The 144179-nt window shown below is 41.1% G+C and overlaps 3 long non-coding RNA genes across 3 annotated transcripts; all 3 read left to right on the top strand.

The window, feature by feature from the left end:
• Nucleotides 1-48277: 48277 nt before the first annotated feature.
• Nucleotides 48278-54533, top strand: LOC114807416. The gene is made up of 3 exons (XR_003755500.2): nt 48278-48342; nt 50683-50801; nt 54513-54533. It is a non-coding gene; the product is annotated as an uncharacterized LOC114807416 (long non-coding RNA).
• Nucleotides 54534-54720: 187 nt separating this feature from the next.
• On the top strand, nt 54721-59527 carry LOC114806502. The gene is made up of 3 exons (XR_003754538.1): nt 54721-54804; nt 59035-59120; nt 59379-59527. It is a non-coding gene; the product is annotated as an uncharacterized LOC114806502 (long non-coding RNA).
• Nucleotides 59528-65621: 6094 nt separating this feature from the next.
• LOC114809095 lies at nt 65622-128395 on the top strand. Its single transcript, XR_003756855.1, has 3 exons — nt 65622-66571; nt 95726-95817; nt 127852-128395. It is a non-coding gene; the product is annotated as an uncharacterized LOC114809095 (long non-coding RNA).
• Nucleotides 128396-144179: the final 15784 nt, after the last annotated feature.

Genomic DNA, 144179 nt, shown 5'->3' with positions numbered 1-144179 from the left:
GATGTGTTTTTTCAAAGCTGAGTACTGTGACTAGCATTTGCCATGAATGATGATTTTATATTCCAGATTGCCTGAAAACACATCTTTATTCAGCCAAACCCTTAGACTGTCTGCCCATCTCTGTGGACAGTGAAAGCACTATAAGACATCTGTATACCTGACACACGTGTTGGTCTTACCTTCAGGAAACACTTTAAAGTTGAGCTCCATGAGTACTAGAAGGTTGGGTAAAACCCAAATACTAAAGCTTATTTCTTCAAAGACATGTCATAAAGATCCTTAGATTTTTGGAGACTGCATTCATTCTTTGTAAATTAATTCATGAATGGGGAAGAGCAAACTAGAAATTTTCAGGAAGATGTCACTTGTCAACTGTGTGACTCTGGGCAAGTCACTTAACTTCTCGGTGCCTCAGTTACCTCATCTGTAAAATGGGGATTAAGACTGTGAGCCCCACGTGGGACAATCCGATTCCCCTGTGTCTATACCAGTGCTTAGAACAGTGCTTGGCACATAGTAAGCGCTTAACAAATACCAACATTATTATTATTATTACCTATTTTTCTTCCTTCTCTGTCTCTAATGTAAAATGACTGTAAATCTGTTATATTAATCATTATTAGCCTGATTTCCCACCCCCATATAATGTTTGTGGAAAATGGTAGTGCTAGTAAGTGTCAGGGAAGGGAGACAGGAAAGAATATGTTCCCACATGCCCTCGTTGTTATGCACATGTCTTTGCATTGTGGAGTCAAGTGCCAAGCAGCCATCTTGTCCTTAAAATGCTTTTGCCAGAAATGTAAGAATCACTTAAACCTGCCTCGGGAAACCTCTAGGTACAATTCCCCTAACCAGGCTTAAACCCTCAAACCCTGAGGTACCAAATTCTGAGCAACTTTCAAGAATGGGGCTGCTTCGGTCTGCTGACAATTCTTGAGAGTTTAAGGCTGGATCTGGGTCTAATCCCCCACCCTCCAGCTCACACTCTTCATCCCACTCAAGCTAACTCTTACTTACTCACTATGCCTTGTTTTCAACTCTCCCACCTCCAGTTCTTGCTCTTGCACTTTCATTCATTCATTCAATCATATTTATTGAATGCTTACTGTGTGCAGAGCACTGTTCTAAGAGTTAGGATAGTACAATACAACAATAAACTTACACATTCCCTGCCCACAACGAGCTTACAGTGTAGAGGGGAGAGACAGCCATCAGTGCAAATAAATAAATTACAAATATATACATGTGTCATAGAGCTGGGAGGAGAGAAGAACAAAGAGAGCTGCCTGGATGTCTCTCCTCCTTTAAGTCAGCTAGGTGTGTTGGGAATTTCTATTTCCAACCCTTGGGGGAAAGTCTATGGGAAGGCCATAGCCGTTGTTGTTGCAGACTCTTATTCCTCCTCTTTCATATCAGACAGACCACCACTTTCCCCACCCTCAAAGTCTTACTAAAATCACATTTCCTCAAGGCCTTCCTCAGCCAAGCCCTCTGTCCCCTACTCCCTCTTCCTACTGTGTCATCCATACACTTGAATCTCAATATTTTAAGCACCTGATATTCACCCTACACTCAGATCCACAGCATTTATCCATAATTTATTTTAATATCTGTATCCACCTGTAGAATTTAAGCTCCTTGTGGGCAGAGAATATGTCTACCAATTCTGTTGTATTGTAAGTCTCCCAAGCATTTAGTTCATTGTTCTGCGCACAGTAAGTGGTCAATAAATACCATTGATCAATTGATTAAAATCCTCCCTAATCACGTATCCCTAACGAGGTCTTCCCTGACTAATTTTTCCTCTCCCTAGGTCATATTCCCCACTAGGTAGTTCTCTACAATTCATTGCTTCTCACCCTACACAAAGCACTTCTGCCCCTAACAACTCATTCTAAATGTCAGGGATCCTGTCTTCAAACCCTATTTTTCTCTCCCAAGTGCTTAGTCCAATGCTTTTCAAAATGTAGGTCCTCCATAAATACTACTGATTGTTTCTATGTGTTTGGGAGCAGACAATAAAAATATAAGGACTGATCCATGCTCTAGAGAACTTGCAGGCATACATTGACATAGAACAATGGGTTTCATGCAAGAGCGTGGAGCGGGAATAAATAAATAGGTAAATGGACTGTAAGATACCGGAGTGCATAGAGTGGCTGTGGGCTGACACAATCAAGGTGGGTGGAGATAGGTGGACCCAAGAAATACAGGTATTATCTTGTCTTATAGGTACCTTTGAGGGCCCTGTTATGGAAGAGCAGCACATTCCCACCCTCTGTGGATTTTTATTGATTGAAGCAAGGACAGGCATAGGACTGCTTCAATCTGCTAGCTACAGAGAGGGTGCAAGAAGCCTGGACACCTTTCAAGGCTCAACCAAACTCACTGCTACCCTCCTCCACCACCTTTAGCCTCTCTTTAGGAATCAGAGCTCATTAATAATTACAAACAGCACTCCTTTCATATATTCTATTTTCTATGCCGGCTCTTAACTACTGCCATGCACTTTTCCCTAACCCGTTCTGAAGTAAATGGTACTATCCATAAATCTGGGAAAACTGATGAGGTGAAGCTAAGAGATTTTCATGGAAACAAAAGAGTTTTTTCCTGAAAAGGGATGGCTATTCATTTTAACAGAGCATCATTGCTAGGCTGGGCTAGGGCATAATTAGCCTGTTACAAAAGAAGGGTTCCTAGTTCAAACTGAATGTTGGGCTGAAATTGTTTCAAGTCCTGCGCGTGCACACACACACACACACATACACACACACACACACACACACACACACACACAGACCTTGTATCTCCCTCTTCCTCATTCACTAATTTCTGTCTCCCCCTCTGCCCCCCACTATTTTTTTGTGGTGTGATTAATAGACTGATCACATCGTCTAGGCCCCTGGGTGCACAAGCATAATCAAAATAAAAAAATTAAACAGATAATGATGCTGGCTGCCCCGATTCACCGCCTATTCTTCCATGGCAATTAGGTGAAAACCTGATTAAGCAGATTAGCCTTGTGCCATACCCTGAAGGCCAACAAACTAGGATTTGATTGAATCAGGAGGGAAAGTAAATTTTACTTCAGAAAATGTCCCAAATCTCAACCTGCAGAGTGGAAATCTGGGCTTATCAACACTGTTATTACCATAAAGTATTATTGTGTCAATCTGTGTGTGGACAACTTAAAAAGATATCAGTCTTGCTCTCCAAACTCATATTCTAAAGTCAACTACATAATAATCCCTATAATTTGTATTGACCTTTCCCTTTTTCCAAAGCTCTTTGATAGCATTAATCTTTTATTTCTACACAACCCTATGAGTAGGGGAAGGCATTTTACCTAACCCTAGATTTACCATCCCCATATCTTTACTTTCCCGCTCATCCTTGAATTTATCCAACATCCTTTTGAACCTGCTGATATTTTCAGCCTGCACAACTTCCTTTGGTAACAAATTCCATATGTTTACACTCAATCTGGATAACGAACTATTTTCTATGGTTTGCTTTGAATCAACTAGTCAATCAGTAATATTTATTGTGTGTCTTCTATATACAAGATACCTTACTAAGTGCTTGGGAAAGTACAATTCAATAAATTTTCAATTCAAGAGGGGACATTGACACTAAGCCTGTCTCAAAATCCTGTGGCTGTTGACAATAGGAATAACAAAGCATAAATAAAGAATAAATAAGGTGTTAATATAAGATGAGAAGATTACTTGATAAATCACACAATACATTTATTGAGTGTTTACTGTATGCAGAGCACTATACTAAGTGCTTGGAAGAATATAATACCAATAGCGTTGTTTTGCACGTTCCCCGCCCCAAAGGAGTCCACAGTCTAGAGTGCTATGGCTAATTAAGTGCTCTGGTATAAACAAGTACAAAGGACAGTTACTGAGTAGATGCAACTGTGGGATGGAGGGCTTAACTGAGAATACCTCCTCCTGCAGGAGGTTGGATGTACAAAGGACTTGGAAAATGAAGAAGCAGTGTGGCTTAATGGAAAGAGCATAGGCTTGGGAGTCAGAGGTTGTGGGTTCTAATTCCGCCTCTGCTCTGAATTAGCTGTTTGACTTTAGGCAAGTCACTTAACTTCTCTGTGTCTCAGTTACCTCAACTATAAAATGGGGATTAAGATTGTGAACCCCATGTGGGACAACCTGATTATTTTCTATCTACCCCAGTGCTTAGAAGAGTGCTTGGCACATAGTAAGCGCTTAACAAAAACCATCATTATTATGAGAACAGATTTGAAGGGAGGAGTTCCAGGAAGGAGAAACAGTTTGAACTAGTGACCCATGTTGGAGAGTCAAAAATGAGATACAGTGAGAAGGTGAGTTTGGGAAGAATGAAAAGTGTGACCTGAAGTGTAGTGAGAGAAGAGAGTTGATAAGAAGCAGGGAGCGATAGCAGAAGGGCTTACTTAAAGTCAATGATCAGAAGTTTCTGCTTTGTGTGGAGAGAAAGGGTAACCATTCTAAATTATTTAAGATTAAAGATACAGTGCAAAATGACACTTTAGTAAAATGATCCAGTCAGCAGAGTTAAGTAAGAATTTGTTGTAGGAGAAGCTGGAGATAGGAAGACAGGTGAGGAGGCTGACCCAGTAGTAAATGCTCAATAAATATGATTGAATGAATGATAGGGCAATGCCTGATTTAGGGTTGTGGCCATTTGAATGGTGAGAAACGGCTGAACCTGGGAAATATTAGAATTTAGTAATGGGTTGAATGTGAGAGTTGAAAGACGGAGAGGAGCCAAGAACAATACCAGAATTTCGTGCTGCTGGGGTAGAAAGGATGGTGGAAATTTGAGGAGTAGTGTTCATAACTGGAAAGTTGAGGAGTAGTGCTTTAAGGAGGAATAATGAGAAGTTTGGTTTTAGACATGTTGGACTTGAAAAAGTGTGATGTAATGGAAGAGCACAAATCTGGAATCTGGTGGACTGGATTTGAGTCTTTGTCCCACGACCAGACTCCTAAGCAAATCTTTTAATCTCTCTGTACCTCAGTTTCTTCACCTGCAAAATGGGGATAAAATTGCAATAGAGGTAATTAACTTAAGCACACTTTAGGAATTAAAGCATTCTGCAAAATCAAGCATTATTATTATTAGATGCCCTGAATGAAAGAAGAAATGTGAAACTGCAGGGCAAGCAAGAGTTGAATTTTAGTGAGTTAGATTTCAAAGTCAATTGCATAGAGCTGAAGTCAAAGAGGAGAATGAGGTTCATGAAATAGAGTGTAAAGAAAGCTGACAATTACTGGAAGACACAGTGGTAGATCAACCTCTCTGACATTTGGCAGTTAAGAATGGGGCATGACGGGCTTTAACAAGATCGCGATAACAGGAAGGAGTAATGAAAACAGCACTAGAGACTGCACGAGGACAGCAAAGAAAAGTATTTACCTGTCTATTGTGTGGAAGGACCTGTGGATGACAGACTGATCCTTTGAGTCCCCTCACTTTGATGAATAAGAACATCTCCATCAAAGCATTTTCTTAGAACAGAAATGACAGCAATAAATAACTACAGGAAATGCCCCATTGAATATCAGAAAAATGTAGCTGCACCAGGAATATCTATATAATGGAAATGCATTTTCTCACAGGCTTAATTTTGGTTCGTGGTCTCCTATATTCTTAGTACACTGCTCTGCACACGGTAAATATGCAATAAATACCATTGACCAATTGACTGATTAATGATTATAATTCTTCGACAGAGTCTGTAGAAATAGAAGTATGTTCTGCTGTGATTATGAATTTTTTTTTATTTTGTTTAACTTAGACTGAACAGCAGTCTTCTTGCTTTCATAAACTACCTAATAACAGTCCAACCCCTGTACACCTTTGCATTTTTTAATACCTTACAGAGCACACTGCTGAGGGCCTTACAGATTATTGCTTGTGTGCAAGCCTGCATGTCAGGATTCCTGGATTCTGTAATCTGTAGTCTCTTGCCTCTGAAATTTCTGATCTTCACTCCCTCAGTCCTTCCATGTATATGGACTCAAACTGGAATAGACCTTACTTAGTGACATTAAGTTGAGTGATATTGACTCTTCCTCTCCAGCCCTACCTGCCATTCCTGGTTTCCAGCAGCTTTTTCTCTGCCCCCTCTCCTGCCTTTCACATACTCCCTTTATACTGGACTGAACCGTATGGTTACAGTATTCTACTTCTTTCTTTCATAATTAATTCTTTCCTTAGAATTCATAATGGCAGGTGTAATGTGCCACCCATTGTCATCACTTCTCATTGACTGACTTGCAGCCCCATATTGCTGTCCCAACCAAGGCCATAGGGACACAAACAGCAATGAATCCAGGTACTTAGCAACAGTCCCCTCCCAACCTGTCACCCTCCTCTCTCCCCAGTAACCCATCCTGAGTGGCAGAGAAGTGAGGAAAGAAGGGAACAAAGAGGGAATTGGGATACCCATAGCAATTGGACATAATGTTGTGGTCAAGAATAGAACTCATTCTTGACCACAGAATAAAAATAGTCCTAGTAAGGAAATAAAAATCCTTACCCTAGTCTAGAATGTCAGTAGAAGCAGGAAAGAGACCTACAATTATTCAGGCCTATCTAAGCAGGAACTTCCCTCTCCTAAAGTGGATTACCTCTCTAGACCGTAAGCTTCTGGTGGGTAATGATGGTGTCTACCAACCTTATTTTGTCATAATTTCCAGACAAAATACTCTACAATACTCTGTAGAGTACTTGGCACATAGTTAGCACTTAACAAATATCATTATTATTATTATTATTATTATTACTCTGGACACCCTAACCACTCAATAAATTTAATCCATCAATTGATTGACTGAATTGGGTCAGTTACAGGCTGGCTTCTACAGTGTCTGCTTCTACTGGTGACTTTTGGCCTAAAATAAAGGAATCAATTATCAGCCCAGCATATGGGGACTTAACCTTAAAATGTCCCTAAACTAACCTTCAAAGCACTCCCTTCCACTCACAGTTGTCATACAAAGAATGGGAACATTTTGTTACTTGGCATAACCGAACAAAAATGTTCCTATCATTTTGAAATTAGGAAAAAAACAAACTGTGATTTATTAGGAGAAAAAAAGAGTAATTGAAGATTTTGTTCTTTCCAAGAGACGGTGTATGATTTTTCTTTCTATTTTTTTTTTTAGCGATTTTAAATTTTTCAACGTTGTGGCCTTAGGAGGTAATTTACTAAATAGGACAAAATTAGCTGATTTTTGGACCATTTAAAATAACATTTCTTTTGAAAGCATATAAAATGTATTAAAGCAATTTCTGAAGTCTTTACCCCTGCTTGAGATTTTAATTTACTCAGAGCTAATAATTTATCCCCCTCTTAGAAGCTATTGAAAAATTTCAGTTAAATCCCTTTTAAAATTTAATGTGTCCAATTGAGTCCTGAACGATTTAGATTCAGACACTTAACATTTGGAGCAGTCAATCGACTAAGGGTAAGGCTGAAATGGGTCAGATTAACTCTAAACTTTCTGTCCCTTGGAACTACCAAGGTGCTATTAATGAATGTGATTTCCCTTACATGTATACATCTGATTGCCAGATAATTACTTTTCCAGAAGAGTGTTTAACAAATGCCCCCGTTTGAAAACCAGGACCATATTCTCTTCAACTAGGGGGAACTGTGGCAGAGAAAAGAAGGTAACAGAGAAGAGGTGGAAAGGAGAGAAGAGAAACTGTGTGGCTATTATCAGGAAAGGGAACAGCAGAGCTGGCTCATGTTGGTAGATGGAGCACAAAGCTCCGACACTTCATATCAGAAATATTTTTTCAGGCTATCAATTATTAGATTTGAACATTGTCTAAGCTCCCAGGAGTCCTTAGAAAACTGGAACAAAATTCAATCCAGTTTTACAACTTTTACCTTGGCAGAATGCCACTCTTTATCTCACCCCCACAGTAATTTAAAGATGGCCTCCTCTTTTCAGTGCCATAGATTCATTTGGAAGTGTGACATGTCCTTGTTAATAAAATATAAAATAAGCTTACTAGCTAGTTTGGATAGGGTTAATATTTATTCCAGTAATGTGGATGACTGACCACAATACAATTAATAATAATACAGAAATAAATATTAACAATGACATTAATTACAAAAAATTCATGGTTTATATATTTTGCCTCCATGGAGAAGCCATTTTCCCTGTTCAGTGAAGCAAGGAGTCAGTTTGATATGGCAGCAGCTACCAACACTTTCCTTTGGAAACCTACTGTAACTTTTAATCACAGGTAAAGACTACAGATTGAGTCTCTTTTGATTATATTCAAGTCAGTAATAATGAAGAGTACTCTTGGCACAAATGGTTCTCAAATGAATGAAACCCTTTGATGAAGAAAGTAGTCTCCATTACTACAAACTTGAATGATGTCAGAGTGGCCAGGTCTGACTGAATCCTAGGGACCAAGTGGAAACCTTCTTTGTTAGCTTTTGGGCCGGCTTTACTGAGGGAGGATCCAGGGAGGCAGTCATTTCTAAGCAAACTAGGCTGGTTTTTTGGGGGGCGGATGTCTCATAAGTGACAGAGGCAGGGGCAAGAGGGGAAGGAGGAAGAGGATGAATCACAGAAGCAGAAGCAAAAGTGGTAGTGAAAGAGGACTGCCCACTAAGAGCTGGCAGCTGCCTCCTGACACATGGCCATTTCTCTCTCCCAAAGCCCCTCCTTGTAACTCCCATGGCCACTTGATTGTACAGACATCTATGTGCAGAATTTCCTCTTGACCAGCCATCATCTTTGTTGGATTAATGCACCTGATGATGCCATTATTTTAAATAGTATTTATTTAACATTTACTCTGTGCAGAGTGATGTACTAAGCACTGGGAGAAAATACACAGGTGGGAATTAGACATGGTCCCTGCCCCTTGGGAGCTTCACAGTCCAAGAATATAAGTGCGGAGAGGGGACTGATGACAGGCGGCACATCACAAGTGCTGAAGCAATAAATACTTCAACAGCATGAGACAAAGACAAATACATAAAATAAAACAAAAATCAATAGGGTTCTGTGGCTAGAGGAGCAGAATTTCAGGCTCCTCATGGTTCAGAGCTCAAGGCAGACTCGCAGCCACAGCTCTGCTGCAGCAGCAAGCAGTTTTCACAAGGTTTTGTGGAGTTCTCATGCTGTAGTTGTTCTCTTTCCAGCCTGGGAGGTTGAAGACAGGACAGAATGGACTTTCCTTGATGGTGTGAATGGTGAAAGGCAAGACAGAATGGAGTCTCCTTGAATAATTGGAGGAGAGCTCGTACCTTGACTAGGGAGGCATCCATGCTGCCGTAAAACAACAGCTTTAATCCTTGGCCTGGTGTGCACAGAGTATGTCAGGAGTGGTGGCCCTAGGTGGGCAGAAGGGAAGGCAGAAGTTAATGGTTCCTTTTCTCAGTCATTTCTAAATGGCTATAAGTCCCAAACCTACTTGAAAAGTAGCAGGACTGCAAGGTATTAGAAATTTAAAAATTGATGTTTGAAGTACCTACCGAATGTCCTGCCAGATTGCCGTTTGTTATCTTTCTTCCATCTTTTTGTTACAGCAAGTAGGGCCTTTGTATGTACACAGCTGAAGATCAGGACCTGTCCTGGAGGTCTCCAGCAGACGTCTCACAAGCACCAAATGCATAGTGGAAAACTTTTCTGAGCATCTTCACAGTGAGGTACATGGTCACCACTGGGGACCAGGAATAGAGTCAGTGGCAGCAGAAAGAGGAGGAGGAGGCGGAGGAGGAAGAAAGGAAAGAGGAAGCGATGATGGAGGGAAAAGAGGTCCATGTGTAGAATCTACCACTCCATAGTGCCAGGCCCAGGCAGTAGCAGATGCAGCAGCAGTCACAGTTCCTTCCTGGCCCCACAGCTAGGTAGATCCTATCCTTGTGTCCCCAAACTCACTTGCTTTCCCCCAAAAGAGACTCTCAAAAAGACAGGAGTGATCTGTCCCTGCGTATAAATCAGTCATATTTATTGAGTGCTTACCATGTGCAGAGCGCTTTACCAAGCTCTTGGGAGAGTACGGAATAATAGCGTTGGTAGACACGTTCCCTGCTCACAATAAGGTTATAGTGTAGTGGAAGCCTAACTGGAACAACTCTCCTGCTAAGGTTTCACCTGAGCTGCTCTAGAGCTTTGGCCAGTAATGGGGATAACTCTTCCTGCCTCCAGAGGCTCCATCTCTGCTGCCTAGGACAGTGCCAGGAGGCAGCTCACAAATCTGACAAAAAACACCTGAGTAACCATCTCCATCATTGGTCAAAAAGTCTTCTACTTCCTCCAGTGCTGGAAAATCCTGGATTAGAGTTGCTCCTCTCAGATACAGCTTGTTAGAGTTAATGATCAAAATGACTGGCAAATTCTTCAGAATACTCCTGAAGAAATAGGCACCAAAGAAAAAGAGCTCCTTTGGGGCTGTATTTTGAAGATTTCATGTTGATTTTAGGAGCCACAACAGATTCAGGTCCACAAAGAGTTAGAATAAGAGTAAGAATAAAGCCACAGTGCATAGTGGATAGTGCACATGCCTGGAAGTCAGAAGGTCATGAGTTCTAATACCAGTTCTCCCACTTGTCTGTTGTGTGACCTTGGGCAAGTCACTTCACTTCTCTGTGGATCAATTAACCTCATCTGTAAAATGGGGATTGAGACTGTGAGCCCCACATGGAGCAGGGGCCATAATCAACCTGACTTGCTCGTATCCACCCCAGCACTTAGTAGAGTGTCTGGCACACAGTAAGTGGTTAACAAATACCAAAATTATTATTATTATTATTAGCTCTATAATGAGATATTAGAGGGGCAAGGCAAGAATGTTAGAGAATCCAGCCTTAAACATGAGTCATGGAAGGCAACCATCACCATTTGTCCCAGCTCTATTGCCACTGTGATGGAACAGAATCCTGGGCTGAATGGATCACTGGCCTGGCCTTAAAATGGTCTTGTGTTCCATCCCTTTATTGACTGCATATGTAGGAATTCATGGGGATGAACTACTAGTACAGTTGTGTCATTTTTCATGTTCTTATTCTCTGTGTGAAGTTCAAAATACATTTTATTCCATTTCTGTTGATTGTATTTCTAAATCCTCCTCCAGCCTTTACTATAGGTTTCTCTTTCTGTCACATAGGCTACAACCAGATGTTAGAAAGCACAGTTGCTCAAAACAGGAAAAGCATTCAGAGATCACATGAAGGAATCACAATCTCAACAAGCTAATCAAAACTCAAACTGGACTAAAGTCATCTCCAGAAGCATACCTTCCGTTTTACACCATCAGGTCTGTGGAAATAATATCAGAATTAAAACCAAACTGAGGGCAAGCTTAGTCAGTCTCCTTTCCTATTATCTAACGTTTCTGAGATTATTCCTTGTCAATCAACAAATCAGTGGTATTTATTGAGTGTTTACTGTGCGCAGAGCACTGTATAAAGAACTTTAGAAAGTACAATACAGTGGATTTGGTAGATGGAATCCCCACTCACAAGGAGCTCAGTTTACAGGCAGAGACAGAAATTAAAGTAGTTTAAAGATAAGGGAATAAAGAGAATAAGAATATTTACATAAGTACTGTGGGACTAATTCTCTGTAGAAGACACTAATGCTAGGAAAAGTCCAGGGAAAACATGGAAGAGGTAGACTGGCAGCTAGATGGATAGAGACCATAACGATGATAGTAGAAGAACCATTAGAACGGTTGCAGATTATAGCAGAGGACAGGATGTTCTGGAGGAATTATATCCATGGAGTCACTATGAATTGGAAATGACTTGACAGCACTGATACTGTGGGACTGGGATGAGTGTCAAAGTATTTAAGGCATACACAGCCAGGTTCATGGCCGGCGCAGAGGGAGAGTGGATAGGGATGATAAGGACTTAGAAAGGGAAGATCTATTGGAGGATATGTGATTTTAAGAGTTTTGAAGCTGGGGAGAGTGGTGGACTACTATCAGCTATGAAACCAGGATGTCCAAGGGAAAACACGGTAAAGGTGTCAGTGGTGGGACAGATGAGATCAAGGTACAGAGAGTAGTTGGTTTTACAGAAGAGGAGTGTGCAAGTTGGGTTATAGAAGGAGATCTGTTAAGTAAATGGGAGAAAACTGATTGAGTGCCTTAAATTTGATGGTTAGGAATTTGTTTGATGCAACGGTGGATGGGCAACCATTAAAGGTTTTTAGGAGTGTTTTTCAAAAAAAAAAATGGTATGGGCAACAGAGTTCTGTATGGACTGCGGAGGGGAGAGAGGGGTTTCTGTGCAGTCAGTGAGGAGTCTGATTCAGTAGTCAAGTCAGGAAGTGATAAGTGTTTGAATCAGCATGGTATTAGTTTGGATGGAGAGGAAATGGTGGATGCTAAAGATGTTATAAAGGTATAACTAACAAGATTTGGTGACAGACAATGTGTTGATTGAAAGAAAAAGATGAGTTGAGGATCAAGCCAAGGTTATAGGTTTGTGAGACATAGAGAATGTTGATGTTATCTAAGGGGAAAGGAATATCAAGGGGAGAACAGGATCTGGGTGAGTTTTGGGGTCTGAAGAAGGACAAGGTTTTCCAAAGACAATCCTAAAACTAGATTAATGGTCTAATGAGGAGCTATTTTTTGCATTTTTGAAAATTAACAAATAAGTGACATTCTTATTCATTAAATTGTGAAAGCAAATATAAACAACAAACAGTTTTGATAAGAGGTCTCATTTTAATATTTATGTGGAAGACTAGTACATCATAAATATTAATTTGGGCCATTATCTTGTCTATTCTAGATTTTAATCATTGTAGAGATCTGGTAAATATTACCATAAGCATCCTTTATTTAGTTTTGAACTTTAAGAGAAGAAATGTATTTCCTTATTAAAAATGGAAAAAATATTTCCAACTTGAATAATCTAAACTGTAAAGGTCTCATTTCTCTCTCTCTCACTTTCAGTCTCTCTCCCTGCACTGCTTAATCTTTATTTATTTATTCAAAAATTATGTTTGTTCTATTCTCTTTGCCCAAGCTGCCCTTACTTAGAGGTCAGAAGAGTTAAGTGAGAAAGAAGGTGAGGGACTGAGGTATTTTTCTTTCGATTATTTTTACACTTACAGCATTTTGTTATTTTTAACCATCTGGCTTTACCTTGTCCTTTGTTTGTTTCATTTTGAAGTGGTGGAGAAGAATAGGTATTTAGGAGGGAAGGAGGGAGGAGGTTGTTGTGGAGGGCCAGAGGAGAGGGCAGGTTCCACACTGACTGAGCTGCATAGTTTGAGCCAACACCAGTGCCAATGGCAGCCCAACAACTCTCTGCACTGCAAAGGGGTAGAGGCAGCCTTCAATGGAGTAAAGTCATTCTAAGGCCATCAAGGGGCACCTTCCAAACACACAGTCCTGCTCTTGGCATTCCAGAGAGAGATTAGTCATGCCTATGAATTCTAATTAACATAGGATTTCAAGACTTAGAAATTGTGGGGTCTATCAATCATCGAACAATCACTGCCTTTAATTGAGCACTTAAATAACAATAATAACTGTGGTACTTATAAGAAATAGTCATTCATTCAATCATATTTATTGAGCGCTTACTGTGTGCAGAGCACTGTACTAAGCACTTGGGAAGTACAATTCAGCAACAGATAGAGACAATCCTTACCCAACAACAGGCTCACATTCTAGAAGGGGAAGACAGACAACAAAGCAAAACAAGTAGACAGGCATCACCATCATCAAAATAGATAAATAGAACCATAGATAAATGCACGTCATTAGTAAAATGAATAGAGCAATAAATATGTACAAATATATGCAAGTGGTGTGGAGAAGGAAAGGGGGTAGAGCAGATGGAGGGAATGGGGAGAATAGGGAGAGGAGGAGAAGCAGAGGGAAAGGGAGGGGTCAGTCTGGGAAGGCCTCTTGGAGGAGCTGAGCGCTCAGTAGGGCTCTGAAGTAGGGAAGAGAGTTAGTTTGGTGGATGTAAGTGGGGAGAGCATTCCAGGTCAGAGGTGGGATGTGGGTCAGGGATGAACAGTTATCTAAGCTGCATAGATCAACAGCGGGACAGGTGGGAACGAGGCACAGTGAAGAGGTTAGCGGCAGAGGAGCAGAGTGTGTGGCCTGGGCTGTAGGAGGAGAGAAAGGAGGTGAGGTAGGAGGGGGCAAGGTGATGGAGAGCTTTGAAGACAATAGTGAGAATTTCTGCTTCATGCGAAGGTTGATAGGCAACCACTGGAGATTTTTGAGGAGGGGAGTGACATGCCCAGAGCATTTATACAGAAAGATCATCTAGTCAGCGGAATGAAGTATAGACTGAAGCAGGGAGAGACAGGAGGATGGAAGATCAGAAAGGAGGCTGACGCAGTAGTCCAGTCAGGATATTATGACAGCTTGTACCAGCAAGGTCGCAGTTTGGGTGGAGAGGAAGGGGCGGATCTTGGCGGTGTTGTGAAGGCGTTGTCGTGGCAGACTGCACCAAGTGTTAGGGTAGATACAATCAAATCGAGTTGGACACAGTCTCTATTCCATGTGGGGTTCACAGTCTCAATCCCTATTTTACAGATGAGAGAAGTGAAGTGATTTGCCCAAGGTCACATAGCAGACATGCAGCAGAGCCAGGATTAGAATCCAAGACCTCTGAATCTCAGACCCATACTCTATCCACTATACTGTGTGCAGGTAACTGTGACGTCTATGTGGGACAGGGACTGCTTCCAACCAGATTTTCTTGTATCTAACCCCGCACTTAGTACAGTCCCTAGCATGTAGTAAAGACTTAACAAAAACCAAATTATTATTATTATTATTATTATCATTATTATTACTATACTAAGTGCTTGGAAGAGAATAATAGAGCAACTAGACACTATCCCTGCCCGAGATAAACTTACAGTCAACTGGGGAAGATGGACAATGAAATAAATTGCAGCAAGGGAAAGCAACCGAATATAAGGAAATCAATCATTTAATAAATAGTATTCATTGAATGCTTACTGTTTGCAGAGTTCTGTCCTGAGTGTTTGGCAGAATACAAGAAAACATTGTGGGGGTGAGAGTGAGTACCTAAATGCTTAGGGTGTGGGACTAAATATTTAGAGGTTAAAGAATCAAGAACAGAGGCAAAGAAGTAGAGAGGAGAAATAGAATGGGGAGGTGAAAAATTAGCCCGGGAAGCTTTACTGGTGGAGATATGATTTTAGTAGGGCTTTGAACATGGGGAGAGCTGAAGTCTGTCAGATATGTAGAGGAAAGGAGTTCAAGGCAGGAAATGGAGCAGGTCCAAGGGGTTGACTTTGAGAGAGTTGAGAACGAGGCACAGTGAGTAGATTGGTACTGAAGGAGTCAAGTATGCAAGCTGGTTTATAGTGAGAGAAAATTGAGGATATGTAGGAGGGGAAGAGCTTGACTGAGTGCCTTCAAGTGTCAGTGAGGAGCTTCTGCTGAGGAGATGGATGGGTAACCATTGGAAGTTAGTTGAAAGTAGGGAGTGAAGTGCAGAACCGTGCTTTAGAAGACTCTCTGCTCCAACTTTATCCTGTACCACGGGTTTCCTTTGACTCTTTTGGACTTCATTTCAGGGGAAAGAAATGAGCTAAAGAAACAAGGGAAAGTTTGTTCTGGATCATTTAAAGTAAGAATAATGTCCTAGTATATTTGTTGATCTGTTTATTTTTCTCCTTTAGATTATCATTTCTCATATGCTAGTACCGTGGTGTCTACTTCTGACATATGATTCCAAGTACCTAATATAGAGTTCTCCAAACTGTAAGTGCCTGGTTTAGGATTCTTCAACCAGTAAGGATCAAGTATAGTGCTCTATTCACACCAGGACAATTAATCAATGTATTTATTGAGCGTATACTCCATGTAGAGCACTGTACTAAGCTCTTAGGAGAGTACAGAACAATAGAATTAGCTGACAGTTTTCCTACCCATAACAAGCATACAGTCTATAGTACTGTAATTCATCAATCAATATTATTTATTGAGTGCCTACCAGGTAAAGCACTGTTTTAAGTGCTTGGAAGAGTATACTTGATTAAGATATATGATCCCTCTGCACCAAAAGCTTATTCTATAATGATGAGGTCTGACAGATACAATAGCATAGGAAAGAAAGAAAAAGAACACTTCAGTTTTTGATATCAGAAATTTGGAAGAAGCCTGATTACCTTGTATCTATCCAATGCTTCAAGCAATGTTTGGCACATAGTAATTGCTTAACAAATACCATTATTATCCCCTTCCTCCTACCACCATCTTTTAATAATAATGGCATTTGTTAAGCACTTACTACGTGCCAAGCACTGTTCTAAGCATATCCATCTTTAAAGAAGCTGTGTTGCACCTTACTCACTGTACCCCAGTGTGGTCTATCTCACCACTGACCCCTTCTTGTCAATCTTGCTGCCAACCCCTTTCCCTTATCTTCCCTAGACTGGAACTCCCTCGCCCTCCATATATACCAGAGCACAACACTCCTCGCCTTCAAAGCATTATTAAGGCCACATCTCCTTCAGGAAGCCTGCTCGATTAAACCCTCTTTTCCCCGGTTCCCTCTCCTTTCCGCATTGTCTATGCATTTGGATCTGTAACCTTTGAGTATTTGATCTTCACTCTACCCTCCACCCCAGAGCACATCTGTACATATCTTTAAATTATCGATATTAAATTATTAATATAAATATCATATTCATATTCAAGCACTTAGTACAGTGCTCTGCACACAGTAAGCACTCAATAAATATGATTGAGTCAATATTAATGTCTGTCTCCCCCTCTAGACTGTAGGCTTGTGAGCAGAGAACATATCTGTCAACTCGGTTATACTGTACTCTCCCTAGTGTTTAGCACTGTGCTATAAATACCAGCTTTGAAAGGCTCCTTGTTGCTGTTCCTTGCTACCTGACTCTTTGAGGTTATAACATACCCTTCTTACCATATAAAACCAGCCTTAGGTACAAGGCATTATTAATATCAAATACAAGAGCACTGCAAGGAGCAATCTTCATTTTCAGTCTACATGAAAAACATTATCAGTTACACAATAGTATAATCAATTAATCGCCAATCTATTAGTGGTATTTATGAAGCACTTACTTTGTGCAGGGCACTGTACTAAGTGCTTGGTAGAGTACAAGAGAATTAACAGACATGTCCCCTGCCCATAAGCTTACAGTCTAGAAGGGGAGACAGACATTAATATAAATACATTAATAGTTTATAATATGTAATTTGCAGCTTTGTGCATAAGTGGTGTGGGGCTGAGGATGGGGCGAATATCAAATGCCCAAAGTATTGAGAAGCAACACGGCTTAGTGGAAAAATCATGGGCTTGGGAGTCAGATGTTGTGAGTTCTAATTCCAACTCCGCCACTTATCAGCTGTGTGATTTGGGGCAAGTCATTTAACTTCTGTGTGCTTCAGTTACCTCATCTGTAATATGGGGATTAAGTCTGTGAGCCCCAGTGGGACAACCTGATTACCTTGTATCTCCCACAGTGCTGAGAATGGTGCTTGGCACATAGTTAGTGCTAAACAAATACCATCATCATCATCATCAAAGATCACAGATCCAAGTGTGTAGATGATTTATAAGGGAAAGTAAGCTGAGGGAAAAGAGGGGTTAATTGGGAAAGACCTTTCAGAGGAGATGTGACCTTAATAATGCTCTGAAATTCGGGACAATGGTGGTCAGGCATATATGGATGGGGAGGTAATTCCACCTCACTAAGAGGAAGATGTGGGAAAGGGGTTAATGGTGAGATAGACAAGATTGAGACACAATGAGTAAGCTGGGTCTAGAGAAGCAGAGTGTGGGGGCTGGGCTGTAATTGGAGAGCAGTGATGTGAGTAGGAGGAGGTGAGTTGATTATGTGCTTTAAAAGCCAATGATAAAGAGTTGCTGTTTGATGCAGAGGTGGAAGACAACCATTGGAGGTTCCTGAGGAGTGGGAGACATTGACTGAATGTTTATTTTTCAAAAGAATGATCCATGCCACAGAGGGAAATATAGACTGGAGTGGGGAGAGACAGGGAGCCATAATTTCAAGCCACATTCAGCCGCAATAGCAATCGCTGGTGAAAGTTCCATGATGGCCTGGAACTTTTTGTATTGTGAAACTTTAATGAGGTGAAATATTTCAATATGATATTATAAATAGGTGGTTTTTTGAATGGCTACTAATTGATCTTCTGATAGTTTTAATTGCTTGGTTGCCCTATCTTCTGAGCAGGGGACATTGCTGGGGAAGAGGGAAGAGGAGCTTTCCCTGCAGCTCCATACGAGAGTGGGCAGTCAACTGTCCAGTGGAGTTACATGGACATTCACAGTTTTCACAGCAGCAGCAGGAAGAAGGAAAGCTCCGTGGGAGGAAGGAACTTACTCATGGGGAGTGGACTGTTGCACTAATGCATGGTTTCCACCTCAGTGTGGTTGGAGGTGGAGAAACAGGAAAAAACATTTTGCTCTACACCCAGGCTTGTTTGCCAGATTCCAGACCCTGAGGGTTCATCGTGTCCAAGGTCCATCTCCCCTTTTGTCATGCCAGGCCTTGCAACAATGTCCCAAGCTGGGAAAGCAGGAAAACTGGGTTCACACATCACTTCATATTTGTTTTTGGTACCTTTGACCTGATGGGGTAAAAAAGACTGTCCGGCTAGGTAACCATTATACAAGGGACCACACACCAGTGTCTTTGCTTATGACAAATCCTCTTTACTAAAGGAACCCACTGACCCCATGTGGCAGGGTGCATCATCCCAGCATAATCTGGAAGATGCACAACTTTACAGAAAAGGTTTTGCCTTTTTTTTTTTAATGGCATTCGCTAAATGTTTACTATGTGCTGAGCACTGTAACTAAGCACTAGGGTAAATACAAGATATTCAGGTTGGACACAGTCCATGTCCCACATAGGGCCCACAGTCTTAAACACCATTTTACAAGTGAGTTAAGTGAGTTCCAGAGAAGTTAAGTGACTTGCCCAAGATCACAAGTTCACAGAGCAGACGAGAAGACAAGGAACCTAGGTCCTCTGATTTCCAGGCCTGATTTCTTTCCAACTAGGCCACCTGCTATTTCTTTTATAACCAAAAGCATCCAAACTACCAAATGCATCTCAGGTCATCTCTTCTCAAAGAAAATTCCTCTCCTCAAAAGGCGAACAGTTCTGATTCCTCCCCTTCTATTAATAGTGTGTCGGAATACTTTTCTTAAAAGGTAATCCAGTTATTTCCCTATCTCCCTCCTACCCTTCCTTTCCAAACTCCTAGAACGAGTCGTCTACACTCGCTGGCTTGAATTCCTCAACTCCAACTCTCTCCTGGACCCTCTCCAATCTGGCTTCCGTCCCCTCCACTCTACCGAGACTGCTCTCTCAAAGGTCACCCATGACCTCCTTCTTGCCAAATCCAATGGCTCCTTCTCTATCCTAATCCTCCTCAACCACTAAGCTGCCTTTGACACTGTCGACCATCCCCTTCTCCTCCACACCTTATCTCACCTTGGCTTCAGAGACGCCGTCCTCTCCTGTTTCTCCTCTTATCTTTCTGGCCGTTCATTCTTGGTCTCCTTCACGGGTTCCTCCTCTCCCTCCCATCCACTAATTGTATGGAGAGCAGCGTGGCTCAGTGGAAAGAGCGTGGGCTTTGGAGTCAGGGTTCATGAGTTCGAATCCCAGCTCTGCCACTTGTCAGCTGTGTGACTGTGGGCAAGTCACTTAACTTCTCTGTGCCTCAGTTCCCTCATCTGTAAAATGGGGATTAAGACTGTGAGCCCCACGTGGGACAACCTGATTCCCCTATGTCTACACCAGCGCTTAGAACAGTGCTCAGCACATAGTAAGCGCTTAACAAATACCAACATTATTAATTGTAGGGGTTCCTCAAGGGTCACTTCTTGGCTCTCTTCTGTTCTCCATCTATACTCACTCCTTGGTGAACACATTCCCTCCCACAGCTTCAACTATCGTCTCTACGCAGATGACACCCAAATCTACATCTCCTCCCCTGTTCTCTCCCCCTCCATTTAGGCTCATATCTCCTCCTGCCTCCAGGACGTCTCCACCTGGATGTCTGCCCACCACCTAAAACTCAACATGTCCAAAACTGAGCTTCTTATCTTCCCTCCCAAACCCTGTCCTCTTCCTGACTTCACTGTCACTATGGGCGGTACGACCAACCTTCCCATCTCTCAAGTCCGCAACCTTGGTGTCATCCTTGACTCAGCTCTTTCATTCACCCCACACATTCAATCCATCACCAACACCTGCCGGTCTCACCTTTACAATATCACCAAGATCGGCCCTTTCCTCTCCATCCAAACGGCTATTGTACAAGCACAATATCCTGGCTGGATTATTGTGTCAGCCTTCTCTCTGATCTCCCTTCTTCCTGTCTCTCCCCACTCCAGTCTATTCTTTATTCCACTACCCGGATCATCTTCCTACAGAAACACTCTGGGCATGTCACTCCCCTCCTCGAAAACCTCCAGTGGTTGCCTATCAACCTCCGCACGTAACAAAAACTCCTCACTCTGGGCTTCAGGACTCTCCTTCACCTTGCCCCCTCCTACCTCACCTCCCTTCTCTCTTTCTACTGCCCACCCCGCACGCTCCGCTCCTCTGCTGCTCACCTACTCACTGCCCCCTGTTCACACCTATCCTGCCGTTGACCTCTGGCCCATGTCCTACCGCTGTCCTGGAATGCCCTCCCTCCTCACCTCCGCCAAACTAACTCTCTTCCCCTCTTCAAAGCCCTACTGAGAGCTCACCTCCTCCAAGAGACCTTCCCAGACTGTGCTACTCCTTTTCCCTCTGCTCCTTCTGCTTCCTCTCTGCTCCCCCTCCGCCCTATGGTCCCTCCCCTTTCCCCCATTCTCCTCCCGTCAGCTAAGCTGTTGCCAATTTGTATATTCCAAGCGCTTAGTACAGTGCTCTGCACATAGTAAACGCTCAATAAATACTATTGAATGAATGAAGCCCCCTTTCCCTCTGCTCCTCCCCCTCTCCCTTCCCCTCCCCTCAACACTGTGCTCATTTGTATATATTTTTATTACCCTATTTATTATGTTAATGAGGTGTACATCCCCTTGATGGTGTACATCCCCTTGATTCTATTTATCATGATTATGTTGTCTTGTTTTTGTCTGTCTTTCTCCCCTGATTAGACTGTGAGCCCATCATTGGGCAGGGATTGTCTCTATCTGCTGCCGAATTGAACATTCCAAGCACTTAGTACAGTGCTCTGCACATAATAAGCGCTCAATAAATACTATTGAATGAATGAATGAAAAGATCTTTATTTTGATGCTAGTATGCATAAACCTTCTCCCTTTACATAATGGTAGTTGTTAAGCACTTATTGTGGGCCTGGGAGTCAGAAGACCTGGTCAGAAGTGGCAGGGCCAGAATTAGAACCCAAGTCTTCTGACTCTGCCACTTGTCTGCTGTGTGACCTTGGGCAAGTCACTTGACTTCTCTGTGCCTCACTTACCTCATCTGTAAAATGGTGATTAAGACTGTAACCTCCCATGAGGGACATGGACTGTGTCCAACTTAGCTTGTTTCTACCCCAGCACTTAGTACAATTCCTGTCTTGTAGTAAGCACTTAACAAACACCATTAAAAATGAAGCAGTTCCAGAGATGACCAGATTGTCTCCTGGACCTATATCACCTCAGCATGAGTATCTTCCTGTGATTATTCTTCAGCTGGCATGCAGTGTGCCCAGTGGCCCCCTGGACCACTGATAACAGTTTTCTTATTTTTTAAAAAGAGACAAAAAAATAAGTCCAGGTTTGACTTTTCTTTCCCCCTTCCTGAATGGGCCCATGATTCACCACCCACCTCAATAGTTGCACCAGGTCCTCACATGGGAGGGCACCAGGCCGGCATCAGATGACATCACATGACTGGGAGAAGGAGACAGCATTATGTTGGATCGTAGTTCAACCCCTTCACCTCAGGAGTGGTAGAACTTCTAGGATGCCCAGACAAATGTGTAAACCAAGCAAACATCTCTAATGCAAATCCCTCCTCCCCATTTCCCCCTGCCCATCATGGACCCCTAGTAAAACCTCATCACTAGTAGCATTATCTCGGAGCCCAAAAGACAGATGCAGGTATAGATAGAAATGTATATTTCTATAGACTGTAAGTTCATTGTGAGCAGGGAACGTATCTGCCAACTCCGTTATACTGTACTCTCCCAAGTGCTTAGAGCGCTCTGCACAGAGTAAGTGGTCAATAAATACCATTGATTGATATATTTTGCATATATGTATATATATGCAAATATAAAGAGATATAGGACTTTGAAAAAAGTTGTTTTAGTAGAACCACGAATGTCCTGGATACAGATTTACAGTAATTAATTCACTTGAGCTAGGGAACAGTCTCTTCCTTACAAACCACATATCACTACATAAAAACAATGCGAACAGGAGTCCTTCCATATTTCAGCTCTGTATATGGCTAGCTGCCACCTCTTCCTCTTCTGGTCCTTTTCATTTCCTCCTCATTAGCCTTTCTACAAGTCCTGTCTAGTGGGGGTTGTGGGGCTGTTAGAATGCCAGATGAAGAATGTTGCATTTGTTTGCATTGAATTTACTTGAATTTATAAAATTCATTTCTGCTAGTTCCAAAATTGAAGAGAGAGATTTGCTAATCTAATGGGAACAACTGAGCTGATGGAATGTCTGTTGTCTTGCCAAAGACTCCAAACTCTTTGTGCTGCTTGAGAAATTCTGTAATATAGCTGTGTAAACTCAGGCTGCAGGTAAATGAAATTTTAATGGAATTTTAATGGTAATTGAACTCTTAATACTAGGGGTTGAGACAGAGATGGAGCAATACTTCTTGAGGCACCAATGGAGTTACCATCAACTTCATTTGCCGGGTGTCTACATTATGTGCAGAATGCTATACTCAGCCCCTACTGTACACAGATGCTGCTATTGGTACTTGTTGAGGATAAAGCTCTGTACTAGGTACTTAAGAACATGCAGTATAAGTAAAAGATAGAATCCCACACTTGGAATCCCACAGCCAAGCCTGCACAGTCCATTCTTCTGGTGCCAACCTTCTCACTGTGCCTCGTTCTTGCCTCTCCCATCATTGACCCCTGGCCCACATCCCCACTCTGACCTGGAATTCCCTCCCTCCTCAAATCTGCCAAATTAACACACTTCCCCCCTTCAAAACCCTGCTGAAAGCTCACCTCCTCCAGGAGGCCTTCCCGACCTAAGCCCCCTTTTCCTCTTCTCCTCCTCCTCTCCCCATCGCTCCCACTCTCTCCCTCTGCTCTACCCCCTTCCCCACCCCAAAGCACTTGTGTGTATATCTGTATATAGTCACAATTCTATATATTTTATTAATGATGTGTATATATCTATCATTCTATTCATTTAAATCAATGCTAACGATGCCTGTTTACTTATTTTGATGTCTCTCCCCCCATACTGTGAGCTCACTGTGGGGGGACATTGTCTCTATTTGTTGTTGAAACGTACTTTCCAAGCACTTAGTACAGTGCTCTGTACACAGTAAGTGCTCAATAAATATGATTGAATGAATGAATGAATGAATGAATGAATAGTTCACAAAAAAATGGGGAGATGATAGGTTATAAACTGATGAATATACAATGTAGTAGTTGAGAAAATAAAAGAAGTTTCAACAAATAGCAAAATTAATGGATGAATTAATGGATAATTAGTGGATAGAGGAGCAGCATGGCCTAGTAGAAAGAACACCAGCCTCGGAGCCAGAGGATCTGGGTTATAATCCCAGATATGCCGCTTGACTGCTGCATGACCTTGGGCAGTCACTTAACTTCTCTGGGCCTCAGTGTCCTTGACTGTAAAATGGGAATTCATTCATTCATTCATTCAATCGTATTTATACATTCATTTAATCATATTTATTGAGTGCTTACTATGTGCAGAGCACTGTACTAAGTGCTTGGAATGTACAATTCAGCAACAAGATAGAGACAATCCCTGCCCAACAATGGGCTCCCAGTCTAAATGGGGGAAACAGACAATGAAACAAAATAGAACAAAACAAAACAAGTAGTCTGGCATCAATATCATCAAGATAAATAGAATCGTAGATATATACACATTATTAACCAAACAGAGTAATAAATAATATATACAAATATGCACAAGTGTTGTGGGGAGGGGAAGGGGGAAGAGCAGAGGGTGGGAGAAGGGGGAATGGGAAGGGGAGGAGGAGCAGAGGGAAATGGAAGGCTCAGTCTGGGAAGGCCTCCTAGAGGAGGTGAGCTCTCAGTAGTACTTTGAAGAGGGGAAAAGAGTTAGTTTGGCAGGTGTAAGGAGGGAGGGTATTCCAGGCCAGTGATAGAATGTGGGTCAGGGGTCAACGCGGGACAGGTGCAAATGAGGGCCCGTGAGGAGGGTAGCAGCAAAAGAGGGAGTGTACGTGGTGGGCTGTAGAAGGACAGAAGGGAGGTGAGGTGAGAGGGGGCAAGGTGATAGAGAGCTTTGAAACCAATAGTGAGGAGTTTCTGCTTCATGCAAAGGTTGATTAATTAATTAATTAATGTTGGTATTTCTTAAGTGCTTACTATGTGCAGAGCACTGTTCTAAGTGCTGGGGTAGATACAGGGTAATCAGGTTGTGCCACATGAGGCTCACAGTTAATCCCCATTTTACAGATGAGGGAATTGAGGGACAGAGAAGTTAAGTGACTTGCCCACAGTCACACAGCTGACAAGTGGCAGAGCCAGGATTCAAACCCATGACCTCTGACTCTCAAGCCTGGGCTCTTTCCACTGCCACTGGAGATTTTTGAAGAGGGGAGTGACATGTCCAGAGCATTTATGAAGAAAGATAATCCAGGTAACGGAGTGAATTATATACTGAAGCAGGGAGACAGGAGGATGGGAGATCAGAAAGGAGGCTGATGTAGTAGTCCAGTCATAATATTATGAGAGCTTGTACCTGCAAGAAGGTAGCAGTTTGGATGGAAAGGAAAGGGTGGATCTTGGCGATATTGTTAAAGTGGGACTGGCAGGTTTTGGTGATGGATTGGATGTGTGGGGTGAATGAAAGAGCAGAGTCAAGGACAACACCAAGGTTGCGGGCCTGTGAGATGGGAAGGATGGTAGTGCCATCTATAGTGACAGGGAAGTCAGGGAGAGGACAGGATTTGGGAGGGAAGTCTTGGACATGATCAGGATTCAATACCTGATCTCCCTCCTACTTAGACTGTGGACCAGGGACTGTGCGCCTGATTTCATTAAATTGTATCTACTGCCATGCTTAGAATAATGCTTGACCCATAATAAGCACTTAACAAATCCCATAGTACTAAATAAGCCTCATGGCTCAGTGGAAAGAGAACAGGCTTGGGAGTCAGAGGTCATGGGTTTGAATACCAACTCTGCCACTTGTCAGCTGTGTGACTGTGGGCAAGTCACTTAACTTCTCTGTGCCTCAGTTACCTCATCTGTAAAATGGGGATTAAGGCTGTGAGCCTCACGTGGGACAACCTGATTACCCTGTATCTACCCCAGTACTTAGAACAGTGCTCTGCACATAGTAAGCTCTAAACATGTACCAACATTATTATAATAATAAGAAAAAGGATAGTAAGTCTACTGGAGCGTTGAGGTGGCTGAGAAAATGGCATGACTGGAAAGTTGTGGGGGGTTAATAAGTGAAAGCCTCTTGAAGGAGGTTTCCTTGAGAAGATCTGGGAACATGACTGGCAGGGCAAAGAGAATGTCAGTTGTTTTGCCTAAATTGCTATCACTGAAATCAAGTTCTTTGTACATGTTCTCATTCATTCATTCATTCATTCAATCATATTTATTGAGCGCTTACTGTGTGCAGAGAATTTTACTAAGTGTATGGAAAGTACAATTCAGCAATCAAGAGTGACATTCCCTGTCCACAAAGGGCTTGAAGTCTGGAATATTTACATAAGTATTGTGGGGTTGGGGGTGAGTATTGAAGTTTTTAAGGGTACACAGCCAGAGGGGAATGATCCCAATGTCTACCAACTGAAGCTTATCCATGGTTCTCATTGGGCAGCTCCATCAGATGGATCATGCTCATCAGTGAAAGTGGGGAGGGGCACGGTTTATTTTCAAAAGATGGATGAGAACTAAGGCCCTGCAGCCCCTTTCCACTGAATTAGAGAGCAAGCAAAGAGATGGTTGCACAAAAAACATTCATTAATTAATTCATTCATATTTATTAAGCACTTACTTAGCACTTGGAAAGTACAGTGTAGCAATAAAGAGAGAAAATCTCTGTCCACAGTGGGCTTACAGTCTAGAGAGAGGGAGACAGACATCAAAACAAGTAAACAGGCATCAATATAAATAATTAGAATTATAGATACGTACATATATACATAAGTGCTGTGGGGTGGAGAGTCAGGGGAAAAGCAAAGGGAACAAGTCGAGGTGACGTGGAAGGGAGCTGAGGAAGAGGGGGCTTAGCCTGGGAAGGCTTCTTGGAGGAAGTGTGCCTTCAGTAGAGCTTTGAAGGGGGGAAGAGCTTTGAAACCAATAGTAAGGAGTTTTTGTTTGATATAGAAATTGATAGGCAACCACTATAGATTTTGAGGAAGGGGGTGAATTTTGAGGAAGGGGGTGACATAATAATAATAATAATAATGTTGGTATTTGTTAAGTGCTTACTATGTGCAGAGCACTGTTCTAGACACTGGGGTAGATACAGGGTCATCAGGTTGTCCCACATGAGGTTCACAGTCTTAATCCCCATTTTACAGATGAGAGAGGGATTTCAGAGTTGGTCAGGTTGAGATTGTGCAGTGGTTAGAGATGATGAAATCGAGTGTGTGTCCAACTTGGTGGGTGGGGGGGATAGGGTGGACCAGGGGATCGGCGGAGTTGAAGAGTGATAGGCGGGCATCTTTGTGGATATTGAAGTCTCCAAGGATCAAAGTGGGCATGGAAAAAGAGAGAAGGGACAAACAGGCATGGGAGCCACATTTGTAACCCAGTAAAAATGACCAACAGATCCTTGAGTTTATGGGGCAGTCTGCTGGATCAGGGGAGTTGGCTGAAAATGGGACAGATTCAAGCTGATTCTAAGATATGTTTCACCAGTCAGAGTTCCCACCTCTCTCCACTCTAGCAGACAAAGAGAAGCAGTTGACCTAGTGGAAAAAGCAAGGGTCTGGCAGCAGAAAGATCTGTGTTCTAAACTCAACTCCACCACGTGTCTGTTGTGTGACCTTGGACAAGTCACTTCTCTTCTCTGTGCCTCAATTACCTCACCTGTAAAATGGGGATTAGGACTGTGAGCCCTATGTGGGACAGGGACTGTGTCCAACCTAATTTGCTTGTTATCCACATCAGTTCTTAGTACAGTGTCTGACACATAGAAAGCACTTAAAGTCCACAGCTATTAAAATTATTATTAAAGTGTGGTCCTGAGATTTACAGTAGGCTGGCAGCAGGTGTATGCTGCAGGTCCTGAGTCTGGAAGGATCCCTTGGGCTTCAGTGGCTGTCCTTCAGGACTTTCACCCATCTTCCTCAACCCCCAACTTCTCCGTGGCCCCTCTCTATTGGCTGATCTGCAGTCATTTACCCAATGTAGTCAGTAGCCCACAGAATAAAATAATTGCCAGCAGGTACTGAGCACTACACTTAATGCCATTTATTGGGATGTTTCCAAATGGAGCCTTATGCATTCTCCACTGGCAAGGACAACTGTATTTTGCCTTTGCCTTTTGGGCTATTTTCTATGAGTTTGGCTCCTTCTTTGATTCCTTGTAGTTACTCCAGAGCAAATATGCTATTCCCTGAAGTGTGTTAAACTGTTTACAAATCTATTTCTTAGTCTCCTAGTCCTCCTGAAGGCTTTGGTTAAGGGGAGAAAGACCTTTTCTGATTGCTACTTGCCATGCCGGTCTATCTGATGCCATTGTCTGCCCACAGTTCACTGCTGTGTTATATTGCTTGAGGCTGTTTCACTATGACAAAACTATTTGTCTCTGAACTGCTTTTCCATGGTCTTCTGCAATTCAATGGAACAAGTTGATGAAATACCATTTCTTCTCCTCATATGCCCCTCCCAACAAAGTTGCTTTGCTCTGAGAACTGCTTTAATGTAGTTGTTCCAAGAGTTGGTGATGTTTAAGTGCCCAGTAAAATATCTTTGATTGATCATCGTGAGAGTTCACTGCTGGTGATCATGCATATAGCTAGCAAGCGATGCTGATGAAGAAACCACTGGAAAGGTCAAATAGGACATTTTGTAAGTTAAGAACTCTCTGCCATAAAGGAAATGGACCTCATAGATTTGTAGATGTTCAGTTTTGAATGTGGCTTGATGTCCTGTAGGTGTCAGCTCCCCAAAAGCCATATTGTTCTTCTTCATTCAGTTTTCAACTTCTTTTTCTGTTGTTGCATCACTAAGCCCTGTTGGTCCTCAATTAATGTCGATGGGTAATGACACTACCTACCATTGAAGGAGTATGTATCATAAAGTCCAGAATAGGAGCGTTTCTTGAATCTATAACCTCCTTCCTTGACCTTCTTAAAATGATTCAGAAGATGGAGAATTGTCCTTATGAATATAGGCTTAAAAGATTAAAATACCTCAAACTTCAGGATGGAAAGATGTAGACTGAGAGGGGATAAACTTGGAGGGCACATAACCAAGAAGTGTGTGGACAGGGTAAACATGCAATTGTTATTCACCAATTGCCACCCCTTCACTGTGAAGGCCATCCATTAAACCTTGATTGTAGTAGGTTTATAGCGAACAAAAGGAAACCATTCTTAAGAGAGAGGGGTTTAAATATGGAAGTTATTACCCAGGAAGCTGTAAAAGCTGAAAGTGCAGAGAAGCAGCATATCTTAGTGGCAAGAGCAGGGCTTGGGAGTCAGAGGACATGGGTTCTCATCCTGGCTCCTCCACTGGTCTGCTGTGTGACCTTGGGCAAGCCTCTTCATTTCTCTGTGCCTCAATTACCTCAACTGCAAAATGGGGATTAAGATTGAGAGCCCCACGTGGGACAACTTGATTAACTTGTATCCACCCCAGCACTTAGAACAGTTCTTGGCACATAGTAAGCACTTAACAAATACCATAATTATTATTATTATTATTGTTATCAGTCACATTCCCTCTGGGGCAAGGAGTGCCAGCTTCTAGAGGGCAGTGATTATAAATGTTGCTTCTGTTTTATTTAGTCAAGCCCCTATGGCAGTCCTTCACAATTGGTCAGTCAATGCAGAGCAGTCAATCGATAGTACTTATTGATTGCCTACTATGGGCAAAGTACCACACTAAGTGATTGGGAGAGTACAATACAACAGAATTAGCAAACACATTCCCTGTCCATAACAAGCAGACAGTCTAGAGATGAGCTTAAGTCTAGAGCACTATACTAAGTGCTTAGGAGGGTACAATACAGTAGAGTAGGTGGTCACGATTCCTGCTCATTAGGCACTCAGTACATATCATTGATAATGATGGGCAAGAAGGTGGGCAGGTTGCAGCTCATTTCTTAGTGCACACAAGTGCAAGAACTATTTCCTGACAACATGAATGAGGCCTAGTGCGCATGCTGTGCCACAGCATCTTAGCCCAGCAAAAACTGCGTTGGTAAATTCAGTGATCTTTGCTGCCCATATCAGCCAGCTATTATTCAGGACTCTGACGGGACCCATCCACCTTGCATATCCCTCTACATGATTCTTCAAGTAAGAAAAATCCACCATGTAAGGCATATTCCTGGTAGTAATATTCCCTGCTAGCAGAGCCAGTACTAGAACCCAGACTTTCTGATTCCCAGAGTCATGCTTTTCCCCCAGAACAACAGCAGATAGCACTCTGGTCGAGAGGACCACTGGTCTGAAAGCATTATGCTTGATCTTTTGTTTTCTCTGCAAGGCTGATTTGGAAACAGGGAGAAGGTGGATCAGAACTTAGCTTTGATCCCTTGACATCCCATCCCATTTATCCTCTTTACCCTCCAGAAGTGTCTTACCCATTATGTTTAACTTCATTAGTGAAGGCAGAGGAAGGAAGCGCTCATCCAGATGCACAGCACAGTCTCCGAGAGACATGACATGAAAAATCCAAGGCCCCTTCTCTGGCGCCAATGCTGTAAAGACAGTTTTGTTTACCTGCTAAACATCTCCCTGCTGTGATTGTGTTGTGCTTGAGGTGGCAAGAGAGATCTGTAGGAGGTAGACGTGCTGTCTGGCTCCCGGGAACCTGTCTGCCACATCTGTAATGCTGTCAGCAGGATCACTGTTCGGTGTTTGTGCTGTGTCTGTGCCCTCAGTGTGGCTCCATAAGTCAGAGATGCAGATGATGATTCTTAACACTTAGAAACCAGAGGTCAAATGTCATTTCTTTTACCTTAGATTCTAAGATCAGGGTGGCAAAATGTGTGCCCAAGATCGTGGGATGTCTGGAGATAACATATACCTATGTTATCTGGGGTCAGAGAGGAAGAGAGAGTGTCATTTTCTGAGGAAACCTATGAATGGGTGCATCAATCAAGGAGGAAGAGCTGGATGGATGCCAAGCACATCAGCTGTCACTCGAAGAAAGTAGTCACTTAAAAAAAAAAGATAAAGTGTAGGTCAATGGAATACTTTTGTTATCAAGGTGGTGGTGAGCAGGCAGCTAATGGGAGAAAGTAGCCCGGAGATTAAGTCACTAAAAATGGCCTTTCTGACTAGTCAGTGGCACTGATGAGATACTCAGGGCCTAACTCCTGTGGGGCTCATGTGCTCCATCTTTCTCCCCATTTTCTCAGACAAATCTCTTCTGCTTTATTAATTCAGCTATGCCTGTCTAACCCAGAGACCTACATTGGACAAATGGATGTCTCCAGTGGGAATATCATTTGTGACCTGATCCTGAACAGGAGAAAGTGACTACACACATGGATAGCACTGGGCAATCAAGGGAAATAGTTTGGGACTTACAGTCACATCCTCAGCCTCAAGTCCCAAGACCCAGAAGATCTTAAATTCCCTGTGGGAGCCCTGCTGGTTCAGATATACCTGTAATTTTTTGAGGCCATAGCCTCCAGATTTATTCCCAGGGCCCTGTTCAAAAAACTTTTTACAGCTATTATAAGGATACTCTCGGGACTTCCAGCTAGCATCTGCTCAGGATGTCTTCCTACTTTGCTACTACCAGCCCATTTTTTTTTTAGATTTTGACCACCTGAAAGGCCTAGGAGACTTTGAGGGTTCATATGAGAAGTCCAGCACACTAAGAACAATCTGCCAAGTGGAACACTCACTCCCCAGCCTCTCCCCTCCAATGGCAAGTCTCTTCAAGAGAGTTGAGTTCTTACAATATGGAGGACACTCAAGCACTCTCTTCGTATATGAAGAAATAATAAAGTGATTAACATAGTTCCTTAAGGAGCAGTTAATATTTGGTAAAGAAGATTCAAAAAGGAAGGCAATTTGGTCAGCTGGATTCTTAATCTCGGAATCAACATACAGCCCCTAATCTTGCACTCCTCCTACACTTTAACAAAGAGGTCCTAATCATCCTCAATTAGTGTCTCCTTGGCCTTATCCAAAATGTTAATTTCTTTTAAATCCAGAAATTGGGTAAGGACTTCCTATTTTCAATCTGGATGTTCCTGACTGTTCATTCATTCATTCATTCAATTTATTGAGCACTTACTGTGTGCAAAGCACTGTAATAAGAGCTTGGGAGAGTACAATATAACGATAAACAGGCACATTCCCTGCCCACAATGAGCTTACAGTCTAGAGGGAGAGACATACCTTAATATAAATATACAAATAAATGCAGGCTGGCATCCAACTGCCTGGTAAAAAAGCCCTTCACTTAGTGTCTGCAGAAAGTTTATAACTCTTCTGTCACCCTCCTCTTTGCCCAATTCAATGGGAGAATTGATATTGGCCATGTTCCTGCTCATCAATCAGTCAATCAATCAGTGGTATTTACTAAGAACTTATTGTGTGCAGAATGTGGTACTAAAACTTAGGGAAAGTAAAATACCAAAGAGCTGGTAGATGTGATCCTTGACCACAGAGAGCTTCCAGTCTACAGAGGAAATAGAAATACATATGTCTATGGGTGGGAAGGATCTGGCCAAGCCATACCTCCACAAGGTAAGGTGAATGGGAGGTTTCCACTCAAAATTGTTTGAGGGCATGGAAGAGACCTTGAAGGCAGAGGATGTGAGATTGTGACCTCCTACCAGGAAAGTGAGGGATCCAGGTCTTTGCCAAAGCATAAAATAATAATAATAATAATGTTAGTATTTGTTAAGCGCTTACTACATGCCAAGCACTGTTCTAAGTGCTGGGGTAGATACAAGGTAATCAGATTGTCCCACATAGGGTCACAGTCTTCATCCCCATTTTACAGATGAGGTAGCTGAGGCACCGAGAAGTTAAGTGACTTGCCCAAGATCACCCAGCAGACAAGTGACAGAAATGGGATTAGAACCCATGACCTTCCAACTCCCAAGTCTGTGCTCTGTCCACTACGCCATGCATGAAGCTGCATTCCAGGGGGAAGAAGTGATCCACTGGCAGCTAGTGCCCAACCCAGGTGCCCAAGGGTCATACAAGAGAGAGAACTAGGGATCTTCTTGGTCCTCTTCCTAGGCAGGCAACACAAAAGCGAGGCTGAAGTGGGACAGACTGCCAGCAGATGAAATTGACAGAGGGTATTAATTTCAAAAGTCTCAGACAGAAAGCTCCTGAGAGAAAGCTCCTTAGATAGAAAGCTCCAGTTTTCAGCTGTTCTATTCCATGTCTCTTACAAGAGACGAGAGGACAGAGGATGGTGGATGCAAAAGTAAGAAGGAGCTGTGTGTTCTAATTCAGTCTCTTGCCACTTATTTGCTGCATGACGTTAGGCAAGTCACTTAATTACTCTATGCCTCAGTTACTTCATCTATAAAATGGGGATTAAGACAGTGAGCCTCATGTGGGGTATAGACTGTGTTCAACTTGATTATTTTGTGTCTACCCCAGTTCTTAGTACGGTGCCTGACTCATAGTAAATGCTTAACAAATACCCCAAAAAATACAAAAATCCCTCAGAAAGGTGGCACCTCCAGAATACTCCACTCCACTTTGCAGAGGAAAAGGTCCTTGAAGCCTAATTCAAGAAGGTCCATAGAGGAAGAGCTCTAGTTTGGTTGTTCCCTGGAGGTACCTTCACATCACTGAGAGGACAGTGGTTAGATATTCTCGGGCCTGGCCCCAGGCATGTGGAGTTAGTTGACATTATCAGAGAAGAGGCTGTCGGGATCTCTATACCCCTTCATTTTATCCTCCACTGTCACCCCCATTGTAGTGGACAGGGAACATGTCTACCACCTCCACTACACTGTACTCTCCCAAGCACTTCGCTCTTTTCTTAAAGAAGCACTCAATGAATATCATTGATTGATTATTATTATTATCATTAGTATTATTGTATTTGTTAAAGCTCTTACTATACATCAAGCACTGTTGTAAACACTAAGATAGTTACAAGTTAGTCAGATTGGGCACAGTCCCTATGCCACATGGGACTCATAATAGTAATGATAATGATCGTATTTGTTAAGCACTTACTATATGCCAAGCACTGTTCTAAGTGCTGGGGTAGATACAAGGTAATCAGATTGTCTCACATGGGGCTCACAGTCTTAATCCCCATTTTCCAGATGAGGTAACTGAGGCACAGAGAAGTTAAGTGGCTTGCCCAAGGTCACACAGCAGACAAGTGGCAGAGGTGGGATTAAAACCCATGACCTCTAATTCCCAAGCTCCTGCTTTTGCCACTAAGCCACACTGCTTCTCTCATAGTCTAAATAGGAGGGATATCAGATAAATCCACATTTTGCAGATGACAAACTGAGGCTCAGAGAATTTAAGTAACTTGTCCAAGGTCACACAACACGCAAATGGCAGAGCAAGGATTAGAACTCAGGTCCTCTGATTCCCAGGCCCATGCTCTTTCCACTAGGAGCATGTTGCTTCTCTGGTCTTTCCCACAACTCTCCTGCTCTTTCTGGAAAAAAGATTCAATATAGCCTATGAAAGCCATTCAATTGCAAGGTCTTCAATCAATCAATCAATCAATGGTATTTATTAAGTGCTTACTATGTATAGAACACTGATATAAGCATTTGGGAGAATAATATAAGCATTTGGGAGAGTATAATACCAGAGTATTAACAGATATGTTCCCTGCCCATAAAGAATTTAGTCTAAAGTGCAGAAACTGTGTCTTTTTTTTCTGTTGTTGGTTCTCAGATGTCTAATGCAGGGCTCTGCCCACAACTAATCATCTAATCCACTAACACTGCTGCTGATGATGTTATAAGATAGGCTAGAACAATTATGAAGTGGTGATGTGGCTGAGATGAAGTGTTCTCTTTCCCTCCCATCTCCCTGGGAACTGATATCCATTGCAAGAGTGTATGTGTAGGAGAAGCAAACCCTAAGGAGGAAGGTGTGATGTAGGAAGAGAGTCACTCACAACCCCTTCCTGGAAATTAATTTCTTTGGTTTGGGCTAATCCTGCGGTACCACTGAGTTCCAGCCTCTTTTAGTGTAGACACCTTCTCTTAGGACATCTCCCTGTTCACTGTCCCTTACTAAGCCATTCATAGCTTTTTCTCTACCAAGTTTGATTTGAGGCAGTAGAAATTAAATGCTGGGTAGCATTTAGGACAGCATGGCCAGGCAAGTAGCAGAGGTCTATGACCAGCCTCCAGTCCTGAGAGTCAAGGGTCAGTCAAAAGATCTACTGGAAGATGCAGTCTTGGAGCCAAAGGAACCCTGATTTCTGAGTTGTCCCCAGACAATTGTCAGCTGAGACTTTGACAAGCATCAACAGCAACAATTCCCAATTTGCAATGGAAAGCGTGGCTTAAAAATAATTTGGAATAGAGAAGCAGCATGGCCTAGAATGAAGAGCACAGGCGTGAGAGTCAGAGGACCCGAGTTCTAATCCCAACTCCATCACTTTCCTGTTGAGTGATCTCAAGCAAGTCACTTAACTTTTCTGTACCTCTGTTTCCTCAAGTGTAAAATGGGAAATCCATGCAGTTCTCCCTCCTTCTAAGACTGTGAGCTTCATGTGGAACAAGGACTGTGTCCAACCTGATCAACTTGTATCTACCACAATTCTTAGAACAGTGCTTGACACATAGTAAGTACTTAACAAATGTCATAATAATAAAGATGATAATTGGATTTTTTTTTCCAAATGAACTTTCTGTCTCAGAATACTAGGCCAAAGTACTGTATGGGGGAATACATTTTATGATTTCTAAAACTGAGGTTTATTTTTTGGCATTTGGTAAGCACTTACTCTCTACTAAATGCTGAGATAGATACAAGCTAATCAAGTTAGCCACAGTCCCTGTCCCACATAGGGCTTACAGTCTTGCTCCTCATTTTAAAGATGAGGTAACACATCTCTCCCAGAATGCCTCACCTCCATCTGCAATCTTTCCAGTAGTGTATCCATAGAGTTTTCTTGGTAAAAATACAGAAGTGTTTTACCATTGCCTCCTTCCGTTCAGTAAACTTGAGTCTCCTCCCTCAACTCTCTCCCAGGCCATCTGGGAGAGATAATAATAATAATAATAATAATGATATTTGTTAAGCACTTACTATGTGCAAAACATTGTTCTAAGCGCTGGGGGGATACAAGGTGATAAGGTTGTCCTGCATGGGGCTCACAGTCTTGATCCCCATTTTACAGATGAGGTAACTGAGGCACAGAGAAGTTAAATGACTTGCCTGAAGTCACACCGCTGATAAGTGGCAGAGCCAGAATTAGAGCCCATGACCTCTGACTCCCAAGACTGTGCTCTTTCCAGGGAGCCACACTGCTTCTCTACATGGTGTCGCTATGGGTCAGAGACAATTTGACAGCATAAGACAAGACAAGTTAGGCACAAAAAAGTTAAGTGACTTGCCCAAGGTCACCCAGCAGTCAAGGGGTGGAGCCACTCCCAGGCCACTCTCCTTATGACTTCCTTCCAACGAGAAAAGGCAATCCATCTTGCTGCTCTTCCAGGGATCCCTGTGAGTCTCCAACTGACCCCAGAAGAACACAGTATGCAGCATAGACCCACTCCATGAGTTAAAATAAGAAATTTCAAGAACTTAAACAAGCAGACCAAAAATGAAATTGAAATGGACAGAGAGCTGATAGCAACCTGCAAATGGGATGACCCTGTAAACTGAATAAAACCTTTTTCTTATAAAATGTCAATCAATAAGTTAATCAATAGTATTAATTGATGACCTCCTGTGTGAAGAACACTGTATGAAGGTACTTGGGAGAGTATGATACATCCGATTTGGTAAAGATGTTCCCTGCCCATGAGGACCTTACAGTCTAGAGGAGAAGACATTAAAATAAATAAATAAATTATGGATTTGTACATTAATGCCGAGGGGCGGAGTGTGGGGTGAATATTCATTCATTCATTCAAATGCATTTATTGAGCACTTACTATGTGCAAAGCACTGTACTAAGTGCTTGGGAGAGTACAATATAACAATAAACAGACACATTACATTCTACATTCTAGAGGGGTAGACAGACATTAATATAAATAAATAAACGAACTACAGATATGTACCCAAGTGCTGTGGAGCTGGTGTGGGGGGTGAATAAATATCAAGTGCTTAAAGGATACAGATCCAAATGCAAAGATGATGTATAAGGGAGAGGGAGTCAGGAAAAGAAGGCTTAACTGGGGGAGGCTTATATATGATATGATCAGAGTATAATAATAATAATAATAATGGCATTTGTTAAGTGCTTATGATGTGCAAAGCACCGTTCTAAGCGCTGGGGAGGATACAAGGTGATCAGGTTGTCCCACTTGGGGCTCACAGTCTTAATCCCCATTTTGCAGATGAGGTAACTGAGGCACAGAGAAGTGAAGTGACTGGCCCAAAGTCACATAGCTGACAAGTGGCCAAGCTGGGACGATCAGAATAGTCTTTCTGAGATGTAAAACACTAATCTGGGACTACAAGTTCCATCTGTCCAACACCATCAGAAAGTTGTTGTTTTTTAATTCAAATTCCTACTTAGGAATGTACTGTAGTAGTTAATGTGGAATGTATTATACATTCATATACAGTACATCTATCAATAATTGTGTACACACACAAACACACACACACCACACACAAATATAGTTGTCCTTCAATCTTGAAGAGCTCAAAGTAGACACCACAGATGGGCTCAATGCATGTGTATAGTTTGTCCACTCTCAGTCTTTACTGAAACACACATTTTCAATTCCAGTATAGTTTTAACCAGTATTAAAACTAACAAAGAGAGGCAATTCAAAGCTATTGACAGCCTAGGAGAGGAACAGATGGGGTCATGAACAAATGACAAGAGGGTTTGTCTTAACTCGAGACATCCTGCCTTTTGTTAAGATGTCGTCACTTATCAACCTTTTCAAAATTTTATGAGTAGTCTACATTAAATGTCTGTTCTAAGAAAGATAACATTCTCTTTCCAGATCTCTATAAACATCTGAGTCAGTGTTGGAGAGGAAAGATCAAGGGTTTTGGCGAAGTGCAGTCGAGGATTCACGCCTTGCTTAAAGAAAAAAAATACTTGAACAGTTGCAAAATATGCCTTGTACTCCTTTCCCTTTCCCCACAAATTCATCATCCCTGAGAGCTTAGTGAGACATCAAGCTTTCTCTGAGCAACATCAGATGGCCATGCTTGAATCTACGTAGTTTTAGAAAACAGATGAACTGCAGGGAAACTGCTGTTTGGAAAGGAAGCAGTGTCCCCCAGTAAAAGCAGACACACACTTTGCTTGCTGGCAAACCTCTTTCCTATTCCTTTGGGAAGCACTGCTATACCCGCCCCACTACAGCAAGTCCCTGGCCCAGTAGCAGTCGAGTAAGATAATAGAGGTGGAATTGTCTGGAGGTGGGAACACAAGATCCAGAGCTACTGAACATCACGTGCCAGTTACTGTGCACCTGCTAATGAGGCTGACATGTTTGGACGAAGCAACCAATTTGCATTTGTCACAAGAGTGAGACATTAGCAGTGTGAATATGAAGAGGGACAGATGTGTCTCAGCAGGGCTACCACCTCAGACAGCCTGCTGTGCTATCAACACCATGGAGACTGCCAGGCTGAGGGTGGCACCTAGCCTCAGAGGAATCGGGTGACATTGCCAGACAAAGCAGCACAATAGGGGGACATATGTACTTCAAAAAAGCCATGTGATTACAGTTAATGGCTCCAAAACACAAATTGCCCAACACCTGCATGGGGTGTGGTTGTTGTAAGTGTCAGTTTGGTGCTTTTAAGGAGTCATGGTTCTCCCGTAGCCCCCTTCAGGTTTGTTTTGAGGGCATCCTCCTGCCTCTCCCCACTCAAGTCATACTTCACTCTGCTGCCCAGATCGTTTTTCTAACAAATCGTTTGGCACACATCTCTCTACTCCTCAAAAACCTCCATTAGTTGTCCATCTATCTCCACACAAAACAGAAACTCTTCACTGTCAGTTTATAGGCACTCAATCAGCTCTCCCCATCTACCTGACTTTGCTCCTCTCCCACTTGAAGCCAACCTGCACACTTTCCTCCATTGACATCAATCTATTTACCTTGATCTCATCTCTCTCTCTCTCTCTTTCTCTTCATCAACTCCTTGCTCATGCCTTCCCTCCTGCTGGAACTCCCTCTCCATTTATATATGACAGACTACCACTCAATCTGCCCATCTTCAAAGTCCTTCCTAAAATTGTATCTCTACCTGGAAGCCTTCCCTGACTAAACTCAGCGCGGCTCAGTGGATAGAGCATGGGCTTTGGAGTCAGAGGTCATGGGTTCGAATCCCAGATCTACCACTTGTCAGCTGTGTGACTGTGGGCAAGTCACTTAACTTCTCTGTGCCTCAGTTCCCTCATCTGTAAAATGGGGATTAAGACTGTGAGCCCCACGTGGGACAACCTGATTCCCCTGTGTCTACCCCAGAGCTTAGAACAGTGCTCTGCACATAGTAAGCGCTTAACAAATACCAACATTATTATTATTATTATTAAACTCTCCCCTCCCCACCCTATTTTCCATCCCTTCTGCATTACTTATACACTTGGGTCTGTATCCCCTAAACCATTTGATACTGACCCCACCCCTAGCCCTTCAGCACTCATTTCATATCTTTTTTTTCTCCTGCTTCCTCCATCTGTAAGTAATTGTCCATCTCTCCTACTAGATCTTAAATCTTAGATCTTAGGTCAGGGATCGTGTCTACTACCCTATTGTATTATACTCTCCTAAAGGTTTAGAACGGAGCTCATTGATTTGGCTGGGCTCACTTACTTACAATATTGAGAAGTACTGCATTCAAGTAGCCTTCAGTTCTCATTTTCCATTCTCTCTCTAAAAAAAAAAGGCATTCAGTACTATTAGCACAAGGAGAAAGTGACTTCTGATGGTTGGAATCCAAGCTGGGATTGAGTTTTAATTTCTTTGCAGATTTAGTTTTCCTGCAATGGGTCTGGGTGAAGGATCCAAATTAACCAAAGTGAAGATTTAAGAACTGGTCCTTACCTTGTATTAGCACACAAATCAATTGATTAATTGATCAAAAGTTTATAAAATCACAAATGGCCTTAGCCATTGAAGTAGGAGTTAATTGTTTTAGAGGTAGATTAGTGAATCCTTGTCTCTCAGGGGTTTCCCACTCATCAATAGTCAATTTAGCAATTTTGGAAATTATATAGTATATTTCATTTCACCAAAATTAGTCCAATTATATTATTTTTGGTAAAGTCTAAGTGTCCCTTTCCCTCTCAGAGGCAGTAAGAGTGGAGAGGGAGAGGTGATGGGTTTGAGTTTCCCAATATCCTTAGGTGATCATATAAGAAGACCCAGAATGTTGTGGAATCTAAACTGGGCATCTAAACATGTTCCAGTCCTTGTGTAAATGGCTAAGTACCTAAAGTGAAAATGAACAGCTGGAGTTGATATTATCTAGACTGGTCAATTACTCCAGTAAAGTTTCAATTGTACTATATGTTTATTTTTCTGAAATTTTCCCAGGACCATCTTCAAAAATCCAGGACTTTTCCAGTTAAAGCCAGGTGAATGGCCATACTAATCCAAGTGTTACTATTTTTATTCTCCGAATGGGATGAAATAGTTTAGTTTCCAAAGAGACTAATTTTGGAAACTGGCAGAGTGATGCCTTCGTGCACTAAATAATTTGCTTACAAACTGGGCTGGAAAGTCACAGGTGTATGTCCTTCCTTTCTCTTACCCTCTGACAGGGAGAACCCCTCAAGGCTCAGTTCTAGGTCCCCTTCTATTCTCCATCTACACCCATGCCTTTGGAGAACTCATTCATTCCCATCGCTTCTATTACCATTTCTAAGCAGATGATTCCCAGATCTACATCTCTAGACTTGACTTCTCTCCTTCCCTGAAAACTCTCATTTCCTCCTGCCTTCAGTACATATCTACTTGGATGTCCTGTTGATATCTCAAAACTAAACTCCTTATATTCCCACCCAAACCCTGTCCACCCATATTTTCCCATCACTGTGGACAACACCACCATCCTCCCTAACTCACAAGCATGTAACCTTAGTGTTGTCTTCGACTCATATCTCTCATTACACCTACATATTCAATCTGTCACTAAATTCTGTTCATTCTACCTTCACAACATTACTTTCCTCTCCGTAATACCTTACTATCACCCACATATTCAATCTGTCACTAAATTCTGTTCGTTCTACCTTCACAACATTACTCTCCTCTCCATAATACCTTACTATCCTATCCTATCCTACTGCTACTATCCTAATCCAAGCGCTATCCTATCCCATCTTGACTACTACATCTGCCTCCTCTCTAACATCCCAGGCTTCTCTCTTTTCCCACTCCAGTCCATACTTCATTCTACTGCATGGATCATTAATCAACAGAAATATTCAGTTCATGTTTCCCCTCTCCTCAAGTACCTCCAATGGCTGCCCATCCACCTCTGCATCAAACAGAAACTCCTACCATTGGCTTTTAAGCACTTAATCAGCTCACCCCATCCTACCTTGCCTCACTGCTCTCTTACTACAGCCCATCCCAAACACTCCATTCCTCTAGCACCAGGTTACAAGCTCTGCCCCAATCTCATCTATTGTATCGTACTCTCCCAAGCTGTGTTTGAGTTTCCCAAATATGGACTGGAACATGTTCAGTAGATGCCCTGTTTAGATTCCACAGCATTCTGGGTCTTCTTATATGATCACCTAAGGATATTGGGAAACTCAAACCCATTACAGTGTTCTGCACATAGTAAATGCTCAATAAAGACCTTTGATTTATTGATTGATTTCCCACCATTCTCTGAAGCACTGACTGAACTGACTAGCAGTAAAAGAAGCAAGAATGAAAGAAAAGCCAATGCCTCAGGCCAAGGGCTTATTGAGTCTACCCTTCTGCCTCCAAGAGGGGTTTGGAAGGACAGTGCTATGCTTCCAGCCTCCTTGATATCCTTCCTAATGGTTGAGGTTGGGTCATCTAAGACTAACTTTTCCATCTAATAGTCTAGGATGGAGCTCTCGTAAAGGACCACAAGCTCCTGATTCTCTCTTGGGGAGTGTAAATAAGCACAAATGGCCAAAGCAAAAAAATCACAAATATTTCTTTTCCAGGACAGTTTCAATTCTCTGAAACTTTGATATAATGGCCACAAAAAAGAAAAAACATCACTCTTGCTAAATAAGTTCATTTATAGGAGCAAGTGTGCCTGAAAAGATCAACCTCTGTCCAATAATACTTTCCACACAATGTTCAAGAACAGATTTTCCCTTGGTAAATGGCTATATTTATCACAAAGTGCCTGGAGACATTTCCATTTCTTCCTCTTAATGTCACGATCTTCTTGAAGAAATCTATCTCTCTAGCCCTCAACTAACCTGTAATCTTGCACCTCGTCTTACCTCCTACTGTCATCTTGAATGTAATCTGTCTAAAACCAAACAACTCAACTTTCCTCCTAAATCCACCCCTCCTCCTCCTCCTCCTCAAGCAAGTAATCAATCAGTAGTTTTATTGAGTGCTTACTGTGTGCAGAGAACTGTACTAGGTCTTTGGGAGAGTACAATAGAGTAAGTAGATACCTATAAGGAATTTCCAATATAGCTTCCCTTAAATTACAGATAAGGGAAGCAATTTAATATAAAAATGTGTGCATAACTGCTGTAGGGGTTGGCAATGAAGCAAATACCTAACTGTTCAAGCAGAACAGATGAAAGTGCATATGGGGTGCAGCAGGGAGGGAATATGAGAGATTAGTTCAGGGAAGACTTACTGGAAGAGATGTCATTTCAGTAAGAATTTGAAGAGAGTGGGGAGTGGTGATATACTGGATAACAAGGAAATGGAAGTTCGAGCTAGTGGAAAGGGTATGAGGAAGTGGTCAAAGGCAAAAGAGACAATAGCGAGACTCAGTGGCATTCGAGGCTAGTGTGCAGTGCACCTCAATTCCTTCATATGCAAAATGGCAATTCAATAATGGTGCCCATCCTACTTAGACTGTGAGCCCTGTGTGGGATCTGACTATCTCATGGCTCAGTGGAAAGAGCATAGGTTTAGGAGTCAGAGGTCACTGGTTATAATCCCAGCTCCGCCACTTGTCGGCTGAGTGACTTTGGGCAAGTTACTTAACTTCTCGGTGCCTCAGTGACCTCATCTGTAAAACAGGGATTAAGACTGTGAGCCCTATGTGGGACAACCTGATTATCCTGTATCTACCCCAGTGTTTAGAACAGTGCTCTGCACATAGTAAGCACTTAATGAATACCAGCAATAATACCCCAGCACTTGGTACAGTGCTTGGCACAAAATACCACAATTATTGTTATTATCATTATTATACCCCACTTTCCTGCCGGGCTTCTTGTCGTAGAATCCTACCTCCTCATCTATCCTGGCACCACTGGACACAGTCGTCCTAGTGAAAATATTTCAATGATAACACCAAATTTGCAGCTGCTGACAGGAGTCCTTGTTTTTGTGCAAGGCTTGCCAGGTGCAGCTGGTACAAAACCTCCATCTTCTTCAGGCTAATTGTTAATTCTTAGTCTTTTCCAGAATCTAAAAAGTGATTCATAATTATCTGTGTGAGTTGTCTTCTTGTGCAAGTGCTTCTTGAGCATAGCCATCAGCCCATAACAGTTTCTGTGTGACTGATTCAAGGACTTTTGATGACACTTGCAGCCTACTGAGTTAGAAGAGTTTCCCTGGGGACATAGACTAACAACCAAAAGTAATAAACAACTAATAATTGAAACCTAGAAATGTCCTATAAATAAATAAAGGAGCTATAATCCTTTCATATAAAATAGCAAAAACATCTTCATCCATGTCATCAAACTACATTTAGGCAGAATTGAGCCTATTTCTTCCTTGGTGAGGGGGGCAGGGTGTGAGTGTGTTGGGGTGAATAGGAATCTATCCTCTCATCCTCATGTTCTCCCTCTGTTCCTAGAAGCTTTTAGTTCACCTCTCTGTTTTCTGTGGACAATCAGCTCTCTTAAAACCTCTTAAAACCTTAGCATCCTTCAAGAACATTACAGACCCTAAAAAACTTCTTGAACTTTCACAGTTTCTTGTTCAAGGCCATACCCAGCCCCTTTAACCCTTTATTACTTCTTTGCCCAATTTCGCTCCAACTCCCATTCACTCATTCATTCCCATTCACTCATTCATTCAATCGTATTTATTGAGCACTTATTATGTGCAGAACACTGTATTAAGTGCTTGGAATACACAATTTAGCAACAGATAGAGATTATCCCTACCCAACAACGGGCTCAATCTCCAATGATTATCATTGCTGGGATTTCTTGAAGGATAAAGAAGAGGGTTTACCCATCTAGGAGTAGTAATAACATTTATAAAATCCTCACTGTGTACAGAGCACTTGTATTATACACTAGAAAAGAAAGCCCAGGTGGGTATTAGACCCCACCCTTACCCCTTATGAGGCTCTCAATCATAGAAATATCAATCAGTCAGTCAATCATTTATATGTTTTGAGTGCTTATCGTGGGCAGAGCACTGTACTAAGTGCTTGGGAGAATAAATGCAATAGAGTTGACATGTACCTGTAGACATGTACCCTACACAGTCCCTGCCCACAAGGAGCTTACAGTCTAGAGGTCTACAATCCCCCACTAATATTATTTTCTCTTTGGTCAATTCAAAGCTCCAAAACAATGCTACAACCTGGGTTCTGTTGTAATGAACCCATGGCTGCAAATGAGACTCTTAGTTGGATTTATATTTTTTTGAAGGTAACCATCTAAAAGGCAGGGACTGTCTGTGTTTTATCCTGCTGAACCACATCTAGCAAGCTCAATAAGTACTAATTTCTGAGAAACGGCATGGCCTAGTGGAATGCATACAGGCATGGGTGTCAGAGTACTTTTGATCTAATCAGCCCTCTGCTACTTGTCTGCCTTTTGACCTTGGGAAGTTATTTAACTTCTCTGAGGTTCAGTTCCCTCATCTTCAAAATGGGGATTCAATACCTGCTCTCCCTCCTACTTAGATTGTGAGCCCCATGTGGGATAGGAACTGTGTCCAAATTGATCATTTTGTACGTACCTCAGCACTTAGTATAGTTTTTAACACATTGTAAGTCCTTAACAAATTCCACAATTGTTATTATGATTCCAGGAGTACTATTTCTCAACCTCCTTGTAGCCTTCCTATCATCCCCACCTGCAGGACTATGAATATCAAACAGGAAGCATGTGAAGACAATATTTCAGCTTCTTGTGTCTCCAACCAACACTTGCCTCCAAATTTAAATCTGCACAGGTTTTTCTGTTTGCTCATTTGTTTTTTACGGTATTTGTTAAGGGCATATTATGTCAGGTACTGTTCTTAGCCCTGGGGGAGATACAGGTTAATCATGGCAGGTAAAGCCCCTGTCCCTTATTGGGCTCACAATCTAAATAGGAGGGAGAACAGGTATTGGATCCCCATTTTACAATTGAGGACACTGAGGCACAGGGAAGTTAAGTAATGTGTCCAAGGTCACACAACAATATGGCCTAGGGAAGCAGCACATCTTAGTGGAAAGGGCACGGGTCTGGGAGTCAGAGTATCTGGATTGAATCCTAGCTCTGTCAATTGCTTGTTGTGTGACCTTGGGCAAGTCATTTAACTTCCCTGTGTCTCAATTTCTTCAACTGTAAAATGGGAATTGAATACCTGTTCTTCCTCCTACTTAGGCTCTGAGCACCATGGAAATAAGGGACTGTGTCTGACCTAATCAACCTGTACCTACCACTGAGTTTAGAACAGTGTTTGAACAGTGTTTGACACATAGTAAGTCCTTAACAAATACCATAAAAAAGTCAGAGCTTGTTTGAAAACCTAATTCCTCAGGCTCCCCAGGCCCATTTATCCACTAGACCACACTGCTCTCCTATATTTCTCCATCCTATATTAAAGAAATCTAAAATTTGAAGTAAAATCAAGCCAAGCCCTGGGAAGAAAATAGAGCAGACAAAATCTGAATGCCATATTACCTGACTCAATTGTTAACCACACCCTGCTATCTTGATTGACTGGTATATCTTCTGTTGACTTCACTTTCTGAAAGTTTTGAGGGGAAATGAACAAAAATTACTATAAACACTTTGAACATACCATTCCTGTATCTTGGCATGGATTGATATTTTGCACTGGCTCCAAACAGCTATATGTAGAGATGATAAAATAGAGAAGTTGGCTGCTTGGAAAAAAATGTTTTATGGAAAAGTTTACAGACAAAGTAAGCGTTGAACTGTTCCACATTAAAGAGAAAGGGGATAGAGAGATGAGGAACAACTCAAAAGCTATCCTAAGAAACTGGATCATTTGAGGATCAACATTTCCAAGGATCATAAATACCAATCCTCACAGACATAAAGCCTTATAATTGATTACTCAAAGTTATTCTTTCCTCATGAAAAAAAAATGATGGGACACATTTGAGGTGTAGTGCAATATTCCAAGCACACGCCATGAAATGGACAGCAAGTCTAGGGATGCCAGGATATCAATGCACAGTCCAGAAGTGCCAAGGTTATGACTGCCAAAATTCCAGGAGTGGGCCCTGTGCTCAGGAATAATTAAGTGTATCTTAATCAATAAATTGAACAATAGAATATATTGAGCTTTCTGTGTGCAGCAAAGTGTTCTAAGTGCTTGGAATGGTCACTGGAAGCACAAGATGGATCCCTGTCCTGAAGGAATTTACAGTCTAATGAAGAGAAATACAGGAATCAGAGGAGTAGACAGGAAGATGTATGAATATGTGCTTAAATTGATATACACAAAAGGTGACTGGCTTCACAGAATTGTTGCGGTGGTAGAGAGGAGGCTATGACCAGGAGAAAAGAAAATTAATTGGTGAAGAAGGAAGAAGAATTTCAAGAGATCTTTAAACATGGGAAGAGGTGTAGTCTGTCAAATTTGAAGAAGGAGAAAGTAATGGGTGAAAGATAAAGAATAAGAGAGGGGGTGGAGGCAGGAGAGTCAAGAATGAGGCAAGTTGTGAAGAATGACAGTACAAGTTGGGATAGGGACAAAAGAGAACTTAGAGGAAGAGTACTGATGGAATTTCTTAAAGCAAATTGTCAGGACTTTCTTCCTGATGCAGATAGGAATAGTTAATTGGGTGATTTTAAGGATTGGAGAGATGCTTGCAGAATAACATTTTAGAAAAATGATTTGGGTAGAAGAGCGAATTTTTGATTGGAGGCACAGGTCAGCGATAAGGAGACTGATGTATTCCTATAGGCAGGATACGTTGAGCAGTCTTCGCTTTTTGGGTGGAGAGGAATATGGAGTGGATCCAGAAAATGTTGTGGAGGAAGAAACAGAAAGGATTTAATGACAGCCTGAATGGAACATTGAAGGCAGCAGCTGAGGACAATATAAATTTGAGGATTTTAGACTTTAACCTTGTTGTGGGCAGGGAACATATCTACTAATTTTGCTACATTGTACTCTCCCAAGTGTTTTAGCATAGTGGTCTGCACACAGTAAAGACTCAATAAATATGATTTATTGATTTATTGACTTCTTGGGCTGAATGTTCCTGACCATTATGGAAAAATTAGATGGAAGAGTGGATTTGGAAGGAAAAATGAGAAATACAGACATATTGAACTTGAGGTGCCAATGAGATATCAGGGATTATCTCAGAGCAAGAGTAATCGTGAACTTCTAGAGAAGTTGAGAGGTTGTCAAAGATAAATCCATTCCTGCCATGGATGCTTAGTTTAGCCCCTACCCCAGTGCCCGAATCTTAGCCCTAACCTGTAACCTCGTTGTAGGCAGGAAAGTGTCTGTTTTTTCCCTTGCACTGTACTCTCACTCTCCCAATTGCCCAATAAAATTCTCTGCACACAGTAAGCCCTCAATAAATACCTTTGTTTAAGATGGTGATGATGATAATGATATTGAACCTACATAACATGTAGGCTGCTGTTCAACAGGGCAGAACCCAGATGAGCAAAATTAAACATTTGATTTAGGGACATCAGCAGGATTTTTGATATTGTTTCTTTTTGGTGTCATCTTACTTGTGGGGATAATCTGAGATTTATTGTCCACATGGCACTTAAATTTGGGTTGAAGAATCTGTTCAATAAGGATGAGGACATTAATTTTGCCACTTTAGGTCTCATCAAGCCTTCACAATGTCTTCATTTTCAACTGGACTTATGCCTTTTGAGGCTTGCTTCCATTTATAGACTGCAATTTTCTAGTGGCTAGGAAAAGAATAAAATTTGTTGAAAAGGTGTAAAGCCTCCAATAGAGTGTACTAAATTATGTTGAGTTAAGTGAAAATGAATCAGAAGCATAAGGATTAAATTCTCCTTTTTTAATAAAAAGCAAAGGTTTCAAAGAAAAAGTTTTCAAATATCCTGAGCTCAAGGTGTAAATGCTTGAGAACTGGTGGAAGAAAAACATCTGCTAAACTTAAGTTACTTCTCAATAACATCTAGTTCGTTTTTCAAGGCTTTCCGATGCTAAGCATGATTCCTTTTGCTGAATGAAGAAAATTGTGTTAAAAATAAATGCATCTTTAAAAATTTTCCTTTTAAAACTTTTTGTGGGGTGCAAGGGAGTTGGTGAGAATGGGAAGTCCAGAAATAATTTCCAGGTAATGTCTGTAGAAATAGCTCACCAGGCAGGATGTTGATCCATTTGCTGATGGTTTACTATTTTTATTTCAGATCAACAAAGCAGAGATTTTAACCAAAATTATGTTCCTGTTTAAGTTGGTGTTGAAGAGGGATGTAAGTGCTCTCTCCTGCCCAGATTTGGTCTGGTAGTCACAACTGGTACACTGAAAAGAGAGGGTAACAAATCATAAAGAAAAGGTTCCGTTTCCCTTTACCTAGGCCTGAGGTGCTTGCCTGTAGTTTTTTTAGCCATCTGAGCAAGTATCTCTACTGGAAGGTGCTTGGAAATGAGAAAATATGTTGCAGAGGACAAGGAATGCTGCATTCTTCCTTCTTCTTTCACATTGTTCTAATGTATAAATGGTTTGGGGAAGATGCCCTTTTTTGGAGTGTGCACTGGGATTCTGTGCAAAGTCTCAAGAGAAAGAAGGGATTTAGAATATTTCACCTGGAGTGTGGTCAATTAGGCTGGGATTCGTTATCCATTGTCAAGCTTTTCAATTACAAACGAAAAAGTTTAATAGATTTTTAAAGGTCTGGGTCTATTTGAATATTCAAATGCCCGGCCATCTTTCTCAAGCCTTTTAAAATGTCCCATCAGTGCACAGCGTTGGCTTAGAGGGACACAAAAGCTTTACTGACAAGCATTCAAATGGCACTGAAAAGATTGGCAGTTATTTTCCTCTCTCCACCCCTTTCACCCTCCGCAAAGCGTCTAAATCGTTTTTAGCGGACTGAGTGACTCACGTTATCAACAAATATTTCTTCACTTTGAATTCCTCCTTCATCAGTTAGGTATTTGATAATTTAGCTTAGTACTTTCATGAATTTGAAGAACATTTAACAGGTGAGTCTGGGAATAATGAAGAGCTGGCTATTGTTTAGAGCTAGCATATCTCTTGTCTTTTAATACTGGAGTTGTCTGGCTTCGTTTTAAACATCTTAGATAATGAGGTTCTCTTACCTTTATTGCAAAAAACACTTTTTTATATGACAAAATGAATTTGTTCATATGTGTATGTGAGAGAGAGATAGAAAAGACTACTGTTAGACTGCCAGCCCACACCGTGTGCTTGTAAGGATAGTTTAGTTTAGTGTTTACTATATGCCAAGCATTGCGGTAGATATGAGATAACAGATTGGACACAGTCCCTATCCCTCAAAGGGCTCACAATTTAATGAGGAGGGAAAATTTGTATTAAATTTCCCATTTTACTGATGAAGAAACTGAGTCACAGAGAAAGAAGTTAAGCAACTTGCCCAGGGTCACACAGCAGGCAAGAAATAGAACTGGGATTAGAAATCAGGTATCCTGACTCCCAGGTCTGTGATCTTTCTATTAGTTCTCCTTGTTGAATGGATGGTTTGCCCGTTGCAGGGCTTGTCTTCATTTTCAAGATTATCTTTTGGTTCCATGATCTTCCTGAAGCTTCAATTCAAAGATAGAAACTCCTTCCCTAACTGTTCTCTGCTGTTGTCTTCCAGCACCCTACTGTTCTATCATATTGTTCTAGATTCCATCACTGTGTCTTTTAAATATTTGTTCGGTCATTTCCTCGCATATTCTTAATGGCACCTTTCATACAAGGAACATCCAGTGCTTTATAGGAATTAGCCCAATAATCCTTGCAAATGCCCCTTTTTACAAGAATTATCATAAATAATTAACATTAAACTCCTCTTGTCAAAATAAGTGAATAAAGTACATTTTGCAGTGCAGGACTCTTGATTTTTATCGTTTATTCATATACTCACTAATTTGCAGAATTCTTTAATCCACAATGGGTCTCCCTGTCATTAGTGCTAATTAGTGAGATTCTACTGTACTAATAAATCAGCATTACATGAACCCGATGCATAGAGATGAGGGTTTTAATACATTCTTGCATTTGAATTTAAAAAAAAAATTGGATGGGGTTTTACCAGAGTAACACTGATTCAGGCAGACTGTGGATTGGTATAGCTTCTGCTGTACACCTGTACTTTTAAAGACAGGGTACAGTTTTGGTATTGATATAGATGTCATTATACACCTGTAGTTTTGAAGACAAGTGACAGGTTTTAGTCATTCACCAGGCCGAATAAGGCAGACACCAGGGTTGATACAAAACAAGGGAAAATCCAGAGCAGAAAATAATAAATGCTCTTTCCCATTGTGTTTTTCATCCCCAGTGACCATGTGGCATAATGCTGACATCAATAATATATTTCATATAGACATAATTGCCTTAAAAATATACTTGGCCTTTAGAAGGTGGCCTGGAATTTTTTTTGGTTTTGTTTTGTTTTTTAATCTCAGTGACTCTAGTTTCTCCCTCCCTTCATTTGGAATCGATAATGGAGGTCTTGAAGTTTAATCGTAATCTATAATTTCAGCAAACAAATTTAAAATAAGACCAAATTCTGTCTCTGCCAACTGACCATATGTTTCTTTTTTTTCCTCACTTCTCCCAGTCCAGAACCAATCGATCTCTTCTGATTCTCTGCTTCATTAACAGTAGCACAGATTTAACAATTCAAGCAAGCACAGTTGAGCTCTGGACCAGTTCAGAGAAGACATGACATTAGAACAGGTGACAAACATCCCATTATTCTAATTTTAATGGCCAACATGCATTTTAATTAGAAGTATTTATGTTATTTTAGCAATTTTATTTTGTAGTGATTGGACCAGGGATGGCCAAGCCTCATGAACTGAAGAGCTACAAACCATAGGCGTATCCAAAAAGTGTTTCTAACATGGGAATGGTGAGCAGACATTCCCAGAGTCGTGGAAGAGGAAAGTGTAGTGCTTAGCAGCAGCCGAGAGCAAGAGAAAGTGGGGCAAAAGCACTGCCCCAGCTGAAAAACTGGGTCATTAGTGTCCTGCAGCCCACCTTACCATGGCAAAATTTAAAAAAAAAACCTAAGCATATGTTGTTGTTGCTTTTCACTGCCAACTGCTCAGCAAGAGAAGAATAGCTGTATGTATCTTGCAAGCTTCAGGTTGGCCCCCTGGCTTAGACTATTGGAATATTAAACAGTACTTTGCTCTACACATAGAAAACACTCAATAAAATACAACTGATTGATTCTTTTTAATTGTATTTGTTAAGTGTTTATTATGTGCCAGTCACTGTACTATGTGCTTTAGTAGGTAGAAGCTAATCAAGTTGAACATAGTTCTACATGGGACTCACAGTCTTAATCCCCAGTTTACAGATGAGATATCTGAGACACAGAGAATTTAAGTGACATGCCCAAGGTCAACATACACGTGGTAGAGAGAGAATTAGAATCCAGGTCCTCTGACTCCCAGGACCGTACACTTTCTACGAAGCCACAATGCTTATTTCCACTGTTGGTAATAACCATGAGGACATGACGTGATATAGACATGAGGTAATGGCTGAGTTGGCTCCCAAAACAATTGCTTGCCTACCCTCCCCTAAACAGTAGGACCAGGTTTCAGCCTGTTCATCTGCTCCAAATAGGCACTCAAAAAATACCATTGATTGATTGAGTGATTTTCAGCCTGTTTCTCTGCTCCAAGTAGGCACTCAACGATATCACTGAATGATTGACTGTGCAGAAATTTCTGTGCTTATGCTCTTCAGATACCTTCTTCATGAGTCTTTGGTGACCACGACCCTGACTCATTCTAGATCTCTGAGACTCCAGTATACTTTTTGACTTCTACCCTGACCCTGAACTTTTATCTGCCATTAGTCCCATAATCTAAAACTCAGTTTAAAATCCTAATCTAAGCCATTGCATTACTCACAAATAGCCATACTAGAGATGGGAGTCACTGTGCAGGAAATTAAGGATGCCAGGTATTCCACAAGGCTAGCTCATCTCTCTTTAGGGTACCTTTTTGGCTCAGGAGCAATATCAGGCTCTTTTGACAACCAAAATATTGTATGTGAGCTGAGAGCAGGAGGTTAGGTACATAAAATTGCCACTGTGCTAGCTGGGTGGCTCAAACATATTTAAATATTTATAACCACAATGAAATAAGATGCATTATTGGGTGGTGAAATTGTTTGATTGGCTCTTTTTGCACTAACTATTTAAAGCTTCATTGTGTTGGGCCCTTCTGCACGTAAACATTGCTGTCTCCTATATAAGGGAAAAGGAGCTGCCCTATAAGTCCAGGACTCCAATGTTGCATTCTCAATGTAATTCAGATGCATTTGGTTATCTGTAAAATTGGCAAAGACTGTTGCAGGTGCTCAGTGGAATCTTCACAGCATCTACCAGAAGGATTTGCACTGTTTATAATGTAATAATTAACTATCAATATTGATAATAGTGTTATGAATTTGAAATGTTGGTATGATTTGTTTCCTAAAAACATATAATAAGAAATGAAAATTGACTTCAGTATGTCAAAGGAAGTCCTGAATCCCTACGGCCTCAGTTTATTGCATTTCTGGTTTCAGCCTCATCTTATTACATTGGAACAATTTAAAATGCCACTCTTCCTCTTGGAGCACATAGGAAAAATTTGTGGGAACGTAGAGCCTGTAGAGTAGTGAACAGGCTAAGCTCTTAATGAGGGGCATGTCTGGTGAACAGAATCCTTGGTACGAAAGATGTACTGAGCTTTTTAGTCTGAATTGAAATTTGAAAAAAACGTGATTTCCATTATAGATCATATTTTCTGCATTCTAATTTGGGCTTTGGAATAGTCTATGTTAATTTATTTTCTTTGATAATTAGTGTCTGTTAAATGAATTGTTCTGTTGATTATTTGGGCACATTAGTGTGCTCGCTGATGAATATTTTGAAGCATCTGAAATAGTAAGAAAGCTATTGAACAGAGTGCCTTTTGGAGCATTAAGTTTATTTTGAGAAAAATGAGTTATTTGAGATTAGAATGTGCCTGTCATTGTAAGGGATAGTTTCAAATGATTAAAGACATACCATATTTCTATCAAAGGGAAAACACTGAAAAGGAAACCCTCTTTTCCCTCCCCCATATTCCCCCAACATTCTCTCTTTTTTTGGCAAGACCCATTTGTCTGAAATTTTCACATGGCAATACACCTCAGCAACTGAGGAAAGGTGTGAAATAATATGCAGTAGAAAAATATAGGTGCTGAGAATAAGAGAGATGAGCCCCATGTGAGACAGAGAGTGTTTAACTTTTATTTACCACAGTTCTTAGAACAGTGCTTGACACTTAATAAGCACTTAACAAATATAATGATAATAATCATAATAATCATAAATGTGTCAAATGGCTTGTATGATTTCAAGAGATTGCTTCAAGACCCCAAAATTCAGCAATTGACTATTGAATTCTGAAGGGAATCAAAATTAGCAATGACCATGTTATTTTTTTTAAAAAAAAGACAGGTGACCTAGATGTTGGAACACTCCCAGCATTAACTGCAAGATTCAATGTTTTCCCAGTGATATAACGTGACAATATTATGTTCACCAACTGCATTCCACTCTTTAGCTTTGGTCATCAATAGCTCAATGACTCCCTGACAGATTTTGAGAGGGTGAGAAAATAAAATGCAGAAAAATATTACAAGTGGAAAGGAGAATGTGTACATGTGGCCAAGATCTTGAATCTCTAAAAGATATATATTCTGCATTTCAAAACATCTGTATTGGAGATCATTAGAAATGGGTTCCACTGATTGCAGCTGTGGTTTGTAAAGCTTTCTAGGTACAGTCAAATGCCAAATCACTTATCAGATAAGAAAATCTGTAATTGGAGCCAGAGCAGGCTGTAACTATTCTTCTGTGTGCCCGAATGTTGCTCTCTTCCCAGTCCATGGGAAAGTGCCCCAGAAAAAGGAGTATTCATCTGGCAATGGGTAGATAATTTTTCACATAGTTGCCCCTACTCTTATCATGGGGTGAAGAACCAAAAGAGTCCAACAGAAGGAAATAATAATAATAATAATAATGTTCGTATTTGTTAAGCACTTTCTATGTACCAAGCACTGTTCTGAGCACTAGGGTAGATACAAGGTAATCAGGTTGTCCCACATAGGGCTCACAGTCTTCATCCCCATTTTACAGATGAGGTAACTGAGACACAGAGAAGTTAAGTGACTTGCCCAAGGTCACACAGCTGACAAGCAGCAGAGCTGGTATTAGAACCCATGATCTCTGACATCCAAGACTGTGCTCTTTCCACTGAGCCGTGCTGCTTCTCGATAATAATGTTGGTATTTGTTAAGCGCTTACTATGTGCCAAGCACTGTTCTAAGCACTGGGGAAGATACAAGGTGATCACAATGTCCCATGCGGGGCTTACAGTCTTCATCCCCATTTTACAGATGAGGTAACTGAGGCACAGAGAATAATAATGTTGGTATTTGTTAAGCGCTTACTATATGCAGAGCACTGTTCTAAGCGCTGGGGTAGTTACAGGGTAATCAGGTTGTCCCACGTGAGGCTCACAGTTAATCCCCATTTTACAGATGAGGTAACTGAGGCACAGAGAAGTGAAGTGACTTGCCCAAGGTCACACAGCTGACAAGTGGTGGAGTTGTGATTAGAACCCATGACCTCTGACTCCCAAGCCTGTGCTTTTTCCACTGAGCCACGAACCAGCAATAGCAAAAGAAGGTAAGTGATGGCAGGAGATAAATCAGTCAATCACTCAATCGATGGTATTTATTGAGCAGCTAATCCAAGCACTTATCCTATCCCTCCTTGATTACTACATCAGCCCACTTGCTGACCTCCTTTCCTCTTGTCTCTCCCCACTCCAGTTCATACTTCACTCTACTGTGCAAATCATTTTTCTACAAAGCCATTAAGTCCATGTTTCACCATTCCTCAGTAACCTCCAGTGGATGCCCATCCACCTCCGCATCAAACAGAAACTCCTTGTCATGGCTTTGAATCACTCAATCACTTTGCTCCTCTCCTAACTTACCTCCCTGACTTCCTATTACAACCTAGCCCTCACGCCTTGCTCCTCTAATGCCAACCTACTCACTGTACCTTGGTTTTACTTATTTTGCCTCTGACCTCTCACCCACATCCTGCCTCTGGCCTGGAACACTCTCCCTCTTCAAATCCAACAGATTAACACTCTTCCGACCTTCAAAGCCTTATTAAAAGCATAACTGCTCCAAGAGCCTTCCCCAACTAAGCCCTCATTTCCCTTTCTCCCACTCCTTTCTGTGTCACCTTTGTACTTGGTTTGCACATTTATTCACCTCTCCCTCAACCCCACAGCACTTGGGTATATATATGTAATTTATCTATAATTACAATAATAATACTGATGATGATGGTATTTGTTAAGCACGTACCAAGCACTGTTCTAAGTGCTGGGGTAGATACAACATAATGAGGTTGTCCCACATAGGGCTCACATTGCTCAGGAGTACATTTCCCAGCACACCCCGTGCTCTTTACACTAAGCCACGCTGCTTCTCTGTGTTAACATCTGTATCTCCATGGCTCATTGGAAAGAGCCCGGGCTTGGGAGTCAGAGGTTGTGGGTTCCAGTCCTGGCTCCGCCACTTGCCAGCTGTGTGACTTTGGGCAAGTCACTTGACTTCTCTCTGCCTCAGTTGTCTCATCTGTAAAATGGGGATTAAAACTGTGAGCCCCATGTGGAACAACCTGATCACCTTGTATCCCCCAGCGCTTAGAACAGTGCTTTGCACATAGTAAGCACTTAACAAATACCACTATTTATTTTTATGTCACTCTGGACTCTAAGCTCACTGTGGGCAGGTAATGTGTCTACCAACTCAGTTGCATTGTGCTCTCCCAAGTACCTAGTACAGTGCACTTCACACAGTAAGTGATTAATAAATGTGAGTGATTGATTGAGCACTTACTCTGTGCAGGGCAATATACTCATTTCATTATTCATTCAACCTAATTTATTGAGTGCTTACTGTGTGCAGAGCACTGTACTAAGCACTTGGGAGAGTACAATATAACAATAAACTGACACATTCCCTGCCTACAATGAGCTTACAGTCTAGAGGACACTTGGATAAGTACAATACACCAGAATTGCTAATGCCCCTGCCTACAAGAAGCTTAGACAGTAAAAGTCTCTGGCTCCCCTGAGTCTCTACTTCTGTTAACTGTCTGCACCAATGCCCCAGTTGTTGATTCTGGGCTAGGTAGTTTGTTACAGAAATTCTGAGAAGCCAGTGGTCACCTAGTTCCTACTGTTTCTTACCACTGTCTGTAGATTCTGAACTGAGGATTTGTGTGTGTGTGTATGTATTTGTGTGAGTGCCTCTGTAAATGTTGTTTTTAACTCTGTCCCTGTTCTGTCTCTCTCTTTGTCTTTTATTTTCTGTCTCTAGCTTCAATCCTGCCTTTTTCTTCCTCTGCATCACCCTTTCCTCTTTCACCTCTCCCATCTGCCATTGGCCCACCCCTAAAAGTCCACCCCTTCTCCACAGTTGGGTTCAAGAAAATATGGCTCCCTCATAAGTTGTGAATCTGATGAGTTACCATGGGGATGTAATGAATCTGGTCTGATCCTATTTGACCATCAAATGCCCTAGAATAATTTGAAGCCCAAGGCATAACATTTTGAACTTCTAGCTTGCTTTGATTGTTGCTGTTCAGAAGGGTACAGCTGGATAGAAATCAAGCTAAAGCAGAAATCACTTTCATCTCTCCTTATTTATCATCATCATCATTATTTTTTTTTACTTTGGTTAGCAGATGTTTCTTTAGTACTCTGACATCCTTTTTAATTTGCACATTTATTAATTTGCCTAGCAGAGGGCACCATACTGTACCTACTCCATCCACTCAGCCCCTCAGGGACTGAAGGACAAGTGCACCAGTGACATTGACCTACCGTCAGCATCTTAGAGCTGGATGGTTCTCTGGGCAACTTGATTTTGGCTCTTCTCCGACCCGAAGTTCCAAGTGAAAAGAGCTGATTGCTCAGGAGTACATTTCCCAGCACACCCCTGGGAGGACTGTTTGGGGCTCAACATGCATTCTCACAACATCCCATTTGTAGCTATGACAAAGAAATAAGCAATTAATCAGACATCCATTCTAACAATACTGACCTGCCAGCATTCAAATGCTTTAATTAAAATCACGAAGCAATGTATGCCAGCGTTAACTGTGGTGTAGTCCCAGCACAGACTGAAGATGCTTTCATTCCCAGAACGGGTTCAGTCACACCATGCTACTGGGGTTATTTATTGGTTGGGGACCACTTGATTATGTGGGGGGGGACGAGGAAATGCGAAGGGTAGAATTCATATATATTGCCGGACAGCTTCAGAGGTACAGATCCTGTGTAAGATATCAATTAATATTGTTTAGTAAAATAGAATGGTCAAAAAGAGAGAGGCTCCGCCTCTACATTTCCTGATTCTTTCTATTTTTCCTTTTTTTTTGCACATAGAAAAGATAATCATATGATAAATCCAAAAGAAACTGTCAGCCTGAATGCATTTGTACTGCTTAAAAAGATGAACCACTGGTATACCAGTGCAATATTGACCTTCTACATATAAAAGTGAAATAGCAATAAGAGCAGAAGCTGGGATTTCAGTTATGCTATGGGATTTCAGTTATGTTTCCATACAGCCTTCCACAATTATACATTTCTCCCTAGGATACATGTTCTAGACAAACTTCCTTTCTTACTTGCATATCAGAATGGTCTAGTGAAAAGAACATAGACCTGAAAGTCAGAGGATCTGGACTCTCATCCTGGCTCTGCTACTTGCCTGTTGTGTGACCTTCAGCAAGTCATTTAACTACTCTATTCCTTATTTTCCTTATCTGTAAAATGGGGATTATATCCTATTCCTTCCTACGTAGATTGTAACATTCATGTGGAACAGGAACTATGTCCAACACGATCATCTTGAATTTACTCCAATGCTTAGTACAGTGCTTCGTGCATAGTAAGCACTTAATAATTCTATAATTTGTAAGTATTGAATTATTATGTTATCAATACATTTTGTGTTAATAATTGTATATTATACAATAATGTATTATAATTATGTTGAACATAAAATTCCCATCACCCTCATCAGATTGGAGCTTAGAGTTGAAGAGGTGCTTTTGAAAACACTTAAGATGAATGACCACAACAATAGCAATGCTTATTTGGGAGTCTGATTGGAGAAAGGGACCACTCTGCACCTTCTCTTTCCCTTCGCCCTTCTCCAAGCAAAGTAGACATGATTTGCTTCACTGGAGTACCACAGGCAAGGCAATATTCTGCTTTATGCCTCTCTTTCTCCTCCCTCTACACTTCTCTTCCTGGATCTGAGTCATGAAAAAGTGTTTCCATAAAAGAATGGAGCAGTGATTGCTGCACTGATGGAAGAATCATTGTCCAGTCCCCACTGCATCCTCCCCAATCCCACCCAGAGGAATTCTAAAAAACACACAGTCCTCTATAGATAATTCTCACAAGGATGTGATATCACATCTTTTTTCTAGTTTCGGGGTGCATTTTAACACCTACACACACACACACACACACACAAACACACACATACTCATCTGTTCAAGTACATCCCTACAGAGACCTATGACCTCCCCTTTGCAAAGGATGGAATTAGGATTATCATCACCATCATCATTATTATTATTATCATCATCATCATCATTACATTGTAACAACAATGCCTAAGGCCCTTCTTCTGAAGAACTCAGAGAAGCTTCAGATACCCTCATAGACTTAATCCATTTCCATTTAGTCAGTTACTGAGTATTCTTTGTTTTTAATTTAGCCCATGTAGTAACAAATTTCACTTGCTCACCACCAACTGTGGAAACCAACGCTTCCTTTTGTTTTTTTTAGAACTTGTCTCCTTCTAACTTCAATAGGTGTCCCTCATGCTGCTGTTTTGAGATTCGGCAATCACACAAAAATCCTGTGATCATCAGTCCACGGTCTTCATGGTTTTATAAAGGTCAAGTATATCCCTTCTCAGCCTGCATTTTATCACACTGAAGAGCCTTAATTTCTTCTTTATCCTCATATGCAAATTGTTCCATTCTCCCAATCATCTTAGTTGCCCTTCTCATCTAGACTGTAAGTGTAATGTGGGCAGGGAATGTGTTTGTTATAGTGCCATAGTGTACTCTCTCAAGTACTTAGTATAGTGCTCTACATACAGTAAGCACTCAATAAATATGATTGAATGATTGATTCTCTTTTTCTTCTCCAGGTCTAGTATATGCTTCCTGAAATGTGGGGATGAGAACTGCTCTTGGAATCCCAGATATGGATATATATAACCTAGTGTTGTGGCCTTGAGCAAGTCACTTCACTTCTCTGTGCCTCAGTTCTCATCTGTAAAATGGGAATTGAAAAACTGTCAGCTCCTTGTGGGACAGGGACTGTGTCCAACCCGATTAGCTTTTGTCCACCCCATGCTTAGTATAGTGTGTGGTGTAAGGTAAGTGCTTAACAAATATAACTATTGTTATTATTATTATAATAAAGTGACAAAATGTTTGCCTTTAATTGGCTCAGTGGAAAGAGCATGGGCTTTGGAGTCAGAGGTCATGAGTTCAAATCCCAGCTCTGCCACTTGTCAGCTGTGTGACTGTGGGCAAGTCACGACTTCTCTGTGCCTCAGTTCCCTCAACTGTAAAATGGGGATGAAGACTGTGAGCCCCACGTGGGACAACCTGATTCCCCTGTGTCTACCCCAGCGCTTAGAACAGTGCTCTGCACATAGTAAGCTCTTAACAAATACCAACATTATTATTACTTAATGGAAAGAGCCCGGGCTTGGGAGTCAGACATCATGGGTTTTAATCCTGCTTCTGCCACTTGTCAGCTGTGTGACTTTGGGCAAGTAACTTAACTTCTCTGGCCCTCAGTTCCCTCATCTGTAAAGTGGGGATGAAACCTGTGAGCCCTACATGAGACAACCTGATTATCTTGAATCTACCCCAGCACTTAGATCAGTGCTTTGCACATAGTAAGCGCTTAACAAATGCCATCATCATTATTATTATTATCTGTTTTACCTGTTGGGCTGCTGCCACCTCTCATTCAACTAATGATTTGTGAAAAGACCGACTGGGGGAAGGAAAGAGAAAAAAATTATAAAGGGAACCAGAGAGAAAATAATTCAATAATTCATTTATTCAATCATATTTATTGAGCATTTACTCTATGCAGAGCACTGTACTAAGCAGTTGGAAAGTACAATTCAGGAACAGGTAGAGACAATCCTTACCCAAAATAATTCCCTTAGAAATTATGAATTAAGACCGTGTAAATAAATACGTAATTTTAAATCATTTGCAAATTACTTGATTGAAAATAACTGAATTTTTTTAAACTTTTGAGGGGAAACAAGTCTCACACAGAAAACACAAGCATGCGCGATCAGAGTAGGAGAGAAGGATATGGAGTCTTTTTCCTACATAGAAGCTATTCCTTTGTGACAGACTCCAGGACACTGATATTTTGAACACCATTTTTATTTATGAATAGATTATACATGGCTATCAATAATTGAAAATATGGTATACATTACTGAGCCCTGCAGAGCACATGCACAGCTAAAGTATGAATGGAGGACAATGAGCACACAAAGAAAACTGAGCGAGATAAACAGAAAAAGCATGGCCCAATAGATAGAGCATGGGCCTGAGAGTCAGAAAGACCTGGTTTCTAATGCTGACTCTGCCACTAGTCTGCTGTATTACCTTGGGCAAGTCACTTAACGTCTCTGGACCTCAGTTGCCTCATCTATAAAATGGGGATTAAGACTATGAACTCCATTTTGATCATAGACTGTGTCCAAACTGATATGCTTGTGTCTAACCCAGTGCTCAGTACAGTGCCTGGAACACAGTAAGTGCTTAAGAAATAGGAAAAGAAAAGGAGAGGACTGTGTCTGTAAAGTCAAAAGCCTGAGAGAGTTTCCAGCGGGAGAGACAGTCTAATATGTTGAAATCAACTGGGAATGCCAGAAGATTAGGTGAAGTGGATTTCAAATTTCAGAGGGGCAAGTTCAGATTGAGTTGAGTGAAAATGGAGGCAGCCATGGTAAATAGCACATTTGAAGAGTTTGGGCAGGAGTAGGATAAAGTGTTGGGCTGAGAATTATGGCTGGGATGAAAAGATGCGGTCAAAAAATGCGTTCATATTTTTAAAGGCTAAGGGGTAGGATCTAGAGGAGTGGAAGAGGTTGAACAGAACAGTAGGAAAAGGGAGGAGTTTTCCATTTAGGCAGTGACGGTTTGGACCCAATAGAGGCTCTGAACATTCCTCTTTTTTTCTCAGATGAGGTGATGTTAGTCCTTCCCAGAATTCCATGCTCCCAGCCAAGCTGACTCCAAAAATTTTGGCGATTTCTGAAGCTTCTCTTTGAACTGATGTTTCTCTGCTTCTGTTTGAATGAAGATGAGAAGTAAGACAGTGGGGTTGGGGGAGGGGAGTTTAAAGTTTCATCGCCCAACTTGGAATAATTACGAGAAGGATCAACATCTTCAAAAGGAAAGTAACTAACCACTTGGACAGTAAAGGATTGGCAACAAGGGTCTTAGAAAATGTCTAATGACTATAAAGGGGATAGTTTGTTTGGGCTTGGAGAAAGAGAAGGAGCAAGCCAAGACATTTTCATGCCTGAAACATAGCAGGTGAAGTGTCCCTCATTTATTTTTAGCACCAAAGTCCAACTGAGCACCACCCAAAATGTATCTATCTCTTGCTTGTATTCCTATCCAACGGGCTGATAGCATTTACCACACAACATATGCCACAGCACAGAAGCAGCATAGTTTAGTGGATAGAGCATGAGCCTGGGAGTCAGAAGGACCTGGGTTATAATCCCGGCTCTGCCACATTTCTGATGCATGACCTTTGACAAGTCAAAGACTTCTCTGGACCTCAGTTACCCCATCTGTAAAATGGGGATAAAAAGTGTGAGCCCCATGTGGGACAGGGACTGTGCCCAGTCTGATCAACTTGTCTCTACCCCAGGACTAAGAACTATGCTTCACACATAGTAAGCACTTAACAAGTGCTATTATTATGATGATGCTATGGAAAATGAAGCAATCACTTCTCATTCTTCTTTTTTTTACACCTTTCTCCCACCTGTGTCACCTTCCCTCTTTAACTTCAGCAGAATGTATGCTTCTCTGCCTACAATGCTTGTCTAAAAAGCAGAAGAGTGTGAGCCCCAGGTCCTCTGACTCCCAGGACTGTGCTCTTTCCACTAGACCATACTGCTTCTTCTATTATCTAAGCTACTTCTTACATTGTCTGAGTTATTTTTTAGTTAGAAATCCCACCCTTTTAAAAGTTATTTAACACTTCAGATCATTAGATTAATCTTTGGTGGTTACTGTACTTAGTGGTGAATCACTTCACAAATCCTTATACCAGAAGAATGTGCTCGTCAAAATTAGGTTCACTGGAGATTTTAATCATATTCCCATATGGTTACCTGCCTCTTTTTTACCCAAAAGTTACTATAGTTGTGATAGCTTCAGGAAAACTCCTCAACTTTAGTAGAAAATATTCAATAATAATTGTGGTATCCATTAAGCACTTCACTACATACAAGCACTAAGTGCACTAAGCACTAAGCACAAAGTGCTAAGGAAGACACAAAATGTTCAGGTCCCACATAGGGCTCACAGTCCAAATAGGAGGGAGACAAGATGTTGAATCCACATTTGGAAGATGAGAGAACTAAGACCTCTGTTCTTCCAACTAGACCATGCTGCTTCTCTCTGCTTTTGAGAATCTAATTTTCAAGCATCAGTAAGATTCTGTTTTTCTAATGCATTGGTGAGGGCTTTAAAATCAATTAGTATGTCCCTAGTCAGTTATTTTTTTCCCCATAAAGTTTTGAATTCAGGTCAGTTTGACTGGTTTTGTCAGTAGGTTCCAGTTCTTCAGATTCTTACCTATGCAACTGTAATTACAACTCTAGGGATCACCTTTCCTTAAAGTTTTATGGATGAATTCTTCCCCAGCATCCTCATGAAACACACAAAGTTTGAATTTGGCTGTCTTTTATAAAACACACTCCACCTATGTATTAAAAGTTTCTGGAAAATCTTCATCTTCAGAAAGAAACCAAAGCTAAGTCAATGGAGTCCCAAAGAAAACTCTCTCTTTAGGTAACGTTCTTATCTACTCTCTTGTTTCTCTGTCATTCTATCATTCTTGTTCAAAGTTAAAGCAGAATTCTCAGTAAGATTTCAGTAGTGTAGATCTTGAAAGGTTTTTAATCCTGAATTTGTAATTGTGAAAACTCTAAAGACACCTAAATTTTTTCCATTTTATTTTATGGATAAGAGAGGACATAACCAATGTGACTGGGAAAATGATGAGTATTTTCTGTGAAAATAGCCATTTTCCCCCACAGGCTGTTTCAGAAAATCTTACCCCAGTATAGGGCTGATTATTTTTCTAATGACTACCTGCACATCTTTCCACTAATATCTAGAAAGCACCACAGTTTCTCTCCTGCATAATAGGAATAGTGTAGATTCTACTCTCATTAATATAATGATTCCATAGCACAGTGACAGATAAAAGAACTTCTCTTTTATTGGAGTAAATGCTGGTTTTACATAAAATAGACCATAATTCAGCATCTGTAATGTCTATTGAAAGGTTATACTCGTTACCATCCAAATAGACTGAGCTAATAAAAATTATATTTGTTACAATCCAAATAGATTAACCGGCCTTAAGGGCTTAGCTATGTATTACAATTTTCAATTTTCTTATAATTAAATTTACATAAAATAGTCTTCACAAATAAATGACTGTATCAGAAATAGTTAAGCTCTGTTTAACAAAAATAGCCATTCCATTTACATGTACAGCAACACAGGTGGTCCTGAGGTATGAAAAGCAGCACCTCTCACAGTATGTATTTACCACAGGAAGACTGAGAGAAATATGTTGTACTCTTCTTCTTTCTCATCCATGGGCTTCTTCCTTGCAGGGTTGGATGCTAGTAGCCAAGCACTAACCTCTACTGGATGCTCCTTCCAAACACTGGGAAACTCTTCCTCCTCTTCCCTTGGTGTTCTCAGCCAATCCTTAGAAGATAGATATTGGCTTTCAGTTAGTATGTAAGATCATACATAAGGCCATATGGAATAATATTATTGGATCACTCCGAAAATCCATCCAGCTCAAGAGTCTCTCTCCCCCCAAGGCAAGAGAATGCTTGGAGTAACCATGTGATGTTCCCATCCTTGACAACAATTCAAATGGTTATGGATGGATTATCTAGCATCCCTAGCTTTTTTTCCTCCATATTCCTAACATTCTTTCTGTTTTCCCATTTTATACCATTCATCCGTGAATGTTTCCAAAATAAGAACATGAAAAATGTCATCAAGACTCTATAACTTGGTTGGGGAGGGGAGAGAAAAAGGGCAAGGAACGATAATTATGGGGATAGAAGCAGTAGAGGGACTATGGGAAAGATCGTTTAAAGAAATGATCCTTGAGAGAAGAGAGGCTAGAGGTCAAAGGAAAAACTACCTCTACTGGGAGCCTAGCTTTGTCAGCCTCTCCCATTTTCCCTTGGTTTTCCTGCAACCTTCTGGAAGCTCCCCCAGCTCATATAGAGGAATTCCTGGTAACCAACATCCTGACTGCAATAAACACCTTTCTGCCTAGAGGCCTAAAGGTAAGTTGATAAAAACAAGGTTTTTATTAACTTTGGCACAAAGCTGCAATGACATGCCTTGTGTCACAAACTTAGGGGACATTCTTGAAAGAAAGCCCAAACAGAAAGCTCTGAAAAAATGTGTTAGAAATGAAAACCTTTTCAGAGATGAATACTTCTCAGTGTCCTAAATCCCCTCCAGGCAACAGGGTTAGGACCTGCTATGACAGGGACACATTAGGTGTAAAACTATTTGCTGATGCAGTAGTTCCATTCCTTAAACTGCTGCCCCTGCCATATTGAGCCTATGCACTAGTTCCAGGTACCTATTTTCCCCCACCTCTTGATTTCTCTGTGACCTGGTAGCCTTCAGGGGTTGGTGGGGTGGGGGGGCAGGGGGAGTATTGCCCTAAAGCTTGGGATCTGGGGCAATTGTTCCAATACACCATTCCCGAGGGATGGCCATTCTGATGAGAGGGTCTCTGGGCAAATGTAATTTTACCCTAGCAGAGGGATGTATGTAAGTAATTTTTCAATTAATAATGATAAAAATAGGCATACTTGCTAAATGTATACTATGTGCACTGTACTAAAATCAGCCCTTAGAACAGTTCTTGGCACATAGTAAGTGCTTAACAAATATCATTGTTATTATACAAGCAAATCAAGTTGGACACAATCCCTGTCCCACATGGGGCTCACAGTCTCAATCCCCATTTTACAGATGAAGTAATTTGAGGCAAGTGAAGTGACTTACTCAAGGTCACACAGCAGACACATCAAGGAGTGGGATTAGAACTCATGACCCTCTCACTCCCAGGTCCGTGCTCTATCCCACTACACCATGCTGCTTCTCCTGAGCAAACTGTGAATTACTGTGAATTACTGAATGTTCTGTAGCCCTCATTCTCAGGCTCCCAAATTGGAATGAAAATAAGTTCTACTCATAACAATAGAATCACTGCTCCACATATAGACATCCTCTTCTACAGAAAGCAGAGAACTTGGATGGGTTTATTCTTTAGAAAGAATTGTAAAGGCAAATATAATTGTAAATTGAATTTGGAGCAATTTAGATGGGATCCTACATTTCTGCTATCCACATTTGTTCCTTGGGAATTTAGGTTTGCAATTTCATTGAGTTGTTTTTCATTAAAGCTAGACTGCCCAAAATTTAATCTATGTGTCTTCCTATTTTGTCTTTGCTTACTTCAGGAGCATAACCCAAATTTAGAGAAAACAAAGAGATGGAATCTGTGGAATGAAGACAAGCAAATTCATTTTCATTTTCACAAATGAAAACCAGTGCAGCTGCCATATTTGTCTCTTTATAGTCTCCCCTTCTCTTTTCTTGAAAAGCTTTATGTTGTCTCTTGCTATTTTATTCAATTGTTCATTCGTTTCAATTATTAATCATTTCATTTGCCTTCCTCAACTTATAGATGCTTCCATTACTTCCTTTCTTGGTCCATTTTCCCCTCTCAGCTTCTTATTCACCTCTTAAAAACCACCTGATGAAATTGGAGGGGCAATTGCCTTCTACTGTTCATCTGATACTGCATGTTCAAGAGGTGTGACAAGAGGAACTTGACAAAGAATACAGAGGGACCTTTTGTCACAGCTACCCACTTCTGGAATGGTAACTCTAAAACGTCAAACTGAATTTGATTCTGAGAAGCCCTTGGATCCAAGATTTTCAAAATTGAGGAGGAAGCTCAGCTCATCTGACCACCTAGCAAATGACACTTTCTCAGGTAAGTCACTATCACCCATAATGCTAGTTTCTTACCTGGATTGTTGTGGTCTGGATAAGTGGAAACCTGAAGATTTTTTACCACATTCACCCTAGATTTTCTGAACTCCAGTGTTTCTGCCCATCATATGATATTTTTCCCTCTTTCTTCCCATCCACTGGAATATTTTAAGGCTTAAATAAATAGACTGAGTGCAGTCCTTTGAAAAGGGCATGGATCTGTGAGTCAGGAGCCCCAGGTTATAGTAATTTCCATTATCATTGTTATTATTTCAAGAGCTGGGCTTTACAATTTTCAAACTTCTCAAGATGGCAAGATAGTCTTACACAGCCACCTGGCTCATAAAATTTGGCTGCCTTTGCCACTGGTGGACCTTGAATTCTTCCACATTTTCTACCCTCTCATCCTGGTTGAAGCCTTTATCATGCTCCTACCCTGGAAGTACAGTGCTGTCCAATGTCTATAGTTGTAACTATTTTGTCTTTCTTTGTCTTTCTACCCTCTGCTTAGGGTGAGAAGGACATGGGTTCTAATCCTGACCCTGCTGCTTGTCTTCTATGTGACCTTGGGAGAGTCACTTTACTTCTCTGGGCTTCAGTTAACTCAATGTAAAATGGGAATTAAGCCTGGGAGCTTTAAGTGGGGTGGGGACTATGTCCAACCTGATTTGCTTGTATCACCCCAGTGCTTAGTACAGTGTCTGGCACATAATAAGCACTTAACAAATATCATTAAAACAAAACAAAACAACAACAAAAAAAAAATCCAGGGCCACGTTCCTAAGCTTATGGGAGAGGAGATGAGGAAACGGCAAAAATGAGGCCATTTCATCCACTCCTGTAGACAGCCCAAGACTATAAAGTGGTATATGTGAGCAGAGTTGCACATAGTATGAATTAGGGTTATGGTACAGGGAAAGATGGAAATAGAGCAGAGGGTAGATGTCTTCAGCATTGCTCACCCTTGCCCTGTCTGAGACTTCTTTTTCACTTGCCTAAAAGAGGGTCATTTGACTAGCTGGGGCTTATGGCAGTGTCAGCACCTGGTGCCCATGAACTTTTTCCATGCTTGAAGCAAGTGTGTGTCTGCTTGATTGAAGAATGAGGGGAGGAGAAGGAGAAAAGATGGATGATTCTTCTAAACCACTTGAGGATGTTTTGCTGGGCACACAAGAGCCTGGAGCAGGAAAACCCAGCTCAGAAAACATTTAGGCTTCCTATGAGGGTTATTTTGTTTTATTGGCATATCTCTAACTGATGAACTTAGCTCACTCCAGGCACCATTAGAGAAATTTTTAAACCTTTCCCTTCTGGCGGCTTTAGCATAATCTGTATGAAATAATATTCCACTTCCTAGACATGTGTGAGAAGCAGTGTTGCCTAGTGGAAAGAGCATGGGCCTGGGAGTCAGAAGGTCTTGCATTCTAATCTTGGCTCCCTGACTTGTCTGTTGTGTGACTTTGGGCAAGTCCCCTCACTTCTCTGTGCCTCAGTTCCCTCATCCCTCTTATGTAAAATGGGGTGAAGACTGTGAGTCCTATGTGGGACAGGGACTGCATCTGACCCAATTATCTTGTATCCACCCCAGCGCTTAGTACAGTGCCAGGCACATAGTAAGTGCCTAAGAAATACCATACCATTATTATTATTATTAGGGACCTCCTGTTACCATTTTCAAACAGCTACTTCTTTCTGTTACAAAAACTGATATTTTTGTGCAGTTCCATGCTATCCCCATGCAGTAGAGGATTTTGTCTTAGGGAGGGGAATTAATCCAGTACCTTACTCCACTGCTTAGTTAATGTTCCTAATCTAGATTGAAAGTTAGGAAAAGTTAAGGTTGTTGAAAGTCTGCCCTTATTCAATAACACTTTATTTTAATGTCTGCCTCCTCCACTAGATTGTAAGGTCCTTGAAAGCAGGGATTGTATCATTGGATTGATTCATTCATTTATTCAGTGATACTCATTGGGTACCCACAATGTGCAGGGCACTAGGGAGAGTTACAAGGACTCAAAAACCTTCCTACTGTTCCAATAGGTTCCGCAGAGTGCGTGTTGGGCAGCTGGTTACCACAACTGCTTTTACCTATCCTGTTCCATGGAAAAGGGATCAAGCCCTGGGATAGAAGAGAGGGAGAGCACCATCCCTTCCAGTGACCTCAGTGCACATATGAACAAGGGAATTGTTGGGCTTCCATGGTTGCCTTTCCTGCTGACTTTACTAACTATAAATATGGATGTACTGGAAGCAATTACAGGATGGCTCCTCCGAGCATCTGGCCCACTTTTGGAGAGAGAGAATCCTGGGCTCAGTAGACCATTTGTCTGAACCAGTAGAGAAGCATCTGGCTTAGTGGATAGAGCACGGGACTGGGAGTTAGATGGAACTGGGTTCTAATCCTGGATCCTCCACATGGTTACTGTGTGACCTTAGGAAGTGATTTAACCTTTCTGGTCCTCAGTTAACTCATCTTTAAAATGGACATAAGGAGTGTGAGCCCCATGTGGAACAGGGACTGTGTACAACCTGATTAACTTGTGTTTACCCCAGTGCTTAGAACAGTGCTTGGCACATAGTAAGCACTTAACAAATGCCATGATTATTAACAGTTATTATTATTGCTTGTTCAGTAGCATAATGTTTCTTGTAAAATGATCCCAGGAAAGGAGAACAAAATATTCTCTCTAGTTTCTCCAGATAAGAACCCTCAACCCTCTAGTTATAATCAGATAAGCAGTGTGGCTTAGTGGAAAGAGCACAGGCTTGGGAGTCAGAGGTCAAGGGTTCTAATCCCAGCTCCGCCACTTGTCAGCTGTGTGACTTTGGGCAAGCCACTTAACATCTCTTTGCCTCAGTTACCTCATCTGTAAAATGGGAATTAAGACTGTTAGCCCCATGTGGGACAACCTGATTATTTGCATCAAACCCAGTGCTTAGAACAGTGCTTGGCACATAGTAAGCACTTAACAAATACCATCATTATTATTATTACATAAGGATTTGCATAAACCAAATCAATCAATTGTTGGTATTTACTGAGTTCTTAATGTATGCAAAGCCCTGTACTAAGAGTTTGGGAGAATACAATATGTGGAGTTAGTAGGCAGGATCTCTGTGCTCAAGGACTTTATGGTTAGATGAATTATTAATGAAGGGTCTATAGTATAACAGTAAAGAAGTTAAATGGATATTTAGGGATGTAAGAAACTTCAAGAGCTTCATGTGTATGAAGTTGATGGTAAGTTTTTAGAGAGAAAAATGAGGAAAATCGATGGTACATCCTTAACTCTGAGAATCTTAATATCCATATGAGCCTTCCAACTGTCCCACTGCCATTTTCAGAGATTTAATAGTGGGTTGATTGGACCCTGTCTAACCTAGGATGACATAGTCTTAATGACCTGGGACATAATGTTTTATCTGAAGGGAACTGAACTAGCCTATTTGGAGGCTTTGCATATTTGGAAGATATAGTCATCAGTAAGCCTTCCTTTTCCCCCTTCCATGGCCATGGTCTCATAGAGAAGCAGCGTGGCTTAGTGGAAAGAGCCCGGGCTTGGGAGTCAGAGGTCATGGGATTGAATCTTGGTTCTGCCTTATGTCAACTGTGTGACTGTGGGCAAGTCACTTAACTTCTCTGGGCCTCAGCTACCTCATCTGTCAAATGGGGATTAACTGTGAGCCTCACATAGGACGATCTGATTATCCTGTATCTACCCCAGCATTTAGAACAGTGCTCTGCTCATAGTAAGTGCTTAACAAATACCAACATTATTATTACATTATTATTACATTATTATTATTATTATTATTATTATTATTTTCTTCATTGAACTCCCTGCCTGGAAAGTGGGGTTCATGCACTAGCCCTTGTACACCCCTAGCCCTCAGTACAGTGCCCTGATCACAACAGACACTTAAAAAGCACTACTGGTTCACTGATTGATAGCAAGACAAATTTCATAGTTTATAGAAACCAGTTCAAATTGGAAGGCTGGATTGCAGGCTAAGGAAGAGGACCTCTAAGGTTTTTGAGGCAAATCAAAGTTCTTATCATGGATTTTCATTGCTTCCATCATCTATTTTTCTTGACACTTTATCCATTATATATTGGACTGCTTCAGATTCAACAGATCCAAATCCAAATATTTGGATTATTTGGTTGATACTGAACCTCTGAGCCAATTATATGAATTGCAGATCTGAATCTCCGAGTGTTGCAGAGAACCAGTAACATCGAAGATAGAATGAGAATGCAGCTCAGATGAAGAAATAGAGCATTCTGAAACAGGCAAAAAGAACATCAGTGTGGGTGCCATTGACTTCAGATTTTGTCTACAGACAAGGCTCAGTTCAGATTTATAGGAATGTCCTGTGGTGACTAGAGTAAATGACAAGCTAAACACTGCCATAATATTAAAATAAGAGTCAGTGTCCATGTTAGAGCAAAACAGTCTATTGTGTGGGAGTCTCTAACCTGCCTTTTGGTATGACCAGCTACCCACATCAATCACCGGAAAAACACTACAAAAAATTATTTCAGTTGACCACATGAACGATATTTTTATATGTTGAGAAGACCAGATTGTGCATTCTCTACAGAGAGTGTTTTAAACTACAGCTGAGGTTTCGCTGTCGAGACAGGATTGGAGGAGGGCTTTTATCAAACTTTAAATAATGACTAATGGACAGATCAATTGACCACAGGCACCTCAGCCTCCCTTTCAATCAGCAGCACACATCTCCATGTGTTTAATGCCTGGTTTAAAAGGAAGAAAACTAAATATAAGAGGAAAGAATAGTCTGGGAATGAAACGAGGGATACAGAACATGTTAGAAGCATATTGGAAGGGATGGTGGATAAGTGCAAGTATGCAGCTATTCAAAATGTTCAGTGCAGGACTAAAATGAAAGGGAAAATAATTGAGAAAAATGAGAACAGTCATGTTGACTCTCTTTGGGGTTTCTCTACAGACCTTGGAGTCAAAGAATTCATGTGACTCCATTTCCCAGAATTCCACTGAACTTAATTGCTCATCTATCCTTTGTTGAAGTATATTGACATGAAGAGCCCCAGTGATGCCATAGGAATCTGTGGCATGGGAGGAAGGGACGAATTATTTTTTAAAACTTTATGATAATTCAAAGAAAAATCAAAACAGAGATAATTTAGCAGGTGTTATGCATTTATTGAACGAACGCTGCTAAAGACATTTCATTGCACCAAGTGCTTAAAAAGTAATAAATAGCTATTGTGCTTACTTCATAAACTTGTCAGACTGTCTTCATTTTATTTTCCCAAACAAACTGAATTTCTGTACTGCTCATCCCCAGCCAGTTAATAAATACATCACCCTAAAAAGTGCTGTGGTATTAAATTTACAGCAAATAAAATATGGATGAAGTTGCTGGGCTTCAGGTACGTCAAGTGTGATTTAATATCTTTCACTACTCTTGTGAGGAGTAAAAGATTACTCGGCTGCTCCAACAGCAAGATAGTGACCTTTGCCCCCAAGTAACAGCCACTCAGCAAATAGTACCAAATGAAGAAGTAGAATAACATATAGATTTGCCATAAGAAAAAATTGATCTAAATCCATAGATCAAATCTGCTGATCAGAGTTCTGGAGAAGTGCCTCATAATATTTAGTATGCAATTGCAGAAACTTCGAGTGAAAAAGAAGTGTGCTTTGCTTTCCTGAGAGTAGGAGGGATTTTTAGGAGAAAGTTAAGCCTTTATTTCACTGGTCCAGCTCCTTCAAAAGAAAAAATTCATTCTCATTTTAGTGGTCAATGCCAAAAGATAAATAGGCAGGTTGATTTGTCTGGGGAGAATATTGTAGGGAACTAATGAGATATTTGAGCTTTTCATGGAATTACACAATTTTGACAATACTATTATTATTATTACTGTTATTATTAATAATAATGGTATTTGTTACACACTTACTATGTGCAAGCACTGTAGTGAACACTGGGGTAGATAGACAATATTAAGTTGGACATAGTCCAACCTAATTTTATAAACCAAGACAGTTTTCCCTTGAGAAATTTCTTGACAATCTGATTTATTTTATCTTTTAAAAAATCCTATCTAAAGGAAAATAATCTTCAAGGGAAACATTTTTGAAGAAAAGAAAATAAATTCCTATGATTTACATTTTTGCATCAAATATGGATGGTGACTGAAAGAGTTCTCTGCTTTACACTTCAAAGCAGCAGGAGGAAAGAAAGAAGTTTATAAAACAAAAATTATCCCTCAACCTCTCCCCCAACAAAGAAAGCAAACAGATCACTCTGTTGAACTATTTCTCAGCATGATTATGCAAGACGAACTGTGCTGGCAACATACAATCCTTCGAAGCATGGATTACTCAAGCTCTTTCTTAGAAAGTGGCTGTGCAAAAAATAACCTGCAAGTGGAGAGTTGTTTATTCACCTTTAGTAGCTTGAAATGGTCCAGGGGTTCTGAGGCTTTTAGTTTTCCAAAGCTAAGTGACTTTGCTCACTTCAAACCCTCCTATAGTCATGAGCTATTGCAATGAAAGCTTTTGTTTTGTCCCCTTAAATCTAGCTCCTGAATGGTGTAGGGGTGTTTAGTTATTTGTTGGCAGTTGGACACATTTTTTTGTAAGTGGAAATTGGGTTTGCAGGGGCAGACCAAGCAGTTTGTTTTAAATTTCAAGAACAGTGAAGAGTTCAGTATTGCCACTGAAGGATAGATTTGGATCAATGAAGGCTTTCTTAGAAATTACCCAGTGGAAATCTCACTCAAAGGTGAGCTTTGGATGGTTACATTTTGTTTATTTTACTAGAGAAGCATTTTCTAGAAATCAAAACCGGCTAACCTCTTTAAGAAGAATCAGTTGAAGAGGCAAACCCACCCCCTACCCCAGCTGGCCCAGATGTCGCTCATTCAAACAGACGTCCATCCATAAACCTTTCTAAACAAGTGCTTTCCCCGTTCCGATTGCACAATGGATTTGCTTGGGCAGAATGACATTTTCTTGAGTGACAGATGTGCGTGCTGCAGCAGCTCTGTGGATGCTCATGGCTTCCTTGCTGAACAGCTGCTCCTTGAGGATCTTCTACGGTTCCCTTTGTTTGCATTTAGAGCAAGGGGGGAGGTTCTGGGGGCGGGGGAGTATGAGGAGGGGTGAGATGAGGAGGCAGAGAAAAAAATCCTCCCCCTTTATGCTTGGCGTGTTTTGAAAAAGCTAACAAGGTTGAGAGCTAGAGAAGGATTTGGAAAGTCAGAGAACTGTAAGACTACACAGGGGCCACAGGTATTTTCTCCTCAGAACTAGTAGGATCATTTTAATGAACAGGTTTTACCCTGTCATCAGATTAGACACAGTTAACTGAGAGAAGTGTTTGGTGGTCAGTAAAGAGTTGAGAATCAATCAATCAGTGGGATTTTATAGAGTGTTTACTATGTGCAGAACACTGTACTAAGCATTTGGGAAAGTACACTACAACAGAATTAGCAGACCCATTTCCTGCCCATAACCAGTTTACAGTCTAGATGAATGTTTTAGGATTGAATGTTTTCCTTTTTCAAATTCACCTTTCTGGGCACCAACTGGTCTGTTTCCAATATATTTACCACAATAGAAGGTATGCCTTCTGGCAATATACCTTTACTTTGTTCTGGGCTACCATGTGGTAAGCGTTTTAATGGCCAGCCTGAGAAAGTTATCAAGAGAAATCTCTTTTTCAGTCATTATCCCTTTAGTTCAGTTTAGTATTTATATGACATGGTGCTTACCCATGAGAAATATTGAATTGGGATGCCACTGTACAAGAATAATTTTAATGGTAATCTTCACTTGAAACTGGAAACGATCCCAAAATGATTCATTAGCATTTCAAAACAAGTAGTGAGTGTCCATTGAATTTCTTTAAAAACCACTAACAATCCTATTAATTACCCCTTTATTAATCCACTCTAATGGTTGTTTACTTGCTAAGAAGAATCAGTGCATTGTGATAGACTGTCAGTGACATCATGCCACTGCATATTGCAGCCCTTCTGCTTTCAACATGCTGCAACACATATCCACACAGCTGTCTCCTGTCATGCGAAATATAAAGTGCAACACAGCATCTTACATCTGCTGATGCTTCAGGTAAACCATAGTCTGTGGCTTTTGCCCTTACACAGCAGGATAGCTCCTATCACTCGCGAAGGCATACATCTTCTAAAGTTCTGTTCTGTGTCTTCAGTTTTAAAACATGGTGGCTGTGCAAAGGGAGAGAGAGAACAGTGGATCAAGTTTGGCAGAGAGAGCACAGGTTAAGGCTTGTGTTTTCTCAACAAAAGAGTGGAGGATGGAAAGGGTGACAAGTTAGTGGAGAAGGGACAATTGAAGGCTAATGTTTTCTCAACAAAGGAGTGGAGAGTTGGACAGGGAGTCTAGAACGGGTGTGAAAGCATGGAGAAGAAGTGAGCCCTCTAGACTATGAAGATTACAGGTGACAATCAGATTTGTGGGGCGGAGTGTGTGGATGAGGTGGCAATTGAGGTCAGGAGGGATGTCAGAATTGGTGAGGTTATAGATGATGAGGTGTTTCAAGCTGATTAGATCTACTGATGTATAGCTTGGTGAGGTGAAGCAAAGATCAGTAAAATTTAGAAGTAAAAGATGACAGATGACTGGGAGGTTAGCAAGATCATCAGCATTAAAGTTGAAGCCTCCAAGGATAAGGGTAGGAGAAGGGAGCTAGAGAAGGTAAGAAAACATCAAAATCACTCAGAAATACAGAGGTGGGTCAGGGGAAGAGATAGAGAGAGAGATAATGTTGACTAGTATCTAGAGAGGATGGTAAAGCTATAGACGTGGAATTCAACAGAAGAGGAAGGAGAGAAAAGGAGGTAAAAGAGGTGAAAGTAACAAAGGAGGAAGTCTACTCCTGAGAGTGGGAGAACATGATGCCCACTCAGAGAAGAAAAGCTGAGCAAACAGAATCATCAGGTGAGAGCCAAGTCTCTATTATAACAAGGTGAAGGAATGAATGGGCCAGGAATTATTCAAGGTTGAAAGATGATGGAGTGAGAGTTCCATAGATCTCAGTAAAATAGAGTTGTGGGAGGACACAGAGATGAATGAGGAGAATGAGGATTGGAGTTCAAAGGGAAGCTATTTGGGGTTGAAAGATTTGGGTGAATGGTGGGAGGAAAGAACAGATTAGTACAATGTGGTCCCTGGGTGCTCTGCACAACTTTGATGTCTTCCATTCCTATAAGGGAGAGAAGGGCCAGATGGGCACATTTCTAGCAGCCAAAATATAGTAGTTATCCCTGAGCATGTAGTGAAGGATTGAAAGTTTTTGAGGAATGGAGAGAGGCTTTCAAATAGATGGAATACAAAAATGATTAGGGCTGTAGAATGAAATGTAGACTGGAGAGGGAAGAGGGTGGAGACTGGGGAACTAGTGAGGAGGACTGGTTTCTATTATCTTATAGCTCAGCACAGCAAACACTGAAAGTCTTTGTTGAAGCATTTTTAATGATGAATATATTCTTTTATTATTATGATTTCATTTTGTTGTTAGAATAATAGGTGAAGCCACAATTTGATTCCCCCCTTCTTCTCCAAATTCAAGCATGTTTTCTAAACTCCAAGGTATCCCTCTCTCTCAATTCTCCAGCTCCAATGCAATGGAGAAAGCTCCCTCCAACAGTGAATATTACCAACACCTTTTTCCTTGCCTGGGATACCTTCCCTTGCAAGAATTTGTCAAAATGTGTCCTTACCGCCTTCAAAACCTACCTAAAAAGTTACCGCCTTCAGGAAACAGTCTCTAATTTATGCTCCGAACTTCCAGGTCATCCCATCCCATCAGCCACCTCAGGAGTCATGTATTTTTTTCTGTTTATTTGTTATTCTTTATTTAATTCTGATATTGTTTAGTACTTCCTTAGTGACCAGCATTGATTGTTCTTTATTTATATATTCTTTTGTGTCTCTATTTTTACAATCTTAACTATTGTATATTTATCATTGGGTGTCTTCTGCTTCCCCCATTAAACTTTAAACTCCACTAGGTCACCTACTTATTTACTATTTTCTCCATGAACTTAGTACAGTGCCATCCTTACAGTAGGTATTCAGTCAATTTGGCTGATACTGCCACTGTGGCTTTATAAAATAATATCTTTAAATCCCCATCAAAAACTTACCAGCTAAATGAAACCTTCTCAAATTTACCCCAGAATTCTGACATCTGCAAACCCCCAGTAAGCCTCAGAACTTGCAAAATGCCCATTTCTGCAGTGTTTCTTTTATGATTGTGTATATATGTTGCTCACATTTTTGTGCAGCTATGATACTTTTCTTGCCATATTCATGGTATGTGTTTAGCGTTTTTGTGGATTTCTGCTTTTCATTTGGAAGCTATTTGGATTTTTGTGTCCTGAAGTGGCTACTACAATGGTCTGCACACATTAGACTTAGACTCTCGATTGACTGACTGGTCCATTGGCTGGTTGTACGGAGTGACAGGCTACTTCCTTGGAGCAAATTGGAAAATGTTCCGGGCAGGCGGGATTTCTAGAGGACTTGGCTTTCCAGGTGTGGGGGATTCTACAGAGTGGAACTTCCAGGGACTTTGATTCTGAAGGGGAGGGATTTCAACCACTAGAGTTTCAAGGAGCTGATTCCTTTGGATTTCTCTTGTTTTATATCGAGTCGTTTCCGACCCATAGTGACACCATGCACGAAGCAGCGTGGCTCAGTGGAAAGAGCCCGGGCTTGGGAGTCAGAGGTCATGAGTTCGAATTCCGCCTCTGCCACTTGTCAGCTGTGTGACCGTGGGCAAGTCACTTAACTTCTCTCTGCCTCAGTTACCTCATCTGTAAAATGGGGATTAACTGTGAGCCTCACATGGGACAACCTGATTACCCTGTATCTACCCCAGCCCTTAGAACAGTGCTCTGCACATAGTAAGCGCTTAACAAATACCAACATTATTATTATGATTATCTCTCCCTGAACATTCCACCTCCACCTGCAATCATTCTGTAGTGTATCCATAGAGTTTTCTTGGTAAAAATACAGAAGCAGTTTACAATTGCCTCCTTCAGTGTAGTAAACTTGAGTCTCTGCCCTCGATTCTCTCCCATGCCACTGCTGCTCAGCACAGGTGAGTTTTGGCTTGTAGCAGATTGCCTTTCACACTCTAGCAACTGCCCAAGCTAGGAATGGGTAGGCGTCTGCTTGACTCTCTCTCCTGTAGTTAAGACTGGTAGAGTACTGACTGGAAACTCTCCAGGTGTGACCCTGAGAGGCAGATTCCACTCTCCCAAGTTCCTAGTACAGTGCTCTGCATACAAGCAAGCACTCAATAAATGCAATTAATCAGTTTATTGAGTTAAATATTCTTTGGAAGAAGGTGCCTTCCACAACCCAGACCATCATCAGTGTTTTCCAGATGAGTATTGAGGAACTTGAGGGATTATTGCCTTTATCCTGCTTGACCATATCTTCACTCTCCCTCCCTCTTTCTCCTCCAACCTTTTATGCCCTTCCCCCATTAGCCAATTAAAAGGACCAAAATAGTATCAATTAACTGGCCTAATTTGCTTCTCACAGACTTATTAGAGTTCTGGGCTTTTTTAGTTGTAGACTAACTGGAGATTGGTCAGACTGGAAAGCAACCATTTTATAGTCCCTATGAGCATCCTGAAGCCCCTGTCAAAGACAGGCTACTAAGATAGATATGCCATGAGTCTGATCTAGTAATGTTTTGTGCATAATCTTATATAACTAGTCCCACTAAACCTAGTTGAGATTCCCCAAATCCTTTGCATTTGATAGTAAATCCCAGCATCATTCATTCATTCATTCAATAGTATTTATTGAGCGCTTACTATGTGCAGAGCACTATACTAAGCACTTGGAATTTACAAATCAGTAACAGAGACATTCCCTGCCCTTTGACGGGCTTACAGTCTAATCGGGGGAGACGGTCAGACAAGAACAATAACAATAAATAGAATCTAGGGAATGAATATCTCATTAAGACAATAGCAAATAAATAATGTTGGTATTTGTGAAGCGCTTACTATGTGCAGAGCACTGTTCTAAGCACTGGGGTAGACACAGTGGAATCAGGTTGTCCCATGTGGGGCTCACAGTCTTAATCCCCATTTTACAGATGAGGGAACTGAGGCACAGAGAAGTTAAGTGACTTGCCCACAGTCACACAGCTGACAAGTGGCAGAGCTGGGATTTGAACCCATGACCTCTGACTCCAAAGCCCATGCTCTTTCCACTGAGCCACACTGCTTCTCTAAGTGATGTACATCTCATTAACAAAATAAATAGAGTAATGAAGTTGGATACAGTTGAGCGGAAGAATACTGTGCTGAGGGGATGGGATGGGAGAGGGGGAGGAGCAGAGGGAAAGGGGGGAGAAGAGGGTTTAGCTGCGAAGAGGTGAAGGGGGGGTAGAAGGAGCAGAGGGAAAAGGGGAGCTCAGTCTGGGAAGACCTCTTGGAGGAGGTGAGCTTTAAGTAGGGTTTTGAAGAGGAGAAGAGAATTAGTTTGGCAGAGGTGAGGAGGTAGGGCGTTCCAGGACCACGGGAGAACGTGGCCCAGGGGTTGGCGGCGGGATAGGCGAGAACGGGGGACGGTGAGGAGGTGGGCGGCAGAGGAGCAGAGCATTTGGGGTGGGCAGTAGAAAGAGAGAAGGGAGGAGAGGTAGGAGGGAACAAGGTGATGGAGAGCCTTGAAGCCTAGAGTGAGAAGTTTTTGTTTTGTGCAGAGGTTGATAGGCAACCACTGGAGGTTTTTAAGAAGGGTGGTGACATGCCCAGAGCGTTTCTGCAGGAAGATGAGCCGGGCAGCAGAGTGAAGAATAGACTGGAGCGGGGAGAGAGAGGAGGAAGGGAGGTCAGAGAGAAGGCTGACACAGTAGTCTAGCTGGGATATTATGAGAGCCCGTAGCAGTAAGGTAGCCATTTGGGTGGAGAGGAAAGGGCGGATCTTGGCGATATTATAAAGGTGAGACCGGCAGGTTTTGGTAATGGATCGGATGTGTGGGGTGAATGAGAGAGCCGAATCAAAGATGACACTGAGGTTGCGGGTCTGAGAAATGGGAAGGATGGTCGTACCATCCACGGTGATAGGGAAGTCTGGGAGAGGACCGGGCTCGGGAGGGAAGATGAGGAGCTCAGTTTTGGTCATGTTGAGTTTTAGGTGGCGGGCAGAAATCTAGGTAGAGACGTCCTGGAAGCAGGAGGAGATACGAGCCTGAAGGGAGGGGGAGAGGACAGGGGCAGAGATGTAGATCTGTGTGTCATCTGCATAGAGATGATAGTTGAAGCCGTGAGAGCGGATGAGTTCACCGAGGGAATGAGTGTAAATGGAGAACAGAAGAGGGCCAAGTACTGACCCTTGAGGAACTCCAACAGTTAGAGGATGGGAGGGGGAGGAGGAGCCTGCGAAGGAGACCGAGAATGACCAGACAGAGAGATAAGAGGAGAACCAGGAGAGAATGGAGTCCGTGAAGCCAAAGTGAGATAAGGTGTGGAGGAGAAGGGCATGGTCGACAGTGTCAAAGGCAGCTGAGAGGTCAAAAGGGCTGAGAGGTCATCCAAAGGGCTTTTTGTTGACCAATATTTTTCTCATTCCTCTGTCTCCCACAAACTCCCCATGCTCTCAGCCACTCTTTGATTTGCCACTTGCACCAAAACCACCCTGAGGCCCCCAGTTCTAAAGCATTAGCCATTAGATTTTCCTAATGAAGAGTTTTGCCTCTTGACGTCTGTTGAGTTTCAACAGGCTAAAGCTAAGATTTTCCCAAATTACATGTTCTATCCAGACCTTGGAGTAATTTCTATAAAAATATAAGAAAACCTGAAACTCTGGTGAGTTTACTAGGTCCTTTATCTTTTTTTTCCATCTTTGATATGTCCTTTAAGGCTTTGAGCAGGATACATAGTTCTTCACTCTGCAGGCAATGCTGAGGCCAATCTATCAAAAATTGACGAGCATAGGTGTAAAATACAGTAGGAGGTGGCTGACTACACAGTTGTACCATTAAATTACATTCTGTCTGAGGAGAGTAATCTCTTGTTTCAGCAGCAGGTACTAGTACCAGAGACTGTAAAAACTCAAGCACTCTGAAATAGGCTGTCACACAGAACACCATAAATTAAATCAGTCAAATATTCCATCATTCACTCATGCTGGAGTCATAAGATGGGAAGAGTAGTCTGCTTTGGAAAAAGCACACCCAGAGACAACACACACAAACACACACATAGACACACGCACCTCTGTGTCAGATTACTTTTGATTCTTCTTCTTAATCATTTTAGAGAAACCTGTGTGATTATTTTGCTCAATCATTAATATAGTTTTTGATTTACATATTTAAAAGCTTTATGGGACAACTCAAAATGAGAAATCCAACTGTTCCTGAAATGAAGCTGAGACATCTATTCTGATCCTACTTACCAGTTTATAAACTCTTTGTATAAAGCAGTTATGCACTTTTAAACATTGATCATTTTTTGATATATCTATGAAAGAAACCATCTAGAAATGGTATCCAGAAAAAAAAGAATAAGGTGCTTGCACCATTACAGTATAATTTCTAGACTTCAAGATCACAAATGCAATTAGCGAGGTCACCAAGCAGCAACTAGAGCGAGTTGGAAAATGGGATTGCAAGAAGTATTGTGCATGGCTGGTTATGTTGAAGTCTAGATATTTCTATTTTAACTGAATTACAACCTAGGGTTTACATCCAATTTTCATCTCTATTTTTTATATATCAAGAATAATCAATGTTTAGAAGGACATAAAAAACTGTCAGTAATTGAAACAGCGTGGCCTAGCAAAAAGAGCTTGGGCCTGGGAGTCAGAGGACCTGAGTTCAATTTAATCCTGGCTCTCCCACTTGTCTGCTCTATGACCTTAGGCAAGTCACTTAACTTCTCTGTGCCTTGATTACCTCATCTGTGAAATGGGGATTGACTGAGCGCTCCATGTGGGACATGGATTGTGTCCAAGCTGAAAATCCTGTATCTACCCCAACTCTAAGTACTGAGCCTGGCAAGTAAGCAAGTGCTTAAAAAATAGCATTAAATGAAAAGGATACATAAAAAAACACCTTTTTGAGGCAGTATGGTTTCTTTATCAATCAATCAGTGATACTTATTGAATTCTTAATGTGTGCAGAACACTATACTAAACACTTGGGAGGGTCCAGTTCAGTAGAGTTGGCAGACACAATCCCTTTCCACAGGGAGTTTACAGACTAGGGGGGACACAGACATTTAAATATTCATCTTAGGGAAACAAGATGTTTGACAAGTTGAGAGTTTTAACTTGTATAAATACAAAACACTAAATAAATATAAAAGAACAATCTTTTTAAAATGTATTTATTTATGTGAGGCAGGTGCCATTAATTCAATACAAATACTGAAGAAATGGCACAAGAGTTTCTAGTATGACATGGAAAAATCTTGGTTTTTAAATTGCAAGGGATTTGTTGATCCATTAGATAAACGTTATCACTGCAGTTACTTTCTATCATAAATGATCATAGTAGTACATTTAGCTTAGAGCTAATCTGCTATAAAAATCTTATCATCTTATCCTTTTTTAGGAAGAATCAGAAAATTGTGGTTCTACTTTCTTGAAATGGTTGATCTCATTCATGTTTTGTCCTCTTACTGATGAAATGGTCTTTAGTGCCTTATCTTGCTCTTATTAATAAACACAAAGATCCTATCATTCTACTATAGTCATCTGTTTATAGCTGTCTTTTGATGAAAGTCTGTACAAAGGGCATGATCTTGTACATCTGCAGTGCCCTGCTTAAGAACCACTTAATTAACCCCAACAAGAAGAATTTATCTCCCCTTATTTTGCCACCAGCATCCCTATTACACTACAAAAGCCAGGCTCAAATGTAAACAAACATCCTGCTTTGACCACTATGGAGTGAGTATCAAGTTTTCTACCTATAAACCATGGAAACATCTCAGCATTCCTCTCAGAAATTGATGCCACCCCTGCTCCTTCAGTGTTTGGCTGCTCTGAGAAACTAACTCACAAAGAAGGCCAACAATTCTAAGAAAGATAAACTTCCATTTCTTAGTATCCTGCCCATAGCTCAACAGGTGTATGGTAAAAACTTATCTATAAAGGAGTGACCACAGAACATCTTGAAAGCCAAGTGCTGAGTTAAGATCAAATACAATCTATGACCTAAATGGAGATCAGAATCTAGAATCTAGAGTCTAGATGGTAAGGAGGCAGATTTCCTAGCCACAGGTGAGGAAACTGAAGCCCAGAGTACTAATAAAGCAAATCCAACTTCACAGACAGGAGGTGTTCCAGTTTAGCAAATGGCTTCAAAGGGTTTTGGGTTTTTTTCACTGCTCTGATTACTGGAGTAGATATAAATTTATCAGATTGGAAGCCGTCCCTGTCCCATTTGGGACTCACACTTGACTTGCCCAAGTACACATAGCAGGCCATTTGCAGTGCTAGAACTAGAACCTGGATTAGCTTTCTCTTGGTCCCATGCTCTTTGCACTTAACCAATTGGATGAGTAGGGTTCTGGGAATTACCTGGGTTGTAATCCCCATTCTACAAGCAGGGTGATGCCCACTGGGGATTTGCTATCAGTGGTAAAGTTTTAACCGAAGGACCATCTAAGCTGTCCCACCAGGTGCAACAAGTCCAGCAGGAAGCCTGATAAATAGATGTGTCAAACTAAGCTACAAACCATGCCTCCCTCTCGTCTCTTCTACAACCAGTCTCTTCCCTCCCTGGAACTCCCTTCTCCTTCACAGACCATGGCTTTCCCTATCTTCAGAGCTCTTATGAAATCATGTCTCCTCAGGAGGCTAACCCCAGTTAATCTCTAACGCCCCACTTTATATTCCTTAATCGCCACTTCAATCCTTCCACGTTATCTAAGCATTTAGGTAAGCACAACATCCAAAACACTTATGCACATAATTTATACTCTATTGCTTCTTCCTATCTGTAATTTATTTATATGTCTGGCATTTTGAGGACAGGTTTCAAGCATATCAATTCTATTTTATCTCCCAAATGCATGCAGTAAGTACTTGTAATGTTACTGATTGATTGATTGATTGATTGATGGATGGATGGATTGATGGGTTCGTGTGGGTGGTGAAGACCATAGCAAATGCCCGGACAACCACCAATTAGGGTGTGGGACTTGGGCTCAGCATTGGCATAATACTGTAGCCTCTTCAACTATAAATGGGACCTGCGGGGAAAAAAATAACTTTACAAACACTTTGACTCCTCTAGCTCACTGCACTCTGCACACTAACAGGACAATGATAAGCAGGGACAAGAGAATGAATGCCAGTGGTGCTGCAAACACTATAATCAATTTCTTCACACAAGTTCTCACTCCTAAAGTCTCAGGACCAAAGCCCATCTGCCATTCTCAATGGGAGACTCCAACATCACCTTCTTCATCATCAAAATATATCATCATGTATAAATAAAATCGGGAGTGAAACCTCATCCCTGTGGTTTGTAGTTTGATACATAGTCCTGCCTATTTAATGAAACCTTGAATTTTTTAAGAACTTTATTTTTTCCAATCCACTGTTATATTCTTATCTCATTTCACATGAAAACAGTCCTATGAGATACGAAGCAGCAGACATTGTGATCCTCAGTTTGCATTCAGGAAAACTGAGGTTCAGGAGGGTCAAGTGAATTTCCCAAGGACATTTAGCTGGCAGAGTGACAAGGGCAATTAAAACCCAAGTTTTCTGGCTCCCAACCCCCTCCTCTTTCTGCTGATTGATTCAGCAATTAATTCTGCAATTAATCAATCCAGGAGAAGAGTGACCAGTGGAAGGAGCCCAGGACTGAGAGTCAGAGGACCTGAATGCTAATCCTGTCTCTGCCAATTGCCTACTGTGTGGACTTGGGCAAGTCACTTAACTTCTGTGCCTCAGTTTCCTCATGTGTAAAATGAGGATGAATTACCATATTTCCCCTCCTACTAAGACTGTGAATCTCATAGGGCTTTTGTCTGACCTGATTAACTTGAATCTACCCAAGTGCTTAGTACACTGTCAGCCACTGAGTAAGCTCTTAAGAAATACCACAGTCATTGTTAATAATATTTACTGAGCACCTACTTAGTGCAGAGCACTATATTAAGTGCTTGGAGAGGACAAAGAAGTAAACACATGTTTTCTGTCCTCAAGAACTCCTAATCTACATCAGATAAAGATGTATTTCCTTCTCAGTTCTATGGAGAAGGGCACTGAATCCAAAATCAGTCAACATCAATCAACCAATCCCTATACTAAGCATGTGGGAGAGTACCAGACAAGAATATAACAGCTGCATTCCCTGCCCACAGTAAGTTTACAGAAAGAGGGGGCAAGCAAATCTCCACACCCTCAGCAGTACTGGTGCAGTAATATTGATATTAGTAGAAGCAGTAGTCGTGGTATTTACTGAGCACTACATCATATTGCTTTTATAAGCTGCTTGAAAAATTTGGTCAACAGGTATAAATGGTATCAGGCCTGAAAGTGAACTACAATGTCTATAAGTACAGGAAATGGAAGCAATTAAATCTGAGTCTTCCCCCTAACCTGGAGGAAGTGGTTTAATCTCACAGCTTGTTGGAAGCTCAAGTATTAAGTCACTTGGGACCTGTGAGATAAGTGTTCTTGTTCTTGTTCTTGTCTGTCCATCTCCCCCGATTAGACTGTAAGCCCGTCAAATGGCAGGGACAGTCTCTAACTGTTGCCGACTTGTTCATCCCAAGCGCTTAGTACAGTGCTCTGCACATAGTAAGCGCTCAATAAATACTATTGAATGAATGAATGAATGAATGAATAAGTGGTTTTCCCATCAACAGTATTTAGTGAGCACTTACTGTACTAAGCACTTGGCACTGTATTAAGTCTAAACATTCAGGCTTACCTATTGTGAGGTAAGAGTAGGCACACAGTGGATATACTCATGTGGTCAATAACAGTATTAGAGTAGATGCAGATTGGACCAGTGATTCTCAGGCAGAGCTAGAGGTACTGGCAATTTGGTGACAAATTGGTGACAATGATCACGAAGAATTCGGAAGAGTGGTTAACTGAGAATATGTTTCCCTATCTCAGAAACATTCTCTCCCTTCAGTTAAAAAAAAGAGGTGTGGAACTCATACTCCTACTACTCCTACAGAGTGCAAGGCACTGAAATGAGCATATTCTGTGCGCAGGGAACCGTACTAGATGTCCATGACGTGCAGAGCCCCGAACCTAAGAGCCTATTAGGTACAGAGCATAATACTAGGCCCTTGGGAACATAGAACAGAAGAAGATATGTTTACTCTTCTGGGGGAACTTATAGACTAGTATCACCCAGTGGCAACTCTATAAGTGGCAAAACTATTATTCGCCTCCAGCCTCTGCCTCTGCCTGAGACACCTTGACAACAACCTGATTTGGAGTCTGCTTGGCTTCACCTACATCCATCTGGTTTTATGAATAGTCCAGAACTCTGTCTAAAGTGAGTGTTCAGATGAAACTGAGTGAAACCTGAAGGACCACTTGAATCCAGCCCCTTGAGAGAGGCCGAGCAAACTTATGAAGCATCTCTTTTCAAGCTTCTGACCATCCAGTCCCCTCAATCAGGGCAAGAGAGACTCAAGCTCATAGGCCATTGGACTGTAAGTTATAGTCCCGGATCTAATTCTGAGTCTTCCACTAGTCTTCTGTGTGATCTCGGGCAAGTCACATAATTTCTCTGTACCTCAGTTACCTCTTCTGTAAAAAGGGGATCCAATCCTGTTCTCTCTCCTTCTACCCATGTAGCAAATGGACTAAGTCTAACCTGATTACCTTGTATCTATACTAAGGTTTAATTAAAGTGCTTGCCACAAAGTAAATACTTCACAAATATCATTATTATTCTTATTATCGTTATTATGATTATTGTTGGCTCACAGATTTAAAAAAATGAAGAAGTCATATGTTGCAGCCTTCAAGCAAAACCCACTAACCAAAACAGTTGTCATATTTTGTCATTTACTGAGCACTAAATCATACTGTCATCATCATGATCATTATTAACACTTATAAAGTACTTACTATAGGTTTGCTACAGATGTCTTACTATTGTTGCTATTATTATTATTATTATTATCACTATTGCTAATGTTGATTAACAGTGTTACCAATACTTACTATGTGCCAATTTGTGAGCCTGGGACTCTCGTTGAGGAGATATGTCAGTGACACTCAGCATCAAAGACCAGGTCACAACCAATGAAGTTCTGGAAGGAATTCATAGTGTAGCACTGAAGCTATACTTACCTCTAATACAACTGAGCTGGTAGAGCATGTAAGGAGAATGATTCATTCAATAGTATTTACTGAGCGCTTACTATGTGCAGAGCACTGTACTAATAGCTTGGAATGTACAAATCGGTAACAGATAGAGACAGTCCCTGCCCTTTGACGGGCTTACAGTCTAATCGGGGGAGATGGACAGACAAGAACAATAGCAATAAATAGAATCAAGATGACTATATCAGACCCAAGCAGCAGCTATATAGTTAGTTGAAACTGGAAAAACAAAAGCTAGAACAAAGGAAGCATTTTAAAGATATAATAGAAAAAATCCTCAGACTATGCTGCACCTCGACTAGAAACTGGGAGCCAATTTCCATAGCTGGATCAGCATGCATCAAGAATGGATGGGCTCTATTTGAACAGAAACCTCATAGGGATCATGAGGCAAGGAGATAAAATTGTTAACACCATCAGGCATTGTCAATAACAAACACAACAGCACAACCATCAGTCTGTAAAGGCAGTGTGACTGGTTCTGTGGATTATATGTTAGTCTGTCACCCATGTGCACACCCAAAGAGTGAGGGACAAAAATATGATAGTATGCCAAGCCCAGTACTAAGTTTTGAGGTAATAAGATAGTAAGACATTGTCCCTGGGTCACATCCTAAATTGAGGAAGGCAGACATATAAAATAATGATAATGACTAGCAATCAGAGACAGTTAAAATTCAAAATAAAAAATATCACCATTGATGGAGTAAATATAACCAGGGCTTGGAGAACCAGTGTGATTTAGTGGAAAGAGCATGGGCCTGGGAGTCGGAGGACCTGGGTTCTCATCCAGGCTCTGCCAATTACTTGCTGTGTGACCTTGGGCAAGTCACTTAACTTTTCTGTGCCTCAGTATCCACATCTATAAAATTCATTCATTTGTGCATTCATTCAATCATATTTATTGAGCACTTAGTGTGTGCAGAGCACTGAACTAAGCGTTTGGAAGAGTACAGTACAACAATATATAAACACATTCCCTTCTCACACGACTTCACAGACTAGAGAGGGAGACAGACATCAAAATAAATAAATAAATTATAGATATGTACATAAGTGCTGTGGAGATGGGAAGGGGAAACAGCAAAGGGAGCAAGTCAGGGTGATGCAGAAGGGAGTGGAAGATGAAGCAAGGGGAGGCTTAGTCTGGGAAGGTCTATTAGAGGAGATGTGCCTTCTATAAAGCTTTGAAGAGAGTAATTGCCAGTAAGATTTGAGGAGGGAGGATGTTCCAGGCCAGAGGCAGAATGTGGGCTAGGGGTAGGCAGCGAGATAGGTGATACTGAGGCACAGTGAGAAGGTTAGTACTAAAGGAGTGATGTGTATGTTGAGTTGTAGGAGAGAAGCGAGGTGAGGTAGGAGAGGGCAAGGTGGAGGAGTGCTTTAAAGACAATGGTGAGGAGTTTTTGTTTAATGTGGAGGTGGAAGGGCAACCACTGGAGTTTTTTGAAGAACAGGGTGATATGTCCTGAATGTTTTTTGTAGAAAAATGATCCAGGCAACAGAGTGAAGAATGGACTAAAGTGGGGAGAGACAGGAGGCTGGGAGGTCAGCAAGGAGACTGATGCAGTAATCCAGGCAGGAGAGGATGAGTGACTTTATTAACATGGTAGCAGTTTGGATGGAGAAAAAAGGGTGGATTTTAGTTATGTTGTGAAGGTGGGACCTACATGTTTCAGTGGTTTAAGACTTTGAGCCCTATGTGGGACAGGGACTGTGCCCATCCTGATTATCTTGTATCTATCCCAGCTCTCAGTACAGTGCTTGGGATGTAGCAAGAATTAAAAAAAAGTCTCAGGAGAGGGAGAACATGTATTTAAACCCCAATTTACAGAAAAGGAAACTGAGGTATAGATATATTAAGTAACTTGCACAAGGTCACACAACAGGCAAGTTGCAGAGCCAAGATTGGAAACCAGGTTTCCTGACTCCCAGGTCCAGGATTTTTCCATTAGGCCATAGAGTGATCACAAAAGTATCCTCACCCTCTCCAACTCCAATCTTATGTGCTTCCCCTCACCACAGCTCTTTGAAATTTCTATCCCTCTATTGCTAGTGTCCCACCTCCGTAGAGCACCTGCCACACAGTCCTTTTCCAATTATTATTACTACTAATAATAATAATGTTATTTGTTAAGCATTTAATATGTGCCAGGCACAGTACTAAGCTTTGGGGTAGATCAAATCAGGTTTGACAGAGTCCCTGTCTCACATGGGGCTCACTGTCTTAATTCCTACTTTAGAGATGAGCTAACTGAGTCACTGATAGATCTTTCCCAGGGTCACAGATCTGGTAGGTGACAGAACCAGGATTAGAACCCAGGTCCTTCTGACTCCCAGGCCCTTGCTCTATCCACTAAGCCTTGCATTTTGCCCACCTTTTCACTGCCAGGACAAAGCCATGTCCCTTCCCAGTCGTGCAGGCCCTAACCGTACATGAAGCCAGGACCTCCTTGGAATCATGGAGACAGGATGGGAATGGACAGGGTGGAGGTCACCACACACTTCATTCCTCCTAGCCCCATCCCTACCGATTTGGGACTCCCAAATGGCACAGATCAGAAGACGAAAACTTAGAAGGAGTGTGAGACTGTCCAGGAGAGTAGTGACGGAAGGGTGGATGAGGCAAGAGAGGGAAGTGCTTACATAGTGAACAGGAAAGCAGGGCATGGAGACTGGGCTGGGATGTAAAGGGAAAAGAAGTCTGACAAATTTCATCACAAAGCGAAAGATGGTACGCTGCCTGAAGAACCTCCTCAAACCGTCTCCAGGTTTTCGTGGCTCGAAGAGTCTTTCTTCTATCTATTCCAAATCTCTCATGCTGCAATTTAAACCTACTGCCTCATAATACACTCTCCTTTGACTCCAGTGCTGACATGGAGGACAGCTGGTCACTTAGTGGCTTTATTATAGCTTCTCATAAGCTTGGAGACATCATCATTAAAGGCATGAACAGGATGAGGAGTTTACTGCAAAAACAAATAGATTTCTCTTTTGCTAACAGCAAGCATTATTTCAAAGCCCCAAAAATGTCCTTGTCTCCTGGCTAGCTGACTGAATTAGTGTTGTCCAGTTAGGAATGGTGGTGAATTTACACATAAAAGATAAAGTTATTATAACATTTTGAAGAAAATCTTTGAAGTTAATTATCTAAAGATTAGATAAAGGATATCTTTTAATTAATTTCAAACCCCCTTTTGAGTATGAAGCAGAAACATGAAAGAAAGTATTCCAATCGAAGGGTATTTTAGAGAAGAATTGCCTTTCTCTTGAGGATTACCATTTAATTTTAAGCATTGATTTGAAGTAAATGCTGGTGTGATCCCTAAGGAAAGACAACTGCAATTGTAAACATAAAAAGGATGGACCCTATACAGTAAAGAAAATATATTACATTCTCCTTTAGTTTGTGAGGTAATGTTTTGGGCATTATTTAGATCCTTTTAACTTTGCTCTGAGGCAGAAGTTATCATATCAATCAGTCAGTCAATGCCATTTAAAGAGTGTTTACTGTGTGCAGGGCTCTGGACTAAGCACTTGGGGTAGTACAAAACAATAGAGTTGGTATTCATGATCCATGCCCAAAAGGAGTTTATAGGCTACAGGGGAAGGTAGATACCAAAATAGATTAGGCATGTGGGAAATAGTTGAATATAAAGGTATTTACATAAATACTGTACAACGTGGCCTAGTGGAAAGAGCACAGGCCCAGTCAGAGGACCTGGTTTCTAATCCCCTTCTCACTTCATCTGTAAAATGGGGATTGAGACTGTGAGCCCTATGTGGGGCAGGGACTGTGTCCATATAGATTTGCTTTCAACTCCCCAGGACTTAGTACAATGCCTGGCACATAGTAAGTGCTTAACAAATACCATCATCATCATCATCATCAACATCATCATCATTTAACTTCTCTGGGCCTCAATTACCTCATCTGAAAAATGGGGATTCATTACCTTTTCTCCCTCCTACTTATACTGTGAGCCCCATATATTGTCTCTTCTCTAGCACTTAGTATAGTGTTTCACACAAGCCTAAGTGCTAAACAAATATAATCATCATCATTATCATCATCATCATTATCTTTACTATTAGTAGTGTCAAAATGTTTAAGGGGCACACAGTCAAGGCCATAGTTGACACTAGATAGGGAGAATAAAAGGCTGAATCTGGGAAGGCCTCTTGGAGAAGATGTGATTTTAAGAGGGTATTGAAGGTGGACCTCTCAGAGTCACACCTGGTGTGTTTCCAGTACCCTACCAGTCTCGACTACAGGAAGGAGGGTCAAGCAGAGGCATACCCATTTCATTCCTAGCTTGGCCAGAGCCTAGTGAGTGGAAGGCCATCTGCTACAAGTCAAAACTCACCTGTGCTGGGCAGCAGCATCATGAGAGAGTCAAGGGCAGAGATTTGTTTACTCCTTCCGGAGGCAATGATAAACTGCTTTCATATTTTTACCAAGAAAACTCTATGGAAACACTACCAGAATGACTGCAGATGAAAGTGGGGCATTTGGGGAGAGATGAGTCCATGGCGTCACTATGGGTTGTACACAACTCAAAAGCATAAGACAAGAACAGCAACAACTAAAGGAGGAGAGAGTGGTGGATGGTCAGAAAAACCAAAATAATAGGAAGTTCAGTGGCTTTGTATTGTAGCAATATGTACTGCATGCACATGTGGGAACTTCATGTGGTAAAAACTCAGAGTTGCATAGGAATGAAGTAGTCAGGGCTGATTAAGGTTAGTTAGTGAGAACACCCATCAGATGATGGAAATGACAAAGGGAATGGGATGTCATATCAATTGAGTCTCCAAATTCTTTCTCCAAGCTCTTCCCACTAAGATCCAGTTTTAATGAGCTGCCCCTTCATCCAATGATTTAGTGGGTTAGATGGATTTACAGAAAAGGTCAGAGTTTACTGAAAGTTTCTGTGGTATAAAATAAGGCATGGTTTTTTTTTTCAAATTACTCATTACCAGAAAAGAGTTCTTGCTCATTCTGGAAATATAAATTCTAATAGGCACATGATTTTAATACTGTAGATAGAAAATCCCCTAAAAGGTAATCTCTGAATATTAAGTGTAGACATTACTCCAGTGGTTGCCCATCCATCCCACATCAAATAAAAACTCCTTTCCACAAGCTTTAAAGCACTCAATCAGCTCTCACCCTCCTACTTTGCCTTTTTCTATTAAACTCATCCTGCATACTTCATGCTTCTAATGTCAACCTACTCACTGTACCTTGATTTCATCTATCTCCCTGTCGACCCAGTGCCCATATCCTCTCTCTGGCCTGGAACTCCCTCCCTTCCATATACAGCAGACCACCACTGTCCTCACCTTCAAAGTCTTATTAAAATCATATCTCCTCCAAGAAGCCTTCTCTGCCTAAGCCTTCATTTCCCCTACTCTATCTCCCTTCTGCACTGTCTATACTCTTGAGTCTGTATCTTTTAAGCCCTTGATATTCATCCCACCTTTAGTCCCACAGCACTTATGTACATATCTGTAATCTATTTTAATGTCTTTCTCCCCCTCTAGATTGTAAGTTCCTTGAGGACAGGGATCGTGACTACCAACTCTGTTATACTGAATGCTCCCAAATGTTTAGTACAGTGCTCTGCACACATTAAGTGCTCAATAAATATCACTGATTGATTGACTGATTTCTTTTAGGATTTCCCATACATTAACAGCTTGTTTTTAAGGAAAAATATTCAAGCATTTAAGAAAAAATACTCTTGGTTTCGATATGAGGTTGTGACTACCAAAAGAGCAGTAGTTCATGTAATTTGGTCAAGCAGTCTATCTCAGACTTCATTTTGATATCTTCCAACAGACTGGAGGACAGAGCATGGCATAGTGGATAGAGCATGGACCTAAGAGTCAGGAGGTCACGTGTTTTAATACCAACTCCGCCCCTTATCTTGTGTCAGGTCTTGAGCAAGTCACTTCACTTCTCTGTGCCTCAGTTGTCTCATCTGTATAATGGGAATTGAGACTATGCGCCCCATGTGGGACATGGACTGTGTCCAACCCCATTTGCTTGCATCCTCCCCAGTGCTTAGTACAGCATCTGGCACATAGTAAGCGCTTAATAAAATCCACATTTAAATGAAATTAGGTAGTGCTCTTCATGTGAAACTAATCATGAATTGATACTTTCATTTGCCCACTTATATTACCCTGGATTTCCAACCTCAGCAGCTGGAACACTTTGAATGACGTTTAGTCCATAAATCGGGAAAAGTCATTGGTTCCTCGGAACCTCCACCAGATCAAGGGATTTCCACAGGGATGATGGAGTAAAGGGCTTTCAAGGGGCAATTACCCTCATTGCAGTGTAAAAAGCCTCCTTTCAGAGAGTCTCAGACAACTGCAACCATCGGGGTTGAATGCCCCTTGGGGAACGGAGTTTGGCTAAATCCTTCCAGCAGTCTGCAGGCCATAACTTGCTTAGTTACATATGTCCCTTGGCAGTGGACAGCTGTGAGGTAGGCAGCTTCCCAGGCCCAGCTGGCCAATGAAGAGACAAGAACAAAGGTGGGAGTGAGGTGGTCTTCAGTAGACCATCTCAACTTCTCGTTACACATTAGTGAATCATTTTGTCTGAAAAGTTTTTCTGGCTTGGGTGAAACAGCCCAAACCAACATCTTGCTGGAGAAGCTAAGTTCTTCTGTTAGGATACCTTTATCTGTGCCCTCATGAGCCAGTGTTCCCCTGTGTAGTTAATGAGAGCATTATGTTTCTTGATGTTTTTCAACAAATGCTTATCTGATAGATTATTGTTTATCTGGTCACCAGAAGGAAAAAATGACTGAGGAGAGGTGGTCCAGGCTTAAATGCTACATTCTGCCACAGTCTTGGAGGAAATCTGTACTTTTGAAAATATAAATCATTTTGAAGGAGTTCAAAACAATCCCATAAAATATAGAAGGAATGGCATATTTTGATTAGAAGGTTAATTACCCTAATGATGAACCTGTCTCATGTTTTGAATGTGGGTATGAAAATAAATGGTTACCCAGATATAGAACATTAAAAATAACCCGACAGCATTGGTGGCATAAAAGAGAAGTGGCATTGGTTCCAACAACTTCAGGGCTGATGTGATGAGTTTAAGCTACTCACCAAATGCGTGGCACCGTGCAGAAATCTGCCAAAACAACACAGTTTGGTGCTCATTGTATCCTAATTAATACTATAATGAGCTTCCTTAGATAGCCAAATCCTTAATCAGCCCTATCAAAACTATGTCTGCTCAGAAAAAAGACTCATGTTAATTCTGCTTAATTCCTGACAGCGGTTAAGCACCATTAATACTCCATAATTTCATTGTATGTTATTGTAATCATATCAGCATATATCTCAGCAGCTTCAGAAGGCTCAATAGGCTGCTCATGAATTATCAGTCATGTGACTCCGTTTCACTAAGAGACTATCTTCCATCACAGCCAGACCTCCTTTGCCCTCCCCACAGTCAGTAGCCTAAGCAGGTATTAATAAAGGTCTCCGTTTTTAAATTGCACTGCTCTAAATGGTCTTTAAGGGACCCAGCAGTAATCTCCAGATCCCTATATTTTAGCAAGAAAGCAGGACAGAGGAATTAATAAGAGCCCTTTCTGTGTAAACTGCTCCCTGCTCTAAGGCTATATCCTGATGTCAGGGCGCTAAGAGAATTTTAAATGCACAGGATGGATTGTTTGTGTTGCAAAAGCGAAACAGGGGGCAAAGGCTAAGAGACTTGAGAAAATTGAAAGACTGCCAGGGATGCTGGGATGCAAATAGCAACAAAACAGGGGATAAATGCTCCTGCTCACATATGCAGGAGTCCTGCAGAAAGGGGAAAAAAAAGGGTTATTAATTTTCACCAGGCTGTATCTTACAGCTGGTAGCTCAGCATCAGTTTTTGGTGTAATGAAAATGGTCTGAGCAGAAGATAAATGGTTCATAAAGTGGACCATTTAGATGCAATCGAGGTTCAATCTGGCCAGTGACTAATCACGTCCCCCCAGTAAAGCTGAATTCCACTAACAGACTTTTTTTTTTCCTGCTGTACCAGTGAATTGTAGTCAGGTCTAAGTTCAAGGCAGGCAGAGAATTATCTTGATTTATTAGAGCACTGCCTGGCCATGCCACTTGCTCGGCTGTGGCTTTGTGGGCTTCTGCCCTGTTGTTGTCGGAGTGTAATTTTTACTGTTCCCCTGTGACTGGTACCACAGCATCATTTTCAGCCGTTAGAAAAATGGGTTGCTTTTGCACCTGTAATTTTTCTTCTTTTGCTGCTGAAGGTATATAATATATCTCTAAAGTGCGTAATAAGTTTCTGAAAAACGTGTTTTTAAAAGAAATTGATTCCAATGGTTATAAGCCCGAACAAGGCCACATAAGGAAATGCACCAGATTGCAAAGGTATGCTTGGTTGCAAAGGAAGCCATTTTCCCCCCTTCTATTTAGTCAATTCAGACTTCTAGTCCAGGGTGTAATTTCAGACATTTTCTATACAGTAGTTGCTTCTCATAATGAACTCTGATCAAATAAAAATGTTGTTTATATTGAGACTTTACAAGTCCTGATTACGTATGAAATAGAGTAAAATCTCTCATAATGACATTTAATTGGGAGAAAGAAAAGATTCCAGTCGAAGAGTGTTCAGCTGCATTTGTTCAATGTTCCTTTGCATAATGCCTTTTATAGATAGTTCAATTATGACATTATTATGAGCTGTGTATGCGTAACTAACTGCTTCCTCGTATTTTTAGACCTATAGCACAGAGAAGGAACTTGGAGAAGAGTTGCATTGTTTGGAGTGGGAGTTAAGAACAAAAGATGCATCTTCTTTACCAGGCTTAAGGTAGTTTGGCTAATTATTTCTGACTTTCACCGATGATCCTGGGAGAAAGGCTTCCCAAGAAAAGACTTCAGGGTGCTGAGTGGGAGGAGGAAGAGGGAGAAGCCAAATCCATCTGCCTTGGGGGAATGAGAAGAAACTGACTGGATATTATAAATATAGAAGCTAATTTTTTGAATTGTGTTTTTCTTGGCTTGCTAAGAAGACAAGCTATTTTTTTTTTCCTCTCTCAGAAGGACCTGACAGATTTGATAGGTAAACTATTAGGAATAAGCAGGTGAAATTCTCCAATAAACCCCAGGGATCATACGTCTTGTAGAGCAAGAGAAACAGCCAGAACTGATGTAAAAGTGGCCCCTCCTTTCTGCTTGAAGATTTTTGTCCATAGGCTGGTAACCAGAGGCCACGTTCAAGGCTCTGATTTCAGAACTGTCTTCCTTAGAGGATGGGATGAAGTCCATGCTGTTATTTAGGCCTTATTTTAGGACGAAAACCAACATAGCCCAGTGGAAGGACCAGGATCCCATAGTCAGGGATCCTGGGTCTAATCTCAGCTCTGACACTTGCCTGCTAGAAGCCCTTGGGCAAATCACTTAACTTCTCTGGGCCTCAGTTTTTTTGCTCTGTAGAATGGGGTTGATACCTGTTCTCCCTCCCCCTTACACTGGAAGGCCTAGGTGTGTCAGGGACTAAGATGTGATTGTACTGAATTTGCCCCATGTCTTAGTGTGGTGTTTGGTACATAGTAAGCACTTAACAAATGCGACAGTTTTTAGAAAAAGTTACATAGAACTTTCCCTCTTCCAATGATTGAGTGTGCCAGTCATCAACCTTAAATTGAGTCCAACATGTTGTGTGCATTATGAGGAAAGCACCAAAAAGCACCAAGATCAGCACTGCCAGCCTTATTTCAGATTTTAGAGTTTGCAAAGATGTTATCCCAACTCTACCACTTGTCTGCTGTGTGGCCTTGGGTAAGCCACTTCACTTTTCTGTGTCTCAGTTCCCTCATCTGTAAAATGGAGATTAAGACTGTGAGTCCCATGCGGGACAGGGACAATAACAAAGCCAATTTCATTCATTCATTAATTCATTCTTTCAATCGTATTTATTGAGCACTTACTGTGTGCAGAGCACTGTACTAAGTGCTTGGAATGTACAATTTGGCAACTGATAGAGACAATCCCTGCCCAACAACGGGCTCACAGTCTAAAAGGGGGAGACAGACAGCAAAACAAAACAAGTAGGCATCAATATCATCAAGATAAAGAGAATCATAGATATATACACATCATCAGTAAAATAGAGTAATAAATAATATATACCAACATGCACAAGTGCTGCGGGGAGGGGAACGGGGTAGAGCAGAGGGAGGGAGGGGGGGAATGGGGAGGGGAAGAGGGGCAGAGGGAAAGGAATGGCTCAGTCTGGGAAGACCTCCTGGAGGAGGTGAGCTCTTAGTAGGGCTTTGAAGAGGGAAAGAGAGCTAATTTGGCAGATGTGAGGAGGGAGGGCATTCCAGGTAAGTGGTAGGATGTGGGCCAGGGATCGACGGCAGGACAGCCGAGAATGAGGCACAGTGAGGAGGTTAGCATCAGAGGAGTGGAGTTTACGGGGTGGGGTGTAGAAGGAGAGAAGGGAGGTGAGGTAGGAGGGGGCAAGGTGATGGAGAGCTTTGAAGTCAAGAGTGAGGAGTTTTTGCTTCATGCGAAGGTTGATTGGCAACCTGGGGGTTTTTGAGGAGGGGAGTGGCATGCCCAGAGTATTTCTGTAGAAAGATAAACTGGGCAGTGGAGTGAAGTATAGACTAGAGAGGGGAGAGACAGGAGGATGGGAGATCAGAAAGAAGTAATTTGCCTGTATTCACCCCAGCAGTTAGTACAGTGCTTGGCACACAGTAAGCACTCAACTAATACCATAATTATTAGAAGGGCAGCATGGCATAATGGCTAGAGCATGGGACTAGGTGTCAGGAGGTCATGGGTTCTAGTCCCAGCTCTGCCACTTGTCTGCTGGTTGGACTTAGGCAATCCACTTAGCTTCTCTGTGTCTCAGCTACCTCATATATAAAATGGGGATGAAAACTCTGAGTCCTCTGTGGGACAGGGACTGTGTCCAACCCTATTTGTTTGTATCCTTGCCAGCAGTTAGTACAGTGCCTGGCACATAGTAAGCTCCTAAATACCATAATTAGTATTATTATTATTGTCTCCAGTTCCTCAAGACTCTCTCCCTATCTGTAGGTAGGTTGAAGACATCCTAAATATACAGCGATGACTTGTTCATGTGTATGCATCTGGAGAAATTCCTCAGGAGTGGTCTGTAGAGCACTGAATTCATTTCTTTGATTTTCAGATTCCAGCATTTAGGCAGGCCATGGGCTCCTTTGGTCAGCTTTATGGAATGTGCAGCATTTTCTAGTTATCCTTTTATTGGATGATAAATTGCTTGAAGTACTGACAGAGTATCACTAGCTTTGCGATTAGTTAATCACTGATCTCTGCGTAATTACAGAAACAGGCCTAGTGGCATTGGCAAATAACACCCTCCGTATATCTATCTGATGGGTAGAAGACACGAGAGAGAGTTGCCTATTTGCTGTTCACTTGTGTCTGCTCAACTGATTCTGAGAGGTAATGGAAGATACTGATTCTTGCAGGCCTTTATGTCGACCAACTTTATTTGCAGTGCACTCTCCCACGCACTTCGTACAGTACTCTACACACATTAATTATCCAATAAACTTCACTGATTATTGGACTGCTGATGCCTTCATTCTCTAGAAACTACATTTTGACTTGTCTAGGTAGTCTCCAAGCCACCTTGTGGTTGCTGAGTTATATCATGAAAGGAAAGTTGGAGCAGATCACACAGCTGAATAGGAAGAACACAGATTTTTTTTTTTGCCATAGGAAATTGTTTGGCTTGAAAATATTCATAGATTCAAAAAGGTTTTAGGTATATCCATGGTCGATTAATAGAAGGAAAAGGTAGGGATTTTAGAAGGCACAACCAGTTAAGATGAGCTCGTAATGGGGAGGGAATGTGTCTTCACTGTTATTTTGTACTCTCCCAAGTGCTTACTACAGTGTTGTGCACACAGTAAGAGCTAAATAAATATGACTGAATGAACACATATGAAGAAGATTCATATGGTTCACCTCGTTCCTCCAAATATACTTTTGGACCACTGTTGGAGATAATCTTTCTTTAAGCTAGTCTAGTCAATAAACTAGTCTGAGCTAGAGGCTGACCCAATTATGATATTTGTAATGTTGCAATAATTGGATCCCCACCTTTCACAATCTACTGTTGAACCAAGATAATGATTATGATACTTGTTAAGTGCTTACTATGTACCATGCACTCAAGCACTATACTGAACACTGGGTTAGATAAAAAATGTTCAAGTTGGACACAGTCCCTGTCCCACATCAGGCCCACAGTTTAAGTAGGAGGGAGTAGGATTTAATTCCCATTTTACAGATGAAGAAATTGAGGCACAGAAAAGTTAAGTGACTTGGCCAAGACCCCAAAGGAGACAGCAGCAGAGTCGGGATTAGGCTTCAGGTCCTCTGACTCCCAGGCTTGTGCTCTTTCCACTAGGCCATGCTGCTTCAAGATAAAAGGAATAAAAGGATAAAAAGGATAAAAGGATAAAAGGACACCCCTGCCCATTGCTCTCACCAGTTCTTCCAAACTTTTAACTCTCTTCTCAAGCTTCCCATCCCCTGACTTCCCCCATCCCTTGCCCCAGTGGCCTGGCCACCTACTTTCTTAAAAAAATTGATATTACCAGGCATAATATCTCTAAAATCTCCACTTCCTCTCTCCATTCCCTCCTCACTCCTGCCCTTCTTCAACTCTCCCATCTTTCCCAGCAGTATTTCTAGAGGAGATCTCCTGCCTTCTCTCAAAATCCACCCCCTTCACCTGAGCATCTGACCCCATTCCTTCGCACTTTATCAAAACACTTGCCCGCTCTGTTCCCTCCTAACAGCTATTTTCACCTATTCATTCTCCAGTGACTTCTTCTCCACTGCTTTTAAACATGCCCATGTCTCTCCTATCCTATAAAAAACCCTCCCTTGACCCCCCAGCTCCCTCCAGTTATCACACCATCTCCCTAGTACTGTTCCTCTCTAGACTCCTTGAGGAAGCTGTTTACACCTGCTGCCTGAAATTCCTCTCCTCCAATTATCTCCTTGATCCTCTCTAATCTGGCTTTTGTCCCCTTCACACCACAGAAACTAGCCTCTTAAAGGGCTTCTACTCCATCCAAATCCTTCTAGATCTCTTAGCTGCCTTTGATGCTGATGACCACCCCCTTCTCCTGGAAACATTATCCAAACTTGTCTTCACTGACCCTCTTCTCTCCTGGTTCTCCTCTTATCTTTCTGGCTACTCATTCTCAATGTCTTTCATGGGCTCTTCCTCTGCCTCCCACCCTTTAACTGAGGAAGGCCCTCAGTGTTCGGTTCTGGATCCCCTTCTATTCTCCACCTACACCCACTCCCTTGGAGAAATGATTCGCTCCCATGGCTTCAACTACCACCTCTATGCAGATGACACCTAAATCTACAACTCCAGCCCTGACCTCTCTCCCTCTTACATTTCCTCTTGCTTTCAAGACATCTCTAATTTGTTGTCTGCCCAACACCTCAAACTTAACATGACCAAAACAAAACTCCTTACCTTCCTACCCAAACCCTGTCCTCCCTCTGACTTTCCCATCACAGTAGATGGCACCACCACCCTTCCTGTCTCACAAGCCCGTAACCTTGGAATTATCTTTGACTCCTCTCTCTCATTAAAACCACATATCAATCCATCACTAAATCCTCTTTGTCCCACCTTCACATCATCACTAAAATCCACCTTTTCCTCTCCATCCAAACTGCAAACTTTGTCACATTTGTCACATTTGTCACTGTAAATACAGTCACATTTTATTCCATCTTGATTACTATACCAGCCTCCTTGCAGTCCTCCCAGTCTCCAGTCTCTCCTAACTCTAGTCCACACTTGACTCTGCTGCCCAGATCACTTTTCTAAAAAATATTCAGGACATGTTTCCCTACTCCTACAGAAACTCCAGTAGCTGTCCATCCGCTGCTGACTCAAAACAAAAACTCCTCACTATTAGCTTTAAAGCACTCAATCACCTTGCCCCCTCCCACCTCACCTCGCTACTCTCCTATTACAACCCAACCCACACATTTCTCCAACCTTCTCACTATACCACAGTCATGTCTATCTCACTGCCAGCCCCTCAGTCACATCCTGCCTCTGTCCTAGAATGCCCTCCCTCCTCAAATCTGACAATTACTTTCCCCACCTTTCAAACCTTTATTGAAGGCACATCTCCTCCAAGAGGCCTTCCCTGATGAAACCCCACTTTCCTCTTCTCCCTCTCCTTTCTGTATCACCCTGATGTGCTCCCTTTATTCATCCCCCCTCCCAGCCCCACTGCACTTTTGTACATATCTGTAATTAATTTATTTATATTTATATCTGTCTCCCCTTCCTGACTGTAAGCTCACTCTGGGCAGGGAATGTGTCAGTTTGTTGTTATATTGCACTCTCCCAAATGCTTAGTCAGTGCTCTGCACAAAGTAAGAGCTCAATAAATACAATTGAATGAATTAATAAGATGACATTGTTTAGATAGCGGATGAATCCATAATGATGCTTCAGAAAGGTAGAAAACAGATAATTGAGGAGATAAGGAGATGGCTCTTGGCACATTTATTGAGCATTTGACCATTGTTGTTCAATTTACAGATACTTGAGATCCAGTGGCTTTTCTTGCAACTAAATCATTAATGATGTGGCTATATATTGGTTTAGGACAGTAAACACTTGTTTCCAAGTAACTAAGATTGTGAGCCTGTCATGTCTTCTTTACCTGCTAGGAAGAGAAAAGGGTCTGAGCAACTCACTTTGTGGATATGGCCATAGTTTACAGTTCGAAGCAGTGAAAATGTATATATAGAAAGATATTCTTTTTTCAGTTAAAATAGCAAGCTGCATGAAGGCAAGGATCACGTCTATTAACTCCATTATAATAATAATAATAATAATGGTATTTGTTAAGCACTTACTATGTGTTAAGCACTGTTCTATGCACTTGGGTAGATACAAGGTAATCAAGTTGTGCCACGTGGGGCTCACAGTCTTAATCCCCATTTTACAGATGAAGTAACTGAGGCACAGAGAAGTTAAGTGGCTTGACTAAGTTCATAGAGCAGACAAGTGGTGGAACCAGGATTAGAATCCACGTCCTCTGGATCCCAAGCCCAGGCTCTTGCCACTAGGCCATGCTGCTTCTCTGTATATTTCCTCTATACTTCCTCAAATGCTTAGTTCAGAGATCTCAATTAATCAATCAATTATTCACATTTATTTATTGCTTGCTGTGTACAGAGCTCTGTAATAAGCTTTTGGCAGAGTACAACAGAGTTTGTAGACATGTTCCCTGCCCATATGAGCTTACAAACTAGAGGGGGAGAAAGATATTAAAATAAATTACAGATATCATAGTCATCATCATCATTGTTATCATGATCAATAGTAATTATTGAGCTCTTTCTATGTGCAGAGCACTATATTAAGATCTTGTGAGAGAAGAACAGAGTTCACAGACACATTCCCTTCCCATAATGAGCTTATAGTCTAAAGGGGGAGACAGACATTAACATAAATAATTTATGGACATGTTCATAAGTGCTTTGGGCCTGAGGCTGGGGCAAATATCAAAAGACCAAAGGTCACAGATCCAGGAGCATAGACAATATAGAAGGGAGAGGGAGCTGGGAAAAAGAGGGTTTAATCATGAAAGGCCTTTGGGGTAAGATGTCATCTTAATAAAGTATTGAAGGTGGGAAGAGTGTTTGTCTGGAATATATTAGAGGAGGAGGAATTCCAGGAAAGGGGGAGGATGAGGAAAAGGTGTCAGTGCTGAGATAGAGGAGATTGGGGCACAGTGAGCAAGCTGGAGCTAGAGGAGCAAAGTGTGTGGACTGGGCTGTATAGGTGATCAGTGAGGTAAGGTAGGAAGGGGTGAGCTGACTGAGTGATTTAAACCCAATGGTAGGTAGTTTTTATTTGATGAGTAAGTGGAGGTGCAACCACTGGAGGTTCTTAAGGAGTGGGACGATATGGACTGAATGTTTTTTTTTAATAGAAAAATGATCTGTGCAGCAGAGTGACGTATGGATATGAATGAAAGTGCCGAAGAGCTGTGTTAGGTGAATATTATGTGCTTAAAGGGTATAAGTACAAGGACAATGTAGAAAAGAGAGGGAGTATAACAAATGATGGCTTAGTCAGGGATGACATCTTACAGGTGATGTGATTTTGAAGGAGGAGAGAGTGATGACCTGTCGGATGTGAAGGTGGAGGGATTTCTAGACCAGAGGCAGGACATGGGCAAGAGGTTAGTAGTAAGAAAGATGGGATCGAGATGCAGTGAGTAGGTTGGCTTTAGAGGAGCAAAGTGAGGGTTCTAGATTGTTGTAGGAAATCAGCAAGTCAAGAGAGGAGAGGGCAAGGTAACTGAGTACTTCAAAGCCAATGGTAAGGAGTTTCTGTTTAATGTGGAGGTAGACTTGCAACCACTGGAGGTTTTTGAGTAGTGGGGAAACATGCACTGAACTTTTGTTAGGAAAATGACTGGAGTGGGGAGAGGCAGGAGGAAGGGGAAGTCGCAAAGAAGCCGATGCAGTAGTTAAAGCAGGATAGTAGAAGTGCTTGGGTCAGCATAGTAGCAGTTTAGATGGAGTAGACGGCAGATTTTAGTGATATTGTGAATGTAGAACTGACAGGATTTGGTGATGGACTGAGTATGTGGATTAGAATGAGGGAGATGAGTCAAGAATATTACCAAGACTATGGGCTTGTGAGATTGGGAGGATGGTGTTGCTGCTGTCTATAGTGATGGGAAAGTCAAGGGGAGGGCAGGGCTTGGGTGGGAAGATGAGAAATTCTGTTGTGGTGTCAGTGAGATATCCAAGTAGAAATGTCCTGAAGGCAGATGGCAATGAGAGACTGAAGAGGAGAGAGATCAAGGCTGAAGATGCAGGTTTGGGAATCATCCCTATAGCGATGGTAGTTGGAGCTATGGGAGCAAATGAGTTTTCCCAGAGTAAGGAATTGGGAAGCAGAGGAAGAGCCTGCAAAAGAGATTACAGAGAGCTGAGTTTAAGCAGGTGAGCATGAATTGAAATAGACAGGGTCCAAATTTGAAATAGACAGGGTCCACCTGACACCTGGATTTTTGCTAGCAGTGCTCCTCAGCTCATGCCCAGGAGAGAAGGAAATGTACTAAGGAGGTGATTCAGGGCTGTGGGTTGGTGGTATGAAATTGGCAAAAGGATAGGGGTGCAATGGAGTTAAGTTCAGTAGAGAGGGTAATGTTGAGGGAGCCAATTCACGTGTCAGGGAAGGGTAGTTTGGGTATGGAGACTAAATGGGGCATGATGACTTCAGAAAATTGGTTAGGTTCAAAAGACGGGAGGTCTCTGTGGGAGAAAAGACATATTTGTGGGGAAGGGGTCAGTGGGAGGGAAGGCAGGTGAGAAAGTGGTAGTTGGATAGAGAGGTTTCAAAGTTGGTGAGGGTAGAGATTGTATGGTGATTAGAGATGATGAAATTGCATGTGTGTCTAAGTTGGTGAGTAGGTGATGTGGGGTGAAGCAGAGGGTCAGTCGAGTTGAAGAGTGATGGGAAGCGGACAGTAGAAAGATCATCAATGTATGGATAGAGAAATAGAGAAGGAAACATGGGGAATGGATCAAAATGATTCAGAAAGTTGGGGATGGTAGGTGATCATGACTAGTAACTGGAGTAGGTAGTAGAGGTGGATGATATGGCTTCAGTGGAAGGGAATGAAAAGGATGGGGGAGGTGGAATGGTGCAAAAGAAGCAGTGGGGAGTGTGTAGGCAGAGCTCAAAAAATACTGATTGTTTGATTGATTAATTGATTATCTCACATCTCCATCTGCTGTTTGGATGTCTGAAGAAATTTGTCCCAGAGAACTCACTCACCATGTTGTCCCAGAACAAAACCAGTTCAATCTATTAAAGTGGAATTCTTAGGGGCTTCTCAGTCAGAAACAGTAGCTGTTAGTAGAAAGGCTCCAGAGATGAGACAGAATATGAAAATATTCATTCTTTTCTGGGATTTTACTAGAGAATCGATGTTCCATTTGAAAAGAGGCTGAAGGGCTTATAGGGGATGAAAACTGAAATTGCAAAGTTTAAACTGGGCACAACCTTTTTGTGGAGAACGTTGAGTTGTGTGGGGAGAATTGGAAAAGATCTGTTGCCTTGCCTGGGATGAGGAAGGTGGGAATATTTGGTTTTAATCTTTAAACTCCTGCAAGATAGAATAGAACCTCTCCTAAATCCTAAATCAGAACCTCTCTCTATAAAGTATCAACTTCTCTCTCTAAATCCTTTTGAAAGATAAGATCTGTCCAAGAGACAGAATCTGAAGTCTACCTTGACAAAATGGAACAGAAAACAGACCAAAACTTATAGCACCCCTTTGCACATTAAAAAGTAATCTATGAGTCACTATAAATCTTTAATAAACAAATGCCAGAATTTACTGGATGGCCATGTGTATATAAGCTTGGTTGGGCAGTGTGGTCTATATTGAAAAAGGACCTATCTGACAGTTAGAGGACTTAGGCGACAGCTTTAACATTGACACTAGCTGTTACATGAGCTTTGATGTGTCATTTAACATCTATGTACCTCAGTTTCTTCATCTTGAAAATGGTGTAATAATGCCTGCATCTCCCTACTTCACATAGATGTTGAGAGGACAAAATGACATAAAAAATGTTAAGCACTTGGAAAAACAAAGTGCTATACAAGTTCAGGGAGCTGTTATTATATGTGTATATGCCTTCGTATGTACCACATTAAGAATATTTTATGGTTTAGTCACACTGTGTTCCGTGAATGTTAATTGGCTAAAAATTACCTTGAAATAATAAAATAAATCCAGATGTCCCAAATTACATAGTTTTCTTGTTTGCCTCTTTAGCAGGAAAAGAGCTCCATGAATACACAGTGATATTAACAATAGTAATAATGAGAACAACCATCATCATCCTAACAACCTGCTGGTACCCCAGTATGAATTTCAAGACATGTTGTGTCAAAGCACATTGCAAATACAGAAAATAGAGAAAGTCGTGGCATTCTCTATCTTGGTCATTTGAGTGAATGAGCAAGAGGTAAACAACCAGCCATTTTGACCATCAGAACTGGGTGAACAGTCCCAGAAGGGAAGTGGAAAGAGAATAAAGAAAGTCCTAGCTACTCAGGATTTGTTCAGAGGTCCAGGACAACCATTTAGGGCAGAGAAAATACAGCAGGTGGAAGTGCAAAAATGAGGATTATAGAATCTGTTCCCACTTTGTCTGAAGAAGAGCCCACTCGTGTGTCTGTGTATAACACAGGTCAGGGCTCAGTGACTTAGACGTGTTTTGTTGCCTTATCTTCATTCCATCAGTATGGACCTCACTCTACTAAGTTCATGGCAACAGTTGGTGTTGTGGAGATATTTAAACCAGCAGTCAATCCAAAGACTACAAAGTATATTTAGAGGGCCCATTCTGTTTACAGCGCTGTACTCGGGAATACATAATCTGCCTCCTCATGGACAATGCCTAGGATCTGGAGGTGCCACATAGTGCAGCATGAGGGCCCATGAGACAAATCCACAGTGTCTCAAAGTCCAAGAGCTCAAGATGATTCTGACAAACGTGTTGTCTCATGAATGTAAATTAACCTTCTTCCAGGCCCAGTGGCTCAGTTGTGCCCCTCCAGCCCACTAAAGACAAACTTATTATGTGACAAACACTATGCTAAATTCTGGTGTGGGCACCGTATAATCAGATCAGGCACAATCCTTCATCCTAAATAGGATTAACCATCTAGGAGATAGGGAATTTTAACCCTATTTCACAGATGAGCAAACTGAGGCCCAGAGGGGTAAAGTGACTTTCCCCAGATCTCACCCAGCAGGCCAGTGGGAGAGCTGGAATTACCACCCAGTTTGTCCCATCCCATACTCTTCTATTCTGTCCACTAAGTCATTCTGGCTCTTACAAATCAGACCTGACCAATCAATGAGTCACTGGTACTTACTGAGTGCTTACTGTGTGAGCACTCACTCTGTACAGAGCACTGTACTAAGCACATGCACTTTACTAAACCTGATGAGGCTGAGTTGCTGCAGGATGTTTAGGTTAAGATGTGATTGTGTGTTTATTTGTGTGTGTGTGTGCCTGGGTAAAGCAGAGTGTCCACGATTTCAGATGCCAATGAATGTTCCCCAGCCAGCTAAAGACCCAGACTCCCAGTACAATGAATTTAGCAAAGCCCCTCTGTGACCTTATGATGCTACGATGCAGTGCAGATCCTGGAGGAATCAATCATTCAATTGTAGTTATGGAGTGCTCACTGTATTAAATCACTTGGGAGAGTATAATATAACAGAGTTGGTAGACACATTCCCTGCCCACACTGAGCTTACAGAGAGAAAATACCCAAAATGGTTGAAAAATAACTTAAAGGAAAGTAAAAATATATTCCCTGAACTTTCCATTTCCAATCCTTCCCCTCCTTCTTCATCCTCTTCCCATGCCTCAGCTAATGTGTAGGCTGCTGAAAAGAAACCTTTATGGATAACTCTGCTTCTAATAACACCTTGAATGTGTGTAGTAATTTTTATTTTATAAAGTGCTCCCAATCTAGTTTTCTCATTCTTGTCCTCACAACATCCCCAGAAGGTAGGAAAAGGCAGGTATTATTGTCACCATATTACAGATGTGGAAATTAGGGCTTGGAGAAATTAAGTGACTTGCCAAGGCCATACAGCAGGCCACTGCCAGAGATGGGACCAGAAAGAGACAGGTTCCCACTTGCGGACTGAAATGATAAAATTTTTATTCAAAACAAGGTAAATGTTGCAAAGGAGAAATAGAAGATTTCCAGGAGTCCAAATGCTTAGTCATTTGATGTACCCAGAGGCCAACATCTGGTGAACACTACCCATGAAGAGAACAAATTTCCAAAATGCAAAAAAAGAAGATTAAAGTCTTTGAAACTAGTCACCTAGGGGATGTGAGTGGCCAAGATTTGTATTCCTATTTATGCTCTCCTGCACTGTGGTTTTGAGCAGGGAAATTGTGCAAAATGAATCAGCTGTGAATGGCCCTAATCCACAGAAAACTGTAGGAAAACAGAAGAAATCAGTCAGGGGGTTCAGCACGAGTAAACCTGAAATGTTATGGTGATACTGCCTCCTTCTACTGAAAATCTGTGCTACTTTGTTTTTGAAAGCAAGTGTGGGACTGCAAAATAGGTCCCAAAGACTGCTGTAGCCTGTAGTCATTAGATCATTTCCTGGGATGATTATTCTAATTGCAGTGAAGTAGATGTGATCAAAAGGCTTATGGCTATGCTCAGAGTTCCCCCCTTCCAAGGATCTGAAATGGTACCCAAAGGATATTCAGAGCGAGACTGATGAGGTCAAGCAGCAAAAATAGTGCCATAAACTAAAACAGCTTGTAGAGTAATCAATTCTGAGTGATTGAAGGAGGAGGAGCAAATGTATTTATTGAAAACGTATTGAAAATAAAATACCATCATTACTCCTACTATTATCTCTACTGAGAATGAAGCACTATACTAAGCCCTTGGGAAAACACGACAGAAACAAAAACATGTTCCTTGCCCACGAAGAGCTTAGTCTTGTGAGGGGTACAAAGAAATTATTTATAGATAGTGAGAGCAGTTAGAAGAATAAAAGTCAAATAGAGAGTAGGAGAGCTATGCCATGATCAGAATAAATAATTAAATGTGTTAGAAAGTGTGCATACATCCTTAAGGCTGGGAAATGAGTAATGGGTCTTGTAAGGTGCAACCTTACAACTCTAAGTTTGTACTATCACCCAATCATCACATCTTCCCAGGAAAGAGAGATTGGAAGTTATCTGTTCCAGAAGCTCACCTGCCCAGATCCACCTCCCTAACTAAGCTTTAAGCTCCTTGAAGACAAAACTCATGTCAATTAATTCTATTGCACACTCCCGAGTCCTTAGTACAGTGCTCTGCCACTGTAAGGCACTCAATAAATACTATTGATTGACTGATGGATTGATTGACTTCCGTAATCCTGGGGGTGCTGGGGAATCACACCCAACCTCAGGAAGGGTCCTTGGCTCATGGTTCCACTTCAAATTTGGGTCTCAGGCAGAGATATTTCTTTTTCAGTCACAGCTGTGATGGCACAAACCTCATCCTTGGCTGTACAGAGTAGGTTCCTATCCATGTTAAGGTCTTGATTGAGATAGAGCAATCCCTAACCATCAAGGCAAAGTTCAACCCCTTTCCATACTTTCCAGAACATAACATGACCCCACCAATGAAAGACCACTCCTTCCCTGACACTGCTTTGGAGAATTTTCACTAAAGAGCACTCATGAAAGGAGTAAGGGTCGGTTAAAGAAAGTGTGTTTGCTTGTATGTTGACAAGCAAGCCATAATGCCCACCCCCACCCCAAGAAAGGGATCTGAGGAATATTGTACCATGCCCTTTATCCTTTTAGTTACAGTGACCTTGGATATGTGTGTGCATATGTGTGTGTGTGTACTTTTCTGGCTCAGTGGAAAGAGCCCGGGCTTGGGAGTCAGAGGTCATGGGTTCGAATCCCGGCTCTGTCACTTATCAGCTGTGTGACTGTGGGCAAGTCATTTAACTTCTCTGTGCCTCAGTTCCCTCATCTGTCAAATGGGGATTAACTATGAGCCTCATGTGGGACAACCTGATTACCCTGTATCTACCCCAGCGCTTAGAACAATGGTCTGCGCATAGTAAGCCCTTAACAAATACCAACATTATCATTATTATTATTCATCAATATAGTCATTATCAACAATTCCTTTGTGTAGAACACTATACCATGTACTTAAGGAACATACAATAGAATTAAAGAATATGAAATATGGTAGCTTGAAGAGCTTACAGTCCAGTAGGAGAGAAAGGAGGGAACAAATTTCCAACGTACAGTAGGTAGAAGAGCAAGATCCCGATTATGAATGCAAATACAAAAGCAAGAATTAGAAATAAAATCATTAATTTTATTGGCTTGAAATTATTAAACATAATATGTGTAAATGTGAGAGTGTGTGTGTGTGTGTGTGTGAGAGAGAGAGAGAGAGAGAGAGAGAGTGTGTAGGTAGTAGTGGTAGTAAGGCATAGACTGCCCAGGGAGGTCAGAAATGGATTTCTCTTCAAATAGGCCAAGTGAATAACAGTAACTACACTGAGAACCAAAAACCTTAATTCCCCTGGGACATGGAATCACTAAGGCTCGGTTTCCATAGGAATGCACTTGGGAACCTCTGCTACTGAAGTGGGTGAAAAATTCACACTGACCAAAGCCTCCTGAGGGCGAATTCAAGTCATCTTCCAAGGAAAGGTAAAATCCAAATACTTCTTAATGGCCTCCATGAAATCTTCCTCATTCGTTAATTCGGATTTTCTTCTGGAAACTTCCATTTTCCTGTGACGAAGGGGTCATATTCCTGATGAACCCCACATTAAGGAAAATTTACATTAAGCTCGTAGGATTTGACCAAAGCCTCAGATGCTGCATGCATGCACACAGCCATTTCTTCTGGCACTACACCACCTTCTATACAGAAAAACATGTGCTTTCAGAAGGGCATTTCCCTAATTGCTCAATAGCATTCTATCCAAAATGTTTAGGGAAAACATACATAATCATGTATGCATACACAATCATGCATTCTGTCACAACTTAGTTTGGAGAAGTTGAAAGGCACTATTTTGAAGAATGGCAACATTCTGTTTCTTGTCACAGTAGATCCTCACGTGTGCTTTCTGATTGGTACAAAAGTGTTCCACTTGCATCCCCATCTGTAAAATGGGGATTCAATAACTGTTCTCCCTCCTACTTAGATTGTGAGCCCCCAGTAGGATCTGATTATCTCATATATACCCCAGAACTTTGTACAGTGCTTGGCACATAGTAAGCACTTAACAAATAGCATTATTAGTATTATTATCACTATCATCATCATTAATAAGCAGAAGACATGGGTTTTAATGGTGCTCTACTGCCCCCACCCCCGACCTTTCAACAGCAGCTCAGAAACCACCTTTTCCAGTCTCCAGAACCAACATAATTGAAGAGTTATGTTTTCCCTTAGATCAGTAGGGGAGGAGAGGAAAAGGGGAAGGAAAAAAATGGACCAGAAAATCCAAAGGATAACATTATGTGATCCCTGGAAGAGGCTTCCTGCTGAATGCTAGACCAACCAGTTCAAGGAGCCGCAAGGGAAAATAAGGTTTTCGTAACCTTTAGGTCTCTGGCTTCTCCACCAAGACAAGCCACAGTTTGGTGCCAGTTGCAAGATTACCTATTATTCTGGAAAAACAAACTAACATCACCAACTCCTCTCCTGTATCAGGCCCCAAACAGCCATAAAATTTATCCAACTGGGTCTTGGTTAAGCAGGGCTGGGTGTAAGTCTGCTATTTAGAAGTGAAAAGTCTCCTACCCTACTGCCACCCCATCCTCCTCAAGATAAACTATTTTGCATGAAATTCCATCCTGGTCCTTCTCTTCCTTCATTTTTCATTTGTCTTGATCAATTGATGACTGAAAATCCTAATGGCTGTGAGTTCTATCTCCATGATCTAGTAGCAACACATAAGGGGGAGGTTTTTTTTCTCCTTCCCTAGAATTTGCCAAGATTTGAGAGCCAAAATGAAAATACACCAATAGGTAAGCAGATTGTCACTCAATCTATAGGCTGGGAAGACCTATGGGGTGGCTGCTTTTTCTGCTTTTGTTTTTTGTTTTTTTAAAGAGGAAACTATATAACCCCTTGATCACCAGTGCCTGTTATATTTACCTAGATTGGTGTATCTGCCACTGACTTCTAGATGACTGAAATTTGGAAGATGGCAAAATTTTTATTTCTGGATGATTGCTTTCTTTGATCAGGGTTCTGAAATTAGGAACTCACTATACATATATATATATATATATATATATATTAGATAGCTATCTCTATGTATAGATAATACTTACCTGGTCATTGAGCCCATAAAAATATAAAAATATAAAATGTTCACTTTCCAAATTAACTGTTAATTATTTTCTACATAATCATAAACAAAGTGACCCATAAAAACTCTGGAAAAAATTTTTCACAGGGAAAGCTGTGTGTGTGTGTGTGTGTGTGCACGCGCTTGAGTGTGCATGAGTAGTTGTTTTCACAAGTGTGCATATGTTTGTAAGCGCAGGAAGCCATGTCTCTTTCATTTTCAAATCTCTTTAACAAAACCTTTGACAGTGATCTCATTTTCTTCTGCAGCTAGGATGACAATGTAGTTTAAGATATTGTTTTCAAACTCAAGAGGCATCTCTGTGGTTTTGAAGAACATTTCAGGAGCTAAAGAAATTCTGTGGCAGACAGTGTAGCAGTTTATTTCTTAAGCAATAAACAGAAAGCAAGGTGGTGCTGAATAAGCATGCTTATAGGGAATTTCTCTTTGAAAAACCCACTAGTTAGATCCTCCAGCACTTCAGTTGATATTTCTACAGTGCAAACACGATAGTGGAAATTAAGTTGCCCCAGCAAATTTGGTTTAGAAGAAATTTGTTATGAATAAAATGCTGCTGCTGGCCCTAGAACATTGAATTTATCCTCCAAATAATATCTTAGAAATACCACTTCAGAAAAAATCAGCTCTAAATAATTGATAAATTTAGTTTGTTTAGAAACCTTTTGACCCCTGTAATAGAAAGTAAAAACACATTTCAGTTATTAAAGTCACATAGATCCCCTCTGGTAGGGGAAGCTTTTAATTTTAAGCCAAGCTCTGTTGGGGCCATTTGATAAAGCTTGGAAAAACCTTTTCAACTGCTGCTGTTGGATATGGGTCAGATTCCTTGGGGGAAATAGCAAAAGATAAATTTGTAGCTTTTCATAACCTGTAAGAAAACTTCAGAGATTTAAACCATCAAGACCAATTGGAAGTGAAAGATGGATAGGTGCTTTTCTCTAGTTTTTTCTCCTCTTCTTCTTCTAAAGATGTTTAAACATTCATGTTGTTGGTCTTTAAATAATAAAAATACCAGCCTTTTGTAATGAAACAATTTTAATGGAAGCAGCACGGTGTAGTGGATAAAGCATGGGCCTGGGAGTCAGAAGGTTGTGGGTTCTAATTCCGGCTCCACCACTTATCCACTGTGTGACTTTGGGCCAGTCACTTAACTTCTCTGGGCCTCAGTTCCTCATCTGTAAAATGGGGATTAAGACTGTGAGCCCCACGTGGGACAACCTGATTACCCTATATCTACCCAGCACTTAGTGCTTGACACATAGTAAGCACTTAGCAAATACCACAATTATTACTATTAATGAAACAAGCATTTTCCAAAATGGGAGCAAGGTTTTGTTGCTTTTGTTCTTGTTGATGTTTACTCTCCCCTCTGTGTATTAGCAGTGTATTTCTGTAATTTATCAGATAACACAAAATAAAGTAATCTTTAAAATTTTCATTAATTAATTTCAAAAGATACAGCATTTTCTCTATCGACTTTTATCTTTAATAAGCTCCCTGTGGGCAGGGAACATGTCTATCAACTCTGTAATATTGTACTCTTCAAAGCACTTAGTACAGTGCTTAGTACAGCTCAGGCCAACCTCATCCACCTCAAGGTCATCCTTGTCTGATATAACTCTACCCTCTCCTCTGCCCTGAAACATTATTTTCTCCATCCTTATCGATTTCCATGCCCACTGCCCTCGCCAGTTCTTTTAGACATTAATACCCTCCTTAAACCCCCGTCCCCGCAACTTCCCCATCTCTTTCCTCTAGTGACCTGGCAGTGTACTTTATTGAGAAAATTGAAATTAACAGGCATGAACTCCCTAAACTCTCCCCTGCTCATCTCCAGTCCCTCCCTCCTCCTGCCCCTTTTGCAACTCTCCCAACTTTCCCAGCAGTGATCAAGAGGAAATCACTTGCCTTCTCTCAAAATTCACCCCCTCATCTACACCTCCGACTCCATCTCTTCTCACCTTGTCAAAGAACTTGCCCCTTCCCTCTTTCTTCCCTGACCACCATGTTGAACTGTTAACTTTCCAATGGTTTTTTCCCCACTGCTTTCAAACATGCTCATGTCATCCCAATCCTTAAAAAAAAGATCCCTTGTTCCTACGCTCCCTCCAGTTATCCTATGCTCCAACCCATCTCCCTCCTACTATTCCTCACCAAACTCCTTGATTGAGTTGTCTCTACCCAGTGTCTCCAGTTCCTCTCCTCCAGTTCTGTCCCTGAGCCCCTCTAACTGGACCACTTGTTACTCATAGAAGTTATGTATTTAAGAGAAAAACAAATGTTTTTATTGGAACTAGCATGGCCTAGTGAAAAGAGTATGGGCCTGGGAATCAAAGGACCTGGGTTGTATGTAATCCCTGCAACTCCACTTGCTGTATGACCTTGGACAAGTCACTCAACTTCTCTATACATCAGTTTCCTCATCTGAGAAATGGGGATGTAGTAAGTGTTTTCCCCCTTACCTAGACTCTAAGCCCCATATGGGACCTAATTATATTGTATATTGTATTGCCATCCACCTCAGCATCAAGCAGAACCTCCTTAACGTCGTCTTTGAAGCACTCAATCACCTTGCCCCGTCCAACCTCACCTCGCTGCTCTCCTATTACAACCCAGCCCACACACTTCAATCCTATAATGCCAACCTACTCACTGTACCTCGATCTCCCCTATCTCACTGCTGATCTCTCACCCACATCCTGCCTCTGACCTGGAATGCCCCTGTTCCTCTTCATATCCGACAATTACTCTCTTCACTTTCAAAGCCTTATTGAAGGCACATCTCCAAGAGGCCTTCTGTGACTAAGCCCTCATTTCCTCTTTACCCACTCCCTTCTGTATCGCTCTAAATTTCTCTCTTTATTCACCCCTCCCTCAACCTTACAGCACTTATGTATATATCCTTAATTTACTTATTTATAATAATGGCTGCCGCCCCTTTCGATTGTGAACTCACTGTGGGCAGGGAATGTGTCTACCAACTCTGTTATATTGTCACTTCTCAAATGCTTAATACAGTGCTTTACACACAGTAAGCACTCAGTATGATTGATTGATTGTCAAGCACTATTCTAATTGCTGGGGTAGATACAAACTAACCACACTGGACCCAGTCTCAATCCCCATTTTACAGATGAGAAAACTGTGGCAGAGAGAAGTTAAGTCATTTGCCCAAGGTCAACCAGCATGCAAGCGGTAGGGCCAGAATTAGAACGCAGAGTCTCTGACTCCCGGCCCATGCTCTTTCCACTAGGCCATGCTGCCTATTTTTGATGCTTTGCTAGGGGGAAGGTGGATTTCCTCAAGCAAATCTGTTGCTCAAAGAGGGATTTTAACCACTGTTCCAAGGCCATGTCAAGTACCTCCTATAACCCAGGACTGACAGGCAACTGGGGATATATGCCAAATTCACCTAGTTAACTGCGCACGAGGTATGAAATTGAGACTGTAAACTCCTTGTGGGCAGGGAACACATCTATTCATTCATTCATTCATTCAATAGTATTTATTGAGCGCTTACTATGTGCAGAGCACTGTACTAAGCGCTTGGGATGAACAAGTCGGCAACAGAACTAACCACACTGGACCCAGTCTCAATCCCCATTTTACAGATGAGAAAACTGGGGCAGAGAGAAGTTAAGTCATTTGCCCAAGGTCAACCAGCATGCAAGCGGTAGGGCCAGAATTAGAACGCAGAGTCTCTGACTACCAAATTTGTAATATTTATTGTACTCTTCCAAGCACTTAGTACTGTGATCTGTGCACAGTAGCCAATCAATAAATATGATTGAGTGATTGATTTATTTGTGCACAAGGAGTAACTGAGCTTGCATAGTTACCAACTGCATTGTCATTAATCTTTATCATCAACAGAACTGATGGAGTGCTTACTGTGAAAGCACTGTACTGACACCTATTGTGTGCAGAGCATAGTACTGGAATGCACACTGAGGACCACTAGGTACTGAACACCACTGTGTACAGGACACTATACTGAAGAACTGTCTTGTGCAGGGAAGCAGCATGGCTCAGTGGAAAGAGCCTGGGCTTCGGAGTCAGAGGTCATGGGTTCGACTCCCCGCTCTGCCACTTGTCAGCTGTGTGACTATGGGCAAGTCACTTCACTTCTCTGTGCCTCAGTTACCTCATCTGTAAAATGGGGATTAACTGTGAGCCTCACGTGGGACAACCTGATTACCCTGTATCTCCTCCAGCGCTTAGAACAGTGCTTGGCATGTAGTAAGCACTTAACAGATATGAACATTATTATTATCATTATTATTATTATTATTAGAGCACGGTATTGGGTACCTAATACATGAAGAAAATCATACTAAGCAAAATATTAAGTGCTGGGGGATATTCCAAAGAAGTAAAATATGTAATTCCTATCCAGAAGGACTTTACAGCCTAATGAAAGAGGCATGCAAGATAAAATTTGATACAGAAATACAATAGGTAAACTGAACTAAAAATAGAAAGAAAGAATAAACACAAGGGGAACAAATGTTAAACAGGTAAATATGCAAATATTGAAGACAGTGGATTGTCATGACCAGGATGATCTGAGGATTTTTAGAGCGGGCTTCCTGGAGGAGAACATGGTGATATTTAGGAAACACTTTAAAAGAGGGAAGTAAAGCCATTTCAGGCCATTTGGGGAAGAGAGAAAGGTGTGAGTGGTAGGTAGGAGTTGGTGGTGTCCAAAGCAAAAGGTTGACTTGGTAAGAAAAAAGAGACTAGATTAGTAAAACAGAAACCAGTTAAAAACAAAAATGATGCCTGAACATGGCCATTCATTAGTCAGTCAAAAGAATTCACTGATTGTTTGGGAGAGCACAGTACAAAAAAGTTGATAAACATGATCCCTGCCCTCAAGGAGCAATTCTGTCTCTTTCTCCCTGTCTCTCTGTTTTTCTCTCTCTCTCCCCCAAGCCACTCAGGGCAGTTTATCAGAGATAATGAGATGAGATGGAGTCTCCTTAGGGAGTGACAAATAAGCCTCAATCCAGAAATGTCATAACTGGGAACTTGAGCCAAGGAATTGATGCAGAGTGAGTAGTTGGCATAATCCCTGCCAGTCAGGTTCCTGCCGAGAAATGGAATGCAAAGAAACCAGTGGGCAGACAGGGTGCAGCCTGTTGTGAAGTGTACACAGGAAGGTTGTTTTTGTCTTTTTTTAAATGCAGAATTCATTAATATCCCCATTAGCAATTTTTCAAGACTCAAGACTGTAAATTTGCTTCTAGACTGTAGGCTCTTGATGTGCAACGAATGCTTCTACTCATTCTGTTGTATTGTACTTTTACAGTGCTCTGTACATGATATGCACTCAGTAAATGTTATTGATTGATGGACTCCTGGGCCTATTCACCCTACAAAACATGAGAAGCAGCATAGCCTGGTGGACAGAGCACGGGCCTGGAAGTCAGAAGGATCTGGGTTCTAATCCTAACTCTACTACATGTCTGCTGTGTGACCTTGGACAAGTCATTTAATTTATCTGTGCTTCAGTTTCTCATCTGTAAAATGGAGATTGAGACTGTGAGCCCTATGTGGCATAAAGCATGTATCCAAAGTATTTAGCTTGTATCTACCCCAGCGCATAGTACAATGCCTGACACATAGTAAGTGATTAATACCACTAAAAAAAAACACCACACTCGGTTGGTTCTTCAGTTAAAAAATTTCACTACCGATGGCATAATCCCAACAGATAGAACCAGGACTAGAACCCACATTTCCAGTTTCTGAAAGAAATACTTTTTCTACTGGACCAAGACTAGGGCTATGAACCAGGGGTAATATTAAAACATTCCACCACAGCTTTGAGTCTATCTGTGGGTAGCAGAATTGAAGTCCACCTGGGATTTGCAGATGAAAAAGGGAAAGGAAGTTTTGCTCTCTCTCACCACCATCATTGTCCTTTTGACAGCTCAACCTCCCATGACCAAAGGAGAGTGAACTGTTTTGTTTTAAATTGTTGGTTTGTTGGCACTCACTGTGGTCCCTGCCCTACTCAAAAAAGTCTCATTTTCTGGACCCAGGTTCTTTGGCAGAGATAGTTTCAATTGATCCCATTTCAAAATGTTTTAGCTTGTTGTGAATTTCTGAATTTCTATTTTTCCTTCCTCTGCCTATTTCTTAGGTAAATCTTTAAAGATGCTTAAGAATTTATATGACTAAAGCTTCTCAAATCTAGATGGGAGATATTTACAGTAAGATATGAAAGGGGTGTAAATCTGTCCTACTGTGAGGAACAACTGTGTTTGCTACATTATGGACATTTATTTGCAGTTTTTCAATTGATGTTATAGGTTGGTCATATTTTCCCCATCCATTTTTTCATCAAATCATGTATCTACCTAAAGTGAGGTACCTTCAAGCATTATATCAATTTCCTTAGCACTGAGGTCTTCATTTGCCCAGTGTGCTCTTACAAAAACACTGCAAAAAATCCTTCATTCTACAAATAATGTTTGATTGTTTCTGGAACAATTCTTTGGGCCAGTAATGTATTCATGCCACCTGGCTGCAGATACTTGGAAAAGTTGATCTAATGTTTTTCAGAAACAACTGAACTGTAAATATGGTTTTAAACCTGCACAGTGTACTTCATCTCATACTGCATCTGGTGTTGGAACACGTTCTGCTGGAAATTTCCATTATTGTCACAAAAACCTACATAGATTGCTCTTTAAGGCATTTTGAAGACAGTATGAGAAGAGAGAAATCTATGAGAAGAGAGAATATCAGTGTAAAAATACTCCGGGCCAGAACACGTATTTGCAGGGTTTGAAGATACTGCTAAAAGAACCAAGAAGGGGTGTACCGTTTTAATGATGAAATGCAAATATATTGCTAAAAAGCAATTTCTTTATTTGAAAAGGTTGAATGGAATAGGACCTATAAAAAATGCCTGTTGGTTAAATTTAAGACACTAGAATGTCCATTGCAATTATTCTGGGGAAGAGGAGAGGTTATTACATTTTGATCTGATCACGGAAGAGTAGAGTTTCATTCCCTCTCAGAATTGCCTCTCAGACTTGCATCTCAGAATTTTGCTTGGATGAAAGTCAAACTTTTGTTGATAAATATGTTGAATTTGGGGGTATTCATTTCCTATTTAAAATGACCCATTTTGGTCAGTTCTTTCCAGCTAAAGATGATCTCAATTGCTGCAATGATTGATTATGCCAAAAAATGCTGTTCTTAGCTTATAATGTTTTGCTTGCTTTTCATGCCTCAACTTGACTTCTTTTCTGTCTCAGTCCCATTATTTCTCTTCTTTGAAGCCATTGTCTGCTTGAAATGAAAAAGATATTTCAGTAAGCCTCTGGGTTAATTATATCAAGGGAAAGAAAATCCTCAACTCTCAACTGCAAAATGAATAACTTCATAATTTCAACGAAAGCTACCACACCCCCATAAACACACATGCTCAGAACTACTCAAGACAAACTTATCCAGCAATATATTTTCTGTGATAGTTTGTGTTCTACCCCTTGAAAGGTTGATTTCTATATGCACCTTCGGAGCCTTAACCCCTCACCATTTCACAGTAAATGTCCCCAAACAATGTCTGCATTTTCCATTAGTGGAATGGCCTCAATGGGTGTCACCTAACTGAATTGCTTTTCCCAGTCTTTATTCTAAACACAATGCTGCCTTTTTCTAGTACAATGTTTGCTAGGTTTTCTTAACTATATTTCAATAGAATGGCCCCTTCCCCACCTACCACACCACTCACTACTTCATGGCTAGCCTTCTGCTTTATGATTTTAAACACTAAAGAGCAAAGTTCCTTAATGAAATAGGACTAACCCCTCCTTATGCACAGTTTAGTTTTTTCTAATACTTTGAGTAGATACAAATCACACACAAAAAATGGAAAAGCACAGCTAGATAAACATAGAAGTCTAGATTGAGACCCTGAATGGCATACAGGAAAATAAAGTGGTGGGAAAGAAGAGAATAAATGAGATTCCAAGTGATGAATTGATGGTGAAAAAAGTTATTTTCCGTAGAGATGAAATAAAATGAATGGGCAACCTATGAAAAATACTAAATTTGGCCAGAATTTGCCTAGCAGGGTTGTAGGCTCTGGATACAAAGTCCAAAATATTTGAAGCTTTTAGTACTCTTTCTGGAACTCTATCATATCACTACTGTCAAAAATGTTGCCCTTTTTAAATAATGTGGAAAGGTCACAATCCAGGATAGTTAAAATGTTTTTATGCCTGTATCCCGTAGAAAATAAGCTCCTTGTGGGCAGAAATTCTATCTCTTGTTTCTGTTGTACTTTCCCAAATGTTTAATACCTGAAGCAGGCACCCAATAAATATCATTTCTACTCCTATGACCATCTAACTGGCTTCCTCCATCGGTAATTTATTTTAATTCTTGTCTACCCTCTATTCCATAAGCCATTTGTGGGCAGAGAATGTGTCTGACCTGATTAGCTTGTATGTACCCCAGGGCTTAGAACAGTGCTTGGAACATAGTAAGCTCTTAACAACTACCATAATTATTATCATTATTATTAGATCATTTATATTTAATCTTTTGTTTTATACTTGCCTGACTACTTAGTACACTGCTCTGCACCACTGATTGATTCACCAAGCATGCTGTTTCCAACGTTGACTCTGGGTGTCCATGAAGAACATTCTCTGTACTATCTTGACTACCAGAGAGGACCCTTTTGCAAAGCATTGTTTTCCAATTATCTAGCACCCAGGACATAAAATGGCATTTTGCTTTAGATTGGATAAGATCCAGTCACTATGCTCTCTATTTTCTTTCCAATTTCACTGCTTTTAACCAGGGTCTCTAAGCAAAAAGAGAATTTTTAAACAATAACAATGAGAAGCATTGAAACTTGTGGTAACTGTGCACTCTGAACATCCACTGTCATATGTTTAACAATAAAATCTGTAATTATTGTTCACATAACTTGTTTAGCAAGGTAAGTAAAAATAGCATTTGCCCACTGAATGTGCCTTTAGCATTCATATTTATCGAGTTTAGTGCAGGTTCACTGTGATTATGATTTTTCACTTTTTGGACTTTACCCAGTATGACTGAAGCTACTAGGTCACTTTCCACATTTATTTGTCCTGTGACCTGCCTTTGGTATAACCAAGTTGAAATTTTACCATATGATGTGATTTCACTAACCTGACCGAGAGGATGGCTACATAAAGTTGAATTAGATTATGGAACATATTTCGGTTAGACTGTGAGCCCGTCACTGGGCAGGGATTGTCTCTATCTGTTGCCGAATTGTACATTCCAAGTGCTTACTACAGTGCTCTGCACATAGTAAGTGCTCAATAAATACTATTGAATGAATTTCACTATACATTTTCCATGTCATTTCTACATTTGAATGAGAGTTCCCTTCCAGCACTGTCTATATGTTAGTTCACATAATTTGCAACCTGCCTAACTAGCTGCCCACTCACGTCACCACCCAAACTTTGTCCTCGATCAATCAGTGGTATTTATTGAGCCATTCACTGTGTCCAGAGCACTGTACTAAGCACTTGAGGGGGTACAAAATCAAATAATTGGTAGACAAATTCCCTGCCTACAACAATACCCTCGTCTCACTTTCACTTTTCTAACTAACATTTCACTGGGTGACCAGCAGTAGGTATAGAATGTGATAGTGGCAATAATAATCATAATAATAATGGCTTTTGTTAAATGCTTACTATGTGCCAGGCACTGTTCTAAGCATTGGGGTAGATACAAAGTAATCAGGTTGGACACAGTCCCACGTGGGATTCACAGTTTTAATCCATATTTTACAGATAAGGTAACTGGGGCACAGAGAATTGAAGTGACTTGCCCAAAGTCACACAGCTGACAAGGACAGGATTTGAACCCACATCCTCTGACTCCCAAGCCCATTCTCTTGCCACTAGGCCACACTGCAACAATGTTTCTGGAATACTGAAATGCTGTAACAACCAAGGCTGGGAGAGGTAAGGAGTGGGAAGAGAGAAGGAGAAAGAGGGAGGGAGATAGACACATGGGAAAGGAGGGCAGGAAGCCTGGACATTTTCTTAAGATTACTGTTTTAACAACTGTTCCCATCTAGGAGGGAAGTGGTGTATTTCTTTAATGTTGGTATGACCCTTATTGGTCACTTGTCAGCTGTGTGACCGTGGGCAAGTCACTTAACTTCTCTGTGCCTCAGTTACCTCATCTGCAAAATGGGGATTAAGACTGTGAGCCCCACGTGGGACAACCTGATTCCCCTATGTCTACCCCAGCGCTTAGAACAGTGCTCTGCACATAGTAAGCGCTTAACAAATAACAACATTATTATTATTATTATTATGTCTGTGACACAGTAACACTGAAGAGTTTTATCAGTCAATCAAAGCAATCAGTTGAAGCAGCATGGCTTAGTGGAAAGAGCACAGGCTTGGGAGTCAGAAGTCAAGGGTTCTAACCCTGGCTCTGCCACTTGTCTGTTGTGTGACTTTGGGCAAACCACTTAACTTCTCTGGGCCTCAGTTCCCTCATCTGTGGAAATTAAATGGGGATTAAGAATGTGAGCCCCACGTGGGACAACCTGATTACCTTGTATCTACCCCAGCGCTTAGAAAAATGCTTGGCACATAGTAAGCAATTAACAAATACCATTATTATTATTATTATTATTAATCAATCAATCAATTGATCAATGGCATTTATTGAGCACTAACTTTTTGCAGAGTACTGAACTAAGTGCTTAGGAGAACATAATGTAATGGAGTTGCTAGACATATTCCCTGCCCACAATGAGATTACAGTCTAGAGGGTGAGGCAGACATTAATATGAATAATTTATAGTTATATATGTAAGTGCTGTGGGCCTGAGGGTAAGGTGAATACCAAATGCCCAAAGGTTACAGAGGGTTTTATGCAGGGATGGAAGAGTAGACCATTCTATGCAGCCACACACCAGATGGTAATGGCCCACACTAGTAGATGTCAAGCCAAATATTCAGGGCTTCTGAGGCTGCTGTTTCCCCTTTAGGCTACAGGGAACTAGTTTGACCCACTCTGGAAACCATCGAAAGAATATGGATGACCCAATAAATCTGAATCAATCAGTTCATTCATTCAATCATATTTATTGAGTGCTTAATCAATAGAACTTATTGAGCATTTACTGTATACAGAGCACTGTACTGCTCTGTAAGTGCTTAGGAGAGTATAATATTACAGTTGGTAGACACATTCCCCTGCCCACAAGGAACTTACACTCTATATGGGGAGACATCAAGGATTCTGCCAAGGTTATGGGATTGTGAGATAGGGATAATGATGGTGCTACCTATAGTAATGGGAAAGTCAGGGCAGCACAAGGTTTGGGTGAGAAAATGATGAGTTCTGTTTGGGACATGTTACATTTGAGTGCCTTCAGGATGTGCATGTAGAGATGTCCTGAAGACAAGAGGAAATGTGAGACTTCAGAGGAGACAGGTCAGGACTGGAAATACAGATTTGGGAGTCATCCACATAGAAATGGTAGTTGAAGCCACTGGTGTGAATGAGTTCTCCAAGGGAGTGGGTGTAGATGGAGAATAGAAGGAGACTCAGAACTGAGCCTCGAGGGACTCCCACTGTAAGACATTGGGAGGCAGAGGAGGAGCCTGAAAAAGAGACTGAGAATGAGCGGCAGACAGACAGGAGAAGGACTGGGAGAGGACAATGTCAGTGCTGAAAGCAACACATACCAGGGTCCTCCTGAAGGTAAGGTCCTAAAGATTCTAAAGAATTAAGTGGCCCTGATATTAATAATTGTGGTATTTGTTAAGTACTTTCTATGAACTGGGTTAGACACAGTCTCTGTCCCTCATGGGGCTCACAGTATTAAGCCTCATTTTACAGATGAGGAACAGAGAAGTGAAGTTACTTACCCAAGGTCATAGAGCAAACAAGTGGTGGAGCTAGGACTAGAACCCATGACCGTCTGACTCCCAGGTCCATGCTCTATTCACTATGCCATGTAGCTTCCCAGCATTCCTTTCCTAGATTTCCCCAAACAGATGTTGATATCTCACACACAACAGTTTGGGGACAAGATATATATGCAGAACAAATTCCAGAATTTTACAGCCACAATCACAGTTAGTGTAGCAGTTTGGTCCAATCCCAAATTATACTTTTCTAATATGATGGGGAAGGAGATCTTTCTGCAGGCTATTTGAATTGAAAATGTCCAGGTGTCTAGTTTTTGGAAGATAACTGTATTAGCAATTCGATTTATTTTTGTGGGAAAGAAAAACTCCACATCAACAGATGGGCTCAGAGGTGTGTGTAGGGGCTCCCTTGGTTTCAGTGAGAACTCCAAGTGGCTGACTACTTTTTGAACTGTTCTGTTACACATTCCATCCATGTTTGACTGGCTTCTTCATGATAACACTCTATGTAGTGCTACTCTCATGCAATAGCCTGCTCTACCCCTCTCCTCACCCCATAGCACCTGTGTGTATATATGTAATATTTATAATTCTATTTATTTTATTAATAATATGTATATATCTATAATTCTATTTTTTTACATTGATGCTATTGATGCCTGTTTACTTGTTTTGATGTCTGTCTCCCCTCTTCTAGGATACGAGCCCACTGTGGTCAGTGATTGTCTCTGTTGCTGAATTGTACTTTCCAAGTGCTTAGTACAGTGCTATGCACACAGTAAGCACTCAATCAATATGAATGAATGAATGAATGAATGAATGAATGAATGAATGAATAGAAAGTGCATTCTCCCTGTTTGATTGTAGTGAGAAATCTATAGCTCTGTTTAACCTCCTAGGTCCACTAGGTTGATGTTTACAACCTGGGGTGTGGCATGAATCAAGCAGTTCTGTCTGCATTTAGACTGTAGACTATAAACTAACTGAGGGCAGAAAACATATCTGCCAACATTGTTTTAATGTACGCTCTTGGGAGATCTTAGTAGAATGCTCTGCACATTGTAAATGCTCAGTAAATACCATAGATTGATTTATTGATTGCATTTTCCCTATTCCTGATCCTGTAAGCTGTAGTTCTCCTGGTGAGCAGGGATCACGTCTGCCAAGTCTGTTGTATTGTACTTTCCTAAACAATAAATATAGTGCTCTGCTCTCAGTAAGGACTCAATTAATGCCATTGAATAATTGATTTCATTGGTTAAAGCCAATGAAATGTCAGCTGTGTGACTATGGGCAAGTCACTTAACTTCTCTGTGCCTCAGTTCCCTCATCTGTAAAATGGGGATTAAGACTGTGAGCCCCACGTGGGACAACCTGATTCCCCTATGTCTACCCCAGCGCTTAGAACAGTGCTCGGCACATAGTAAGCGCTTAACAAATCCCAACATTATTATTATTATTATTAAAGTCCTGTTGGTTAAGGAAATTTCCAGATCAGGCAGAGTTTCAGACCACTATCTCTGCTATTCAGAGAAGCAGGTTTCTTTTCAGTTTTGGCAATTTCTCAGATTACCTTGGTTCTTTACTTTTCACCTGAGTTGCAGTCTGGGGTCCAGCAAAGTTGATGTTCTTTCCTGTTTCTTGTATGTGTTACACCAAGGTTGATGCTGATGTCCTGGTTCCTTTTTTTTTTTGCAGCAATGAGTTCTTGCTGTTGGAGAGGCATCTTTGACCCCATCTGGCCCACATATGTTAACAGAACATGAGTCACACAGTCTCTCATAGACATATTGGGCTTCCAGATTATAATATCTTTCAGATGTGTTTCAATATTCTTATGCTCTTGGTGAATCATCCTGATTCCAGGATATGGTAGAACTTCATCGACTCTTTTCACATGTTGGAGATGTGCTGTGTATTGGGGCTCAGGTTTGAGATTTATCTTTTTAGGCATGTTAATAGTGGAGTTAGAAATATTTTCCAATAGTTGCTAGCTTTAGTGATTACCATTGGTTAGGCTCAAAAATTGGGAATAAATGTGATAGCAACTGATCTCATTGAGCTCCTATGTGGAAGGAGTTTTCATTCAGGTCTCTACTGGGGTAGATTTCCCGAAGACATTGTGTCTCAGATTATTTTCTAGATTTTTATCAGAAAGAGAGGTTTACCACCAGTTCCCAACTCCAAGATGAATCTTATTTTTTTCTTGCTGTTTACTTGTACAAAATGTTCATGAAGTCCTACTTGGGAGGGGATCTCATGACAAAGACATCTTTGTTCACAACAGGTAGGCTTCGGGTTTCATTTTGTCCAGGATGGCTGTGAACAAGTTGGCTCTCCCTGGTAATAGCTGAGCTCTCATTGGAGTATCAATCAGTAGCATTTACTGAGTACTTACTCTCTCCAGAGCACTCTACTAAGTGCTAGGGAGAGTACTATTAGAATAATTAGGTACTATCGCTGCCCTTCAGAACTTACAACCTAGTGAGAGTATCTTTAACTTGATGGAAAGAATGTCCCTTCATATGTGATCATTGTCGTTGGTGTGTGTTGCTACTGTTGTTGCCAGATTGTACTTTTGAATTGTACTTTCCAAGTGCTTAGTACAGTGCTTGGCACAAAGTAAGCGATCAATAAATACAATTGAATGAATGAAAGATGGTTCTTTATCACTGAAACCTTCATGGTAACACCTGCATGGAGGAGCCTCACCAACCTGAGCTCCAGATTCACCAGGGGCTTCCTGATTGGCTAGAGCATTCTTGCCCCTTCTTGCCTAACAATGCATGGGACCAGTTCTACCCCTTGCAGGAGAAGTGGATTCATCAGAACTATTTCCATGTACACAGAACTGTCACACTCATAGATCTTTAAAAGCAGCATAGCCAAGTGGATAGACCACAGGCCTGGGAGTCATGAGTCCTAAACCTGGCTCTGCCACTTGTCTGCTGTGTGATCTTGGGGAAGTCACTTCACTTCTCTGGGCCTCAGTTCCCTCATCTGTTAAATGGGAATTAAGATTGTGAGCCCCAATCTATGTTCAAACTGCTTTGCTTGTATCCGCCCCAGCGCTTAGTACAGTGCCTGGCACATTGTAAGTCCTTAATAAATACCACAATTGTTATTATTAGAAAGTTTAAAAGGTTCTCAAAGATGGTAGCCTGGAAGGTTGGACTTCTAGAGGATCCCCTCTCCTCAGGCTGTTTTCCCATGCAGTTAGGCTAATTACTGAATTGTGGGGATCTCACAGTGGTTACAACTTTTCCTTGTTCTACATGACTATTCTCTCTCATTTAGAATGTGAGTGCCTTACGAAAAAGACACTGTGTCTGAATTGTCTATTTGTACCTTCCCTGGTGCTTAATATGGTGTTCAGTGCACAGCTTAATAAATATCACAATCAGCATTATCAATCAATCATATTTATTGAGCACTTACTATATTCAGAGCACTGTACTAAATGCTTGGGAGAGCACCACAGAATTAGCAGACATGTTCCCTCCTCATAACAAAATTATAAAACGATGACCTATGAACACCACCCAAAAGGGAAAGCCAGGAATAATAATAATGATAATAACTGTTACATTTGTTAAGCACTTACTTTTAATCATTCACCACTAAGTGCTAGAGGAAGTCCAAGTTAATCAAGTTGGTTGCAATGTCCCTGCCCTACATGGAGCTCACAGTCTAAATAGGAGGGGGAACATGTACTTAAATTCCATTTTTCACATAAAGAAAAAGAGAAGTTAGGTGAACTTCTAAGATCACACAACAGGCAAGTGGCAGAGACAGGCAGGCAGCAAAATGGTACTGAGAGCAGTCTTGAAGGTCACCAGTGAAATCTATATGAACCTTGATCAGTGTAGCACCACCAGAGGCAATCAATATTTGACCCACACCAAAACCTAAAATTTCTTCATTTTTTAGTAGGCACAAAACCTAATGGAGCTCAGTCTTGAACGACGTGGCATGGCAGACGACTACTAGAAGCCAACAACAGAAAATCTACCATCATCATCAAAATCTTCCCAGACTGCAGCTGGACTGCTCAGCCCATCTCATGGCTCTCAGGGCTCTCAGCAACTTCCTCTACCCAACCACTTCACCACCTCCTTGGGATCCCACCCTGGTTCTAGTCTGCATCACCAAGGCCCGCCTCCATTCGGCCTGCTCTGAGAGAATGTGGATGAATGTCCAGTGGGACAGAGAAAAATACTTCAGCCTGGCACCACCTCCACAAAAACTCAAGAAGGCTATGACAGCTGGTGTGGTACTGAACTATCTTTGGGTCTTTCTGTCATCTTGGTGTTTCATTCTTCCGCCCTCATGTGTCTGTCATCAGCCTCCTTTCCCTTTGTATTTTTACATTCTGAGCTCCTCAAGGACACTGACCTTGTTAATTCCTGTGTATTCTTTCTCAGCACTTAGTTCATTGCTCTGCAAACTTTAAGTGCTTAGTAACTTAATAATAATTGTGGTATCTGTTAAGTGCTTACTACGTGCCAACCACTATACAAAGCAGTGGGGTAGATACAAGAAAAGTCTGACTTGGAGCTCACATCTTAAGTAGGAGGGAGAGCAGGGATTGAATCCTCATTTGCAGATGAGGGAACTGAAGCACAAAGAAGTTAAGTGACTTCACCAAAATCACACAGTAGGCAAGCAGCAGAGTTAGAACCCAGGTATTCTGGCTCCCAGGCCCAGGGTCTTTCCACTAGGTCATCCTGCCTCTATTATATTACTATATTACTATTCAATTACTACTGCTTCTACTACTACTGCAGCAATCAGGACATGGTTAGTCTTCCTGAATAAAAGCTTTAGAAAACTGAGAAGACTTGGACACTGGGACAGGTACATCAAGGGGCAAATCACTGCAGCAAAGTTCAATATTTAAACAAAATGTTGATTGGCTCATTACTTTTCTTAGATATTTCCAGCCAATCCACTTCCCACAGAAAGAGGCCTCATACTCTAAAATAAAGGAAAAGAAACAAATCTATATTGAATTTTATGATGGTATGTAACATATAGAAGTTAAGGAATTATGCTAAGGATTTTTTTTCCAAATGGTACTTTTAAAGATAGGTACCAACTTTTCATTATGCGTGTGTGGATGAGAAGAGGGCAGGAATTTTAGGCGAGTGGGGTCTCCAAGGGAATAGTAATCAAAGAGATACCAATCCAGCAAGTCACCACTTTGTATCTTTTCAATGCTGATTGTAAGTTCTTGCCAGAGACCTAGGGTGAGCGAGGCAGAGGAAACAGGCACAAAGAGACCAATACCCATGTCTACATGCATATTTTTATTTAACTATGCTCTTTACATACTTACCTGTACATTTAATTGTTTATTCAATATCATTTGTTTATCGTTCTTGGGGAAACAGCATGGCCTATTGGGAAAAGCATAAGCCCGAGAGCCAGAGGACCTGGGTTCTAATCCTGGCTCTGCCACTTCTCTGCTGAATGACCTTAGGCAACTCACCTCACTTCTTTGTGCCTCAGTTAACTCATCTGTAAAATAGGCATTATGACTGTGAGCTCCATGTGGGACAGGGAGTGCACCCAACCTTATTAACTTGAACCCACCCCAGTGTTTAGTACAGGGCCTGGTACATAGTAAGCGCATAACAAATATCATAAAACAAACATACAAACAATTCAGCCCTTTCATCCTAAAAAGTTTGTACTGCTTCCTGCATTACATTTATTCTTTCTCTGGTTTTCACTATCAGTAGATAATTTTAGTATGTGTCACCCATACAACTGTAAGCAGAGAAATGCATCTCTCACTAGCACTGTACTCTCCCAAGGGCTTAGTTCAATGTCTAGCCATGAAGAACATGGATTGATTGATTGATTGATTGATTGATTGAAACAGCCGGGGGAGGTTATAGCCCCCATCCTCCCAATAGAATTGGCAGCTGTGCTTTTAGGGGCACCATGATGTACATGGATTATTTTTCAATAAAATGGTAAGGTATAAGGAGACATTATTTTCCAAATTTGCCTAGAATATCTGGCAAACCAAGATGGTGATATACAGTCCAGTTTAGGCTCAAAGGCAAAGAGATGACTGGGTTCATTTTTATGTTCTTCTTCCCTGCATGCTACAGAACTGACTCATGTTATGAAGGTCAAGATAAACCTTCCAGATCCAAATCCAGACCAGCTTCATGTGGTGGGGGGGGGGGGGGGCGGCGGGAGGGAAGAAGAGGTGGTGAGCACTTAGAAAGGGAATACTGGTTCTCTCCCACTGTAGAAAAAGCATACCGAAATCCATATGGCCCTGGAGAGCGCCCAGGTAGTAATCGACTGGCTGGAGATCAAACTTACGAGGTTTGAGAACTCCCCAAACTACAAACACAAAAAGACTGGTTTGATGGAGTTAAATTTTGGTCTCACAGCTAGGACGTTATTCATTTTGTGCCTCTAAGGTTGAGAGCTGTATTTCTGAGTCAAACAATTCAGAAAAAAAGAAAATAAAATCAAGTTTTCTGCCTGGTTCAAATGGGTATGCTGGGGACTTGGGAAGAGTCAGGTGTTTAGGACTGCTCTGTTTTGTTCTGCCTGGATAGTGTTCACTTATCAAAAGCAGGAAATTACATTTTAACTTGGATCTGTAGGAGGCTTTAGGGGGCTGATTTTTGTTAAGGGGGAGAGGATGGATGTATGGAAGAGAATGACAGTTGTACAACGTCTCTGGTGTATTGGTGGTTATCTAGAACTTGGCATAGGAGAGAGAAGGTCTGCTAGTCAGGCAAATCCAAAAGAAATCACATGGGTGGGAGCTTTGGAAATGTAGAAACATTGGACTGCTCCATGTGTGAGAAAAACTTGAGGCCTAGATAGACTGTTCTTCTGGGTTGGTGGAAAGGAGGCACACATTCAGAAAGCTGGAAGAGTAGGCATGCTGGATCTTATTTTCTGTTCCAGTCCAAGAAGGGGGATGCAGAAGTATTTGTTCCTTAAAGCAAAGATCAGACATTACAACCACTGTGAGTGTGGAAACTATTTACTCCAGACAGGGCCTGGAAATATAAAGGAAAAGCATGTTTTGTAATGAACATAGAGATATGAAGAATAATTTTATCTAATGAAAAGACAATGAGAGCTATTAGGAAATTCTAATATACAGGAATATGAATGTAAAATCGCAGTTATTCACTCTTCTGTAAACAAAAGCTAGTAAATACTAATTGGACATTTAGCAATTAAATTCTGTTCAAATGGTAGTCATGAAACTAATTCAGCATTACCTTTCTCAGTATGTGCTGTGAAAGCATGAAACCTTTTTCCACTTGAGAGTTTTGGTTGGTGTCTCCGTAAATGCAGATATTTTCCACAGCAATGGTTGCGGTTAAGGATTGACTTCAAATGCAAATCATTGGGTTGGAAATTTGGGTGGAAATGTGAAATCCAGGATAGGGAACAAAGCAGCAGATGAGCCCAAGTTGTAATGACATTGAAAAATTTTGAACAGGAAGTGTGAATTTAATCATCCTTGTCTTAGCTTTGCCTTTCTAATCCCTGCTTCCCTGCCCAGGTTACAAGATTTATAGTATATGCTCGATTACTATAATTAACAGGTTAAACACATGAAAACAATATTTTATTTTCCTAGATGAGTCCCTGGATCTTTCCGCCTGGTGATATTATTGTAATAACTTCCTTCAGTGAGGAAACAACTGGTTGTGTTTCTGTATTCTGTAATTCTTTTTTTCTATAATAATATTAAAGAATTGCAGGTCACTAAATAAAGCAATTTCACAAACCTTTTATCTTCTGAGAAAAGCTCCATAATTGACAATTGACTATATATAACGTTGTAACCAGATATTTATTTTCCATGGTATATTTTAGCAAGGAATCATGCCAAGGACATTCTGAAGGTGGGACCAAAAAGACAATATGTTCCTTTTGACTGAGGAGAGGCACTTTAATATAGTAAAAAAAAAGTTAACTCCTATAAATCACTTAAATTAAAATCTTAAGGTTGCAGAGAATTTCATTTTACCATATAATATGTATACACACATACACACACACATATATATATATACAACAAAGAAAGCCAACCTAACCCACTATACTTTCCAAGTCAGTCATAGATTTTTTTATTTTATCACTTGCCACAATAGTTAAAACATAGTTAATGTACCAACTGCAATTAGCAGACTGTCAAAGGATCAGCCCACAACTGATGATCAGCTTCATTTAACTAATTGGACAAGTGGAAGGTTGAATTTTTTCAGGAAGGTAGCTTGTTTCCTTATTTCCTGTCAAGAGAGCCAAGTCCTGTGACCTGTAGTTAAAAGGGCTCTTTGTAATTACAGCCGTGTGGCTCCAAGTGAACAGTTCTCCCAGGCGGAGGAAGAAAAAAAAAGTCGGAAGCATGACACGGCTGAACGAAGCCATCGGGATTCAGCCAATCCCCTCCCCCTTGAGCCAGCTTACTGATTCTGGAGCCTCCATTGGTGTTTTGGTCCATTTTATGGCCCACCAAGTCTATTAAGATCTTGACTAGTGGGCCTCTCCCAGAGTCATGCTTGCTCTGCAGTGACTGCCCACAGACAACCAGAAACTGATCAACCGTGTTATATCAATAACATTCTCACACCAGGTTGTGTAAATTGATCTTTTACAATTTCTCTCGGTGACAGTCTCTGTAACCAACAAGATAAATCATTCCTCCTGTGGCTCTTTTATTGATTGCTGAGACCTGTATAAAAATTACACTGCTCAAGCTGTGAAGTGAACATCCTCATAAAAGAAGACTTTCTATTTACAATCAAAATATGTTTGGTCCCAGATCAAGTGCAGATTTACTATCTGAGAATGAGGAGGGCCCTGGAATTTAATGGATGGCCAGAAAACTTTTTTAAAACCCAACATAAACCTCAGGAATACAAATAATGTGCCTCTGAAATCTCAAATTAAAAAAGTAAATAAATAAAAAAGCATACAAATTCTTATTCCATTATAGATAGTCACAGTAACAAGCCATCTTTTAAAAAAAAAATGCAGAAAAAATAGAAGAAAGAACCTGGTCCTGGGACTCAGAAGGCTTGGGTTGCATTCTCAGCTTTGTCACTGGTCTTCTGCTTCCTCATCTGTAAAATGGGGGTAAAGTGGTGTTGTCAGAATAAAATAAAAAATACATTTAAAAATACAAACTCAAGATATTTTTATAATTATTATTATTATTACTAATTATTATTACTACTACTACCATCACTACTACTACTGGTGAAGTGGATAGAGCACAAGAGTGGGAGTCAGAAGGTCATGGGTTCTAAACCCGGCTCCTCCACTTGTCTGTTGTGTGACCTTGGGTAAGTCACTTCATTTTTCTGTGACTCAGTTACCTCATCTGTAAAGCAGGGTTTGAGACTGTGAGCACAATGTGGGACAGGGACTGTGTCCAACTCAGTTTGCTTGTATGCAGTCCGGCACTTAGTACAGTGCCTGGCGCAGAGTAAGCACATAACAAATGCCATCATTATTATTAATCAGGACATCTTTTGTCATGGCATCTTGCAGACAATCTCAAATTACATTGTGATAACATATTACCTCATTCTGATCGTTTTAAATGGGGAAACACAATTTGAAAACTCCAGTTCTTTCTACAGTAGAGAAACACTGGCCGAAAATGAATGTTAGGCATATTATTTAAGGGGGAAAATGTGTGTGTGATAAAAGCATGAGTAAAGCAAAACTTAATTGCTTACTTACTATTTGGAGGGTTCACAATCAGAAAATGAAGAAAATGATTCTGGCACCACATTCAACTAATTCCATTAATTCCTGATATCAGGAACCTGTTTCCATCTCATCCGCTGGACTGAAATGAAGTATTTCATGTTTTTCCAATGCCAATTCTTGTTCCCTTACCCTGCTCCACCCCAGATAGTCTGAACAAGTATTTAAATTTAGTCCAGATAGGCTAGGAGAGAGGTGAAGGAGGGAGCCAAATTGAACAGATTCCTGGGTCTATGAAGAGTTCTGCAAGAGCATTCATATCACAGATTCAAAAAAACTCAGTCTTTCAGCCTCACATACTTTTCAGCCAATTTTTGCTAAATTGGGGCAAAAAGCACTAGTGTCAAAACATCGTTTTATAGGATTGAAAATAGGAGGCTGCTTCTATCAGCATCTTAAACAAACATGTGGGTTCTGCTTTTTTTTTCGAATAAATGCTGATTTTGCCCATGCTAACTCAGCCGTTGTATATATTTGAAAGATTCGTCATCTTCAACATAACCTCAAAGGATAAAGGGATAGTTATTTCCCCAAGGTTCTCATTTTTACAGGGTGACAAAAAACACTGAATTTGTGTAGCCTTTTATTTTTCCAATTCATGTCATGTTACTTGTCTTATTTTAACCTCTCAACATCCTGATTCAGGAAAATGCCTGCAGAGCAGCTATTATTTTCCCCATTTTACAGAGGCACAGAGGGGTCAACTAACTTGCCTGAGGTTGCATAGTACAGGAGTGATATAACTGGGCTCAGAACCCAGGCTTTTTTCCCATCACACCACTAATGCTATTTAATAGGCTGAGCACTTTCATTTTTATCTTTAGTTTCATTTTAGGGAATCACTTCAAATTCTAGAATGCCTTTTTTTGTAATATATGATTTCAACAAAGGCCACCAAAATGTTTGAATGCACAACTCACATCATTCTTTAGGTTAAGTATTATACATAAATATAACTTTTTAAACCTGACTTTAGGAATAACTATACCATAATTGTTCTTCTTGTTACCTAATTTCAGGGCCACTTTTACAGTATGCAGGCTCAGTAAATGAAGGTGTTTTGTTTTTGTTCTTGTTGTTGTTTTCCATTAAAGCCTATTGAGGTCTATTTTCCATTATAATTCCCAGTTTTAAATCACCTACTTCAACAGTTGCTGTGTAAGGCATAGATACTAACTGCTGCCATATCTCCTTTTCTTTCAGCCCCAATAGCCAACAACTTAAAAATGAAAGTTATATTAACAGAGCTTTCTCATAAAAATCAATTGCAAAATGCTTCCAAAACTTAGTGGCTGCTATCTAAAAAAAAAATCAGAACAACAGATAGACCCTTGGGTTTTGGCTCCTTGGCTTTCTTGTATCTGAAAATCATTACCATCATAATCATTTTGTAAATCTGAAAACCTAAGAATTAAAGGAAGATATGTTCCTTTGTTTTTCTTCCTTTTCCTAATAGCCAGTGCCTGATTTTTAAAAATGCACTATGGTTCCACACCATGTTACAGAATTTCAGTCTGTGGAAGGAGCATGAAGAAACTGGGGTACAGGCACCGTTTCATTAACAATATAGTTCTCCGTGAGGAAATCTGCTCTTTTTCCACTGAAAATGCCAAAACCCAAGAGCTGATCCATGGTGCTGGGTTTTCTTAGGCAGTGGTCACCAAGTTTTGAAAATGCTTCTTGAAGCATTAAAAGAATAGAAAAAGACATACGCTGGGTAAAAGGACTATTTTACAAAGAAATGGCAGAAGAATGAAACTAATATAACATCATCAATACTGAAGTTTGTATGGTAGCCAAAATCAAATTTCTCCTCAAGAGTATTTCCCAATAATGAATTTGTTCTGATAATTTCCTGCCCATGACATTGTCAGGGCACAGGCTCCCTAATTCAGAGAAATCTCTTGATGAAGTTTGCATTTTTCCTAGAGTTTTTCTCTATATTTTTGCAACTTTTCAGAAAGTTCAGACAGCTCCTGGGCAATCCCATGGCCTAGTGGATAGAACTGAGACCTGGGAGTCAGAAGGAGCTAGGGTCTAATCCCAGCTTTTCCACTTGTCTGCTATGTGACTTTAGGCAAATTACTTAACTTCTCCATATCTCAGTTACCTCATCTATAAAATGAGAAGATTGTGAACACCATTTGGGATATGGACTGTGTCCAAACTGATTACCTTGTATCAATCTACCTCAGAGCTTAGAACAATATCTGGCACATAGTAAACACTTAAACACCACTAAAAAAAAATCCAAGTTATGGCAATTTTTATTTCACTTTGAATCTCCAAGTGACTCCATTCCTTAGCTACTGGTAGAATTTGATGTGGACTGACTTCAACTGTTAGAAACTGTCCTGAAGAAACTTAGCGACTTTCTTCCCTCCCTTATACAGAAATGTAAAATCACTGGAGTTCATTTTTGTAGCATCCTCTCCATTTCCTTTCATCTGGGGGAAGAGAAGAAACTCAAGCAGCATGTTGAAGGCAATTGTGGGAAACGAGCATCTTCCATTCAGCTGTTCTTCCCCACCCTAATGAGTTAACAATTGAAATACAGAAAGTTGCTTCGGGGGGTCAGGAGAGTGTATTCCCCCATAATGGCCATAGCATTTGAAACCATGACAGCACTATAAATTGACAAACTAAAGGCGAGCACTTGGTGGTCTGGAATGGAGAAAAGAACAGCGGCAGAAAGCGGTTAAAAAGACAGGCCATGAAACCAAACCGAGAAATGAGTGATTTTTTTTTTTAGATCACCTTGTTAGAACTCAGCGTTTCAGAGGTCAGACAAGTGGAACAATAATAAGGTCCAAGGTTGAATACCAGTGGGGAAGCTTCACTCAGGACCTCCAGGTCAACCAGAAGTGAATAAGGTTGAACACTGAAGCAGTGGTAGTCCAGAAAGGAAAGCACAAAAGTCAAAGGGTTAAGGGGGTGGAGTCTGATAGTTATCAATTAGAGGAGCAAGGGAAAGCTCAGTTTGAGGCACCTGGGTTAGAAGAATAATCTCAGTGCCATGAAAAGAGGTTCTCTTCCATGCTTAATTTTAGCTTTCTGTTTCCAAACCTTTAGTGTTTTGTATTTTTTTTTACTTGAAATATAGTTTAATGCAGATTTTGTCTGGCTCAGGCAAGATGATAAAGTCAGATTTTTCCCCAGGGAACTTAAACATATAAAGTATGATATGTTCTGTACCAGTTTAGTTTTGAATCAAAACAGCATTTTAAGTCAAAAATCAGGGACTTTTTTCTTATTAGCACAAAAACATAAGTTAGTTCATTTCTGTTTCTAATGCTAGAACAGGAATATCAACTTTAGAGTCAAGCTTTAAAAAAAGGAAAATCCCAGCTGTGCAAATTTAAGTGAGTTAACTTTAAAAAGTATACTTAACTATGGTTCTTCATAATTGTATAAATCTACTCATCCAGATATCTGGCTTCAATTGGATCATTCAGAAATTCAGTATCTGACAATCTTGTGTGTTTTCCAAAACCCCAAGATGATCCTATTCCAAAAAATGCCTTAATTTTATTTTAAGTGAACCCAAACCATTGACTTATACCCTGTACCAGGGGAGTCGAGAAGGATATAAACACTGGCAGCAGGAGACCTCCATGAATTTTAGGACGTTGGGCAGCTGTGACCATTGTGAATCTTGGATCCTGAGCAACGAAGAGCCTGAAACTCTGCTTTTCTAGCCACAGGTAACCAATTGCTCATCTTGTATTTATCGTTTTCCTTATCTTTTACTTTGCTTTTGTGTTCTGATCATTTCATATTTCCTAATCTGTCAGCCCTTCTCTCCTTATTCTTAGGTTGTCAGGCTCTTAGGGACCAGGACTCTCACCCATGTGTTCTTCCTTGTTTAGAATAGTGCTTTGCCTTCAGTAGGAAATTAAAAAATAACATTACTGCTACTCTATCTGGAAATGGTAACCATTCACCTTTAGAATTGCTTTGTAGGACAGTTGGATTAGATATTGTCTTTTTCTTTTTTGGACATCAGTGGTTAGAAGACATCTCAGTTGATCAGTGGAAGACTACATTGTATGTTTTGTGTTTTCCTAGAAAAGGGAACTGAATTCAGTCAAATTACAGGCATTCTCTTCCCCTCCAAAGCAGGACAGCCTGCACCAGTGAGGCCCACAAAATGCTGTTCGAATCAGGAGAAGGTCTCATAGCTCTCACAAACCCTCTTTCCCATCTTTTGTGAGCTGAACTTGTTACGTTCTAGAGACAAAAGCTCCAGTATAGTGGTGGTGTGATAACATTTTGAACTTCTCCCTTTCTCTTCTCCTCAGCAGTAAGAAGAGATGAGGTAGTGATTCAAGCAGAGCTGACCCTAGATGTCACTCCCAGAAGCACAGCCTTCTTTTAAAAAAAAAAAAGTTGTGGGAATTGTGTTTCATTGAAAGAGTGGGGCTATTTGATCTAACAATTTTTCCCAGAGGGATTGAAGCAGGAAAATCCATTGATAACATCACCCTCAGCAGCTCTCTTCTCCTTTGTTGAGATAGAAGGGGGAAGAGGTGTAATCAGGGAAAACCAGTTTGGAGAGAGGATTTTTTAAATGTGTCTTAAAATGGAAGAGAAGAAGAGGAGGGTGGAGTAGAAGAGAAAAAACATGAAGAAAAAAGACCTGCAAACAGGCACTACATCACCCAAATCTTTGTGGGTTAGTAGGCTTCCTAAGAACAGAGGATAAGGCAGTTCAGATAACATCTGGCATGATCAAAAGGGCAGAGGCTCAGGCAGAATGTTGGCAAAGTAAAGAGCAGGGCTTCTGGAAGACAGAACAAGCAGACAGGCAGAGAGATATTAGGGCCAAAGGCAGATCAATAACAGAGTTACAAAGTAGAAGTCAAAACTAATGATACACAAACAGGAACCAGCAGTCAGATGAGGCTCAAGGAAAAATGCCACTTATCTGGACCATAGAGCAGCAACTGAGAGCTACTTATATATGGCTCTATTGCAGCCTGCCTGGAGGTGGGTGCCTGCCAGGAGCAGAACATTCAACCCGGGTGTAGTATGATGTCCAAGACTCAGGCTGTCTACCCATCTTCAAAGCTCTACTAAAATTACATCTCTTCCAAGAAGCCTTCCCTGACTAACCTCTAATTCCCCCAACTATTTGCCCTCCTTCTGTGTCATCTATGCACTTTGGTACCCCTTAAACACTTTGTAACTCATACATTCAATTGTATTTATTTAGCTCTTACTATGTGCAGAGCACTGAACTAAGTGCTTGGAATGTACAATTTGGCAACAGATAGAGACAATCCCTGCCCAATAATGGGCTCACAGTCTAAACGATCCCTAGCCTCACAGCACTTATATGCATATCCTTATATGTTGCTTGTCCCTATCTGTAATGTATTTTAATGTCTGTCTCCCCTATTAGATTGTAAGCTTGTTGTGGGTAGGAATCCTGTCTACCACCTCTATATTGTGGTGTACCTTCCCCAGTTCTTAGTACAGTGCTCTTCACAAAGTAAGCACTCAATAAATACCATTGGTGGTTGGTTGATTGGCATTATTGCCATTTACTGACATCACTTTCTAGAGAAACAGGAAGGGAAGGCTGTTCTGTGATAGCAAATCCATGTGGCGATGTGCAAAGGAACCAACCAAGCAATAGTAAAAGAGATCTCTCTCCAAGTTACCTCTTTTATTAATGATAATAATAATTGTGGTATTTAAGTGCTTACTCTGTGCCAAGCACTTTATTAAACACTGGGGTAAATACAGGATAATCAGGTCTCACATGCGGCTCACATCAAAGTTGGTGGAAGAATGGGTATTGAATTTCCTGTTTCACCAATTAAGAAACTGAGGCACAGAGAAGTTAAGTGACTTGCCCAAGGTCATACAGTAGATACGAGCCAGAGCCAGGGAAGTAAAAAGTAATTCCTAACAGAAAAAGTTGGGGCTTCTTTTCAGCGTGGCTCAGTGGCAAGAGCCTGGGATTGGGAGTCAGAGGTCATTGGTTCTAATCCCTACTCCGCCACTTGTCAGCTGTATGACTCTGGGCAAGTCACTTCACTTCTCTGGGCCTCAGTGACCTCATCTGTAAAATGAGGATGAAGACTGTGAGCCCCACATGGGACAACCTGATCACCTTGTACCCCCCAGTGCTTAGAACAGTGCTTTGAACATAGTAAGCGCTTAAATACCATCATTATTATTATTTCAGTTTCCTTTGTATTTGATATGTTTACATAAGCTATTTGGTTTCTGTGAATGGCTATTGTCTAAAGGGGGCTGAATATCTGTTTACTTAAACATTTTCAGGTTTTAATTAGGGTTTGAAATTTGTCTGAACCTCAAGCAATTTTTTCCACAACCTCTGGTTTTCCCTAAATCTATAAACTAAATCTGAATATATGACACTTTGTGTTATCCTGCGAGATCCAATTCTGAGGATCTTTTTCCCTAATTTTATACATATTCATATGCAGAAAAGTGTTTAATCAGAGTATTCCACATGCATGCATTTTGTGTCCCCATAGAATAGAACCTGATGCATTTCTGGAGGTTCAGTGATTCCAGTTGTTTTAGATAAAAATCTGGAAGGATTTCCCCATGTTTTCCAGCTCTCATAATGTTTCACTTAAGAGTAAGAAAGAATAAAATAATATTCTCTGATGCTATTGTATAAAACATGAATTACGTGGTTTTAAAAGGGGTTAGAACAACTCGGGAATGATAAAGCTAAAGAGTAAAAGTTTAAAAAAAAACCAGCAGGGACCATGTTGCTTAGCAGACTAAATAATGAACCAAATTTCCAAAGGTTCTGGGGTTCCTCCTGGATATGCCCCTAAATAGTAGTAGTACAAATCCTATTTCTTGTGTCCTACTGAATGCAATGCCCTGTGCTAACCACTTGGAAAGAATAACAGAAGCACGGGCATGTTCCCTGCCAACTATTGGCTTAGTAGTGGCTCAGTGGAAGGAGCCCGGGCTGGGGAGTCAGAGGTCATGGGTTCGAATCCTGCTCTGCCAGTTATCAACTGTATGACTGTGGGCAAGTCACTTAACTTCTCTGTGCCTCAGTTCCCTCATCTGTAAAATGGGGATGAAGACTGTGAGTCTCACGTGGGACAACCTGATTACCCTGTATCTACCCCAGCACTTAGAACAGTGCCCTGCACATAGTAAGCGCTTAACAAATACCAACATTATGATTATTAGGCCTTGGGCTAGGTCACTCAGAGAAACAATGTGGCCTAGAAGATAGAGAATGGACCTGGAAGTCAGAAGGATGGGGGTCCTAATCTCGGCTCTGCCATTTGTCTGCTGTGTGACCTTGAACAAATCGCTTCACTTCTCTGAGCCTCAGATAACTCATTTGTAAAATAAGGATTGAGTTTGTGAGCCCCATGTAAGACAGGGACCGTGTCCAACCTGATTAGCTTGTATCAACCCCAGAACTTATTATAATGCCTGGCACATAGTAAGCACTTAATAAATATCATAAAAAAAATTAAAAACCTGTCCCTCAGTTTCCCCAAGAGCAAAATGGAGGCCGAATAACCCCTCATTAGAAAGAGTGATTAACAAAAAACATTTTGCCCTGCAAATGACAAAAGAATACTAACAGTTTAGACATTTTTATATCTAACAACAGAGTCTAGCAGGGATAAAGCAATAAAAGAGGGGATGTAACAAACAGCAAAACAAAACCCAAAGAGAATCCTTAAAGGTGAATTCCTGTGCACTTACATTGGGTGGTAGAAAGAGGGGGATGGGGGATGAAAAAGGGTATGTTAAGCTTTGCACACAATAAATGCTCAATAAATACCATTGATTGGCTAAATATTAATTTTCAGTCAGGCAACAGTACTCTTCTGTGTGTAGAGCCCTATAATAATAATAATAATGGTATTTGTTAAGCACTTTGTGCCAAGCACTGGGGTTTTACTATTAAGTGCCATAGAGTCATTTCCGACTCGTAGCGACTTCATGGATATACTTCTTCCAGAATGTTCTGTCCTCTGCCATAATCCGCAACCTTTTTGACAGTTCTTCCGTTATCACTGTTATGATCTCTATCATATAGCTTCTGGTCTACCTCTTCCACGTTTTCCCTGGACCTTTCCTAGCATTAGTGTCTTCTCCAGAGAATTAGTCCTCCTGATCATGGGTCCAAAATATGGTAATCTAAGCACTTAGGTAGATCCAAGCTATTCAGGTTGAACACAGTCCCTGGCCCACATGGAGCTCACAATCTTAATCCCCATTTTGCACATGAGGGACTGCGGTACAGAGAAGTGAAGTAATGTGCCCAAGCCTGCACAGCAGACAAGGGGCGGAGCCAGGAATAGAGCCCACGTCCTCTGACTCCAAGCCTGTGCTCTAGCCACTAGGCCATGCTGCTTACAAGTGCTGTACTAAGCATTTGGACTGTATTATGTACTTAGCACTGTACACACATTCAGTGGTTTAAGGAAGTTTCTGAATAACAAATATGGCTGGCTATATTCAGGCAAGCTTCAAATATTGCATCTTTTAAATATATAACTGAGCCATAAAATAGCACCAGGATTGCCCCCAGTTCCCAAGAAATGCAGGTTTTATCTGTTGTGCTGTAACTGGATTTAATGTCACACCAATATTGGGGTAGGTCAGGGTTGACTGTGTCTTTGGTATTCTGTTCAGAAGGGTTTGGGCTAGAATCTTGCCTTTAATGGAAAGCAGGAAGATTCCTCTAGTTTCTATGGCTATTTCTCTCCTCTTTCTTCTTGAAAATGGTGATTAAGGTGGTAAACTCTGAAGTCTTGGGGCATCTCCACAGTTTTCCATATATTGAGAGAAAGCTTGTGCCTGTGGCGGAGGATGGGAACTTAAACTCTTATTTCCCATTGATGAAACAATTCATTAAGCACAGTTTCTGAGACACAACATTTTTCTGGGATTAACTGTAAAATACAATGAAGCAAAACGTCAGATGATACGGCATCACTGTGTGGACACATGGTATCCAGGAGCAGAAAACTGATCAGCCTAGCATACAGCAATTAGAGATAAGGGGGCTGTCTAAGAATAAAGCATTTGCCAAACAAAAGCCTTTCTAGAGAGAAGTAAAAATAGTCCTGGACATTGAGGGCAACAAAAAAAACTTCGCAAATAAAGAGATGCAAATCTTCTAGGGTGCAAATTGTGGATGGCATTATTGACCAAGCCCTCGTTGTATAAAACTCCCTAACAGTGAAATCATCTTGGAACCTGAAGGAAAGCGATATATAAGTACATGCTGGAAGCAAGGATAAATGGCAGAAAATGCTTTTCCATGCAAGATTTAGTAAAGGTTTACCTGTTCTGTTTATACTTTTTGCTCCAAGACCTACTGTGTTTCCTATTTTTAGTGCCCTGGAAGGGTCTCACACATTCCTTTTTAAGGAACTAGAAGTGTATTTAATGATTAACCAAGAGAGACAGCTATTCAATAATGCATTACCTTGGGTGGACCAAAGCTACATCATAGTCTTTATTTTTGTTGCTTTCCGTTCACTTTTCTGAGAATCTGTGTGAGATGTGACAATTTGCAAAGCCTTTCATATGATTTCATATGCATGTTCTTGTTCATGTTTGAAGCACTGCTTCACCTCTAAAGAGTAGAACTGTAGCACTTAAACAGAAGTAACAGAAATCAGAAAGCAAAACCTTTCTTAATGCATATTTCCAATAAGGCATTAACTACACCACTAGATCAGTCAATCATTCAGCTGTATTTAATGAACACTGCTGTGTGCAGATAACTGTACTAAGTGCTATAAAGAGTACAGTTCAATAAGAGAAAAAAGACACTTCCCTCAAGGAGCTTACAGTCTCATAGAGACTGTATCCCTGTATCTACCCCAGCGCTTAGAACAGTGCTCTGTACATAGTAAGCGCTTAACAAATGCCAACATTATTATTATAGAGGAAACTGAGAGACACAAGCCATCGACAAACGCTACAGCAGATGAAATAAAAACTCTTGTCTTGTGCCATTGAGTCATTTCTAACCCGGAGCAATGCCATGGACACATCTCCCAGGGAATGTCCCACCTCCATCTGCAATCTTTCTGGTAGTGTATCCATAGAGTTTTATTGGCAAAAATATGGAAGTGGTTTGCCATCATCTTCTTCCACGCAGTAAACTGGATTCTCCACACTCAACTGTCTCCCATGCCACTGCTGCCCAGCACAGGTGAGATTTGACTTGTAGCAGATTGCCTTCCACTTGCTAGCCACTGGCCAAGCTAGGAATGGAGTGGATATACTTCTGCTTGACTCCCCTTCCTGTAGACAAGACTGTTGGAGTACTGGAAACTCTCCAGGTGCAACCCTGAAGAGGATGATTATAAAAAGTATTGAAGAACAAATAGATAAATGAATAAGACTGTGTTAATATACAAAACTTTTAAGTTCAGTACTTAGAAGAGAACAATCCAGGAAGGTGTAACTTCATAGAAGAAAACTGAGGAAGTAGGTTTTCCATT

This window comes from Ornithorhynchus anatinus, chromosome 2 (assembly GCF_004115215.2).
Source record: "Ornithorhynchus anatinus isolate Pmale09 chromosome 2, mOrnAna1.pri.v4, whole genome shotgun sequence".
Taxonomy (NCBI): Eukaryota; Metazoa; Chordata; class Mammalia; order Monotremata; family Ornithorhynchidae; genus Ornithorhynchus; species Ornithorhynchus anatinus.
Note: the sequence above shows the minus strand (reverse complement) of the source record. Positions and strands in the feature narration are given on the sequence as shown.